The 140,404-nt window shown below is 59.5% G+C and overlaps 2 protein-coding genes across 4 annotated transcripts; one reads left to right on the forward strand and one right to left on the reverse strand.

Moving 5' to 3' along the window:
• Window positions 1–12,598: 12,598 nt before the first annotated feature.
• Window positions 12,599–94,378, reverse strand: AGPAT3 (1-acylglycerol-3-phosphate O-acyltransferase 3). Of its 3 annotated transcripts, none has more exons than XM_045084369.1 (9): window positions 94,222–94,378; window positions 30,731–30,957; window positions 24,516–24,685; window positions 23,740–23,901; window positions 22,733–22,886; window positions 22,040–22,142; window positions 19,405–19,480; window positions 15,099–15,297; window positions 12,599–14,567 (listed from the first exon to the last, which is right to left on the reverse strand). In XM_045084369.1, exons 2-9 carry the CDS (start codon window positions 30,906–30,908, stop codon window positions 14,479–14,481), a joined length of 1,131 nt encoding a protein of 376 aa, XP_044940304.1. In that variant the 5' UTR covers window positions 30,909–30,957; window positions 94,222–94,378; the 3' UTR covers window positions 12,599–14,478. The 3 variants fall into 3 exon arrangements, with proteins under 3 accessions (XP_044940304.1, XP_004762312.1, XP_004762311.1); XM_004762255.3 differs by lacking the exon at window positions 94,222–94,378 and adding an exon at window positions 58,294–58,355; XM_004762254.3 differs by lacking the exon at window positions 94,222–94,378 and adding an exon at window positions 36,500–36,721.
• LOC106006785 lies at window positions 51,084–58,300 on the forward strand. Its single transcript, XM_045084370.1, has 2 exons — window positions 51,084–57,530; window positions 57,772–58,300. The coding sequence occupies exon 1, from the start codon at window positions 55,593–55,595 to the stop codon at window positions 56,496–56,498; it is 906 nt and encodes a 301-aa protein (XP_044940305.1). The 5' UTR covers window positions 51,084–55,592; the 3' UTR covers window positions 56,499–57,530; window positions 57,772–58,300.
• Window positions 94,379–140,404: the final 46,026 nt, after the last annotated feature.

Consider the following 140,404-nt stretch of genomic DNA (forward strand, 5'->3'; position numbering starts at 1 on the left):
AGATCCCGTTAAATCCACGCTCCTAACTCTGCCCCAGGATACGGCCCAGGGAGATCAAACATTTGCATGTAGAAAGCAAAGCCATGAAATTATCAGAAGAAAATACGGTGAACTCCTCTACCCCTGGAGTGAAGGCCTTCCTATGATATGTCAAAATCCAGAGACCAAAGCATAAAGGAAGGACAAGTCTGGCCATAAAAATAGAAACATATGCCAGGAGAAAAACATCATAAACAAAGTCAAAAAATAAACAAGTAAAAAAGGGGGGGGGAGTATACATTACAAAGAATGAAATCTTTGTAATAAACAATATATAAAGAGTTACTGCAAATCAAGAAGAAAAAAACCAACCCAATAAGAATAGGTAAAGACATGAGCCCCCCACCTCCGACTTCAGGTCAGATGCCAATAACAATCAGCAGGTCCCAGGGTTTCCTCCACTTCCAACCACCGGCTACAAATCAGGGCTCCCACGACCCCTTCTCTGGTCGGACTAATCTGCTAGAGTGACTCACAGATCTCAAGGAAACACATTTGTGGGCTCATCATATACTAAAGGATGTGATAAAGGGTGCAGGTGAACATCCAGATGGAGAGGTATATGGGGCGGGGCTGGGAGGGTCCAGAACACAGGAGCTTCTGTCCCGTGGAGTTGGGGTTCATCACCCTCTCTGTGGGGACCTGTGCAAGTTGCAGTGTGCCGCCGCTGAGCGCATGCATATCCCTGGGGGAGGGGGGAGGAGACACCTGCAGACAGGCCGGATGTTGGGGCTTCTCCCTGTGTCCGGGGCTATCCGGTGAGTGTGTTAAGTACTCAGAGAAATGAAATGGGCTGTTGAACCCCTCCTGTCATTTGAGAACGCTCCTGGGAAAGAGGTGACTGTTCTCATCGGAACTTTATGCGGAGATATCCGAACTAAACAGAACCAGCCGAGTCTGAGGGTCTTTACAATTCAGAGGTGCCTTCAGGACTTTCTTAAAACCAGGAAGGCCCTTTCCCTGGAGGTTGGGCCCCTGTGTCCCTGGGGGACGAGGCCTGAGGCTTGGTAACCATGGGAAGGGCTGCAAGCTGAGTCTTCTCAGGCCACGGTCCCTTGCACTTGAGGGTCCTGGGCCGTGGAAGCCCCCTGACTCCCTTGTGAGCCTGTTTGCTCTGGCCTCGGTTCTGCCACCGGAGGTCCAGCCCTGCGGGGCGGGGCGGGGAGGGGGGTGCTGTAGCACCTTCCGGAGTCAGCCGGCAGACACCCCCACGCTGGCCTGGCCAGGGCCTCCCGGGGGGCGCAGGAAAGCGCACACATTCCCATCCCCCGAGAGCCCGCGCTGTTTGCAGGACCACGTGCAGGCCGCTGAGAGGCAGGTGGCCGGCTCCGGGGCCAGACGGTGGCCGTGACCTTGTCAGCCCGCTGAGCCAGGTTGGAGTGGACTCCTGTCGCAGGAGAACACGACCCCTACTCATCTAGGCCTCCGTTCCCAGAGTCTGCTGCGCGCTGCCCCGGCTGGACACGCAGACCCCCGAGGGTGGGCGTGCCTGGGAGCGGGTGGAGGCCCCGCCCACCGGGGGTGGAGGCTCTGCGCCAGGCACTGGGGTGCGCACAGCTTTCCTTCTGCGCGGGTCGCGGCGACGTCCTGCGGGAGAGCAGACCCCGCGCAGCTGGGGCAGCCGCGGAGCCGGGGAGCTCTCCTCCTGGGAGCTGTGGCCCCAAGTCCGCTCAGCGTCCCGCACTCCGGGGCCCTTCGGGGTTGCAGGAGCCCAGTCCCGCGGTCCGAGCTGAGGCCGGCGCTCGCGGGGAGCCCGCTGGAGAACTGGGGGCGAGACGCGCCCCGCGTGGGTTACTGATGAGCAGAAAATGGGCAAACAGCGACCTGGGCCTTCCCAGCCGCAGGATTCGTGCTGATGCCAAAGGCCCAGTGCGGACCCAGCCTGCGACACAGCGCCCCGCGCGGGGGAGGGGCAGACTGAGGAGAAGCTGACTCCAGGCCTCCCTGAGCCCTTCCAGAGAGATCTTGGGGATCGATCCTCCCAATGCAGAGCCGTGGTCATGCATTTTTAAGTGGCCATTAGTTGGGGCCATCTTCTAAGTGGGTTAGGTGGCCTTGGAGGCTCCGGCTGTGGGGCAGGAAGGCCCTGGGGTGGCGGGAGGTGGTTAGACCTCCACCGAGGATGGCCTCCAGACGGATCCCCAGGTCCCCGCCAAGAACAGGACACTCTGCTTGTCTCACTCTGATACACGTCCCCAAATGACTTCTCAGGCCGGGCTGGGGAGACTAGCCTGAGCGTCTCCATGAGCGGCACTCGCGGCCTGGCGCCCTTGGGCCCCTAAACAGGATTTGACCTGGGGCCCCAAATGAACTGATCTCACTCCCTACACACTTGTGAATCTTAATTCTGCAATTTTAAAGTGAAATTTTAAAGTAAATTCTGCAAATTTAAAGTAAAGTAAATTTTAAAGATGCTACCGGTTGCTTCGTCTTGGGGTCCTCAAATTCCCCTTATTTTAATAGAATTTTAATTACAAGATGTTTCTCAGATGCGAACGAAAATGGCTTCAGCCGGTGAAGGTTCCAGGCCCAACACTGACAGGTGTGCCCTCGGCCGTCTCGGAGCCCGTCGCTGTGGCCTGTGTCACCCCGCAGCCGCTGTGCTGGAAGTCACACCCAGGACCTGGCTGTAAGCGTGAGGGTCTCCCGGTTTGCCCACGAGTAAGGGGTTTCGGGATGTGGGGACTCCAGGGCTAATACAGAGACGGTTTCGGGAAAACTGGATGATTGTTCACCTTAATCGAAAGGGAAACAGGGGCACCCGAGTGGCTCAGTGGGTTAAGCCTCTGCCTTCAGCTTGGGTCATGATCTCAGGGTCCTGGGATCGAGCCCTGCATCGGGGAGCGATGGGAGCCTGCTTCCTCCTCTCCCTCTGCCCGCCAGTCCTCCTGCTTGTGCTCTCTCTCTTTCTCTCTTTCTCTGAAAAATAAATAAATAAAACCTTAGGGAAAAAAATCGAAAGGGAAGGAGAGCTGCAATGGGCAGGCGACCTGTGCGAAGGACAAGCCCTAATTAGAATCAAACGGGACCTGAGACTCAGGGCGGTGGTGAAGTTTACTAGACAAGCCTGAGGGTCTTGAACTCCTCAGCCCCCCGACCTGGGGGCCGACAGGCGCAGCCTCCCTCCCCCCATAAGGGAAAGCACCCCCTCTTCCCTGGAGAGCCACGGAGACCTTCAGCTGGTCAGACGACCCACGAGGCCCCCCATCCCACTGGCCTCCACGCTCACAGAACTGCATCCTCCACCGAGGGTCCTGGGATTTTGGAGTGATGCTTCTGAGAGCTTAAAGGCATGTGAAAGCAGCCCCTGTGTGCTTCTGGCTCCCGGTAGCTGCCACGGGCCTTGCCATGGAGCAGCATGCGTGATCGGAACCGGCGCTCCCGGGCGAGGTACGACAAAGCCACTGGGCGGCACAGTTGGGCAGGAGTGTTTCACACGAGGGCAGCGGGGCAGCTGCGATCAAGCAGGGACAGGCTGGAGACCCACAGATGGAGGTCCACACCTTCCATCACCTGTGCCGCCCTCATGCCTGCCCCCCAGCACACACCTTGGCCTCATGGCGTGCCCGGCGCACCTGTCCGCAGAAAGAGCCTCACAGGTCTGATTCACAAGAGGCTCCACTTCATAGGGTGGTGCCAGCCACGGTTCCCCGGCGTTGTACCCCAGCCTGATCCACGTGTCTCCCCAGAGGCCCCTGGGGTGAGGAGGTCCTCCCGTGGGCAGGGCTGGAGGGGACAGATACGGGGGAGAGCCGCGTGCATGGTTGGGCTTACTGGTCACGTGTCTGGAAGCAGCAACACCGGAAGACTTTGGAGGAAAGGAGTGGCAGGACGTCTTTGGGGACGTGAATTGCTCTAGGGGGTGGGGAAATGCAAATCAGAACCACAGTGAGACCCCACCTCACTCCACTCAGAACGGCTGAAAGTAACCAGTCAGGAAACGACAGATGCAGGTGAGGATGCGGAGAAAGGGGAACCTCCTGCACGGTTGGTGGGAACGCAAGCTGGTGCCGCCGCTCTGGAAAACAGCACGGAGGGTCCTCGGGAAGTTGAGAATAGAGCTGCCCTACGACCCAGCCATCGCACTACTGGGTATTTACAAACATAGTGATCCAAAGGGGCACGTGCACCCGAATGTTCATAGCAGCAATGTCCACAATAGCCAAACTATGGAAAGAGCCCAGATGTCCATCAGCAGATGAATGGATCAAGAAGATGTGGTGTATATACACAATGGAATACTATGCAGCCATCAAAAGAAACGAAATCTTGCCATTTGCGACAACATGGATGGAACTAGAGCGTATCATGCTTAGCGAAATAAGTCAAGCGGAGAAAGACAATATCATAGGATCTCCCTGATATGAGGAAGTGGAGATGCAACATGGGGGGTTTGGCAGGGTAGGGAGGGAAAAAATGAAACAAGATGGGATCAGGAGGGAGACAAACCATCAGAGACTCTTAATCTCACAAAACAAACTGAGGGTTGCCAAGGGGAGGGGTGTAGGAAGGATTGGGGTGTCTGGGGACTGGACATTGGGGAGGGCGTGTGCTAGGGTGAGTGCTGTGAGTGTGTAAGCCTGACAATTCACACACCTGTACCCCTGGGGCAGGTGTTAATTTTTGAAAAAGAAGAAAGAAAAAAAAAATTCCTTAAGAGAATTCTCATGAAGCGATAAGAAAAAGGCCACAGTGGGAAGCAGAGGGAATCAACAGAGCATCTCCCAGAGGGGACCCCAACACTCACATGCACCTGTCACCCTCCTGTCCCCCAGAGCAGACAGGGAGGCGAGGGCTGAAGCCACGTCCGCGCTCAGTTTGGACATGGGAACGGCGCACCCATTTGGGGAAACAGAGGTAGGATCTGCGAGGGCCCAAACCCCCGCCCTAAGCTCCCACACGGAGCAGTTCGGATACAAGGTTCCCAGCTGCATGGCCCAGGGCGGCCGGCGGCCAGTAGGACCAGGGAGGGACTCTGCCACCATCACACGGAGAAACTATACGGCCGCAGGATGACATGCAGCTCCCTGTGTGAGTCCCACCGCGACTCCGGATCAGCCTGGGCGGCGGGACGACCGGTCCATGTGCCTCCGTGTGCTTCCGTGTATCCCGGGACACGATCCAGGAGGATGGCCTGAGGCTGCTGGGTGCCGGGCTGACTGGGGAAACCTAGGCTCAGGCTTTCCTCCTGGGTTGTGAAGACACTGAGCTAATGCCCAGAAGTGCCCAGAACGGCACGGGGCAAGTGAGTCTCCACTGTCACTGCCCTTCAGGATAAACTCACCCGTGGAGGGAGGAGGGAGAGACGCGGGTGCGCGTTGCGTGGCAGGGCAGGGCGTGTGAGGCTGCAGTGGCCTTGGGGACGGGCCCCTACGGGTTTCTCTTACTATTTTTGTTTGAGACTTTATTCATTTGGGAGAGATGCACAGATAGAGACAGAGAGCAGGGCGAGAGGCAGAGGGAGAGGGAGAAGCAGGCTGCCCACCGAGCCGGGAGCCCGACGTGGGGCTCGACCCCAGGACCCGGAGACCATGGCCCGAGCGGAAGGCAGATGCCATCCGAGCCCCAGCCGCCCCCTCACTAGCTGGACATCGCTGTGACGGCTCCAGGTGCCGGAGCCGTGGTCGCTCACGTGGTGCTGCGTCGTTTTCACTTTTTCCTTCTGATGTTCCTCTCGGGGCTCCTTCCCAGCACCATTCCTGCCGCCCCGCCCTGGCCTGGCCCTCTGGTCTTTAGGGGGACAGAACCCTCCCCTGTGGGGGGACGGCCCAGGTCGAGTGTGCTGTCTGGGGACTTGGGTTTCACCACGACATTCCCCGCCCTCCCCTGTGCCGTGAACTTCCTAAGCCCGTTCTGGCAGCTTCCGTGCAGGTCACCTTCCCTCCGTCCTCCGGTCCCCAGCTCGGAGTCCTGTGCACGGACCACGCCACGGGGCGCTCAGCGGGACAGCGGGGGCAGAGAGCCCTGGGCCTTGTCCCCCCCTGCCCCTCGGTGCCGGCCTGGGAGACCTTACAGAAGGCTCCCGGGCATCGGGGACCCGTCCAGACGCCGCGCTGAGACGCTGCCAGACACAAGCTCAAGGCGGCGTGTCCGGGATGACCCAGCTCCTGCGGAAACGCTCAGGGCCGCGCGGAGACTCACTGTGGTGCCGCCCGAACCTGGGGTAGGCAGAGGGGGCCCCGGAGCCCCTCTCGGACCAGTTCCCGAGAACACTCTGTGTGTGTGTGTGTGTGTGTGTGTGTGAGAGAGAGAGAGAGAGAGATAGGGAGGGAGGGACACGGAGTGTGTGAACAGGAGAACAACTGTCCTTCCGGGAGGCTGCGGCGTTGTACGGATGATAACCTGCTCGGGCCGAGCCTGGACAGTCAGGTAAGGACTGGAGTTGACACAGCCTGCAGGTCCTGCTCGGGCTTTCCCAGGCACGTTTTAAAATGACCACTCGGGGGCCTCTGGGGGACTCCGCTGGATGAGCATCCGAATCTTGGTTGCAGCGCAGGTCGTGTCTCAGGGTTGGAGGATTGAGCCCCGTGCGGGGGCTCCGCGCTCAGGGGGACCTGCTGGAGATTCCCTCTCCCTCTGCCCCTCCCCCGCCCCAGCCACTGGTTTCCTGGTGGGTAAGAGGTGCTGGTCCTCTGCTGTCTGCCTCCTGCCCATGCGTGAACTGTGACGGAGGAGAGCCCTCCCCTGGCTCATCTAGCATCTTCAGCAGGGCTCTGTTTAAGGAATAAACCTGTGGCTCCACTTCCTTCGTGGGGCTGGACTGAAAGCGCCCGTCCAGACGGCGGCTCGTGGGTCTCAGGTCCCCAAAGGCTGTTGAGGTCAGGGTCTGTGCTGCTCCTTCCACAGATCATAATTCAACAGACCAGCTGCAGCCTCGTAACACACTTGGGATTCTAAACGCTTCTCTGCTCTTCGAGACGCCCTCCGTCCACCGCCCGGAACTGGCCCCTCGAGGACCCAGGAGCGGCTGTGCCTCCCACCCTCGGGGCTCCCGCTCTCTCTTCCGGTCCCCCTGGGAGCGCAGGCCGGACCCCGTGGGCGCCTTGCTCCCAGTGCACCAAGGCCTCTGCCCTAGGGGCCCAGAGCTTGCTTTTCCTCTGGGGGGTGGCAGGTAGCCAAGCCAGGTAGCCTGGTGGCACAGACCCCCCACCCCGGCCCACATGCCGCCGTCTGTGCCTCTCCTCTGCACGCCCGCCCTGGAGAGTCTCTGCATCTGTTCTAGGGAGGCGGGGCTCGGGTCACCCTGAGGCTCCCCACTCCCACGGCAGCGCTCCAGGACCAGCCTTCACGGCCTCAGCTGCCGGCCAGCTCTGCGGCTCTCCAGCAGGGGCCCCAGCCGGCTGCTCCTCCATCTGCCGCACCCCCTCCACCGGCCTGCTCTGTCCTGCGGGGAGCCCCCTGGTTGACTCTCTCCTGCTGGGAAGGGGCTGGAACCGCAGCAGCCAGGGGGCCTCCTGCATGGCCGACTCCCTGCTTCTCTCCAAGCTGGGGGATGTGGGACAGTGACCGGCTAGGCCGGGCGGCCTCAACAGGTGCGCAGCACACAGGACCCAGGACCTGCTTGATGGCTGTCACCCGAGGTCCCTCTCCCATCCTTGGCTTCCCACAGCCCAAGATGGACATCCCGGCTCGGCTGTGCTCTGAGGAAAAGGCGGCCTCTGCCCTTGGACTCTTTGCGCGTGGGGTGGGAATGGGGAGCGGCAGGGGTGCGGCGCATTCGGCTCACCTGTATTCCCTCTGTGACAGGAGCCCCTTTGGGATTCTCCCAGGCTGAGACCAAGCCATGATCTGTTTCCGTGGTTGTAAACAGAGGAAGAAACGCCTGCACCAAGCCCCTGGAAAGGGGGATCCCAAAAGTTGAAGCAGGGGATGCCTGGTGGCTCAGGCCATGCTCTCGGGGTCCGGGGATCGAGAACGCTTGTCAGGCCTCAGCCAGGAGTCTACTTGTCTGTCCCTCATGGCTGAAGTCCCTCACCAGGACACCTTGTGTTTGAGGGCGGTGCGTGGGGCTAGGGTCCCCAGAGGCTCTCTGGTCCCGCACAGTGGTTGAGAGCCCGGTCAGGCGAGGTGCGCTCTGGCTGCGCAGCTCCCAGGAGTCCTTACAGGTCTCCGGGCCGGTGTATGCGCTCCCCGCGCCCCCGACAGAAGGAGAATCCCTCCCCTGATGCCCCTGTGATGCCCCCGTGATGCCCCCGTGATGCCCCCGAGGGGCCCTTGGATCTTCAGTGGTTTCGCAAACAGCCGGGAGCAGGCTCCTCACCCCCAACTCCAGTCTCGGTGTAAGGTCACTTAGCACGTGCTTGTCTGTAAGGACCCCTCCCTAGGCCCCCCGCACACAGCAGCCAGCTCCGAGTGCTCTGGGAGCTCAGGGAGCCCCTCCCGTGCCCGGCTAGGGCCTCCCCTGCCACACTCAGCCCTCGGGAAGGCCGTGTGCAGGCCTTACTGGACCCCACAGGTATGATCTGAGGGGGTCAGGCCCCCTCCAGACTGTGGAGGGGGTCCCTTCAACCACCTGCCAGATTCTCCCGGGGGCAGAGCTGAAAACGCCCCCACCCCCGGTCGTCCCACCTTCCAGACACCCCGTGCATTCCTTCCGCCCGCTCTCCCCAAAACTCGCTCCTCCTGGGGTGTTCCCACGGCTGCAGCTGCGGGGCTCTGCCCTGGAGTAGGCGGGGCTGGAGCCGGACCTGATGACGTCACCCACTTCCTCGGAGACGCCCAGGACCACTGGGGCTCTTCCCTGGGTTTTTAGCCTCTAGGAAGCACTTTTGTCAAGAGGAGCTTCTCTTTCCGGAAGCTCCCTGCTGTGCGGGTTACCTGGACTGCTCGGCGGTCCCAGGCGCTCCGTGAAACATGAGGAGACGTGAGAAGAAGGGTGATTTCCAGAGCATAAAGTTGTGATTTCCTACCATTTCCTCGTGGGATTGCCCTTAAAGAAGCAGCCCTACTTCCTCTTACAACCTGGGGTGTGTGCTGGTGTGTGGACATGTGTGCACCCTAGTGTGTCCGTGCACACAGAGGTGCATGAGCAAACACACGCGTGTACCTGTGTCTGCGTGTGCTGGTGTGCTGCACGTGTGTGTGTGTGTGTGTGTGTACATACACCCCCCCAGCTTCTTACATCAGGGGGCCAGGAGCTGGTGCCAATGAATGGGGTCTCCCCCGCAGAGCCAAAGCAGAGGTGGTGTGTGTCCCCAGAGCAGGTGAGCCTCCTGATGAAGCATGGCCCACCCCCGGGTGACCCAGATGTGTGCGAGACTCTGTGGAGTCTGAGGGTGCCTTCCACAACTGCCCGTCTCTGCCTGTGGACAGTCGTGCTGCACCAGGTCCCAGCACACGAGCCCAGCTGCGTGCGTAGGGGACGAGGGTCTGGCCCAAGCCTGCCATTCCCAAGCACCAAGAGTATGGGGCCCTCGGGTTTTGTCTCCTGGGAAAAGAGCACTCCCTCTCCCCAGATCCCACCGCGCGCGCACGCGCGCGTGTGTGTGTGTGTGTGTGAGAATGTGTGTGTTGGCACACATGTGTTCTGAGGACCAATATTTTTACTTTTTAGAGGTTTATTGATTATTTGAGAGAGAGCAAGCATGCGAGGCGGGGGCAGAGAGAGAATCTCCAGCACGCTCCCCGCTGAGCGTGGAGCCCAACGCGGGGCTCGATCTCATGGCCTTGAGCTCGTGACCTGAGCCGACACCTAGAGTGGGAGGCTCAACCGACCGAGCCCCCCAAGCGCCCCTCTGAGGACAACATTTTTAAAAACGAGTCTAGACGTGGGACTTGAGGGAGAGCCCCTCTGAGCTGGTCTCAGGTGCCCTGAGCAGAACGTGGACGTGGGCCTGTCCCTGCCGCCAGGGTCACGGGAGCAGAGCAGGAGGCACATCATTGGCAGCTGCTCCCTGAGCACAGGTGACACCAGGCTTCTTTCAGCTCGATTTATTTTCACAAGACAGAAGTGAGAGCCTGGGCAGCTCTCGGTTCTAACAAGAGTTCTTTTCTTTATAAAGAAGAAAAATTGTTCCTTGATTTTCTCCACAGAATGAATTTGTTGTTACAAAAAAATAATTTTTAATATATACATGCCTACTTTGGAAAACCTTTTTGTTCTTGATGGCTTTTAAGACCCATGTTTAGGCAGAGGGCGGCTGGGCACGTCCCCCGCTGATTCTCCCCTTGCCCTTGCCTGATGGCCTCTCTCCTTTCCGATTTCCCCTTCCTGAAGCATCTTACATGAAATGGAGAAGCCGGGAAGCGTGACCTGCAGGAGGCCCCCCGAGGGGGCAGTCCCTGTGGGCGGGTGGCTCGGCGTCCCCCGCTTCCCGGGGGGAACGTGAGCACGCTGGAGACAACGTTTACCCTGTGGATGTTTCCTCCCTCTCGGCGACAGCAGCAATGTTAAGAGACACACATGGCGCCTGCAGCATTTTATCTAGAAAGTACCACCGTCAGGGCAGGTGCAGACACGCCCACGTACAAAGCAATCGCCACAGAGTGTGGCGGACACAGCCGGTTGTTCAGAACGCAGACTGGTAAAGTTTCAGGTAGCTTGCCCATCCCCACCCCACCCCCACAGGCTCCCATAGGCCAAAAATACCTCTATCCTGGACTACATAAAGCTTGTGAGTAGCAAAACTTGTAAAAATGAAGTGTACAAAAGGAAACACCCATATAATACATTTGCACCCTGTAGAGAATTCATCACTCTTTGAAACTGGCCAACAGGCAGGCAGGACCCATCCGTCAGTTCGGGAAAAGAGCCCCGACGTCCATCACACGCACCGAGCTGGGGGTCCGCGTGGTTTTCCAAAGAGAGAGGCTCATTCACAGTTACAGTACTTGGCGACCGTCTCTGTGGCTCAGAAGCCAGTGGCATTTCCCGGCATCTAGGGGAGTCACATTTGATTGTCACAACGTACGAATCTCACGGGTCTGAGACAATACATACAGGCGGACCAGAGGCATTTCTTCGTGGCCTCAGGTAGCTCAGTTTAACTTAACACGGCTTAGTGCATTTCAGGGCCTTATCGTTCGACATCGGTCCCGTCACTTTTGAAACAGGAAGTTAAGAAACTGAAAAGTTGACGAGAAAAGAAAACTCCAGGAGGACGTGTCATTGCAGAGCTTAAAAATGTTAAGCAATGCCATGGTCTTTGAAAAGAATATTTGGCTGCTGACCGGGCTGGCTGGTGTCCACGTCTCTGGCCATCTCCTACCCTGTGCAGCTCATGGGGATGCCACCAATTTCACGGAATTGGACGGCAGCAAATGCTCGTGTTCAGACTGAGTTCATGTGTGTCCACTCCTCGGCCAAGCAGAACACAGCGTGTCATCTACCCTCCCCTTCCCTGCACTGGGGTGTCCCGGCCCTGACAGATGAGGGTGTAGAACCCGCCCCGGGGCCCCGGGCGCTCACAGAGGCTCTCTTTCCAGCAGGAGCTCACTCGCTGGAGACAGGAGCGGGCACCTGGGCCATGGACACGCCATGTCCAGAGAGGAAGCGGGCAGGCATGCCAGGCCCACTGCTGTCCCGCCAAGCCTGGTTAGACTGGGGGAGTGTTAGAAGCCACGGGATGCCACGGGACACCGAGCGCGGCATGCAGGGGTCGCTGAGAACCTGGAAGCGTGAGCTGCCGCGCACGGTTGGACAGCTCGGCTGAGGATGAGCAGGCCGGAAAGATTCTGCGTGGCTTGTCCCGTCAGTGCCCCAGCAGAGGAAGCGACATGGAGTGTGACGGCCCCGAGATCGCCCCGAACGCGCGCCCCACTCTTGGCTCAGCTCAACGGTGACGCTAACTAAACGCGGGGAAGGAAAAGGCTCCCGTGCCTTGGAGGGGGCGTAGCCGGGGCGGACGAGGGGAGACTCTGGGTGGATCGGGGGCCGCACGTGCGGTGTTTACGACTAAGTGTAGTTTACATTGTTGGTTTATGTTGCTGTTTGTGGTTTGTACATTCGGAACGCCTCTCTTCCGCTAGACTCTGTGCTTCTCGAGGACAGGGACTGTGAGGACACCTCAAGGAGGGCTGCGCTGCCACCAAGCACCGGGTGGCCAGGGTCACTTCTTGCTTTGGATGAACTGCAAACGAGGACATGCTCTGACTGGCTCCGCCCTTCCCCAGCACCTCCTGGCCCGCCGGCAGTGGGGACGGTCACTTACACGGCCCTCTCGGAGTCCCCCAGTGCTGGTAGCAGCCACAGGCAGCTTTGAAGTCCCTGGAACTCCCCAGAGGGAGATACACAGGCTGGGGCCCTCCCCCCCAGGGAGCCAAGAGATGAGCCACCAGCAGCCCCCAGGCTCTGAGCTCAGCCTATGGGGTGCCGGCAGGGGATGCCAGGGCCTGGTGCCTGAGTGCACCCCAACCACGGCCAGCCCGCACGGTCCAAACACTCGGCCTTAATTTGGACATTGACTTCAGCAACAGAGGAGGCTCCGCTGTGGGGCGTGAGGAGGAAAGAAAAGCGCTGTTCTGATTGATTTAAAAAATTAAAGTTCCCCTCTCCCTTTCCCTTCTGCGGTGGATGAAAAGCAACCTATCCCCCTCCGAAAACAAACAAAACCCCCAAGCATTCATGGTGTAGACTTTATTGCTCTCAAGGTCTTGGCACTAAGTGCGCAAGCTCATCTGTTAGATGGGGAGGGACTCGCTGAGATTTCACGCCCACTGGCCCTGGTCTCCGTGCCGGCGGGACTCTGCGCGGCGCGCTCGGCGACCCCGGCGGGCTCACCGGGCGCGCCGCAACCCCGAGGGCAGAGAACTCATCGAGAGCTGGGGGTTAAACGGGTGGGAGATCTAAATCTGCGTCTTGCAGGTGACGCGTCTGGGCTTGGGGACATCCCCGGGGCTGGGGAGTTACTGACACACACAGATGGCCGCGCTGCAGAAGGGCAGGCCCTCCCGGCAGTGCGGGGTCTCAGCTGGGAAGGAGGGGAGCTGTGCTTGAACACAGGGGGGCTGTCCTGCCTCTGCCTCATGGGGGCTGAGCCCCACCACGCCCTTCACCCCGACGACCACCCAGAATCCAACAGCGTCCCCCTAGAGAGCATGTGCTGTCTCCAGAAACCCTCCGGAAACACAGACTTTGGCCCGATGCGTAAATACTCGCCCAATTTCATTTCTGTCGTTCCCATGCCTCTTTCCTCCACCTCCTCTCCTAGGAAATTCCACCTGCCTCTCTTGGGAATGCTGGTTCCAGGCCACCAGAGCCAACACCGCTAGTGCTCCTTCCCTTGCTAAACCGGGCGAGGGAGTGTTGACTTGGAAACCACACACCTGAGGCTTAGGAAGGAAGTCCGGCGGCCCGGCGGGCAGCAGCGGGATGCTTGAGCTGAGCCCGGGGAGCCGGCTGCTGGGGGCCCCCCACGCTTCTCCTTCCACCAGCCCAGCGGCCCTAGCCCCACGGCTCCATCTGCGGAACATGCAGCTCCCTGGGGCCGGGACCCACGACAGGTCACGGGGAGACACCCCATGGTGGGGGCGGGGCAGCTGAGGGTGAGCAGTACCCCCAAGCCCCCGGGGTGATGCCGGCCACACGGGAGCAGGCCACCCCTGGGACCGGGGCCTGCTTGGGGGAGGCAGGCAGGCAGAGTGCGGGCGAGGCTCCCCACGGCTGCTTCTCATCGGGGAGCCGAGCCACCGATGGGCCAACTATAAAAATAAAACCTCCCGAAGCCGACGAGCTCCACGTGAGCAGTCTGCAGCCAGAAGAGGTTCGCTGGTGGCCGCTCTTTACACCAGCATCCAAGGGCCCCGTGGGGTGCAGGGGTGCAGCCACTGGGGGAAGGGGCCCCTAAACTATAAAAACAGACGCAAGGTACCCGCGCACGGGGTTAGGGAGGAGACGGGAAAGCAGGGGTCTGACCGTGAAATGGGGCTACCCGTCCATCCGACACGCGGTGTGCTCAGCCCCCGGAGCGCTCTGCACGCCCAGCTCATGGGCGAGCGCGGAGCAGAGGCGCTGGGCGCTCCGGGGGCCTGGGACCTCCATGTCCCCCCTTCCGGGAGGACAGGGAAAGTTCGCTGAGGGGAGGGGAGGCGGCGAAGGGCCCGGGTGAGTTCCCGAAATAACCGATCAAAACAAAATGGGATCTAAGTTTAAGCAGAGAAAGCGTCCAAAGGCCCCCTCTGGCAGCAGAATCTCTCGAGATGACATCAGGGTGGGACCCATGACCCAGGCGTGGCTGCCCCCCGCCCCCGCACACACGCGGCCCCTGCGCCAGGCTCCGTGGTGGACTCGGCCCCACGCAGGGGTGCAGCCGGAGTCTTCCTCTGCAGGGGCCTCCGACGGCTTCGCTCTTGGCTCAAGGTTTCCTGGTCAATATTAGTCACCAGTTATTAAGAAAAATCGTTTCTAAGGGTCTTTTGTTCCGATCTGTGTGTGTTGTTCTGTGTCTAATCGAGTTAATGGACACCACCGTCAGGTTACGTGTGCACCATCACTGCCGGTAATTACTCCTTTTTCTTAAATTCCTGGTTTCCGTAGCTAGAGCCTTTTTCTATTTCAGTTACTCCTATTAGTCGGCGGACTCCAAAGGACGCTTTAAGACAGGAGAAAGGCAAGGTTAGACCAGCCGATTGGCCGTCCAGTCGGAAAACCTGACGGTGGGGTAGGGCAGTCCCGACCTTTTGCCTCTGACCTTCCGTGGGGTCGGCAAGCCAGCCCTCTCCCTGCTCCCTCCCCGCTTCCACGCGGGGCCAGCCTGGTCTGAGGGGCACAGGGGGTGGGCCTGGTGGGGGAGAGCCTGAGTGTCCGACCATCGACCATCGACTAAGGCTCCAGGGACATCCTGAGGTCCCAGAACTGTGTGCAGGGCTGTAAAGTAATGGCCTTGTCCTCAGAGACCCCCAGACCACCTCGCAGACCCAGGAGCCTGACCCCAGCAGCAGCACACGATGCCACGAGAGCAGGTAGGTAGGCAGATGGCCCTGGGACGCACGACCCTGTGGCGTAGCAGACAGGCTGGAAAGACTCTGGGGGACCCCGCTCCCGACAGGCCAGCCACCTCGACGGCTCCCAGGCTCCAGCACAGAAGACCCCCAGCCCGAGCCGCGTCCTTCACATCCGTTACCTGCCCCGACAAGCCCCAGGAACGTCAGGATCAGGAGGGGCGAGCCGCTCGCAAAGACGCCCAAGACACAACTGAAGAGAGGAGACAGGAGGACGGTGGCCCAGGACAGGAAGTTCAGGAGTGTCCAGGGCCGGCGCGGGGGCTTGAACTGCTGTCCTGGGAACGTGCCCTTCTGGTTGTACATCTCTTGCAAGGCGTCCTGGAAGAGTCGGGAGATGGAGCTGCCACCGGCTCAGCCCCACGTCTACACCTGGGAGTGGCGGAAGGATCCTGCCTGCGGGTGCTGGGAGGGTCTGGGAGGGGAGCTCAGCTCGCCCCCTGCCCTGAAGACCGACTCGCCACAGCGCCCACGTGGGCCGTGGCTTCTTCCAGGCAGCAGCTCCGTCCCCTTCAGAGCTGGGACACAGGCCAGGAAGCGTAGCTGGTACGCACACTGCGTCCGCCCAGGGCACACGGGCTCGTGCACGCTCGGTCTGGCTCACTGAGAGGACACGCAGGGCCCGGCCGGCTGAGCGGCTCTCGCGACTCTCCGAGCTCACGTCCTCCGCTTCTCCCGACTCCCCACGGACCCCCCCTCCCCCCTCCCCTTGCAGGGCTCTGCTGGAACAGACAGGGTCTCGGCCACCAGCCTCCAGACCCCCCAGCCGCATCCAGCCTGTGCCCCCTCCCTGAAGCCTGCCAGGCACTCGGCCACCGTAGCCCAGACTCACGTGGCCAGGGAAGAGCAGCCCTGGAGTGAGGACTCCATCCTGCTTCCCTCCCCGCCCGACTTCCCGCCACTCCCTGACTGTGCAGCGGGACAGAGGGCAAGAGGCCGGGAGGCCCGGGAACCCCCCACCCCCGGCCCACACCCCCCACCGGTCCGCTCCCACATCTGCGGAACAGGGAAACCACACGGCGCGACCTCTGTGGTCCAGTTCCAGGTTATGCCTGGTGCTAACGGGAGCTGTCGATGCCTCTGGGAAGCTGTCACATCCGCTCAAAGCACTGAGTCTGGCCACAGCTGGGTCTGCACCTTGCCTGGGCCTGAGCACGAGCCCCATGTTGGGGGTAGACTTTACTTGGATTAAAAAATTAAATTAAGGGGCACCTGGGTGGCTCAGTGGGTTAAATCCTCTGCCTTCGGCACAGGTCATGATCCCAGATTCCTGGGATTGAGCCCCGCATCGGGCTCTCTGCTCAGCGGGGAGCCTGCTTCCCCCTCTCTCTCTGCCTGCCTCTCTGCCTGCTTGTGATCTCTGTCTGTCAAATAAATAAATAAAATCTTTTTAAAAAAACTAAATTAAGTTTAAAAACGTCTGGGGGGCTCAGTCGGTTAAGCGTCCAGCTCCTGGTTTCAGCTCAGGTCATGATCTCGGGGTGGTGGGATCAAGCCCCGCGTCGGGCTCCTTGCTGTGGGGAGGCTGCCCCTCCCTCCCGCCCTCTAAAAATAAACAAATAAATACATAAAATTTTTAAAAAAGGTCTTTTTAAAAAAACCTGAAAGGAGTGAATTAAACCTATTTATGTCAGTGTTGACAGATATAAACACGATAGTGACTGACAAAAGAAAAAATAGAACACCTTAATGTCCTTAATATAAATTAAACCGTTAAGTGACACAAAAAATGACTAAAAATGTTACCATGTATTTCAGTAGTATAGAAAAACATGGCAAATAATAGAAAAATATCTATGTTTTCAAAAGTCATCTATGTCAAAGCTTGTCCCTTGCTACATCTGTGTTAGATGATTCTAGAAGGTGAACCTTAGGGACAGAGATGAGGCCCCTACTCTGGCACCTCCAGAGGCTGCTGGGTCCCGGCTGGGCCCTCTGTCCTCCACCCCCGACACGCTGCAGGTGCACCCAACAGGTGTGTGCGTGCAAACACAGTCCCCACGTGGCCCGCACGCGCACCGCCGCCCGCTGTGTCGACACACTGCGTCCACACGATCTGGTTCTGCAGATGAAACGCAGTCGGTTCACCACGACTGCACCATCGCAGATGAACACACACACTGTCCTGTTTCCTAATGACACAGTTACGTTACTTCTCCTCTTCTGTTGAATAACACTGTTGCACACAATCGTCTATCGTAAGAGTTAAAACCCTCACAAGCTGCCTGGCTTTGGAGACGGACTGTCTTCTGCAGCCTCCTGTGCTCAAGATCTCTCTGCCTTTCTGTCTACCTACACGCGAATGCTGCATTTCTTTCCCACTAGGCTTTATTTCTCTTCTGGAGAGACTCACCTTCTTGGAAATCGTACATTCACTTTATCTGAGATTTCCAGCGCAGGAACATGGCGCTGGCGATCCTCCTCCTGTCTCCCGTGCTCCTCCGGGCTTACCTTTTCATTTCTGTGGATGCTGTCCCTCTTCTAACGGGACAGGCTTGTCCACCGTTTTCTACGTTGTTAGTATTTTTATTTTTATGTTCTTCTTTTTATTTATTTTACTTTTTTTAATTTTGTTAGTATTTTTAAAGGAAAAGCATTTGGTACAGTTGATAACACGCTTTTGTAGCTTTGCTTTCTGTTCAAATGATGAATGCTATGTTTATATTATGTTCTTTGTTCTAGTCTCTCTGGGTTTACTCTATTTTTAACACATGTATGCATACGTGCATGTCAGTGTGCGTGTGACTATTAGGATAAAACGTGTGTAAGGCGTTTATAAGAGGCCCCGGCGCATAGTAAGGTGTGTCTAATGTCAACTTCACAGTCACTCCCTCGTGGGAACGACTTCCCCTCTCTCCGGTTATTCTAAGATCTCACGGTCTTCCGCGTCCCGCGATTTCGGATCAGTAGGGACGGATTTCTCTTTATTTCCCTGTTCCAGACCTGTGTTTCTGGAACCCGACGGATGCCAGGAGCTCACCATTGTCATCTCTGACACCTTCCCCCCACCACTCCTGTCCCTTTCTGAACCTGCCAGTAGTCACAGAGCGGACCTCTCGGCCTGTGCTCCGCGTCTGCTAAACTTCCTTTCCTGTCCGTGCTTCTGCTGTGCTACCTTCTGAGTAATCTCCTCGAAGTCTTCCAGGTCACTCTCTCTTCCGCTGGACCCAATCTGTCATTTAACCTACTAACTAACACTTCACCGTCAGTGACTCGGTTTTTGCTGCCTGTAAATTCTACCTGGTTCTTCTCAAATCTTTTTCTCCGTGGGCGTTACTCTTTTCGGGTCCTTCTTCGTGCTCAGTCACTTCAAACAAACTGATTTTAGTCTCTGCGGATCCGCTGGCGAACGTCCTCCGTTCTGTGTCCGTGCGGCGCTGCACACGTGCTCTGTTCTGTGCTCGTCTCCCACGGGACCTGACCCACGGAAACCTGTGTTTACCTGCATTTCTCCAGCTCTCTGTGTGCTTTTTTCGGGAACTCTGGAGTGCTTTGTCTAGAACCACTTGTTGACATTTCGGCTCTGCTCTCCCTGAACTATGTCGCTGGGATAAATTCAAACCGCAAACCCCTCTGAGCACCGGCCTGTGATCACGAGGTATCAGGGAGACCTTGTGGAGACCCAGAGGAGAAAGGAGAACGTCGAAGTCTGTTTCCTGTGCGGGCAGGTTGGTTTCTTTTAATTCACGGTGCGAGGGCAAGACTCTCAAAAGTTTCTGCCTGCAACGAGCTCAACCCTACCTTCTGTTTCCGGGCAGGCATTCGAACCCAAGACTCCAGGGTAAGGGTGAGGGACCAGCAAACGCCATCGCAGGGTGGGGCGTCCCCAAGTGCACAGGCTTACCCCGGGCTTTCAGCTCTCCCTTCTTTTTGGACCCTTAGAGATGTCCCTTATTTTCTTAAAAGCTCACCCGTGCCTTTAAAAGGGAACCTGTTGTATGTGGAAAGGATCTTGTCTCTCTCTAAGCGCCCCCAATGCTGAAGATGAAGATACCGTGTCCTGTGTGTTCGTGTGTATAAAACAAGCTGGTGTGAAGTTTCAGGGCAGGGTGTGCTGCGGGGGGGAGCGGAGAAGGATCCGTGCTTGGCACACGGATCTCCTCACATCACCTACACTGCGTCTCTTGCATAAATCACACACACACTATGTGCAGGCTGTAGATCTATCCACTTGTACGAGAAAACGCGAAACCAGTGTGATAGTGTGGCAGCCACAGTTGTACGTCATCCTTCCTACTTTTCTCTAGTGTGCTGAGTTCTCACAAGTCAAGAAACATGCAAGATGCTGGAAAGAAGGTGGGAAGTGGTTGAGAGCCGCATGTTCTCCCTCTCCAGACGTCCGCGTGCATGCCCCGCCTGCCCCGTGAGCCGCCCCGCCGAAACCTCTTCCCGAGACCCCCGGGGAAGAGGAGAGCCGCATGCCTTTACCTTCTCCTGGTACAGTTTATGAAGCCACTGGGCCGCTTCCTTCTCATCCAGTGGGATCTCTTCCAGAGGAAACCTCCTGTTTGGGGAAGAAGATTGAAAGCCAAGTGGCTTCCCCGTGGGAGGGCATCAAACAGGAGAGGGGGGTCGTCGCTGGCCCACCTTTCCTGGTCGTGCCTCACAAGTTCCAAGGCCACATAGACAGCAAAGACATCCACCCCGGGCACAGAGGAACTGACCCCTGCAGGACCACGGGGGCCACGGAGGGAGGGGTGCTTGTGAGCACTGTAAGGGAACAGATCACGCCCCCATTTCCACGGAGAAGGGTGCACATTTGTGAGCTGCAACAGGAGTTTTGGTCTTTCTTAATAGTTCATTCTTAGGAAATAATCAAATCTGACACTGTCTGCCATCAGGCCAAGAGGATTGTATTTCACCAATGAGATCTACTTGCTCCGAATATGAAAAGCAAGAGAGATTCAGAACTTTAATCTGAACTCACAAACAGCTGACTCCAGAGAAGACACAATTTATTTATATCCCTAATCACCAGGGGATCACCGGCCCAGGAGCGCAGGTGTCTTCGGGGGAGCGGGGCGGGGGGGACAAGCAGGGCAAGGGCAGGAAGGGCTGTCCACCGCAGCCGCAGTTCCTGAGGCCGCCGGCAGGGGGCGCGGGGGACATGCGTGAGAAGGAATGACCTTGGCGGTGTTCTTCCCGCAGGGCCGCCCACCCCTGGGATGGAGGCGGGTGCCACTCTCACGCAGCCTCTGGAGAGTGCTGGACGCCCACGGGGAGTGAGAGAAAGGCGGAACCCTCTACACGAAAGTGCTCTAACTCCCGGACCCACGGGTGAGGAGACCAAGTCTGGAAGGGTGGGCTGCTGAGGGACGCGCCCACGGGCTTCCCACCCACCCACCTGGCCACACCGCTCTGGTTCTGGTCTGTGTCCCGTCCTGGCCACACCCAGGCTCTAGTGTCAGTCAGCGACGCGCAGTACAAAGTGTATAAATTAAGAATTTAAAAGCACGATACAAAACTAAACTATGAGGGTGCCTGGGTGGTTCAGTGGGTTAAGCCTCTGCCTCCAGCTCAGGTCATGATCTTGGGGTCCTGGGATTGAGCCCCGCATCGGCCTCTCTGCTCTGCAGGGAGCCTGCTCCCCCCCCCTCTCTGCCTGCCTCTCTGCCTACTTGTGATCTCTGTCTGTCAAATAAATGAATAAAATCTTAAAAAAAAAAAAAAAAAAAGTCCGCTCCCGGAACGGACTCGAGTCCCTTGAAGAATGCTGACCCCAAACGAACTCGGGGAGGCTCAGGCCACCACCCCCGGATGCCCCTGGCCTTGTCCCCAGCACAACTTCACCAGCAGGGGAATAGGAAAAGGACTCCAAAGAGGAAACTTCCATGAGCCCAAGAAAGCTTTGGCTTGTTTGATGACAAGCATGTTCCAGACTCACTGGACACTGCTTTCCTCCAAATTTGCCAAATGGTAAGTACCACAAAACAGCACATTGACGCTTTTAGACATTCTAAGAACATGTCTGTTAAAATAAAGTTAGGTAAAGTGTAGTTTCAGGCTTTCCGCAACAAAGGGGGAAATGAACAGAAGGCTCAGGTCTTCTCCTGCCGGAGGTGATGGTCCCTTAGAGGGGCAGTGCTACCGGTGGGGTGGCCGTGAGCACGGACCTGGAGCCGGATCAGGAGGGCTCCCCCAACCCTGCCACCTGCTGGCTAGGACCTGGGCCACCCTGCCCCCCAAACACCCCAGGACCAGGGAGGGTGAGCACCGGCACAGAGGCCACCACAGCTGTCACTGTCCTGGACCACAGCAGGTGCTCTCATACGAACCACAGCGAGGGCTGGAGGCTGCCAGGACCAGTAAGTCCCAGGAAAGCTGCCTGGTCCCTGCTGGTTCCAGAGATCTAAGGGCAAGGACGCCAGCTCTGTACCTCCTCTGAGCCAATCCACTGCAAGCCGCAGGAGAAAAAGCCCCCTGGCTTATTCTTAACATTCACAAAATTACTCCTGCATTGGGGGGTGAAACTGCTTTAGATGGGGTCACATGAGGGGGGCCTCTCAGAGCTCTGGGGGCCAGGCTGAGCGGGGCGGAGACCCAGTCAGAGCTGGTGGGTGACAGACCAGGGGAGCTGACCCCGCACGTGGTTTAGGCACACGCCGGCCGGTCCTGCCTTCCTGCACACGGTGAAGGAACCTGGAGAGGCGGGCCGGCAAGTTCAACTGAGCTGATCCAGACCAGAGGGGGACCTGGAGGGCCCGCCCACCATTATGCTTTGAGCTGAGGCCAAAGTCAAAACCCCCACTATTAAGAACACCAGGCGCAGGGCTGGGACAGCTCCCCCAGCTCCCACTTCTGCCTGTGGGAATCTGAGTCGTGGTCCAAGCTGGAGCCAAGCCTCTTTTAAAGGGCCTCTGTGCTCCCTGCGGCAAGAGAGGCTGCCCCACCCTCGGGGCGTCCAGAACATTCTGCCTTCACCCCGCACCCACCCCTTCACCTTGTAGGAGAGCTAGTGCTTGTGTCTGTCCCCACATGTGCAGTCCTGGGGCGCAGGCTGTCTCCAGGCTGCACGGGGAGGGCCCGGTGCCAAGGGCTGGGGACGCGGGGAGGGGCGGCTCACCTCACACACATGTCGGCCTCGTACTTCTTCCCGTAGAGGATTCCCAGCAAAGACGGGTTCTTATTTCCACGGAAGTTCAGCGTGACGTCGTAGACCGCGGCCACTGCAGGGATGGGGGGGCGTGAGACCGGGGCCTGCACCGCACCCATGCCCGCACCCATGCCCGCACCCATGCCCACACCTGCACCCTGCTCAGCCCCGCACCTGGCTCGGCCCGTACCTGGCTCGGCCCCGCACCTGCACACGACTCAGCCCCGCACCCCGCTGGGCCCCACAGGCTCCTCTCTGCATACGTGGGGGCGCTCAGTACTGCATTTACTGACATCTGTTTTCAGATTTAGGGTCTGCCTGCTGTTTGTTCCCCGTGTTCTATGTCCTATATTTGATCTTGCCCCCTTTGGCACTCATTAGATAGATAGTATTTTCCCCTTTAGAATAAGGTTTTCACTCACATCACTTTTTCACTCCGTGTATCTGTCACCTGTACCATCAACCAGCCTTCCATCGCCTCAGAGACGCCAGGGCCAGCCGACACACGGTCACTGTGCTCACTGGCTCCCCGTCCCAGCCCCTGCTGCCCTCTCTCTACACGGCCCGGCTGTCCCTTGTGTAGCTTTGGACACATCATGACTTCCCGGTCTCGCTGCCCTGCAGAGCCCAAAGCGCGCACGGCCACCTCCGGCTGGCCCTCACCTGTCCCTCGCAGGCACTGGACCGCCGTGGTGAAGCCCTTGGTGCGAGGCAGCAGGTGGTACTTGAGCACGGGGAGCCCCTTGGACAGGGCCACCTCCATGCTGACGCGGTGCTTCTTCTCTGTGAAGCGTGTGCCCTCGCAGTACAGGAGGAACTGCCACATGAGAGTGGACAAGGTCACCCCAGGCGACAGGCTCACAGAGCGCGTGCTGCTCAATTCGCAGCGAGGACGGAGCACTCCAGGGACCGGTGGGGCATCATGTACAACGTGACTTTATTTAGGGTGTGACCCACGCTCCGGCCACGCACTGCCCCTCGCAGAACAGCTGAGCCACGACCCTGATTCTCGAGGACCGAGAAAGACCACTTTCTGGAAGGAATGCAAACAGGAAGATGCCCGGGCAGCAGCCTCCTCACCAGGGGGCGGAAAATCGGAAGTCTCTTATTCCTCTGCCTCCCCGGGGGGATTAGAAATGCCACTAAGTAGCCAGTTTTCAAAGGCCTCCTGCCAGAGACCAGAAAGCTCAGAAAGGGAAACAATGTTCACACTGACAGCCTGCCATTGTTTCTGATGGGGCGGGGGTCTCAGACTCCTGGAAGGGGCTGGAAACACAGGCGGAAGCCCCCGCCCCAGGGGCCTGAGGGGTGCTTGTTCTGAAGGGCAGGCTAAGTCTTCTTTGAAGTACAAGTTGATCCCCAGAACCAGAGGGTCCCTGGGGTCTGCTCTGCAGCCTGGCTCCCCAGAAGCTCCCCCTCCGCCCAGCCAGGAGCCAGGCAGGTGTCCCAGGACAGCGGATGCAGGAAGGGAGGCTCGCTCCCTCTCCAGGTGCCTTCAGTGGGGCTCTGGGTCTGCACTGGGGCAGAGGGAAGTGGGTGAGCTGGGAGGGGCCCCCCAGCCTGCAAGCTCAGAGGGGGAGGGGCCTGGCCCTGCTGTGACCTTGCTCCTGGGGTCGGGTCAGGTTCTCATGGGCTGCAGCGCATGCGCATCGCAGAGGCTGTGCACTCACCCACATGTACTCGGGGTAGTCGGACAAGCGCTTCAGCCCCTCGATGACGGTGTCCCGGTCCTCCTCCCATTTCCGCTTGCAGAACACGATCTCCAGGAAGTACCACGTCCAGCCGATGAGCGGCACGTAAAGCAGCTCCCTCTTTGCGAGGACTTTGGAACTCTGGAGGGAGGGGGAAGGTGGTGAGAGTCCAGACCCTCGCAGGCACCCCTGGGACCGGCTTGGTGTTTGGTGACTTTGCCGTCAATGAGGCGGCCCTGCTCTGAACGTGCCCGCTGATTTCCACATGACCCCAAGGGGCAGGCATGCCGTCCGACAGACAAGGAAACTGAGGCACAGGCCTGGCGGAGGGAGGGGTTGCCCGCTCTGGCCGCGAGGACCGGGGCTCCCCGAGGGTGACCTTGGATGACCCATATGGCTGCTTTGTCTGCAGCGCCTGCTCAGCCGGCCTCAGGCGGCCCTGCTGTGGCCCTGCTGTTTCCCTGCAACTGCTCGGCTGGCCAAGGGAGCTCTGGGCTCTCGATACGCAAGGTTCGTGGGAAGCAGAGCAATAAGCCTGAGCTCAGGACAAGCTCTGGAGAGCTGAGGGCTGACCTGACCTGACCTGACCTCAGACTCTGGTTTCAGAGGACTCAGGGGCTACACTGGAAGGGAAGAAAACCCCAGACCCCATGTCACTCACCCCCAAAATCCCCCGGGATTTTGGACCCCTCACACTTCCCCAGGTCCCCCGTGTGGTTCACCCCCAGCACCTCCCAGGACCCCGCACTGCTCACCCCCAGCACGCCAAAGCGCTCACACATGGTCCACCCGCAGAGGAAGTCAATTTCGAAGTTGTGGTTGAGGATGATGACCACGTGCTCCTTGCCGAAACGGTTGACCGTGGCCTGGTCCGTGAACAGCGTGCATTCCGTACAGGACCACCACTCCAGCAGCATAACCAGCTCTGCGGACACAGGGGAGCGGGGTCAGCAGGTGCGGGGGGCTGGGCTCGGCTCCACGCCCCCCGCTGCAGGAGGGGCCGGCCAAGCCTGTGCTCAGGGCACTTTACAGGACGTTCATCCAGGGTGGGGCTTCCGGCTACAAATGAGTTTTGATGGTTCATATTTCATAAATTTAATTTTCCAAAGTTATAATGATCTTTTCTAAGCCCAAGTCAGGGAGAACACAAATGGAAAGCAGAAGTGGAGGAAAACCGTCATCTTAGACGGACGCCTTCCCGTCCTATTATGATTCCCACAGTCACATTTTATCCACAGAATGGGAGGTCAGGGGTGGGTGCACACACACAGCCAGCCCCAGCAGTGTAGCAGTGTGGCAGTGCCCACCGTGGCCAGGCGTGCCCAGAAAGGTGACCCCACAGACCGGGAAGCCTGACCTTCGGGCTCAGAATCACTGCAGGGAAGCCCTGTTGTTTTTGTGCTGGACCAGTCTACCCATCTTCTGATGGGACTGGCCCTCAGGGATGGAGGCCAGGACCTGGAGAGCGGGCTCCATGCCTGACTACCTGGGCCTCAGTTTCCCCATTTACGGAAAGGAGGAAATCGTGCTTCCTTACAGGGCCTCTGGACTGCTCAGGCCACAGCTTGTGATGTTAACATCCCAGAACTAGAGGACTGGGGCGGGTCTCTCTTTCCCGACAGGCACCCCCACCAGCCCAGGCCGAGGACCCGCCCGGGCCCAGGTGAGGGCCGCCTGGGCTCTGTCCCCGACATGCTGCGGATCAGGGCTCCCACCTTTCTTGTCTGCGAGATGGCAGGGGGACAGGGGTCTGCCCCTCGATGATCCCTTGGCACTCACCGGCCCCTTCCACCCGGGGGAAGGCAGGTCAGCAGAAAAGACCACCTGCCCGAGGCAAACTTGGCACCGATGACTCTGCGAGCCTTGGATGATTCCATCCCACGTTCTTGAGCCTGGAGAGAGGCTCAGGCATGGGAGACAATCACTCCTAATGGACACTTGTCCCCCAGGCCCCGAGAAGATGCTTGGTACCAGCAGTCATCAGGATGGGACCAAACCATGGCGGGACACCGCTCCCTGCTCCTCGGGAGGGCCGTCCCTGGACACAGATGGGGGAGACGGCACACCGCCCGTCTCACCACTGGGCCCCACTGGGCCCCTCACCGCCCGGCACCACTGGGCACGCACAGCGGGACGGCTGCTGGGCACGTGCTGGGTACTTTCTCGGTACTGAGAGTCCACACGGAGCTTCTGGACGACCCAGCGATTCTACCCCAGATCCCAGTGGGGACCCATGTGGCCTGGAGCCCTGTGGCAGCCAAACGGAAGAAACCACCCCAGTGCCCACAGAGTGATGCACAACTGGGTGACACCGTCCGGCCACACCGCACCATGTGACCCAGCCACGACCTGGGCGGGCCCGGAAAACAGCGTGCTCGGGGAGAGGCCGTCCTGAAGGACTGACCTGTAGGGACCATATACTGTGAAGGGGTGAACTTACTCTCAGGAAAGCTGTTGAAAAGAAGAGGAAGGAAAGCAGAGGCCACAAGGCCGCTTGTGCGTGTGGAAGTGCCCCCTGCCGACGGGGCCCCCGGCCACCTGCCCCAGCGAGACACGGAGACACGGAGACATGGCTGGCAAGGAGCCCCGCTCCCGCTCTCCCCCCTGCCCCCACTCTGGCTCTGGTTTAATCCGAAGGCAGCAGCCGGGGCAGGGCCTGGGCAAAGTCACAGGGTCACAGGGGACCATCGGGGAGGCTGTTGCTCTGAAAGCGATTTGTGGGGAATGGGCCAAGGTTTTCTCCATTACTCTAGTACGAACACTTGTGACGCACCCTCTTAACACGCCCTCAGCGCACAATCCTGTGCCGTTTCCGCTGGGCACAGGGCTGGACAGCATCACAAACCCTGTGGCCCTCCAGGTGTGGCCCATTTCAGGTCCCTCTCGGACACAGAACAGGGTGGGACATGTTCTGGGACCAGCTCCCCCACCCGACGTCCTGAGGTCGGCGTGGTCCCATGAGGCAGCAGACCCCGTGTAAAGGCAGGGTATTGCCTGCTGCAGGCTCGGACCGCGCAGTCTCTACGGGTTCGTCCGCTGCCGGACAGGTGTCCCCACCGCGGGCCCTCGGGAACGATGCTGCCACGGACAAGGGGAAGTTCTGCTTCCTTACCCCTTGTCTGAGAGGCCCCAGTAGGGCCTTGGCCTCCTGACCCAGGGCCACCAGGGGCAGGGGTACAGGCTGGCTCGGCGGCCCCTCGCCCGCTGTGCAGCCCCACCTGGAAGCGGGACGTCTCGGCTCCCACCCCGCAGGCGCTCCGGGGCCGTCGGCCTCGCGGGCAATGCTGCGTGAACACGGGCTGTCCCAGGTGTCCTGTGTCTCACCGAGGTGCCCAGAGACCACACATGGAGGGAGGGACAGACAGACACCCTAGATCCCCTACAGACATTCTCACGAGGATGAGCCCGAGGTCACCTGTGGGGAAGCTTGGTCTGTGCTCGTAGAGGGGAGGACGGGCCGGGGTGGCCCTGCCCATCTCACCAGAAGACCGGCAGCCTCCCTGTCGGTGGAGTGCCGTGACCTGTCTTCCATGCCTGGGGTCTCGGCCCGGCGGGGGCACATTCTGAACTGGGGCTTTGGCGGGCTCCCGGGCCCAGCATTCATTTTCCGGCGGGGCTTCCTTCGCTCCAAACGAGCCAGTGCTCGCTCGCAGCCTCTCACCCGCCACCCGCCACCGCCCGCAGACGCCCCTCGTTGACTCGGTCTGGACAGTGCAGCTGCGAGGGAGGCGATGCTCTTTCCCCGCCCGGAAGGTTCGGCATGGCTGGGTCAGTAGGAGCCCGAGGCCGGACGGGGGTCACACTGGGGACATACTCAGGGCGCCAGCAGGGGCGGAGGGGGCAGGCCCGACCTCACAGCTTGAGAGCAGAAACACGTGTCCCTCTAGACACAGGACGCAGGCTCAGGGTCACTGAGACGATGCTGTGATTGCTGCCTCACAGCCAACTGGGGGAGCCTTCCCCTCCGTCCTGGCCGGAGGGGACGCCTGCGCAGCACCCCAGCTCCAGCGGGCCCCCGGGGGCTCCCCCAGCCTCGTGCTCAGCAAGGCCGGCGCTGCTCGGGCTCGGGGCTGCTCCCCGCACGGGGGCCGTGCTCCAGGCTGCTCGCCGACTGCACGTGCTTTTCCATGCTTTCGCCCAGTTCGTTGTCTTTTTACAAAAATGGATTTGTCTTTGCTTTTTTAACCCCTCTTCCTCCAAGAGTTCCCCCGTCGGGCTGGTGCGTGTTTCCCACCAGCTGTCGTCGGTGGCGTCTGACGGTCGCTGTCCCGGCCACCCCGGAAGGAGAAGCAGGACCAGGGGCTGGAACGCTCGCTCGCCCCCCCACCCCACCCCACGCACCAGGCCTCCCCGGCTTCCGCCTCACAGGCCGGCTCGGTCGTCACTCGACGGGCTCACGTGGACGGAGCTGCTCCCGCTTCCCCGACGGCCGTCCTCCAGGCACCTCAGACCCTGCCTTGATGACGCAGCTTCTGTTCTTCCTGAAGAACGTTCTCGGGGCAGGAACGTCGTGAGCGCATCCATGGGCCGTGAGCGCCGCCACCCTGGGCTGGCGTCGGACTGCTCCTATGTCACCCTCGCTTGAAGGACCGCGGTCGGTCCATCTGTCCGTCCCACCAGCACTCGGGCTGTCCTGTCCCGGCACGTCTCACCTGCTCTTTGTCTCCGCAGTCTGTGGCCTCGTGGGGCAGGTCTGAGCGTGCGTGTCACCTGCTTTCCCTGCTGGGGACCCGCTGTCCTCTGGGCGTCACGGCACCACCACCTCGTCCCCCAGGGGGACTCTCCCGGTGCCACCTACCACGTCCCCTCCACAGGCCGTTCCCCCTTCCTCCTTCCAGCACCGCATCACCCCCACCCCGGGGTCTTGGCCGCACACTCGCGTCCACTGTGCCCGGCCTGTGCCATGTCATGCTCATCCACGTTCAGCAACTACAGTTCTGCCTTAGCGAAGTGTTATTTGATTCTCCTTGTCACCGTCTGGCAGTCTTTCGTCTATGTCTCTCGCGTGTCCCCGTCCTCCGGCTACGTCTCTCGCATGTCCCTGTCCCTCCGACTACGGGCTCCTATTCACTTTGTCTTCAACCATGAGAGTCTCTGAGCCGAACGTGGGAGGCGTCACCTCCAGATCTGCAGACCCCAGACCCCGCTGCTAACCTGCTCCCCCCAGCCACAGCTCCGGGTCCAGGTTTCGATCCGGTCCCCCGCCCAGCAGCTGGTCCAGCCGGGCCCTGGAAGTCAAGCTCAAGGTTCTGTGCCAGTGCCCGGCTCTCTGCTGGGGGAAGGGGCAGGGCTGGGAGGCCCCCGTTACGAGCTGTGCCCCCAGCCAGGCGCTAACCAGCCGGCCTCACCCAGGACCGAGCCGGCTGGAGTGTTTCCCCTTACGACCCTGCTGCACGCGGAGGCCACAGTTTAGTTTTTGTTAATGAGTGTTGGCGCTTTTGGTGAGGTTCCATCCGACTCCGCTGTACTCATGAGTGGGACCGGGTTCCCACACGACAGGAGTTTCATTCTCCCTCCCCCACCCCCACAAAATCCTCTTTTATCTAAAACAGAAACCAGACCCTGGGAACTGAAGCTACTGAGCCTGTGAGGCAAGCTAAAGCCCCGGGCCAGCTCGCCGCTCTCGGCCGAGGTGGCGGGAGTCACGGTGTCCGGCCTCCACGGCCAGCCTCCTGTCTGCACCCCCGAAGCTGGGAGGTAAGAGAGCCCCGTTTCCCGTAGGCCCTGGAATGGGTGTCGTTTCTCTTTATGATAAGGGAAACATGGTCTTGTGCCAAGAAATGTAAGCACCAAGTCAGACATAATCATAAGTAAACGTAAAAAATGAAAAGAGTAAGAACCAAACAAGGAGTAAATCAGTGAAAGTAAAACATAAGAAAGTGAGAAGTAGAAGTCCTCATTCCTCCACTCCCCGGGACTTTCAGTTTCCTGGCGACCCGTGGGGACCTTCCGGGCACGACCGGCCACAGACGGGTGCACGCGTTGTCCGCAGAGAAAACAGGAGTGTGCCGCGCACTCTGTTGTGCACCTTGTCTTTCCCTTAGGAACATATTTGTGGACGCTTCTGTGTCGGGACGGAGACGCCCTGGCTCCTCCCAGCTGTGGGGCCGCTGTCCCCTCACCGTACTTGGTCTCCGCTAAGGGGCACCACGGCGGCTGCTGGTTTCGTGCTAACGTGGAAGTGACAGAATGAGAACATCCGTGCAGATAGGTACTTCCGCGGATGACCGTCCAGGGACACTCTCGCTCCGTAGAATGACAGTTGACATAGACAGAGGGCTCTGGTGCGGGGAGCCGCTGGCAGGGGCTCCTCCTACAATGGCCCTGGTGCCCTGCGGACACACCTTAGCACGAGACTTGAGCTCTGGTGACAGCGGGCTTTGCTGCCAGCGTCCCTGTCCACCCGGCAGGTGGAGACCAATGTCATGTGCACACACACACCCGGGGCGCATCGGCCACAGACACGCACGTCTACACACGTATGCAAAGGTGGGCGAGTCCTTGTCATTCACAGACAGACACTCATGTGCACAGAGTGGATGGGCGCCTGCCGCTGCCTCGTGGTGCTCTGGCCCCGGCTGGCCTGTGGGCTGGAAGCCGGCAAACCGACTTTACGTCTGTCCTCAAACTCCCGAAATACCGAAAATATACACCCTCAAAGTCCCAAAACATGCCAAACCACATGAAACCGTGTCCTCCGGGCTCCAGGCAGCCGACGGTTGGAACGTCACCAGGCTCAACCCAGCGGACAGCTTGGGGTTAGGCATCTAGCGGCACGTGTGCCGGCCACTCCCGAGGAGCCCCTCTGGTCCCGGGGCACGGGGAGGGGGCGGGGGATCCCCTGCTGGACCCTGCCTGCCGGTCATGCCCATCCCCCGGGGCCCCGCTCGGCAGGGGCTGGTTCCTGGAGCTCAAAGGACACCCTCCCCCACCGGCGACCCTCCCCCGCCCCGTGCGCAGCGACACTCACGGCTCCACAGCGAGTAGGCGAGGCGGCAGTTGAGCCGGCGGTAGAGCTGCTTGTTGACGGGCCAGAGGACCAGCGTGCACAGCTGGACGAAGTTGATGACCAGCCCGCTGACCACGAACACGAACCCGATGAGCAGGTGCACCGCGAACTGGGTCTTCAAGTAGGCGAGCAGGCCCATGGCCGCTGCTCAGGAGCGGGCGCAGGGTCCTTCACTGAGAACAGCCGTCCTGGGGGGACAGGGGCAGCGGTCAGCACGGGGCGGGGCGGGCGCCCGGGGCCCCGGTGGCCGCACGCCGACAGTCCTCCGCGGGGCTCGCGGCACAGCCCGCCTGCAGCTCACCCGCGCCACACTCCGCAGTCCTCCTGGGAGTGACACGCAGGTCATGCCTGCGTCACACACGCTCAGACCACACGCAAACACACAGCCCCGGGCACACAAGGAAGGAAGAAAAGTCTAAAACTAATGCCCCCAAATATTACTGGTGACCGATCACCTCTAGGAAAAAATATACAGATCGTTTTTATTTTAGCCTTTTGAGCATCATTTAAAAGACAAAACTGCACATGAACTCCACGGAAGCAGACGCTATTCCACTCCCAAGCCGTGGCGGCCCTGGAAGAGAACAGCCTCTGACTGGGCTCTAACACCGCGCAGTGACTCAGCCAGGGCCCCTAACCGGTTTCTCTCCCCTTATCACGTGCCTGTGTGTCTTACCTCCTCGGGTGATGCCCAAGGCTCAGCTCACATTTCTCAGTTGCCCCTGTCCCCTGAGCTGCCCCGTCACACCCCTGGTGGCAGAGAGCCAAGCAGGGAGCTGAGATCCCAGCTCAGGGCCGCCCGAGGCCGGCGCACCTGCAGACCTGGTCCCGGGAGGGGCGCCCACACTCGCTGTGGCATGGGGCGTGGAGCTGGCTGAGACAGGCTCCCTGACTCTCTGGGGCGGGGCTTGCTTCACTTCACAAGCTGAGCACCCTGGGGGCACCCCTGCCCCCTCCGGGGACCACACCGACTGTGCTAGAAACACAAAGCTATGACTTCCGAGACTGAGCTGCAAAACAGTTTTTGCCCAGTCCCTGGTCTTCGCAGGGTCACTCTCGGGGGAGCCAGCTGCCAGAGCTGGAGGACGGTTGAGCCGCAGGTCCTGGACATGAAAGCTGGGTGTCCAGGCCTGGTCAGGCGTTTGGGGGCCCACAGCCCCGCGAGCAGCCCTGACCCACCAGCCCATAGTGGCTGTAGTACCAATCCCGAGACCCGGAGTAAGGACGGGCAGTGTTTGTCTCACACCAGCGCTGGGACGGTTTGTCATTAACTCAGTAGCCCACGGTTACGATAACTGGCCCTCTGGACGTAAAGGACAGAAAACACACATGGGACAGCAAAGATACTTCCTCCTGCGTTGTCGGGGGCACCATAAACACCGCCCTCCGAGCAAACAGAAGCACGACAGGTGGCTTGACGCGGTCCCACTGTGAGTAGCAGGAGGACCAGACTCCACCGCGGGCGGGGACACTGTGTCCACACTCCCTCCGCGGGCAGGGATGCTTCTAGAAAGCAGAGTCCCGAACATGCCAGGCCTGACGACGTCCTCCTTCCACGAACGAGAGGTAACGGCGCTGCCCGGCCCAGCATCGCTGCCCATCCCCGCACCTCACAGGCACGCGGCACACACTCTGCTCGCACCGCCTGCCACACGGGCCAGAACCACCAGGGTCCCCAGAAGCCAGTGCGAAAATTGCTGTATCAGCCATGATCCTCTTAAAAGCAGATCCCCCAGGTCCCGGCCGGCCACTGATTCCATCCCTAGGGCACGAGGTCCGGGTCCCACAAGGTACAGCTCACCCCTGCTCAGATGCACTCACTGGCACACAGCGGGAAAGCCACGGCCATGGTCAAGGCCGTGGTCATGTCAGGATGCTTCCCATCACCCCTGCCCAGGCAGCGCCCAGACCCTGGCAAGGCCACCAGGCTCTGGCACTGCAGATCCGGCTTCCTCTCCTCTAGGCTCACATGAGCAGAAGCACACGGGACCTGACGTGCAGCTCGGCACGCGTGTCCACCACCGTTCAGCCTGAACGCGGAGCGACCTTCCACGGGGCACGTCCCGTCTGCCGACCCACCTGCCGATGGCTTCCGGCCCTGTGCAGGCTTTGCCGACCGTGTAGGTCCGAACACCGGTCTCTGTGCGAACATAGGCTCTCACCCGGGGATCTGTTTCAGCCCCGAGGGGAGAGTAGCCGGTCCTGGGCGCCTGAGCCTGATCTACGGGTCAGTCGCCAGGACGCTGCCGAGCTGCACCCGCCCAGACACACGTTGCTCACACCCTTGCCACCAACACCGCATCCTCCTGTCGGGAGTGAGATGCCTGTGGCCCAGCTGGCTTCCCTGCCCCAGACCCCGGGACTCATCTCCCCTGACGACGGCTGATGGACGTGGCCTGGGGCTGGTCTTGGACCGGAGTGTCGTTCCGATGGCTCGCCTCCTTTACGACTCACATTCATGACCTGTCCTGTCCTCCCGCGGTCACTGTGGGGGTGGGGGTCCCGCCTGCTGTCTGCCAGGCTCCCGGGACCTGAGGGTGAGCCTGAGCCTGGGCTCTCCTGAGACCGGCATCGTCTGACCTGCCTGATCTGCCCTGCTGCTGGTCACCTGCCTGGGCTGTCAGTCTTTGGCCCAGACGAACCAGGAGTGGGGTCCAAACGCGACTTCATCACTCCGTGTGGGCCAGACCCCCCCTAAGGAACATCAGCCGCGGCAGTTCGGGGCTCCTCCCTGACGCCCACCTGACAAGAGCACCCCGTGTCGACCCTCTGCTTGGATGCTGCCAGGCTCGGCCCGCACGCTCCCGGCTTTGGTGGGCACAGCAGGAGTGTGGCAGGGGGGCGGGTCTCGGGGTGCGGGGCATGCTTGCAAACGTCTTGCCTCTCACCAGACCAGTTTGGGTCGGGCTCTGTGTGTTGTGCGCACACCGGCGCACCGTCAAGTTTTACTTTTCCTACAGAGCCCGTTCTGCTGCACGCAGCCCGTGGGGCTGAAGCCTGCAGTGCCCGCCGGCTGCCGCCACCGCCCCCATCTGTGTCAGAGACACGCAGGTCAGCTGTAAAGTCAGGGAAGACGCTTCGTTCTATCCCCTGCGGTCCCCCTGCAGGACCTTATCCTGACGTCGTCAACGAGGCTCTGGCCTCCGACTTGCTAACAGGAATCGCTGTGAACACCCAAGCTCGCTTGTCCGCCCAGCTCCGTCCTTGGTGACGCTCCAACCCCATCACGCCGCCTGCATGTCATCTCTCGTCTCTGCCCCTTACGACCACACTCAGGGTCTCCCGGGGCTGCTGCGCAATGTCAGGAGCTCAGGGACGCCCCGGGATCAGGACCCGCTGCACTGGGGCGTGTGCATCCGGACTTCTCCGGATGGTGCTGCCCTGTGCCCACGTGGATGTCCCCTGTGGCTGTTTCCTGACGGCACACGACACTTCCGTGGGACAGTGCCCGTGCAGGCCAATCCCAGGGGTCATGGTATCACACAGCAATCTCCACTTGCACCTTCGGGATGGCCGGGAAGTTATAGTAAACCCCAGAAGGTGGGTTCCTGGCGTCTAGACCTGCCTCCACGTTACAGGGGAGGAAACTGGGGCCCAGAGCCTTCAAGACCAGCTGCTCAGGACGGGGAAGCCAGAGCTGAGCCCCTGGCCGAGCCCCCGGCCACATGTGTGCGTCTGACACACGGACAGGAGAAAAGCCCAGAGCGCAGTCCATTGTGCTGCCCAGGCAGCACCCGGAAGAGCCCCCCGCACCCCGGCCTTGGAAGACACCAGCTGCTCACAAGGGCCTGTCCCCCTCATGTAGCACTTTCTCATCAATGCTCAGAGGCCGTTGCTGAACAGTGAGGAAGGCTGGGCCTGTCTCCATGCATCAGGGAACAGTCAGATTGCTCGAGAAGCCGGCATCTGCTCAACTAGATCCGGATGGTGAGGTGGCTGCCTCCTGGGTGAGTGGCCCTGGACAAGCTTCTCGAGGCAGGGATGTGCTGTGTGCTCAGCCTCTCAAAGTGGGGGTATGGGGTGTGCCACCCCTCAGGGCTAGAAGGCACAGGACTGACGGCTGGCCAGTCAGAGAGGGGCAGTGAGTGGCTCGCTGGGCCGGGCTGAGCTAAAGCTGTTCACAGAGCAGCAACACAGCCCCATGTGTTTCCCCGGCCATGGCAGGGACACAGGCCCGGGTCTCTGCAGAAGCCAGCCAGCCTTCCGGAGGGGCCAGACCCTGCTCCCTGCGCTAGCGCCCCGCCCCCCAAGAAGTGGGACCCTGTCCCTCCTGGGGCTCTCAATGCTGATCCCGAGCCCGTGGTCCCTGCTGCTGAGCTGTCTGTGGCTCGGGCCATGAGAGAGGCCTGGCCCCTCAGACCCCATGGGGCACCTCTCATTGTGGCTGAACTGGGTCCCCCAAAAGGTATGTTGGGGTCCTAACCGCCAGCTCCTGAGACAGCGGCCGTACCTGGAGGTATTTGAAGAGCTGATGGTGTTACATGAGGCCATCGGGTCCTGACGCCATCTGCCCGGAGTCCTCAGGAGAGAGACTGGACACAGCCTCCCACGAGGGAGCCCGCGAAGCCCAGGCTGAGACGTGGTCGGCAAACAGGTCCCTCCTCTGCGGCCCCTCAGGGAACCGAGCCCAGCCCACCCTTGATCTCGGACGCCAGTCCCGGCCGGGGAACGGCTGCTGCGGAAGCCGCCGGGCATGAGGCGCTCTGGCCAGATGGTCCCGCGCCGCGCCAGCCGCTGCCCCCGCAGAAGCTCTTACAAAGACTCGGGCCTCCCAGGCGCACCCCCCGTCTTGGTGGAAACCCCCATATTTCCAACAAAGCGTTTGCACGGGAACAGAAACTGGGGTCACCCATCTGCCACCCTCCACACCGTCAGGGTGACGGCCAGTGACCGTGCACGGAGGGGCTGCCTTTGGTGCCTCTGCCCCTCTCCCCCGCAGCGTCCACGTCACGGTGGGAAAGCAGCAGGGGACCCTTCGATGGCGTCCGGTGGCCCCAAGGCCACGTCTCCTGCACGGCTCCGCGCTGGTCTCTGCAGGTGACCTGTGGCCCCCACCTGAGAGCCCGGGACCAGCTACTGTCACGAGTCGGCCACTCCAACCGCTGCCTACTCTGAGCCGAGCTCCCAGCCCATGGCCTCACATGGCCTGTCCGAGGACTCTCTGAGCGTGAGTGTAACCACGGCCAGACGGGGGCTGGTGACGGCAGAAGACGCTCAATACACCAAAACCCATTGTCCTTGACGCTCCGGGCACGTGCTCCCCGCCACAGGCTGCGGACCGCTGCGCCCCATGCGGATGTCGGCTGTCCACACCCGAAGCCTGTTGTGTGGCCGAGCCAAGAGGTGGCCACTAGCTTCCCGCCATCCCTCCCAGTCCGCCCTGCTGACCCGTGTGGCATACAGAATGGCCCTGGCCTGCTTGGAGGCAGAAGAGGAAGGCCTGCTGGTTGCACTAGGGCTTTCCCGGGCCTGAGCCCCGGTGCTGAGGCTGTGTGCGGAGCCCCGAGGCCACACCGTGTGAACCAGACAGACTGCTGGAAACCAGGAAGGAGACGGAGGGCATTTTCTCAAATATTCCTAAACTACCTCTGCAGGTAGTTTACTTCCTAAACTACCACCAACGCAGGTGAGAACACGAACCGTCTGAAACGCAGCCCAGAATTAGGACCAGGCCTCCTGCCTCCGGAGCCACCAGCCCGGGCGGCCCAGAAGCAAACACGCCTCACTCACACTAGGACTCCCGGCTCCCCCGGGCTCCCGCTGTAGATGCGGCCTGGACAAGGGTGTCTGGGTGGTTCCCCGGCCCGCGGCCAATCTGATGTGAGCGGGGGGCCCCAGGGGCGCTGGCGGCAGACATCCTGCTGACGGCGGCACGGCAGGACGGAGCCAGCCTGCGGTCTGTGGGGAAGCACCTCCGAGGGCGCCCGCGGCGGGGAGTGGTGGGCACACCCCGCGGCCCCGCGATGACATCACGGATGAGAACACAATGCGGCCACTGCTGTCTACCTGGAGGTCACCACAGTGACAGGGGAAAGGAGTGTCTCCCGTCCACTTGTTACTTGTTACTGAACTAGGCCGAGAAGCAGCAAAGGTATTTTGACGCGTTCTGCTACAATTTCAGACTAGACAGACACGATCGTATTGTTGAGGCTTTAAGGGGCTACTTTTAGTGCCTGAGCAAGTCCACATACAGAGACCACCTTATCCTCCTGTCGGCCGAAAAACAGGATGTATTTCTTGGCTAATAATCCTCTGTGGCCAGTTCTACCTCATCCACATTGGGAACCACCGAGGGAGGGAACTCTTCTAAGAGGAGGCGCAGAATCACGGCTCTCTGCGTGTGACAGGTCTGGATCCTGTAGACCCCGGAGAAGCCGCCGGAACCAAAGCAGGACCGTGACCAGGAACGGGTCGGTGGAGAGAGGAAATGCTGCGGACAGAGATCTGCATTCTCAGAACGTCTGGTAGCGAGTTCTAACGGACGTCACCCAAGGCACCAAGATGACAGAAAGGCATGGTTGTTTCTGACTTGGTGGTTCCAGGACCCTGGCCCCTGGGGGTCATCTGAGACCCTGAGGCAACCTAGGAAGCCAGGCACTAACAACAGGGGCTCCCAGCCGCTGGCAGCTCCGCAGTTTTAATTCTTGGTGTCCCAGGGCGCTCCACGGTCTCACCAGCCAGCAGAACCAGAAAGGTCGAAGTCCAGGCAAGACTCGGGACGACCCTAAAGCTGGTGGGGAGCCCGCTCATCGTCTAACACTCCGTGATGGCCCCGGGCCGTGTCCAGGCAGCCCAGTGGGCACACGTCCATGGGAACGCACAGACGCAGACGGCCCGGCAGAAGACAAGCCCCGAGGATGCTGGCAGTGGAAGTGACAAGACGCCCAGGGACGGCGGAGAAGAAAGAGACGGAGCCCGACAAGGAAAGCTCCGTGTAGCCGGAAAGGTGGGAAGTGGAGCTAAACACACGGGAAACTCGGGGTGACAGATGCCGGCCGTCGGCCTCCCGTGCGCGCCCCCTCACAAGGCCACCCACGGAGGTGGGGTCCGCTCCCTGGCTCTGGCGCCCAGGCTAGCCTTGGGGCTCCCCCCACAGCCGAGGCCTCACAGCCTCCCCACTGAGTGAGCGTGGATGGTGGAAGGTGGGCCCCACGGCTGCGGATCCCCAGCACTGGGCGGGGGCCAGCCGACCGCACCCACACCGATGACCCCAGCGGAGACCGGCAGGCAGTGGGACTGCCCCTGGGCGCAGGGTGCGGAGCCACGGAGCCACGGAGCCACGGAGCCACGGGCCAATAAGGTGGCGGCCACTCCGAGGGCTACATCCAGGCGGTTTCTTAGCGATGCATGGATGCCACGCGAACCATTCTTTCTAAGCTCATTTATAAACACACCTGAAGCCGAATCAAAACACCAACAGGTCCCCCCACCCCTGCCGGGAGCCAGACAGCAGATCCCGCAGCTCGGGGGGGAAAGCAAGCAGGAAGGAGAAGCCGAGGAACCCGCGAGAACGAGCCAGGGCGGGGCCTGCAGGGGACCCAGCGAGCACACAGCCTCCACCCGCAGGGCCCGAAGGCGGGCAGACCCGGAGGCCCACGCACCCCACAGCCAGCGGCTGGCCTCGCGTGTGGACAGCCCGGCTCACGCGGGCACCGATGTCCTGCTGTGCTTGTACTCGGGCCCGTCTGTCTTTTCATTGCATGCGACGCTGTTACAATGGACAGAACACAAAAGTGACTTAAAGCCATTACTGGGCTCATGAGAATCTTAGCATCATGTAACTTCTACAACCAGTGGATAAAAATGACCCAATTAAACAATATATGAAAACCCCCCTTGGGGCCCACGTGTACCACGCAGCCTCTGTGGGCTCCCCCCACTGCACGACGCCAGGTGGGAATAGAACCCCCAGAGGGCACCCTAGCCCCAGATCTAAGCCCTAAAGGAACCCATCTTTGACAGGCTGGTCTGGGGATGGTGGAGGGGCCCTGTTCCAGGCGGGGCATGTGGGAGGAGTCCACTGGAACTTTCAGGAAGGTGCCTGGCTTTGTAAGCTCAGGGGTCCCTCCGGCAATGCCCTCTGCCCTCTGGCCTCTTTGAGCGAGGAAGAGTGTCCTGGGGCAGCAGCCTCCTCGGGAGCCAGAAGACTCACAGTGTGGGCAGCAGGAGGAAGCCCCCAGTCCTCCGAGGCCCGAGCCTGTGTGGGCAGCTCCGTGCCACGAGAGGCAGAGAGGACAGACTGGCAGGGTTTAAGTCCCGCCAGTGATTTAAGGATTTAAGTGACCGCCACGTCCGTCACTGCGACTCATGCCGGTCTGCAGGGGCTGTGTCACTGTCCGTCCCGGCTCACTACGGACGGCGCGTGCTGCCTGTGTGCATCTGTGACCAGCACGGCTTCTTCATCTCGAGCCCCTCACACCCCATCATGCAGTGTCCGTGCAAAGGTTCCTGGAAGGGCAATGCGACCAGAACCTCTGGATGTGTGTCCACCCAATGGTCCCCACCGAGAGCCTCAAACCCTGGCCTGACCCGGACCGGCTGCAGGTCTCTGGGGAGCAGGTGCACAAAGCTCGCAGGAGAAGCAGCTTGGGGCTCAGATGAAAGGGAGCCGCCAATGTCCCTGCAGGCATGGAGACCCTCCGGGCAGGAGGTTTCCAGAAGAGCCACATGGATCAAAGGGACCCAGGCCCCCAGGCCACCCCCCAGTGTGGTGAGAGGTGTCCCAGCAGCCGTCTGAGAAGGGAATAGGAGCCCCAGACCAAGGACAAGGACAGCAGGACTGTCACTACCCCAGTGGTGGCGGCCGGGCCTGTTCTCGTGGTGTCCGTGGGAGCCTGGCACGTAGGGGAGCCTGGAACCGAGCGTGCACCGCGGGTGCAGAGAGGGCGGCTGCCGAAGGACCCGGGGCGCCCCACGCCGCCCGCCCGCCTACCGCAGCTCTGCGAGCTCCAGCCACCCCCGTCCCTCTGCGGTGGTTTGGCTTGTTCCGCCGGCTGGAGCAGTGATGTCGGCTGCGAGCCGGGAGGGGCGGAGAAGCTCCCACAGCCAAGCCTGGTGACGGCACAAGAGACTGTGACAGGTCCCCGGCCTGCGGGACGCCACAGTGCTCCTCACACCAAGGTGGTCGGCGGCGCCGGCGCAGAATTTTCTCCAGGGAGACAGGTTGTCAGCTGAGTTCCCGAACACGCATGCACGCGCACACAGAGGGCTCCTGGAGACACGCGTGTACATGTGCACACGTGCTTTCATGCACGCACAACCACAGTGCTGTCGTGCACACGTTCTTGTACACGCATGTGTGCATGTGTACGACACTCCTTGTGCAGGAACACGTGTGCACATGTGCACAGCCTCACAACACACAACACACACACATGCAAGTCCATGCTCTCGCCCACGCATGTTCATGCACATGTGCACACCCACGTGTTTGCACGCGCTCACACGTACAGAAACAGTCACAGCAACGCTGACTTGTAATCTCGTGACCACGAACCGCCCGTTATAACAACGGCATTTCACTCTTAGAGGAAGACAAGGGTTTGCCTGGAATCACTCAGGAGCTCGGTGGTCAATGCACTTTCCTACGAGCACATCTCACACGGCAAACACGTGGGGCTCTGGTTTTCCCCGGGTTGCGAAGAGCCCATCACTCCTGCCCTCACAACAGGACGAAAGCCAGACGAGCGGCACGTCCTCGGCTTTCTTGGCCCCACCAGGGACTGGAGGTCACAGGACAGCCAACTGACAGGAAACCTAAGGCAAGTACGGACATGACCTCTCGGTTCCCTGAGGGTTCCCTGGGGCAGACGTGGGTTTCGGAAGAGGAACTCAGCTGGAAAAGCAGACCTGGCGAGGCCAGGGACAGCATGAGGTCCCAGAGCTGCGGGCGGCGGGGGGGGGAGTGGGTGGGAGGGGCCTGCCTTTCTCCGTGACCTCATCGCGTTCCCGGCAGATGGCACCGGGGCGCCTGGGCAGAGTCCTGGGAAAGCTCTTCCAGAACGAACTCCAGAACACATGGGCATTTATGAGCGTTTACTACCTAAGAACGCAAACCTTAACGGATGAACAAAACCATTGACAAAGATGAAAAAGATGTCACATTAGCCATGAAAGAGTCACCGTGTTTAAGAACTAGATTTAAGAGAGGCAGGGATTCTGAATGAGATCAGCGAAGTGGGTTTGAAATGATCACCCTCCGCTCCCCTCACAGCTGTGGGAGAGCCCGCGGGTCCCTTCCATCCCCGGGCACAGGCGCGGTTTGGAGAAGGGTCCCTGTCGCTCAGCAGCGACTCCCACTTGAGCTTCCTGTCTGCATGTAAACCCAGAATGTCTCCGATCCGCATGTCCTGCAGCGGTCTCCAAAACCACCTCTGACACCTACAAAACCCGCGAAGATCTCCTCCGCCAAGTCCAGCGTCCTGCCTTGCGGGGCGGCAGCGGCCACGGAGAGCAGGAGGCGCAGAGCTCGCGCGGCCGGCACCAGGAGCCGCACCCTGCCCTCTCCTCCTCCCCTGCCCTCACCGTCCCCCAGACAGCAAAGCGGGAAGGGTCCATGCCTGGGGGGCTCGCACACCACCTGCTCCAGCCCCCGGCTGCCCCGCCCCCGCCGAGTCTCGGGGACTGTGCTCGCAAGGACGCGAGCCAAGCTTGTGCTTGACGTGGGCAACGAGGTTCCACGCCCCCCACGAGGGCTGGGAGCGGGCCTGGGCTCAGCCTCCCCGATAGCCAGGGAGCCCCGAGAGACGCAGGTGCCGGTCCCCTTTGTGCCACACCCCCAGGAGAACGTCCCCGTGCAAGATCAGGTCTCCAGGACACACTGGGAGCTGCATGGGGTCCGGGGACATATTATGGGCAGTCACACCCTGTGGCCCTACTGGCCCTCCCACCACTCCTCAGTAGGCATGGAAACTGAATTCTAGAGTCTTCTCCCTTGCTCTCTGAACACAGTCTCTTTCCCACGCGTTCTTTTCCTCTGCTTTCCGGGACCCCAACCGTTGACAGACAACCTGACTCGTCCCCCAACTTCTCCGTAGCGGCAGCCAAGGCCCACAGCAACACCCGTTCTTGCGTGAATCCCAAATGACCGGTGCCTCCTGGGGCCAGTCCCCTCCCCATGACCCTGCAGAGGGAGGCTGGAGGCTGCAGGCATGGGAGCCAGAGAGGTTTCAACCCCAGGACGGGACAGCTACAGGGTCGGGAGGAAGGTCCCTAACTGTCCCCCTGCTCTGGGGGGCCAGCCCCTCACCAGGCTCATTCCAATCCTCCTGAACTGCTGCAAGAGCCGTTTTCCTACATGCACAGAGGGGCCCCGATCCTACTTCTTCACAGAGAGAGCGCAGAGGGCACTCCGGGTCTGGGACCCACCACCGAGCAATGGCTCTCAGCGGCAGCGACCCCCACTGGGGAACCACGGCTCCCCGCGCCGGGTCTTTCTTCTCACCCAGCTCCTTCCCACTATACTAGTCACTCTACATCGTAACATCTGCAGCCACAGGCCTGCTGACGGGACCAGGAGACACCGGGCATGCCCGCCAGAAATCCCGTGTCAGCACTGCGGACAGCACCACCGCGCACCCCCCCCCCCCAGGTCACGGGGGACATTCTGGGAAGAACCCGTGGGTCACGAGCCGGAGAGCGCCACAGACTTTCCCCAGAACCTGATGCTTCTGCACAGTCCGAAATGTGGCCACTTTACAAATTTCGCAGTATTTTGATCCTGGAACCAAGAAAAGTCAACTTGGATTCCGTGATGCTTCTGCTTCTCCCGGACCCTCCCCGTCCCCACACAGCTCTGCTGAAGCGAGCGGCAGTGTTGCTGAGACAGTTTTCACCTCCTCGCGGCCGCCCAACCTCCGCCAGCGCCTCTCTAAGCCGATCCTTTATCCACTGCTCCTCCCTCCGAACCCCGTTTCTTCCTCCCAGAACCAGAGAGACACAAAGACTGAAGACAGAAACTACAGTGGCCTTGAACCAGGCAGTTCTCCGAAAATGTGACCCCTGTTCATCCTCTGTGAAAAGATCACCTGAGGGTACAGTCCAGCAAGAAAAGGAACCTAACAGAGAAAGAACTCACCCGGTTGTACAGTGACGGGAAACGTCAGGATAACCACCCTGTGGGTGTGGCCAGAAGGAGACTCTGCTCCAAACCAGATGGGAACTCTTCCGAGAAGAATTTGTTCAACAAAGAATATGCTTAAGGGGGCGCCTGGGTGGCTCAGTCAGTGAAGCCTCTGCCTTCGGCTCAGGTCATGGTCTCACGGTCCCAGGATCGAGCCCCGCGCCGGGCTCCCTGCTCAGTGGGGAGCCTGCTTCTCCCTCTCCCTCTGCCCCTCCCCGACCCGGCTTGCTCTTTCTCACGCACGTGCTCTCTCAGTCTCAACTAAAATCTTTGAAAATACATGATTAAGGGAAGATTTTTGGTATTGAACGAGGAATATGTTTCCTTTCTCAAATATAAAAAGCAAAACAACTGATATTTTCAAGCAACAGAAAATGCTGTTCGGCAGAACTGATCCGAACGTAGATCACGCTAACGTGGGGCGTGAGTTTCTACTGCTGGTTTCACACGGGACTTGGTTTTCCTCCTCCAAGCTGCAAAGACTCATTGACGGTAACGGAAAGTCTAGAGCAGGGCCTGCACAGGGCTGCCTCTCCGTGAACACCGGCCGGAGACCTGCGCAGCAGTGCACACAGGGGAGAGGTGAGAGCTCACGTTCCTGGAAACCAGGGCATATTACTATTCTAGAGAAATAAAAATATAAAAACATTCCAACACCTGGGCTAATGTTGATTATGAAATATCAACTTTAAAGATGAACACAGATGTCATGAAAGTGACTTTTGTCACTTAGTCAACACTGACCTGGAGAAAGCTCGGCTAACGTGCCAGCTGCCAGGAAGGTCCCCCACACCCGCCACATCTTCCCACTGGCAGGAGGAGCTGGAAGCGAGCACATTGGGCCTGGGGCTCAGGAAACCATCCTTGTCCCCGGTCTGTGGCCTCCGCATGTGACGGGATCATTCTGAATTTCAATTTCTTCTTCAAAACTGAGGCTGACATAACCTTTCTTACCAGGACCACAGGGTGGCTCTGTTCGACACATCTTGAAAAATCTCCAATTATAGGGTCCCTCCCTATTTTGCGAACACACCAATGTCTAAAAGGTCTTTGCTAAGACAACTTTCAGTGGGTGTTCGGGTTCCCAAGCCAGCAAACCTGGGTGCCATTTTCTGCATAACTGATACTCGAATAATTCTGAGCATCTGTAAAACAATTCAGACAGTAATGCCGAGAATGCCTCACTACAAGAGGGTCTCCCGGTCCGTTAGTTTGGGAAATCCCGCATCCCACAGGCCCCACTCCATGCTGGGACACTGATCCACACCAAGAAGCCCCACAAGGAAGACACGGCCCGACCCGTCGCCTTCCCGAACTGTGTTCAGTGACGCTGGTATCTCTGACTTGTAAGTTCACAAACTCAGACCCACTTTCCCTAGGGCAGGCAACGTCAGTGAGATTTTTAACTCTCCGCACACACACACATCTAGTTAGAAGCCACTACCTTTAAAATCAGCCACCATGACCATTTCAAAGGGAGGCTTTGGCACTGGTTTTTCTTCCCAGAAAGAACCCAGGGTGGTAACCAGACTTCAGCCACAGGAACGGGGAACTTGTCAACAAAGCAGCTTGGGGAGCTGCTTGTGGTGGGGGACCCGCGGGTGCCAGCAGTGCCCCGGGAGGGCGAGCGCCCCAGGCCTTTGCCAAACATCATCTTCCTCTGCAGACAAGCTGCCAAAATGTGATTCTCCAACGAGGGTTGTGCTTAGCGGAGGAATTTTTACTCTAAAAATGAGAATGCCTCAGCCACCGTGTCCAATGGCATTTAGGCCAATGCCCTCGTGAGATCGTTGAGACCCGAGGGGAGAGCCGCACAAACTCTCTCCGATTCCTCCCCGGAGGCCGCGGGGCTCCCGGACCACCCGCCGGCGCTCAGCTTCCCGCACGCGACGCCCCTCCTCGGGAGTGCGAAGGCGCCAAGTGGCGAAGGCACCAGGTTGTGCCTCGTGATATGCATCCGCAGGAGCTCCGATACCATTCCACAGCTTAATGGAGCCCCAACAAGTCCACGTGCATTTCGTAGCGAGGCTTAGGAAGCTGCGGCGTCTGAAGGCAGGTGCGCAGCGACAAGGCCTGAACAGAACGGCCGCCAGGAAGGGACGGCAGGTGCGTGTCGGGAGCGGGAGCCCACATGCCCCAGCCCTCACCGTGGGTCCTGGAGGTCCTGCATCCAAATGTGACAGACCCGCACACCCCACCCGCCGGCCGGGGCTCCGCGCCAAGTCTTCTGGGGCCCTACCGCTCCCCACCCTTCCGCACTCCAGCTCGGGGCGGCGACAGCCACTCCCCTGGCCACACTCTGGCCCCTACCGGCCCTCTGGCTCCTGATGGGCTCAGCCCTGGGCCCACGGAGAAGCCTGGTCTGGACCAAGTCCTCCCCTGCAAAACGGAAGCCCATGAGAAGGCCTCGTCCTGGACCCGGGGATGGTGAGGGGAGGGGCCGCGCAGCAGAGCCGAGCGGAGAACGCGGGTTTCCAATGGCGTCTTGGGGCGAGAGCTACAGTGTCTGCAGCGCAGACTCCCCACCGGAGGCCACGAGCCTTCTCCTGGAGGTGCTTCCCTGTGCACGGGCCAGAGGCCTCCCGGACAGAAGGGCGGCCCCTCTCCCGGACCTCCCCTGGCCATGGGGGCGGCCACGCTGGGGAGGCCGCCTGCCACATGGCCAAGCGCTGGCCAGTCTGCAGCGGGACCCCCAGTTCCGAATGTGGGGGACAAGGACAGGACAAGGGCGACCAGTCTCCTCCAGACAGGTCACAATGAGCCGCAGAAGTCTGGACTTCTATCCACGTGCGGGTGGAGTGCTGAGTGGTGGGACACGCGTGGGCACCTGGCGGGGCGGGTGGTTGGTGTGCGCGGTAGGTCAAGCCTGACGCCCCACGTGGCCCGCGGGCGGCCAGTCCTCAGAGTCACACAGCTGCCTCCCTACTCCGGACCTGCACTCCCCATCCACGACGGGGGTGCGGGGGGTAGGGGGACTCCTGCTCCTGCTCACCGGGCTGGCCGTCCCCCTGCTCTCCAAAGCGTCCTGAAGTTTATGCCAAGGGTTGGTGATGGCTACTCCCGGGGAGCTCCACGGGGCCCGGAGAAACACCTCACCCTCCCCGAGGCCCAGAACTCCTCTAATAAGGGACAAAAGTCCTTCTGTCCCTCCCTGAGCTCATTCTTCCCCTAAATCACGCATGTGTTTGTCTCTCTGTAAGTTCTGTAATGTTCACTTAAGAGCTAAAATGCAAACTCCCGTGGGCAGAAATTCATCCCAGAACAGTGCAGAGTCTGGGAGGAAGGAGCTCGCAGCTCCCGGGGGCAGGAAAGGGCCGCCAGGCCTGAGGACACGTCACGCCCCGTCTGTGGCCGAGCGCCCTCCTCCTCCGGCGACACGGGAGAGGTGTTAATCGGATCCCGAGGAGAGGAAGCCTCCGGAGAGAAGGCCCGCGCGGACGGCCTGCGCACTGAAGGAAACAGAACTAACGGGCACAGAACCTTCCCGAGAGCCTCCGTCCCCTCACCGCAAATCAGCCCCCTCTCAGCTCTGAGCGGTGAAGCTGGCCCCGGGTCCGGGCTTCTGAGTTTTCCCAGAGCCACCAGGTGGGAGAAACGCCGGTTCGTGAGGCTCAGGCCATCACCTGGTGCGGCCGGTGTAGACGGTCTCGTGCAGACCGGGGAGACACGGTACCCACTTTACAGATGGGAACGGGTGGCCTGGAGCCTGCGCCCCCTCCGCTGTCACACCCCACATGGGTCGGGCCCGAGAAGCCCAGGCTCGTGTGTTCCACACCAGCAAGAAACTGTGCGCACGCGGGTCCTGACGGCCAGAAAGGGTCGCTGCTGATTCACTGTAAACCAGCTGGACACGTACGGGCACAACGGGGTCCCTCCGCTGGGAACGAGCGCCTCTGCTTCCTTCACAGACGCCTGTACATCCCCGACACCTCCGCGCAGGGGCGGGGTGGTAAGAGGTGAGGGGGCGGTGAGGCCGGGCAGGGGCAAACTCTGCTCCACGTCAGGCGCCGCCCCTCCCCCGAAGCCTCCCCCCAGCACCTGCTGGTGACAGGTGTGTCCCCTGGAGCCGCTTTCTCCTCCCAAACAGAGGAGCATTCCCTGGAGGGCGGACACCCCGCCTGGCGAGGTGGGGATCACGCGGGCCGAGCTCAGCACACAAAGTCCCTGCCGACCGCAAGGCCCCCGTCCCCAGCAGGGACGTCTGTGTCACATGGGGCACAGGAAAGAGGAGGGCACAAGCGCGGTAGCCCCGGCGCTGGGATGGCCCAGTGCCCACCAGCGGACTCACCAGTAGAAGTAGTAGGTCAGGGCCACGGCCAGCAGGGCGGCGCAGAGCCCCAAGAAAAGGCAGGTGGAGTGGCCGGACAGCATCTTCGGGCCGGGACGTGCGCGAGAAGACCGGCGGCCTGAGCGGCTGTCAGCCTCCGGCCAGCAGGCAAGCAGGACAGGTCACGTCCAGAGCAGTGCTGCCTGAGTCCGACAAGACCGTCTGCTCGGCGGAAAGGGCACACGCTTCCGGGGTGCCGCCTTCCGATGCAGCAGGGACCAGCTTGGACGGAAACAGGCTTCCCTAAGGCAGCCCCAACAGGTCAGCGTCCCTCCTCCCGCCGCGGGCCGGCCAGGCGCCCCCTAATCCAATAAGCTGCTTTGCTGGGAGCTGTAAACAGGCCACATCACGGGGCCCGGCCGGGCACCTGACCCGGGAACCGCAGACCCCCCCCCAGTGCGCACCCCATCTCTCCCCGACCTCTCAGAAGCCAGCAATAGCATGGTGACCCCAACACTGCGTGGCCAGGGCAGGGCCAGGGGGTTAGCTAGTGGGGTGGGGCCCAGGCTTGGCTATGGCGCATCTAAGTGGTGGCCGGACAGCCTGTCCTTCAGGCCAAGACGCAGGCCCATGGGTCCCAGCTGTGACACACAAGGGCTCCAGGACCGCACGTACAACACCCGGGTCCCAGCTCCAGCCCCTTGCTCTCCGGTAAAGGACCGTGGGGGAGAGCTGCACGTTGTCATCTTGGGGAACACAGTGCTGGAGAAACTGAGGCCGTGAGCCAAGGTAGGGGTGTATCCATCGCCCCAGTCTCCCTGCCCGAGCCCGCTGAGGTGAGATCAGGTGACCCAGGGACAGAAGGGCCATCTGCACCGCAGGGGAGATATGAGCGGGAGAGCACCCTGAGGGCCCCTCTGGCCAGCATACCTCCCTTCGGGGCTGTCTCGGGACAGAGTGAAGTTGCTGCTTGGGGATCCTGCACGACACCTGACCCAGGAGACGGCCCCGAGCTCCTGTTCCACCTGGCACGCCGGCAAGGCCTGACCCAGCCCCAGGAACCCGCAAGAAGTCTGCAGCGTGGGCGCGTCCCAGGGGACCCTGAGGTGGTGGTCCTGGTGGCCTCTGGACAGGCGATCACAAGGCTCCTTCTAGATGCTTCCGTCATCTGGCTTCTGGCCCGAGAAGCATCAGGAGAGAAGGCAGTCGCCTGCCCTCCTCTCTGTCTGCGGGCAGGGGCTCCAGGGGGTCGCCGTGAGCGCCGTGCTGCTGGCCACGGCTTTCCGAAGTCCTACTCCCCACAGTGGCCAGAGGAGCTGCTGGCCGAGGAGGACCAGCTCCACAGTGTCTGTGCCTGTCTTCCCCGAGACAGCGGTGCTGCTGGAGAGGCCGAGAGCCCGGGCAGCAATCCTGCCCCAGCCAGGCGTCCGGACGGCTGCCTTTCTAACGAACCACGAAGAGAAGACCGTCCTCTCGCAGAGGGCCACCCCGCGGGGCGCCTGTGTTGGTGACGTGTGCAGACCCCAGCCCAGGAGCTTGTGAAGCCCCATGGTCAAGCCGGGGTCCCCTGGTCCCCTGGCATGTCCTGCGAGGTGGCACTTGGAACCGACCTTTGCCCAGGGTCTTCTCACACGCAGACGCCTGTGCAGACTGTCTGAGGCCAGGCTAGCTGTGCCCTCCTGGGAGTGGCTTTCTGGGGGCCGCTGGTTCCCGTCCATACTCCAGCCCCCTCCTCCGCAGCATTGCCAGAAGGACATGTGGACGCCGGCCCCCACCCACCCCAGCTGCCTCTGCCAGCCCCCCAACACCCCTGCCCAATCCCAGGCCCCTGTCCTGTCCTGTCCCCGGGCTCCTGCAATGCTCACAGTGTGGGCCGTGGGTTCCTGGACATCCCGCACAGCTGCGGGGGCCCTCGCGAGAGGGCGAGCAGCACAGCCTGGACTCCGATCACAGCCGAGCCTCAGTTTCCCCTACCGTGAGGCATAAGCGACAGTTGCTCTGAGGGGGGACGGACATTACGAGACGAGCACAAGGAAGCACTGGGTCCTCCCCGGCCCCCTTCCTGGGGACAGCAAAGGCCACAGAGACAAAGAGAATTACCCAAGATTTCTCTCCGGGCTCCGAGCCAAACCAGAGCAAAGCCTCAAACCTGTTCCCGGTCATGCCCACGGCAGGGGACGCTGGACGAGAACCGATCTTACCACGCTCTTTACATTATTTGTGTGAAGTCGAGAACGTTTCGATCTTGGCTGCATTTGTTTTGAAGTAACGATGTCCCTGCGGCTGCGTTTCTACCGGAGGGAGCCCCCACCGGGCAGGCTCCTGACCCCTGAGCCCGGCCGCAGCGGCCCAGGCCGAGGGCCGCCCCCTGCTCCCGCCAGACGCGCGGCTCCCACTCCGCACGCCGCGTCGTCAAAGGCACAGGGAACCAGAGCAGACGGGGACATATTGCACAGGAAAACATCACAGGAACGTGGCCTCTGGGTTATTTCCCGGGGCCTGAAAATGAGTGACTTCTACCTAAATAGTAGAAAACCAGAGACGGTGCTGATAGAAATTCTTTGCAGGGTCCTCGGAGCAGCAACATAAAAGGCGTCTTTCAAAGCGATTTGATGCTGTTTCTTCCAACTGAAGAGTGTCTCCCCAGGGGACTTCCCGCTCCCTCCTCTGACTGGGGGGGGTCTCACGGTGACACCGGTGCGTCTTGCTTACCAAGCGGACGTTATCACCGCCAGAGACACGGGCCAACGTGCAGCGACGAATGTGTCGTGGCAACTACTGTAGAGCTCCAAAGACAAGTTCTCAGTTTTCTCTGCGGACCCCCACGTCCTGTGGGGAGCCCCGTGATGACGACGGGTCCCCTAACGAGGGGCAGACACACAACTGTCCCGGGAAGCGAGGTGCTGACAAACGCCCAGATATAAAGGAAGAGTCACCTGCCAGAAAGTTCATGGCGTGCCACCACGGCATGACAGGGGCAGGGGCGCGTGAGGGCGGGGGGTGCAGAGAAAGTCCCCGTGGGTCACGGGCTTCGTTGGCCGCCAGTACCCCCAGGGTCTACAGAGTGAACAGCGTCTCTCCAGCCTCCAGGGGAGGGGCCCCGGGCTCCCTGGGCTCCCTCGGCCCATCGCTCGGCCTTAGGAGACCCCGTCCCCAGCCTCTTCCCCCTGCTCACCTGCACAGAGCTCCGACCGCCCCAGCTAGCCTGGCCCCGCAGACACGCCTGCCCTGACACCCGCTTCTCCTGCAGTCCTGGCCCTCGGGGTGGACCCCCCCACACCATCCCCGAGTCAGGGGCCGATGACCGGAGTCGAGGGGAGGGCTCGTTAACACCGCCCTGCAGAGAGGGGAAGCAGACAGGCCACGTGGGCCACGCCCGGACATGCGGGTGGGAGGCTCCGGGGGCCTTGTCCACGCGCGGGCAGCCGCGTGGAGACGCACCGGAGACAGGACACGGTGAGCGGTCATGTGGGTGACGCCAAGGCCACGCGGAGTGCCGGATGCAACATCCAAATTACACATTTAACGTCACAACGGCTCCGCTCTCAGGGAGCACCGCCAGCTCCAAGTCCCCAGATAACAGGCAGCCCCAGCCTCTGAAACTAGACGTGGCCGACGTGGCCTCCGAGCGGGTTGCTGACCCCAGGGGGCCAGTTCCAGCCCAGGCCCCCAGAGGCAAATCCAGCCCCTCCCCAGGGCGGGCGTCCCAGAACTCCTCCCACGTCTCCGGGCCTCAGCCGCTTGCGACACCCCAGCCCATCCCCGTTCCGCACGGTTCCCCAGAGACACTGGGACTCCGACCGAGGGGCTGGGGAGCTCGCTGCTACCCCGCTACTGCGGGGCAGGGCGGCTGGCAGGGACGGAGCCTCCGGGAGAGGAGACGCGCTGGGAGCTGTTGCTCGGCGGCGAGCCTCTGGCTGCTGGACTCAGAGACGCACGTGTCCTAGCAGCGAGACGCTCGCCCCACAGTCTCCCTGCACCTACGAGGTTAATGAGACGCGGCCCGCCCACTGGGGACGCCCGTGTCGCAGCCTGTTTATCCAGATTCAGCTCAGCCTCAGGACTGGGGAGAGTCTCCAGGGGCCACACGCAGCAGGACGAGCAGCGCGGAGGGAAGGGTCTGAAGCCTCCCTAACCCTCCCGGGAAGCCTCCCTGGGCCCCTTGGGTGGGCAAGGGCGGGACCCACAGCCCGTCCTAGGCCCGGGGCCTCCCCTACTGACCACTTGGATGCGGAGCTCCTGGCACTTGTCAGGGCCCTTCTCTGCACAGGTGAGGAGCTTCCCGAACGCCTCCGTGGGTCCCAGGAAGGAGCAGGGAGGGACAGGGAGAGGCCAGAGCCCAGGGGAGGCGGCCTCCCGTCCGGCACGTCTAGGCTGCTCCGAGGACACGCTGAGGGTGTGCCCCGCGCTACAGGGACCTGGCCACCAAGCAGGACGCACCTGTGGGAGGCGGGCGGGTCGGACTGACCCCCCAGGCAGCGGCGCCGGCTCGCCCAGTCAGGGAGGAACAGAAACCAAGCCGCTCCGGGAAGGCTCGCTGCTCGGACTCACTCTGGGTAAACGAGACGGTGCTGGAGGCTGCAGGGCTGAGGCCGGCGCTCTCGGGGACGGCTGACACGATGCCCTTCCAAGCCACACCGGGACGCGCGGAGAACACGGGTTACCATGCAAACCAAACACGGATAAACAGCCTGAGGTATGAGCTCAGGAAAACCAGCGGCCAAATCTCAAGTGCCTTGAAGCATCTTCGGAAACTCTCAGCGCCAGACGTTGTGTGGCTCGTCATGACCACACGGCACAGCGCAGGCTGGTCCGGACCACTGCACACCGTGGGGGGGATGTCACAGCAACAGGTGTCTGGGGACAATGCTGCCACCCCGGGGCAGGGCCTCACATGCTCAGGGGGCTGGAGATGACCGGCCACTCTCAGACACGAGGCCCACCTGCCACGCCTCCCACGGACAGGTGACCCGGCTCTCCGGCCTGCGGCCACCTCGGGAACCATGCAGCAGGGTAACGGGACACACTCTCATTCTTCAAGACTCCATACCTGGGACTGGCTGGCCCCCGCGTGTCGCACCTGCAGCTGCTGCCCGGGGGTGGACAGGAGGAGGACGTGCGCCATCCAAGTCGGGCGGCCCGGCGGCGTGTCCGGAGCTGACCCTCCAGCACACATACCCCGCCCCCCTGCCCCAGGAAGCCTGACGCTGTGGCCAGGTCCCAGTGCCACCCGAGTGATGCTTGTCCCCAAACACACTCCCACCTGGAAAGCGCTCAGTAAATTCTGTAAGTGAAACACAATGTCCAACCTGAGCTCTGGACAGCAAATTCACTTCAATCAGCTGGTTCCTCATCATTTCAACGAAAAACCACGATTCAAAGTTCTACCGAGGCTTCCAGCCAAGCGTCTGGCGTGTGGACAGCAGGAGCTCCTGCTCCCAGGCAGGGGTGTATCTGACCCCCCAGAGGCCCCCACCCTGTTCTTCCCATGTCTCCACGAGAGCCATGGCACAGCCAGCGCTCGGCCGGAAGGCAGCCCCAGAGCACAGAACTGGGAAACGTGCCTGCAACAGAGATTGCCTGGGCGGGGGGCTCCGTCTGGCCCCTGACCGGCTGGTTGGTCTGACGCGCAGACAGCACGCGGCACCCGGGAGCAGGTGGACAGAGCCCTGCTGTACTCGGTGACAGTGGCAGTGAGAACATGGTTGCGGTGAGGACCCCTACTGTTCCTCACAGCAGCATGCCTCGTGGGGGGGTGTCTCCGGGGTGGGGGCAGGAGGAAAAGCTGGGCTGCAACCCCCAAACACAGGGTGGCCAGGAGCTGGACAGGTGCAGAGCGAGCTGTGCCCCCCCCCTGCTTGCTCTGGGCCGCTGGCTGCAGGTCCAGGAGGGGCTGCTGCCCAGGGGAGTGCGGGAGGCTGCTGTGCCGCGTGCCCAGTGGTGGACCCCTAGTCTCCTGCATGAGCTCCTGCGTGTCCTTCCCTTGCGCACACGTACTCTCAGACAGGTGCTTGTCCTGCCCCTCGCGCACGCATACTCTCAGGTGCGTGTCCTTCCCTTGCGCACGTGCACTCTCAGACAGGTGCGCTTTGCTGCAGTCCCGTGTCCCTCCCAGGAGTGTGGAGCCGCCAGGAGAGCGCTGCAGAGGCCCTGGGGGGTCACCAGCCGCAGGGTCTGAGTCCGAGCCATCCCCTCTCCTGCGAAGGGCCTTCCTCTCTCCTTCAGGAAGCGCCCACTAGCTGGACGGCTGCCCGCCCGTCCCCAACGGGAGCCTGAGTTCCAGAGCCACAGTCGAGAGCTCTAACAGCGGGAGTTGGTGGCCCCACGCGGGCGACTACTGTCTCACCCACTGCGACACGCACACGGTCCCCGGCCATCCTGGCCGCCCCGTGTGCATGGCTGATGCAAAGTCCCACGGCAGGAAAGAGCAGCACCAGGACTCTCACCCAGGCCGTCTACCTGCCAAACCACCGCTCCCCGGAGCAGGAGCCGGCTCCTGAGCAAGCAGGACACCCAGCTGGGCGGAAACACCTGCTGTCTTGTCCCACGGGAAGGCAGTTTCCCCCGACGGCTGACCCAGGGCCTCCAGCTCACCAAGGGAACAGTGGAGGTGTGCCGCAGGGACACTGCTCCGGGGCCCGTTCTCCGGCCAGCTTCCCCAATCAGGTCTGCACGTGGGAAAAACACGGAAGACCCGCCCTTCAGTCTGGGACGCGGGGATGTCACAGCCACCCCAGGTGCCCAGTTCTCCTGCTCAAAGAAGACGTTCAAAGTAAAAACACCCCGGCTTTTGAGCCCTAATGAGATTTTGTAAATTCATTGGGAGTACACATTCTTGCTCTGAAAACGTGAAACGGTGCCGAAGCAGGGCAGGGAACGAAAGGTCAGCCACCGTCCTCAGGATGCCCAGGCTGACCGCTGCTCCGTCCGCAGCTGCCGACACTGGCACACGCCGGACACCGAGTGGTTTTCCCACTCTGAGCCACCTGCCAGGGACTGAAGGTCTGCGCCCGCCAAGTTCATGTGCTGGAACCTGATCCCCGAGGGACTGGCATTAGGAGGCGGGGCCTCTGAAGGTGGCTAGAGGTCAGGAGAGGGGAGCCCCCACGCTGGGACCAGCGCCCTTAGGGAAGAGGCCCCGAGAGCGCCCTTCCCCTTCCCCCACGTGAGGACCCAGTGAGAAGCCACCAGCTGTGAAGCAGGAGGGGGTCTCCCTGACCCCGAATCTGCCGGCAGCTCCATCCTGGCCTCCTGGCCCCACGAAGCGTAAGAACTCCATGTGCGTTGTCACCCAGCCTGCGGGATCCCTAAGGGGGGGGGCTCCGGCGGTCGCTGGCACCGTCTGCTGTGTGCCCAGAGTCTGCCAGCGTGGCGGGTCACGGCACAGATCACAGTGCAACAGCTGGCAGAGGACAGGGACTTGCCGCTGCCCAGGCCCGCAGCGGCTGGTGCGCTACCCCTAGGCCCCTGCTGGGCACCCTGACGCCCACAGCACGACAAGTGCGACTCCGGCTCCTCTCTGCTTCAGCAGCCCGGCTCGGGACGCCGAGATGCAGCAGGGAACTGGGGAAAGAAATCTAACATCTTTATTATTTAAAACAAGTACAAGGGGTTATCACAGCCCGGCCTGGTCTGCCAAGTCCAGCAGCGCCCACCACCTAGTCCTTCCGTGGGCCCCACGCCTGGATTGCCACAAAATGTGCCCACAGATGCCGTCTGACCCGAACACACCAGCTGTGGACATGCAGACTGGGGCCCAGCGCAAGGACCCTGGTGGTCCCTGCCCACCCCACCTCCGACACACGCCATCACAACCACCTCCGCCCGCACGGAGCTCAGGGTCTTTCTGGGGAGCGTCCTGATGGGGTCAGCTCCCCTCACCCACCTTGCCAGGACACAAGACGATCAGGAACCTTCTCCTGGGCAGCAGGCACGTTCCTGCCGACCTGTGCTTAGAAGACGTCCTCCCGCACCCGTGCACCAGACACAGCCCACGTACAGCTCCGTGATCCCATCGCTGGGGCGGACGGGCCCTCCAGCTCCCTCCTGACCGGCGGCCCTCAGCCCACGCCGGCGTTTGCGGCTCTGAGGCCCCAGGCTGTGAAGATGTCCGGGAGCCGGCACCCAGCCCTCCTGTCCCCGCCCAGGGCTGCCGGTCACCACCATCCCTGCAACCCTCAGTGGTCCTGCGCCCACCCCTCTTTCCTGGGACTGGCCTGTGGGGCGCCCGTGCTCTGACCCTCCTGCCAAGGGCCTGGGGGACTGCGGTTGCCCACGTCGGCGGGCACGCCTGTCTGGCGCCAGGGTTTCGGATCGAGAAGCTGCGTGCTACCGCTGGCCAGCGGCAAATCTTACTCTGTCCCTCTATCTCTGGACACTGGACACGCCTCTGCAACCCCCAACCCCGCCCCCAGAGAGGGTAACGAGGGGCCACCATGAGTCCCTTACCCCTGGCCAGGGTCGTGTCACGGCGGCAGCTGCGCCTGGCTTGGACACCCCAAACAGCCTCCCCGATGGGTTGTTCCGAACGGCTCCAGAGACCAGCGTCCTCTGGAGAGATGTGCGGCTCTGGCTGCCACGTGCCCGGCCTGGTGTCAGACTTCCCTCGGGACCCTGACCTCGATGGGGCATCCATGCTGCTCTGCAGAGTCCTCAGGCAGCTGCCCCGCTGGCCGCCAGAGGGTTGGGTCTCCACAGGCCCAGGACACCCCTCGGGGCTCCAGCTGTGTTGCAATGTTGGGGATGCGGGCTCAGACGGACGGCCCGCCAAGGCCCAGTGGTTCTCGACGGCCAGAGGCTGTATCCTTCTCGCCCACTTGGCTCCCCTCAGCAGCAGGACACCTGCACGAGCCCCCGGTTTCTGCCCCCGGTTTCTGGCAGGGGCTGGCCGTCGGGTCCGGTTTACTCCTCCCCACCCGTGGGACCCCCGGCCTCAGCCCTCCCGGGGGATGCGGTCCGTTCCGGGGCCCTGGGGCTCTCTGTGGCAGTCTGGCCTCCCTCTGTTGCTTTGGTTTCCTCGGGAGGCGTCCGACGGCCGCCAATGGAGTGTCTGGGCGCCTGCGTCCTCTCTAACGCGCCCCCCCTCCTGGGACCCCCTCCTGCTGGCCCTCCAGCAGCAGCGCATTTGGGAGGAGACGGGTGTTAGCACTCGGGCTCACTTGGGGCCACTGCTGGTGCCACTGTACAACGAGCCGTGGAGGTGTCCCTGCAAAACAGGGAGCTCGAAGGGGTTGTTCCTGACGGCCTCAGGCGGACTCCTCTGGACACGCTGGCAAGTACAAGCCGCCGGCGGTCGGATCGCAGAGGGGAAGGTACAGAAGGTGTCGAGGCTCTGCTCCTAGTGCCTGGGCACCGGGAGCGCTCACTCCACAGACAGGCCGGAGCTGGGGGCCGGGGCGCTGCCGGGCGGAGCGTGGGGCGGTGACACGCACAGCAGCTCCTCCATCGAGGGGGCCCCAGGGCAGGCGCACGCTGACTGCCACAGCCGGCCCCAGCACCCCTGGGTCCCTGCTCTGCTGCCTCCGCTCCCCCCTTCCCAAGGACCCGCCCACGGCTCTGTGGCCCCCGCCCATGCAGGGAGCAGGTGGCAACAGTCCTTGAACGTCGGGTTGCGAAATGGACAGATCGATGGAAGGGACCAGGCAACTTAATTCAGGAGCAAATGTTTCTGCCTCCTGCCTCCTGTGCCCGGCTGGGTCCTGGGCCAGAGCCTCTGCACCCCGGGCTGGGCTGTCCATCCGCCTGCCCCCGCCTCGCATGTGACTGCTGTCTGAGCTCCGGGCCAGCTCCCGACACACCCACCTGGTCCCAGTCCATTTCCCCTCGCAGAGACTCGCCCCAGGAAGACCACAGACACTGCTTCCCTCCTGACCGTCCGGGTACTTCTCTTACAGCAAAGCCCTCCCCACCACCACATAAGAACTCACTGGCTCTGTTTGTCTCTGTGCACACATGGTCCCTGCGCCGGTGCCTGTCCCCTGACAGACGGCAGCAGAGCCCCGTCTCAGGCATCCCCAAGAGTCATGCCCCTGGCCATCCCCCAGAGCCACATGTGCCCCCCAGAGCCACGGGCTCCTGTCCTGCATGTGGGAACCTGTTGGTTAAAGAAACAGCTTGCCCAGCCGAGGAAAGCAGGACTCATAGCTGACCAGCCCTCTCTCCATCGGGAGCACGTAAGAACTCCCCAGATCTCACAACTGGTGGAGCGGGGGAGTAAAGACACAGGGGTCACAGGGCAGCCCTCCGCGGGCCGGCCGAGGCGGGGACATGAGCCGCGCGGAGACATTACACATTCTCGCAGCTGCATTGAGTTACTGATGTATTTAACCCAACAGGACCAAAACCGCATCCTTTCACTGTACGGCATTAACGAGGTGAGCTGGGCGCCTGGGTCTGTCGGTGAAGCGTCTGCTGTGGGTGGGGTGATGGTCCCGGGGTCCTGGGATCGAGTCCCACATCGGAGTCCCTGCTCAGCAGAGAGCCTGCTTCTCCCTCTCCCCCTGCCGCTCCCCTGCTAGTGCTCTCTCTCTCTCTCTCTCTCTCTCAAATAAATAAATAAAATCTTAAAGAAAAAAAACAGGCGCAGAGGACCCACTCATGCTGCTTTTCCCGCAGGTCCGTGGACACCAGGCACTAACTCCCACTGCCCGACACAGCGGCTCCCTTCCAGGGCCTCAACAGCCGTGTGTGGCCGTGGCCTCGGACATTGGACCCCCTGGACCGTCGGGCTCTGCCGGAGGTTACTCAAGTGACTCAGGCAGACAACAGCCTCGGCCCCCGAGCAGGGAGACCATACAGACCCAGAACGCACAGATTCCAGCGAGGAGTTCCGAGCCCCGTAGATGGCCCTGGGACAGGTCCAAACACCATCTTATTGACCCAGAGGCTTCGCCTTCGCTTTGGGGCACAGGGTGAGGATGCACGAGCCGTGAGGGCTCTCCTGCAGGCGGAGCAAACGTGGGGGCTCCCTGGAAAGTGACCCAGCCCCGGCCTGCTCTCCTGGGAGCGCAGACGGTGCAGGCCGCCAGACGGTGGGGCCCCACATGCCCAGCCCGGCCGGCAGCTGCACGGGGCTCCTCGCTCACCCGGGAAGGCGGAAGGTTCTGCTGGAGAGACAGCGGCACGCCCTGCCCTTACCTGGGGGTTCCCTGGGCCAGGCGAGCTGGGCAGTCCCTTGAAAGCAACCGAGGGCACAGGACCTGCTGGCTTTTATCCTGCCCTCAGCTCCTCCCCGTAGGAGCGGCGAGGAGGCGGGCTCTCCGGAGGTGTCCTTTTCACCCTTGACCTAAACCCTCTGCAACCAGGAGGCAGAAACAACCAGCAGTGTGGCCCGGGGCCACCGCCACCCACGTCCAGCTGCACCGGTCCTGGTCGGGGCTGGTGAGCGACGGGGAAACAGCCCTGGCAGACGGAGGTGGTGGCCCTTCTCCTCTTTATTTCCACAGAGGCCGAAAGCCAGGACCCGACATGCCCCCTGCCCTGAGAAACAGAAATGCAAGTCACCACTGGTAGAGCCACCCCTGTGTGGGGCAGAGGGTGGCGGGAGACCCAAGGAGACGGGACAGGACGCGCCTTCTAACACTCGGGTCAGAGGTTCTGGAATACAGGCCCGTCTGCAGCACGATGGGAAGCGGGGGACTGCCCACCCAGAGGTCACCATCCCTCGCTCAGTACCAACAGGACAGATATCCTGTCAGGCAGGCCACTGCCACCCAAGCAGGGAAGGTCCCAGTCCCCTGTGACCGGAGCAGCAGTGTCCAGCCTGGGAGACGACAGGCACTAGGAAGTGGCCCAGACATGCCCTTCTCCTTCCTGCCTGGAATGCAGATGAAAGGGCCGGGGGGGAAGCAGCCTTCCTGAGACCAGCAAGCCGGAGTCGGGGGCAGAAGCTGCAGGCAGAAGAGGAGGTCAGAGGGAGCCTGGCCCCTGCGGTCCACGGAGCTGCTGCCCGCCCTAACCCCAGGCTTGCTGGTAACGGGAGAGAACCGGCTCCTCACAGACACGGAACCCTGCGGCACGTGTGTCTGTGTCAGTGAAAACTGTCCTGAGCTGTGTAGCCCCCACCCCGGTCCATAACATAGATGCACCCAGTCCCAAGTCTCGTCCTTGGCAGCAAGAGGATGAGGTTCACCCTGGAACAGGTCCCAGAGGGGAGCTTCTCTCCACAGAGAGCCCAGGGCGCGGTGCCCCATCCCGCCTCAAAGCTCTGTGCTCTCCTGGCCCCTGTCTCCTTGCGCCAGTGGAAGGCCACCAGGCTCCCTGCCGGCTTTCTCGGGAATGCACCCCTGCATGCTGGGAGGCCGAGCGGGGGTCCCTCCCCGAGCAGGGCCCGGCTCAGAGGACCCTGAGTCCCAAGCCATGGGCCACAGTGATAAGGAACAGGCTCCTCCATGTACAGCCCCCGAGGGCTGCACTCACCCTCCCGCACCCCACAGTGGGTGCACACGTGTGAGTATGTACCCATACATGTGCGTCTCCGTGTGCACGTGTGTGGGTGTGTGCTGTGTGTACGCATGTGTCCACACACCTGTGTGCGTGTCTCCGTGTGCACGCACGAGGGTTCACTGTGTGTAATGTGCACATGAGCACGTGTGGTGTGCATAGGAGTGTGTCACATGTGATTACGGGTGTGTGTAGGTGTGGCGCATGTACCGTGGGTACATCCAGGAGGCACAGGGAGTGGGCGCGGCAGCTCCCCTTCCTCCTGGATCTTCCCCGGAGCTCAGGACATCCCAGCTCCCGCTGACACCTCTGAAGCCGGGGCCACGCCCATGTCTGTCTGTCCCCAGGAAAGGGGGCTCTGGCACAGCCTCCTGCCTTTGGCCTCAGGTCACACAGTGTCCAACTGGGCCCCAGCCTGCCCGTGCCCATCACCCCGAGCCTTGTGCCAGACTGAAGCTGTCCACACCACGTCGTGGGGAGGTTAAGCCTAAACGCCCCACTGGCCACGGTGGCGCCCTGTGGACAAGTGAATCAGGGCCGGCGGCATGGCCGCTCACTGCCACAGAAGTGCCGCCGTGTGCCCACTGGGCTCCCACGGACCCACCTGCCAGGCTCCCCCACCTCGGCCTCCCACGCCGCCTCCTCCTCCCTGTCTTCCCAGCACCAGAGGCGCACACGACCCAGCCTCGGCCGTCCCTCGTCTGGCCGCTAGGACCTGTCGACTATGCCGTGCTGGGCAGTCGGGCGCTGCCACGCCCACTGTGGCCCCCGCGGACTGGCCCCTCCGCCCTCCCTGCGGCCAGGGGCACCCCCAGGAGTCCAGGGATGACAGTCCCGATTCCTTCCACATGCGCATGCGCGCGCCTCACACACCACGCACGTGCCTCCCGCACACGCCGGTCACACGTGCCAGCACGCACCTGCACTCAGACCCCGGCCGTCCCCTGCAATCCGCCAGGTTCTCCCCGCACCGGGAAGATCGCGGAAATTTTGTTCACTCCCATCGCCTCCCCGACCACCTACTATGACACAGCCCTCACGTGTGTCGGGGTCACAGCCCCCACAGCCTGTGTCCTCCACAGACCCTCTGCCCTGAGCGTCACCTCTGCCCAGAGGGGCGCCTGGCACATGGCAGACCCTCCGCCCAAGTAAGCAGATTTTTACATGAGACCCAGCTACCTGATGGTGGGACGGGGTGGCCTGTCCTCTTCCCGGCCATCTGGAGGCCTGACCTCCTGGGGTCGCTTCCTGGAGGGTCCTTGGCAAGTCCACGGCCGTGGTGATCCAGGTCCCCTCACCAACGGACCACACCGGACACCATGGCTCCAAACCCCGAGATCAACAGAAACTTTCCAGCAAAGTCTCTTCACTTCAAAGCTCTCTGGGTCTTCAAAGTCTTAAGAGGCACAGTTCTTTACAAGCAGTTTGAGCCCCGCAAAAGCCAGCACACGCCACAGGCTGTGTGTCCTTACCACGTGCGGCACTGAGTCACCCGGCAGAGAGAGCTCCCCAGCGCTTCCTGGACGTCTTACTGGAACCAACAGTCAAAGCCTCCCGCCACCTGAGGGTCCCTCTCCTGCCACTGACGTCACCGCATTAAGGGGTTTAATCTACAAAAGGGGAAATCGCCATCGACAGAATTTAGCCCAAATAAAGAAGCCTGCGTTCTCTCAAACCTTTATACAACAGCGGTGCAACCCAGGGAGATCTGGGTGTCCTGCGCCCGCGCGTGCTGCAGGTTGGCCACGAGCTCCCCGTCCCCGCGGCGTGTCCTCCAGCACGCGCGTCCCATGTGCGGGCCCGGCCCACCCCGACACTGGTGACGCAGTGATGAACACGGCCCCGGAACACTTAGCTCCGAGACGCAGGGGGCGTAATCAGCGATCACCGACGGGCCCGCCATCATCCCCCGGTGTCTCGGGACCACTGAAAACAGCGGGTCGAGGGCAGGAACAAGGCTTCTGAACTGGCTCGTTGCTGAGACGAGGCCCAACGCGTCCTCAAGTTCCTGGCACCCCTGTGCTGAGGCGAGCCTGCCGCAGAGCCCGGGTCCCGCACTCATGCAGGGGAGCTCATGCGCGCGAGCGCCGAGGCGTCCCGGGTGCAGCTGCCCGCCAGGGGAAGGCTACCCGCGCTCGGGGGTGCTGGCGGGGGGCGTGGTGAGAAGGCGATCGGCGTGGACTCCGCACACCCGCCGGGCCATCTGCGGTCACAGCCACTTAACGGGATGCACATGTGTGGCCGTGCGTCCTGGGAGAGGCGGGCTCGCCAGGGAGGAGTGCCCAGGAAATGAGGGTCGGAAAACACTGTGGACCAAAGTCCTCGCTCTCAGGTCTGCACACAATTGAGGAAGAAAGTAGGGACACGGATGAGCCTGAGCGAGGCCAGCCGCACGTCCTGACGCAGCAAGCACGTCACGGCAACAGCGGGGAGACAGAGCCGACCGACGTCAGCTCAGTGCGACGCAGTAGAGCGAGGGACAAGGACGAGGGTGGTGGTGACGGCGGTGACGGCGGTGCGGGATGCCCGTGCGTCGCCGCGGTCACAACGAGGACGAACGGCAGGGGAGCCCAGCATCCGCGAGACGTGGAGACAGACGCGCCCAGACACGGAGTCACAGAAAAGACAGAAACTCAAGGCCGCGGAAAGGACACCCAGACAAGCGCCCGCTCGGGAAGGCCGCCGCCACGAAGCAAGAGTCAGGCGGGCCCGAGGTGGGAGGTCCTGGAGAGACGGGCAGGGGTCGTGCCCGAGCCACCAGGAAGGATGACCGCACACAGGACAGGCAGCCAGGAGGTGGAAGCGCACCTTCCCGGCACTCAGGTCACCTTCACCTGCACCAGCAAAACCAGAAACAAAACCAAACAGAAAACCCAGAAAAGTGAAAAACAGGGACCACAGACAAAAAGATGTGTGTTTTATGCGCGTGCCCACATTTTCTCTGTAACTCTCGAGATACAACCCAAATAACAACAGGACTGACCCAAACACGTGGGGACAGGACGAGGCCACCTGCTGGAGGGGACAGTCCTCACGGCGGCTCACGAAATGAGACCCGCCTCCGCTGCACGGAGAGAGACGCCTCAGCCCATGCCATCCAGCGGGGCTGGGAATAACGAATCTGAATGCAAAACATTAAACTCGGATTCAAAATCGTAGCGCTGGACCGCAGACGGTCAGACCGGGGAGATGAAGCGGGACGGAGCAGGAGGATTTACGGGGCGCGGAACTCCGACTCCTCACGAAGCTCATGCGGTCTCGTCCTCGTGCACCCAGCAGCCCACAGCACTTTCCATGCAGCAGAAGTCCCAGGGGTGCGGAAGAACGAGCCCCAGCACGCTGATGCCGGGACGCGCGCCCATCTCTTCCGGTCGGGGGAAGGACAGCGGTCGAGGGACCCGTGAGGCGGGTCTGAGGCTGCGGCGCTGATCCTGCCCCGGTGAGATCCTGCCCCTGGTGACAAGCGCCACGCCCCCGTTCACCTGCCCGCGGGACACGCACCTATCGAGCAACAAAGAAATAATCGACAAATGCAAAATCGTATTTGCAGTGCAGACTGTATTTGCTAGAAACTACTAACAAGACCAGGAAACATGGCCTTTCCCCAGACAGGGACCACCCGCCTCTCAGACGGTCCTCTCCAGGGGACGCAGAAACCAAAACCACACGATTTCTAAAAAGCACGATGAAAGTGCCACCGTACTTAGAAGAAAAGTGATCACTTTAGATATTTGTCTTTAGGAACAAAGGCGTGAAAACAAGAGAACCAAGCTTCTAACTGGAAAAGCTAAAAAGAGAATTAGGAAGTCAGGAAGGAATTAATAAAAGTCAAAGCAAACTGAGTTTAAAAATTGTAATGTATAACTAAACTTGAAAGAAAATCAATAAAACAGTTAAGTCACCCAGAGCAATAAAAACCGAGAAAAAGCAGAATAAAAAACACATAAAATAAGAAAACAGGGAACAACCATCAAAAGAAAACATTTTTTTTAAATCATAGAAATAGTTGCACATGTCCGTGCAGAGAAATCTGAAAGCCTAGATGAAATGGATATTTTCTAGAAGGAAAAATTTACCCAAAAAGTGACCACGAAAAAGAAACTTTAAGCAGACCTATTTTTTTCTGAAGATTTATTTATTTATTTGAGAGAGAGAGAGAGAGAGACGGTGCAAGCAGGAGGGCAGAGAGAGGGGGAACCCCCAGCAGACTCCCCACTAAGCACAGAACCTGAGATGCACTTGGTCTCACGGACCTAAGACCGTGACCTGAGCTGAAACCAGGACTCAGACACTTAACCCACGGAGCCACCCAAGCACCCCAGAGCAGATCTATTTTTATAGAATGAAAAGAAAATGTCGCTACTTCCCACAAAGGATGGCATAGTCACAGGATTTTGGAAGGGGATTCTACCAACCCTCGCAGAGCAGATTATCTTCATAAAACTTAACCTTTCCCAGAACGCAGAGGAAGATGGAAGAAGTCCACGTGCCTCTTACGAAGGCGGCACGGCACGGACCGCACTTGGCAGCAGGAACGCAGCAGAAGGAAGCCCGTCCGTGTCGATGGCTCCCATGTGTGTTGAGAGGACCCTGCGGTCCCCGAGCCTCCAGCAGGGGACACGGAAGGCCCCTGTCTTTCCAGGATGTCTCGAGGAAGCACAATGGTCTTTATATTTCAACCCAACGACAGAGACTGAATTCGGAAGCAGGGGACTCCGGCTGTCTCCTCCGCTGTCAGACATAAAAGAGACTCGTAAAAATACAAAACTGTGTCACTCTCCTCACTCCCTGGGGTCAGTTGTGGAAGACGTAGCTTTTCCTCATAAAAAAGATTACTTATGTTAGTATGTAATCGGCTTATTGTTTCTACTTAAATGGCCTATTAAATAAATACTTTTAAATGTTCTCGGGGTTAGTTTCTAAAGCAGCCTACATGGACAGTAGGATTTCTTGACCATGGCACTGCTGAGATGCCCGAAGCCAGCCCGGGCACGGCAGGCTCTCTGCCAGCATCCTGCCTGCCCACTGCTTGTCAGGAACGGTGCCCTGCGCCGCAGCTGTGCTAACCAAAAACATCTCCTGACGAGCCCGAGTGTCCCCCTGCTGGTGATGGGCCAATCACCCCCAGCTGAGACCCACAATAGATAGGACTCACGTAGATGCCCCAAAATCTCTCTGCGGCCCTCGGTAAGTCAAAGGTGTAAAGAGAACATATGTTTGAGAACCACTGCTCTTTGCTTACAAATATGAGTACAAAAATGGGTTAAAAAATTATTAGCAAACCAAATCTAATAGCGTGTTAAAAAGACAATACATCAGGACCAAGTGGGGTTTGGTCTGTGAATGCATGGATGGTCCGACACCAGGAACTCTGCCATAAAATTCTTTCTCTTCAACAAGAATGGTAACAAAATCCAACCTCACTTCCAGACAAAAACACTCAATAAAGTAAGAGTCAATTTGAAATATCCCATGTACACATCACGTGTTTCCCGGCAGGCTGATACTCTCTCCACTCCAAAGCCAGCACCTGACGCAGTGGAGAAACATGTAGCAGCATCCCAGCCAACGCCAGGAACACAACGCGTGGCCATGACCTCCTGGGCCAGGTGCGTGGATGTGGACAGGATGCTCACTATGGACGCACAGCAGCAAACCAGTTCTCACCACAACAGCACAAAAGCACAGAAACCATCGTGACCAAATCTGGTTTAGATCAGGACTCAGGAACGGCTTGCTCTAGAAAACCAGGGACCCTAACTATTGACAATAAGAAAGAAAGGAAGAAACAATGTGAGTATTCCATGAGCTGGGACATGCTCCTGGGCCCTGGCACCCTTGCTTCCACATCTGGGGCTGCAGAGGGAAGCCCGGCCACCCAGTCTCGGTGCCCGAGCATCTGTGGGCACACCTCCTGAGTTCAGTTCACGTGGAGGTGAGCAGGAGAGGCGCTCAGGCAATGCCAGGAGCCACACCTGAGAAGGTGGCTTGTGTGACCCCTGGGCCACAAGTGATACTTCTCCTGGGCACCCTGCCCTCTCTCCTTCTGTCTCAACTAGAAACCGTAAGGTAAAGCTGAACCACTGGCCAGACCTGCCGGTGTTCCCAGACTGCAGTTCTATTCAGCAAGGGGCAGGAGCGGCCTGGCAGAGAGTGCCCCCCAACACGGCGGCCGGGCAGTCAGCGGAGTCACCCAGAAGCCCCAGCCCCGTTCGGTCTGTGTGCACTGCCCTTCCCACGCAGGAAGGAATACAGCTCCACTAATGAACGCCGTGAGCCCATGTATACGTGCACGTGAGTGTGCACACCCATCCTTACGTGTGTTCTAGCAGGAGGAATACAGCATGGAATGTTCCAGAAAACAGACACCTGCTCTGTGGAAAGGAAATCGCCCAGGTCACTGTCCATCTACAGCCTCCCGTCATCTTTGCAACTTACATACAGCACCAGCCACAACGGATGCGGAGCGCCTGAGCCAAAGCTGTGGGCAGTGGGGTCTATGGTCAAGGGGCTGGGGGGTGGGGTGTGGACACTGCAGAGCTCTGAGGCCCATCGTCCCCCTCCACGGACCCCCAGCCAGCCCCTCAACACGGGAACGAGCGCCACGAGGCTTCTGGCACCTCCAGTCTGGAAAGCTCTGGCTCTAATACACAGATAATGGGGTGACTGTGCTCAGAAACGGTAACGCAGACATTCCCCGCAGCATGTGGGCACGTGTGCAGGTCCGTGTACACACGTGCTCCTGAACCTGCACGAACGAGGAAGTCTTCAAAATGAAGCCAAGTCGTGTGGCATAAAAACCTCCGGACCAAGTTACAATCATCGGCGCAGACGCAGGTTACGACATAGAAATGTGTTTTTGAAAGCTCTGCGCGCAGGTATGTCTTTATGTGTGTTCTGACCAGTTCTGGAAGGATCAACCACCACCAGGAAAAAGAGAGGGAATCTCGATTATGTCTTGGGTTCGGTTCTGTGTTCCGTTTTCACAAGCATGCATTATTTTGTAATTAAAATTAAAATGTTAAGGGAAAAAATTATCTTGCTTGCTTGTTAAATTCTAACCTTTTGCCCCTGCAGTGGTAACAAGGTGGACCCAATTACCCTGAGCACTGATAAGATTTGTTTTTTCAGGAGAAAAGCTTCCCTTACAGGATAGCTGCCTTCCCGAGACACAACCCGGCCGGGCAAAGTCTGGGCCCTTTGCTTGGCCCCTCATACCGCCTGCAGGGTCCAGAGAACTCCTCGCGCAGCAGGAGCCACACCCTGAGCCCCTGGTGCCCGGAGCCGCAGGGGCCCTGTCCTTCCACGCCGCTGGCTTTCTTGGACAGCCGTCTGCGGGCTCAGCTAGGAAGGCGCCTCCCCGCCTTACTGCCTTGGGTGAGGTTCACAGGACACACAGGCCACAGCGGGTTGCAGGGACCGGTGAGGCCCTTCGCCCTCTCTGGGGCACCCGTCGCGCTCCGCGGTGGACCAGCGCCCCGCGGCAGCCTGGCGTCGACAGCCCCGGCTCTGGACAGACGGCACATCGGTGGTCTTTACTCCTCAGTTCTCTGATGACGGAGCAAGTGGCATGTCTGCTTCCCTGTGGTTACTGGGTATTGGGACATCGTTAGAGGGGCCAGCCAGGTCACAGATGAATGCGATGCTTTATTTTGACCCTGAGGGTTATCAGTGTGGATGGGGACATGGGAGTCGCCGTTACACGCCGCCTGTTCTGTCTGTTTGGTTTTACTCGGCCCTTCCCGTCTGTGGAACTTAAGAAACCAACAGAAGAACGGAGGGAAAATAAAGTAAGAAGAAAGCGAGAGGGAGACAAACCATGAGAAACTCTTAATCTCGGGAGATAAACAGGGTTGCTGGGGGGGCGGGGGGCGGGTGGGTGGCCGGGGGGCGGGCATTCAGGAGGGCGCGTGATGGGACGAGAAGCGGGTGTTGTACGCAGCTGGTGACTCCCTGACCTCCACCCCTGAGACTTAAAAAAAGACCAAAAGAAGTGGCGCCGTCGTGCACATACACGGAGCCAAACGACTCGGAGGTGGGAACCTTAATTGAATCCTCTGGGACGCTCGGTCGTAAATCAGATCCGGGAAGGGCCCCGCAGCTGCGACCAGTCGGGCAAAGCCCCGTGCTGCCAGCCCGCACTCCTCCTCCCCGCCCGCCTGCCGGCCCTCAAGAGCGACTTTGCAGTCCCCGTCCCCAGAAATGAGGGAGATGAAACCGATTCCCAGCTTCGACCCCCCCACATCCCATGTTGCCAGGAGAGGTCTGGCTGATGGCCGGTGAGCCTTGGCCGCTGTCCCCCAGCAACAAGCCATCATCAGGGACACACGCCTGCCGTGCGCGAGGCACCGTGTTTCCCGGACCGAAAGGCTGCACGCGGGGGTCCCGCACCACTGGCCGGAGCCCCGAGGAGGGAGAGCAGCTCCCGGCCTGAGGAAGGACCCCACGGCCAGACCGTAACCCAAGGGAAGGCACCGGGAGCGGCTCAGGAGGTCGCGGTGTGGTTTGGTTTCTTTCTGTGGACACCAGGAGCTCGCGACACATTCGCAGTCAGCCCACAGCTCTGTCAGCAAATCGGTGGTGGGGAGTCACGAAAGGCAGATGACCTGTTGTCGATGCGGAGCGCAGGGGACGAGCCGCTCAGAGCAGCAGTTAGCGGAGCGCCCCGTCTAGAGTGGCGCTGAGCCGAGAGGGGACCATCGGGGGATATGACACTCTACGGAGACCGTCGACAAAGTGACTTGAGTTCAACACCTGAGGTGAGGCCTGGTCAGCGTGCGCTGTAGCATCTGTATTTTGTACGAGCCGCGACTCCCAGCGTGGAAAGTATGAGGCCGGCCCGGGCTCCATCAACCCCGCTCAAACCCTAAAGGCTGTTTTTACCAAACGGCGGCTGCCAGCACACTGTTTGCCGTCATTACCACTGAGGCTTCAACTCCCCGCCCGCAATGTCCGGGCCCGTCTCTGTGGAAGGTTCTCGCAAAGGCAGCGGAGGCCCTGTGCTCATGGCTCGACTGACAGGAAGGGAACTGGTCACTCGCGGAGCCCAGGAAGGAGCGAGGGCACAGGAGGGAGCCCGAGAGGAAGGTCCCCCGAGCTGGGAGTTGGGACGTGAAGGATGGGACAGAGGCTCGGGTCACGGGGGCCGCCCTGATGCTGTCCTCAGACCCAGACCAACCAGCGCCACCAGACCGGGCGCTCTCCACCAGCGCCGCTGCTTATCACTGGGGCTGCTTATCCCGGGGGGAGGCCCACAGGAGCAGACCGGCCCAGGCCAACACGGGCTCCCCTCCCGGCAAACATGCCCCCTGGCCTCCAGGTCGCCCGCCCACCGCTGGACGCCGAAGACGCACGACCACCCCCGTCTCTGGACAAACAGCCTCCTGGCCTCTCAGGTCTGCTACCGAAGTCCGGGTCTGGCTCTGCGAGGGACAGCGGCAACTACACCCCGATGCAAGGTCCTGGGCCGGGCCCTGCTCTCAGCGTGGTCCCATTTCTCACTCCGTGCAGCCCTCCCAGGAAGGGACAGAGGGGAAAAGCCGTTACCAGGTCCCCAACATCACTGGATTTGGGACCAACAGAGACTTGTCACAGGAAACCTTGAAGGTATATGCCTCCTCGAGAAAATCAGCCGACGATGCAGTGAGGCCTGCCTGGGCCCCCCACAGTTCCCCCCGCGCCGCCGAGGCCGGACCGGCAGGTGTGTGCTCGCAGGTGGGCGCCCACGTCTGCCAGCCAGAGCCGCTCCAGAGCCTGGGTGGACCCACTCCAGTGCTACTGTGGGGAACGGGGTCACCGCACCCTCGCACACACACATGCACACACATACCCACGTGCACACACATACACACACACACCCACACCTCCGTCTCCTGACTCACTGAGGCCCGGGGCAGCAGAGCCAGCAGGACAATCGTCCTCACGGTCTCCAGGGTGAAGGTCTACAAGTGAGAGGTACAAACACGACTCCTTACGCAGGACGGGAAACCCCCCGCCGGCCAGAGCACCTGCCGTCGGCGCCGCACGGAACGGAGCAAACCCAGAGCGGCCGAGGGCCACGCAAGCACACGGCACGGACTCAGGCCCAACCGGGAATGCAGCCTATTCGGGGCCTCTCGAGGGCCGGACCTCCCTCCGCGCTGCCTGGGATGGAGGCCCAACAGTCAGCTCGGGAATGAGCAAACCCACAGAGACCTGGAGGTCACAAGCCAGGAAAGACCAAAGCAATTTCCCCGTCCCTTGCAGATACGGGGACAGCCGAAGGCGGCCACCGCCGTGGAGTGGAACAGAAGAGCCTCCAGCCTCCGGCTCCCCCACACGCGGAGTCCCACTCGCGGCGCCGCTGCCGACCCCACGGGCGCAGCCCCTCTCTGGCCCCACGCTGGCCCAGGACACACAAAGCGAAAAGCACAGGCTTACGGGCTAATCATGGCTCTTATTTCCATTGGTTTTAAACCATTTCAAAACCTACACAAATTTCACATCTTCCCCATGTCTAAGTGTCCAAGTCAGTGGTGCTCGGTACGTCCACACCGCTGCGCCACGGTCCCCACCGTCCACGTGCAGGGCTCCTTCCACCTCCCCGGACAGGAACTCTGTCCTCAGGAAACGCGGATGCCTCCTCCCCAGCCGCCCCACCGTGTCCCTGGGGCTCTCAGCGCTCCGGGGACGGCGTGTCCGTGCACGGACGCAGGCTTCGTCCTCCCGTGTCCGGTTCCCGTCACCGAGCATGACATCATCAAGGCTCTCCCGCACCGTAGTGTGGTCAGAATGGCATTCCCAAGGCTGAACAACATTCCACGCTGCGCGGAGACCGTACTTCTCCTGCAGACCTGACAGCTTCACACTCAGGCCTGTGATCCACTTTGAGTTCATTTGTCCAAATGGGATGAAAGTGGGCGCAGACTTGTTTCTACATTTGGGGGTCCCAGAGTCCTGGCTCTGCCCCCATTGGGTCACGTTGGCACTTTCATTGGAAATCAGCAGACTAGGAAGCTGTGGGTTTGCTCCTGGAGTCTTCTCTGTCCCGCTGATCTTCAGGTGTACGGTTCAGTCAGTTCCACAATGTCTGTAACGCTCAAGCAGGGGAGTTAAGTCTCAAAATGGGTCGTCTTTTGTCTCTTCAAAATCATTCTGGCCCTTCTAGGTCACTGGATTTGTGTCTGACTTTTAGAATAGGCTTGGAGGGACGCCCGGGTGGCTCAGTGGGTTAAGCCTCTGCCTTCGGCTCAAGTCATGGTTTCAGGGTCCTGGGATCAAGCCCCGCATCGGGCTCTCCACTCAGCAGGGAGCCTGCTTCCTCCTCTCTCTCTCTCTCTGCCTACTTGTGATCTCTGTCTGTCAAATAAATAAATAAAAATCTTTTAAAAATATAGAATAGGGCTTGAAAATTTCTACAAAAACCTCACCAGGATTTTAATTGTGATTGCACTGAATCTACAGGGCAATTTTGGTAGAATTAACTTCTCAATAATGTTGGCCTCCTGGCCAGTAACAGACGATGGGTCTTCTTGTTTAGTCTTTAATTTCTCAGCACATTTTTTGCTTATATCTATCCCTAAGAATTTCATATTTTTGAAGCCTTTTAAATGGTGTTTTATTACAGTTTGAGTTGTTCGATGCTAGTATACAGAAATAATATTAATTTTGAGAGACTGAACTTGTACCCTGTAAATTCACTAAATGCACCTATTCTAGTAGCTTTTTAAATAGATTTTTAAAGGATTTTCCACATAAGCCATCATGCCGCCTGTGAATAAAGACAACTTTACTTCTTTTCGATTTTGTACATCCTTTATCTGTTTTTCTTGCCATACTTTTCTAGCATAATGTTGAGCAGAAGTGGTGAGAGAGACACCCCTGCCTTTCTCCCAATATGAGAAGGAAAACCCTCGTCTCCCACCATTATGTGCAGTAGGAGCTGCAGGTTTGCGCGGATGCCCTCCCTCAGACGTCGATGCCCACTTGTTAGACTGCTGAGAGCTTGTGGGGTTTCTTAGCATAAATGAGTATTAAAGTTTGTCAAAGGCTTTTTTTTTCTTTATTAGGATAGTTACATGGTTTTCTTTTTAGTCTGTTAATACAGCGAATTACAGGAATTCATTTTTTTTAAAGATTTTATTTATTTATTTGACAGAGAGAGATCACAAGTAGGCAGAGAGGCAGGCAGAGAGAGAGAGGAGGAAGCAGGCTCCTTGCTGAGCAGAGAGCCCGATGCGGGACTCGATCCCAGGACTCTGAGATCATGACCTGAGCAGAAGGCAGCGGCTTAACCCACTGAGCCACCCAGGCACCCTACAGGAATTCATTTTAAATGTTAAACCAACCTTGCATTCCTGGGGAAACTCACCCTTGGTCACGATGCAGTGCCCATCTCACATGTTGTTGGATTTGACTTGTTAAGATGTTCCAACTCATTCTGTTCCTGACGGATACTGGTCTGCAGTGTTTGCATTACATACCAGGGCAATGCCGGCCTCATAGAGTGGGCTGAGAAGTACTCACCCTCTTCCAATGACTGGGGGACCTTGTGCAGCATTAATATTATTTCTTCCTTCAGTGTCTAATAGAATTCAATGAAGTCCTCTGGACCAAGTGTTTTCTCTGTTGACAGACTTTTATATATAAATTCAATTTTTCAATAGATACAAGGTTACTTGGGTTATCTACTTGACCTGAGTGCGTTTTAGTGATTTGCATCTTTCCAGGGATTTGCCCATTTCATCCCTGTTCCAAAATTTCCCCACACAAAGCTTTTCAGAATATTTCCTTGCCATCATTTTAACACCTATGAGATACGTAGTGATTTCTCATCTCTCATTTCCGATTTTGGTAATTTTCTTCTCTCTCTTTTCTGATCAGTCTAACTAGGAGTTTATCAAATTTAATGATCGCTTCAAAGAACCAACTTTGGGGTTTCTCTCCTACTGTTTTCTATTTCACGGATTTCAGCTCTTTGCTATCTCTTTCCTGTATTTGCTTTTTCTTAAGGTGGAAGCTTAAATCATGGACTTGAGGACTGTTTTATGTTCTAATATATTTAATGCTATAAATCTCCCTCTGAGCACAGTTTTACCTGCACCCCACAAATCCTGATACAGGATGTGTCAACTTTCACTAAGTTCAAAACTGTGCCTGTTTCCTTCGTGATCTCCTCTTTGAACTGGGAATAACTATGCTTATTTTGTTCCCAAATATTTCGGGATTTTTCCAGATATTGCTGAGACCTGTTCTATCGTCCAGAACATGGTCTGTCTCGAGGACATTCTGCACGTGAGTTCCAATGTTGCCGCAAGCTGGGGTGCTGGTCTACAGACACAAGCAACACAAGCAGGGGAGCAGCATGGCTCAAGTCTTCTACATCTTCACTGATGTTACGTCTGCTTGTCCTATCAGTTATTGGGATAGGAGTGCTGAAGTCTCCAACAGTAACAGATCTGTATGTCTCCTTTCGGTAGATCATTTTGTGCCACTTGTATTTTGAGGCTTTGTTATTAAGTGCAGACCGATTCAATAGGATATGCTTTCTTGAACCTCCTGCCTTTACCAGGATAACGTCTCATTCTTATTCCTGGAAATACTTCTGATCCTGAAATCTAACATATGCGACTCAACCATCTTTAGACCAGTATTTGTGCAATACATGCCTTTCCAACGCTTTCCTTCAAACCACATCTTTAGGGACGCCCGGGTGGCTCAGCCGGTTAAGCACGCAACTCTTGGTTTTGGCTCAGGTGGTGATCTGAGTCCTGTGCTGGGCTCCCTGCTCAGCGGGCCATCTGCTTCTCCCTCTCCCTCTGCCCTTCCCAACCCACTTGTGCCTATGCTTGCGCAATCTCTCAAATAAGTAAATAACGTTTAAAAAAATATAAACTGTGTTTTATACTTAATGCAAATAGCACTTTCATTGAATCTTTTTGATCTGAAAACCTCTGGCAAAATGTCCCTTTTTTGGAGTTTTCAGGCCATTCGCATTTGATGAGACTGTCAGTATGGTTGGGTTTAAATCCATCATCTTTCTATTTGTCCAAATTTCTTGGCTTCATTTTTTTTTTTTTTTTTTTTTTACTGTCTTCTTCTGGACTCGTGGTTTTTTAAACAACTCAATTTGATCTTTACTACAGCTTGCTGCCAGCCTTCCCCGCTGTTTTGTAGGGGCTGTCCCAGGGTTTAGAGCAAACGCTCACTACATCACTGCCGACCTTGCCGTAGTATTTCAACACTTCACATTCATTTGAAGAACTTTATAACAGTTTCCATTTTGTTCCTCTTGGACTTTGTGCTACATTGTTGCAGACCTTTTTGCTTCCACTGACATTGCGAACTCTACAAATGTCATGATTATCTTCAAACGGTAAATCATCTGTTTGTTTTTTTAACACGAGGGGACACATGGCTTTTCTACTTGTCTGCACTTCTCCGCTCCGGTCCTTCAGATCCAGATTTCTGGCTCCTCGCTGAAGAAGGCCCTTCACAGTCCCAGGGAGAGTCCTCTGGAGAGACATTCTTGCAGCTTTTAAACTCCAAAAGGTCTTTCTTTTGTCTCCACTTCGGATCGATATTCTGTTGTCTGTAGGACTATAGCTCCAAGACTTCCTCTGCTCAGGATTTGGAGGAGGCTCCATCTTTGGGATCGCGCGGCTTCTGATGGGAAGTGAGTTCTCGTTTTGTCTTCGTTCCTCTGTGCATTGTAGGGTTTTGCTTCTGGCTTTTCTAGGATTTTTCTACTGTTAAAATTTCCAGAAAGTTGATTACGATGTGCCCTTGTGTGGTTTTCTTCCCGTTTCTTCTGCCTGGAGTTTGCTAATCTTCCTAGAAATGAGCTTTCTTCAGATGCAGAGAATTCTAACTACTATTTTCTTCAAATATCTCCCACCACACACACCTCTTCTCTAAATTCGACTTCACATGAGCTTCCACCCCCGATGGTCCCCCCTCCCCACTCTGTTCCTCTTTTCCATCCCTGCTGTTTTCCGGGTTTCGCTGGAGGAAGCTTCTAGGGTTCTCTCTTCACAAATGCCGATCTTGTCTCTATCAAGCCTGACCTAGTCTGAAGCCCGTCCAGTGCGTTTTCTGGAAGACTCGGTGGGTCTTTCCCAAACCTTCTGCTTTCTCCTTGTTCGCGGTTTTCCCGCGTCACGGACACATGGCGTGTTTCTGTAACTGACATTTCAACACCCTCGCCGGCGACCCCTCCGTCTGGACGCGTGTGGCCCCCGGATCTCTGTCTCATTGCTGATCGCTCTCCTCTCCAGGGTTACATTGTCCCCCTTGCACGGCAAGTGATTTTTGATCGGCTCCAGACGTCTCAGACTTGCTGTCGTCAGAGCCCGTTTTAGCTGCGCACGTCCTGGTGAGGCTCTTCTCGGGGATGCAGTTCAATCACTCAGAATCAGTTGGGCGCTTCAAGGCTCGCCATCAGCTTTGTCTGCTGGGTCCTGAGCCGGCTGCGTCCGGGCGAAGGCAGTGAGTTTGCAGGACTCTATCCCACACCCTTTGGACTGTGAGGCCTTCCCACGTGTCTGGTGAGAACACAGACTTCATTCCCTGGGTCAACCACAAGAACCTACTTACTCCGGCGCCTTCTGCCCTCATCTTGGTGGTACCTGCACACACACGCACGGACCAGCACTCACCCAACCATCAGGAAGACCCCCTGGACCCCGGAGGTCCTCTCTAGAGCTCTGTCCCCACACAATCCCCTCAACTCCACTGTTTCCCCACAAACTCTAGCCTCGGTGGAAACCCTTTGACGCCAAATTGTCTCCAGCTGGTCCTGGGCTCAGCTGGACACTGTGGGCAAGAGTTCCGGAGGCCAGGGGCCCCCCTCGCAGGGACAACTGCCCCGTGCCCAGCTGTACAGCCTCTGACACCTACAGCCTTGCACAACCTGTTGGCTTTCCTGCTGTTTCAGGCAGGATCTGAAACCCAGTCCCTGTCTCCCGGTCTTGGCTACAAGTCAGGGATGAAACCTTGTAATCTTTTTTTTTGAAACCTTGTATTTTTAATTCAATTTCCCACTGATCCCAAGTGCAGGACTCTGGTGGACTTGAACAGTGTATCCCATCGGAGCCGCATGGAGCTGTACGTCAGCCTAAAGCAGGGCTTCCGTCACCAGGCCGGCCCGACCACCACGCAGCTCACTACAGCCAGCCCTCGGAAGGAACAAAAGCATTTACCTCTCTCTCCGGTCTCAGCTGTCGCGCTCTCAGTGGAAGCATCTCAGCAGCAGCCCGTCCGCTATTTCAGAAGGAACACTGGGATTGCGCGCTGCTCGCGGGAACGGGGAACCGCGAGCCTGCGGCCAATGAGCCTAAAGAGAAGCCCGGGCCCGAAGACGCGCCGAGCGCTGAAAACAGCTGGACCCACTCCAGGCCCTTCTCCTCAGTCCACGATCGCTTCCCGCTTGATTCAGTGAGGTCAGGGCATCCCTGACGTCCTGTCCCGAGTAGCTCACCACCCAAGGTCACCTTCCTCCGGACACCGCCCTGGGGCTGAGGCAGACGCTCGGAGGCCAGGAGGTGTCTGAGAAGTCTCCAGACCAGCGGCTGAAGCTCCGGGACGTGGGGCAGATGGGGCGCTGCTCCGCGTGGGGGGCGCAGGAGCCGCAGCGCAGGGGAAGGCGTGTCCTGGGGCACTGGCGGGGCCTCGCTGCAGGGGCAGGGGGACCCCCCCCCTCCTCCTCACCCCTTCCCAGCGTTCACAGAGCCAAGAGCCCAGTCCCGGACTCGTCAGAGGCGGGCATGTGATTTGAAAATATTTTCTCCTCGTCCGTGGGTCGTCTCTTTGCTTTCTTGATGGCATCCTGTGGAGCACAAACGTTTTTCGTTTTGATCTTAAAAGCAGCCCCAGAAAAGACAGATTACCTTCAAGAAGAGGGAGCCTGGCAATGGCTTCTTAGCGTACAGAGGATGGCAAAGGCCGGTGCTCAGACCCCCACGGTGAAGAAGGCCCCCCACGACCCGAGAAGCCCCCGGAGGAGCAGGGAAGCCTTTCGGGGACACAGAAGCAGGAAGCATCAGACGGAAGGAGTCGCTAACACACACCTGCTTCGAGCAGAAGTGTTCTTATGTGGAAAACCGGAGGCGCAAAACGGAATAAAAAGCCAAGAAAGTGGCAAATACGTCTACAAACCTGAACCAAGAAGTAACACAGCAGAGTGTCTGGTGAGGTTAAAAAATCACTAAACACACAACACGTGGGTCGGGAAGGGGCAAGAGCCGAGTCCCTGGACCAGCCCCCAGAGTAAAGAACGGCATAACGTTGGATAACGGACAGCTACGGATGTTCTAATTTCCAGGAAAACCATCAAAAGCAGAGTCTATAACTTCCAAACTGCTAGAGGGCATAAAAATAAAAAGATCAGTAAATATCTTAAAAAAAAAAAAAAGCAGGAGGGAGAAGGGTGGGGGAGACACAGCACAGATAAAACAGTGAGCAAAATGCAAGGTCACGGGGGCCGGGGGGCTCAATGGGCTAAGCCTCTGCCTTCGGCTCGGATCATGGTCTCAGGGTCCTGGGATCGAGCCCCGCATCGGGCTCTCTGCTCAGCGGGGAGCCTGCTTCCCTCTCTCTCTGCCTGCCTCTCTGCCTGCTTGTGATCTCTGTCTGTCAAATAAATAGTCTTTTTTAAAAAATGCGAGGTGACAGACTGAAGCTCTGTGCATCAGTAGTCACATTTAAAGGAGCCTAGATAAAGGCTCCAGTTAAAAAATGATTTTTGATTCACCGTCAGACTTTGAAAAAACAAATGCCAAACTTCAATTTAAAAGAACTTTAATCATATGCTACTTCCGAGGCACATCTATGACACGAAGAGACAGAAAGGTTAAAAGCAGGAGGAGCGCGAGGCACGTGCTGAGCCGCGGTCGCTGGTTCCGTGTGTGATTTGAGCAGCGTAAAGCCCAGAGCGTCACAGCGGGAAAGGCCGCGCCTTCGCCCTCGCGGCCGTCGCTCCAGCCACGAGGGAGATACAACCATTCAGAAACCGTCTCGCTAATGACACAGCCCCGAGCGCACAAAGCGAGCGGGTGTCAGCGCAAGGATAAGGCGAATCCACGGAGGCGACGGGACCTGTTCTCCGACAGAGCGGGGACATCTAAGCAAGAAACCCACAAGGACGCGGACTCATACGCGTGTTCGGGGAAGGGCCAGACCAGAAACACCAAGTCTCTACCACAACCGCTCAACTCTGTCCTCCTGCAAAGCAGCCACGAACGACCCGGAAACCAATGAGTGACTCTGGGATCCCATAAAACTTTATAGAAACAGGTGCCGGGCGCCTGGGTGGCTCAGTTGGTTAAATGCCCGCCTTCGGCTCAGGTCATGATCCCAAGGTCCTGGGATTGAGCCCTGCGTCAGGCTCCTGCTCAGCACAAACCCTGCTTCTCCTTCTCCTCCTGCCCCGCCCCGCTGCTCCTGCTCTCTCTCTCTTCAATAGATAAAATCCTAAAGAAGAAGAAGGAGGAGGAGGCAAGGAGCAGGTGTCAAGCCAGATTTGGCCGCTGGGCTTTGGTTTGCCAACCTGACATAGGTTTGAATGCCGGGATGCATAAACTTTATGCATCTATACAGTATACAGAACATGCCTCCACCAACGGCAGAATGTCATCTTTTCAAGGACACAGAGGACATTTCCAAAACTGAACCAGATGCTGGGCCATAAAGCAAGTCTCAACAGATTTCCAAAGACAAGCACCAGTCAGACCATAATCTTTGACCACAGTTCCCTGAAGCTAAAAATAATAATAATTTCATTTATTTTTTAAAGATTTTACTTATTTGACAGAGATCACAAGTAGGCAGAGAGGCAGGCAGAGAGAGAGCAGGAAGCAGGCTCCCCGCTGAGCAGAGAGCCCGATGCGGGACTCGATCCCAGGACCCTGAAACATGACCTGAGCCGAAGGCAGAGGCTTAACCCACTGAGCCCCCAGGAGCCCCAAAATAATAATAATTTTAAAAAGGCAACAAAAAGATGTTTGGAAAATCTCCATATATTTAGAAATGCAAAACAGTTATCAATGGTGAAAAAAATTACGTATCTAAAAACCCACGGAGTGGAACAGTAACAAAGGGTTTCCTGTCACAACTTATAAAGGCTTAAACGGTCCAGATCTTCGATCATCAGGGAAGGGTGACACCTAAGTGCGGCAGGAAATTCTAAGAGGTTGAAAACAAATGAGACAGAATACGACTCACGAAGTTAGAGAAACAAAAAGCACAGGAAAAAGGAAATAATTTAAAAAGCAGAAATGAATGAACTAAAAACTGTACGGAAAGCCGGGAAGTTGGCTCTTTGAGAGGATCGATGAAATTGACAGAGTTTTGACAAGCGGGACAAGACCGAGACAGAGACGCACGAATAATGCTGGGGCAAGAGCCCAGTGCTGCGGGGTTTCTGAGACCCGGGGGGCTTGAGGAGCAGCTATAGGGGAACAGACTTTCAACGAAGCCGGAAGGACAAAGTCCTGGGAAGAGCAATTGGCGAGAAGCTTAAGGAGACGCAGAAACCCAAACAGCCACAGGCAGGACGGTCACCTCTGCGCGCGGCGGCCGGGCGGCGGCTGCGGAAGTGGACGACACGTCTCCATCCAAACCAGTGGCACCAGACAGCAGCCCGCGAGCGTGGGAGAGACACGGGGCAGGATGTTCGTGACTCTGCAGGTGCCCGGCAGTTGGGGGCCTCTGCTCCTGCCCGGAGGCTACCCACTGGGGACGTTGGCACCCCCGTGCCAGACTCTGGTGTCCTGGGTGGTGAGGGGGACAGGGGAGGGGACGGCAGATGCGGGAACAAAAGAGACGGTGACACGGTCAGCGCAACGGGGTGTCCACGGTCCAGGTGGACCTTAGCCGGGGGCAGTGACCACACAGGTCACGTGGCCACACAGGCTCGCTTAGACAGGGAAGCGCAGGTGCTTCTCCCAGAGGGGCAGTGAGAACGCAGCGGCGGCCGGAGGGGCCGGGGCCCCGCCCCGCGGTGTGTTCTCCAGCTGGAAGCGTAATTGCTAACGAAGGCCACTCCCCATATCGCCTGCCCTCAAACGTTCCCATGACAGAGAGAGGGAAAGGACAGGGTGGGGGAGGGGGACGAGGGACGGGGGGGTCACCGGCTGCACCTGGGGCCTGGTCCCCAGCCCTGGAGACTATTTGGGGAGGTTCATGAAGGCTCTGATCAGGGTCACAGATGCCTGGGGACAGTGGTGACCAATGGGTCAGAGGTGCCTCTTCTAGGAAACAGAGCTAAAGGCTGCTGGGGGGAAGTCCCCAGGGCCCAGCTGGCCCTCCTGCAGGTGGCTTGCAGAGACTCCAGAACCAGGCCGGCGGGGTCCCAGGGACCTCCGGCCATCACCTTGCGGCCTGCTGGCCGTGCTGTCCTGGGGCCTTCTGCCCAGGGACGCCCAGGACTCCAGGGTCCCAGCACCTGCAGGAGGCAGAGCCACCAGCCAGGAGGGAAGAAGATACGCCCTCCTTTGTGTCAGGGCTGCCCAGCCCAGTGCAAGTCAGGGCTTCTCCCCGCAGACCCCACCACAGCGGGGCGGCTGGCTCTTTATGCCTCTGGGGCCTTGGTGCGGGTGTGGCTCCCGGGGCCAGCGTCAGCCCCTGGCTGGCCCCACGGCCACTCGGTATCTGCTCCCGTGGCACAGAGACACACGGTCTGTGCGACAAGGGAGAGCCTGTGTCCAGGGCCCAGGCCTAGGAGGCAGCTTGGCGGCCGGCCTGCCGTCCCCAAGGCCCCAAGGCCGGAGGTGACAGGAGGAGCTGGGGGCAGCTTCACGCAGCCCAGCCCAAGCACGTTGGAGCTCCGCACACCTGTGGAGCTTGGAGCACCGCACACCTGTGGCCGGAGAAACCGGCTGGCCCTCCGCGAAGGAGGTGCCCACACAGAACATTCCAGGAGCGTAGCCGCCCACGAGATGCGCCCGGGAAGACGCCGACTGCCTTGTCAACCCAGCGCAACCCCGGGGAGGCGTGGGGCTCCCGGGCCGGCCTCTCTCAGGCACACCTGCCACAGGCAAGCACGGCCCCCTCGTAGTGTAGACGCGCCCCAGCATTTCCACAGTGGAAGACAGACACAGCCTTTAAAATTCTGGGTGTGGACTCACTCCACGGTCCCCGTCCACACGGTGCGGGAGCCGCTACAGGACACTTCACTAAGAGGAGCGAACCCGCCGGGCCATTGGTAACGGCCAGACCCGCTGCGAGCAGTGCCCACGAACAGGCTTGCACGAGGACGCACGGGGTCCGGCGGGCGGACACACACGAGGCTCGCCCCCCTCGCTCTGGGACTGCGGGTCTCGGAGACGAGGGGCTCCCCACCCCCGCCCCGTGAAGCTCCCGGGAACCAGGACCAGCGCCGTCTAGCGGGAACAGGACGTGCGCCACAGAGGCAAGGCCCTTCAGGGTCACATTCTCCCGCGGCCACATTAAAAAAGTCACAAGAAACAGACAAAAATCATGTAGTCATAGTTTATTTAACCCAATTAGTCCCAAATAGTGTTATTTCAACCTCTGATCAACATAAAAGAACATGACGGAGACATTTCACATCCCTTTTTTTTGTACTCAGTCTTCGAGTGGATGCACCTTTCACAGTGAGAACACATCGAAATCAGAGTGGGCCGTCTCCAGCGTGACCCCGTGGGATGTGACCCCCCCGTGGGACGTGGCTCCCGTGGGACGTGGCCCCCGTGGGATGTGGCCCCCAGGGGACGGGGCCTCAGGCACTGTCTCAGGCAGCACGAGGTCAGATATGACGCACTCTTGGGACTGTCTTCCGCCCACTTCCCTTTTCCACGTACATGGTTTTTAGAAGCTTTTAGTTTCACTAGTTCTCTCGCTTCAACTGTCTGTGATAGGTTCTTTCCTCGACTGGTGTGTAGGCTCAGGGGGTTCAATGTTTTATGTGTTTTCTTTTCCTAATCTTTTCCTAATTTAAAAAAAAAAAGCCAACTCATTCTGGGAAATACAATATAATCACAAGTTACGGAATTAGATAAAATCGTTAAACACTTCAGGTCTCCTTTGTTCTTCTATAAAACTTGGGGAAGAGAAAACCGATCTCTTACTGGAAACAAAGGCCTAATAAACAACAAAGAATAAAGGACAAGTAATCGTCATCGGTCCCTTTTCAAGTTCCTTCTTTTCCTAAAACTGTTCCTGTTTAGGCTGGGCGTCCCGCCGCTGGCCACGGCCTGGACCCTGCGAGGTGCCACTGCCGAGGGAGCATGTCCCCAGGGATGCGGCATTCGGTGACTTCCGTGGGAGGTGGGGCACAAGGAGGTGAACCTAGGCCGGATCCCACGTGGACACCAGGCTCGGCCGTAGCCTGTCCGACCCCAGAGGGTCCTCGGCGCCCACCAGCACGGACACCGGCGCTGAGGGAGGAGGGACACGCGCTGTCCAGGATTGCGCTCCCGCATGAGCTCAGAGGCTGGGGCCACGCACCGCCCGCCCCAGCAGCGTGCGCCCCGCACGTCAGGTCTCGCCCAGAACGCGCCTCGCTGTACACGGCCGAACGGTTCCCTCCTAATCCACCCAAATCCCGGCAGTAATCAGGGCTTTACAAGAGCTCCTGGCAAATAAAGACAGCTCGCGCTTACGGGTGGAATCGCGTCCTCCCGGGATTCACACGCGGAGGGCCTGCCCCCCAGGGCCTCAGAAGGATCCAGGGTCAGAGACAGGGTCAGAGCAGAGTCGCCTGTGAAGATGAGGTCACCAGGGTGGGCCCTGATCTCAGGACACAGAGACACACTTGTGGGAAGGGCACCACGTGGACAGAAATGGGGAAGACGGACGCCAGCCACGCAAGGACAGACGCCGGGACACAACCTCCCTCCCGGCCCCCAGGGGAAACCGACCCACAAACGTCTTGGTGTGGACTTCAGCCTCCAGAACTGTGACCAAACACTGCTGTCACTTGAGCCACTCGGACACACAGCTCCAGGGACCAGCTGACCTACGTGACAGACCACCGCACTCACCGGCTGACCTACGTGACAGACCACCGCACTCACAGGCTGACCTACGTGACAGACCAGCGCACTCACCGGCTGACCTACGTGACAGACCACCGCACTCACCGGCTGACCTACGTGACAGACCACCGCACTCACCGGCTGACCTACGTGACAGACCACCGCACTCACCGGCTGACCTACGTGACAGACCACCACACTCACAGGCTGACCTACGTGACAGACCACCGCACTCACCGGCTGACCTACGTGACAGACCACCGCACCAGCCCCGGAAACAGCCTTTCCAGTGTCCCACAGGTCACACCCAACATGGGCGGGTGGCCGCCGGCCGCTCCCCGTGTCTGCACATGAGGGAGGCCTGGTGCCTCTTGCTCCCACGGCCCGCTGCCCCCGTTCCCGGGTGCAGGTACGGGCGGGAATCAAAGCCCCAGGGCTCCGTGAACTGTCCTGCCCGCTGCATGACTGCGTATTTCGAGGTTCATCTTCAAAAGGCCACAGCATAGGTGTGACCCCCACACACCCACAACAAGCAAACTTGTGACAAAAGGGAACCATGCACATGGCGAGAAAGGCCGTGTCCAGAGGCTTGGGGTCCACACGGCCCCACACAGAGCGCCCGCTCACACCCGAGAGGCAGCAGCAGAACTGCGCGCGCGCAGAGGCACAGGTGCCCTACCTGTCCCCTCCCAGCAGCCATGCAGCTGCCCCAAGGGAGCTCGTCCGCACGCAGGCCAGGCTACTACAGTCCAGCCACTGGCTTTCCGGGGGAAGAGATGCTGCTCTGGGATGTGCTGAGCCATGAAATGATTCAGCAGCAGGGAAAATCCAAAGTTGGCACGGTCACGTCGCCCTGCTCTGGGGTGACATGCAGACACCCCATTTTTGTGAGGGCTGGCGGAACAGCTCTGCCGTACTCCAGAGACCTGCCAGGCCCGGGCGAGACACTCCGTGGTAAAGCCACCACAGTCCCCAGCCACAGACAAAAGCCACCCTCATCCCCTACTCCACAGGGGGCAAAGCAGGGAGAAGCCGGCGCCGGGGGACAGACACGCTGGGGTGCTGGTGACCCCGCCTGGCTGGAACGCGCCCGTGTGGAGCTCAGGCCTGGCTTCTAGGTTCTACTTTCGCTCTCCCTTCCTGACGAGGCACCTTCCACGTGCTCCGGTCCAGGGGCAACCCAGCCACGACTACGGCACGACGCCCCGGGTGACGCTGCTTCTCCAACACACATGTGGTGCGACACAGGCACATGTCTTCCCAAAGCGCTCGGCAGCGCGTGCCCACGGCACAGCCCATGGGGTCAAGGCCAGCAAATGGCCCAGGTCAGCGGCCCAGGGTGAGCTAAAGACGGGGCCACAGAGACCGTGTGCAGGGAGTGACTGTGTGTTAGAAGCACGTGTGTGCGCGTCCTGACTCAGACGCAGGGTTGGGAGCCACTGCGAGGACAGGAGCAGAGCACAGAAGGGACGGCCTCGGGCTACGGGAGTGAATCGCCGCAGTGACCCCAGCGGCCTGCCTGGAGGGGGTTGGCAGCAGGGGTTCCCCAGCGAGTGGCTGGGGGCGGGTGAGGTACACAGAGGAAAGTGGATCCCGGCAGGGCCTGGGGGACGGAGGGAGGGCTGTGTGTGCGGAACGGGCAGGGACCGGCCCGCTAAGCCCCCCACGCGTGTGGAAAGTGCGGGGCTGAGAACCAGAGCCCAGCGGGGGGGGTCTCCACACAGCGCGAAGACAGCCTCAGACGAGCCTGGAAATAACCCCGTTCTAGGTGCCGAATGGGCTTTCCTCTCGTCTTGAATCCAGTCCCCAAACCCACACGAGCGATCCGTCCCACCCGTGGACGTCGGCGTCGTCTGTCTTAAAACGCCAGCTGTCCCCATGGGCACCACGTCCCACGTGCAGACGGCAGCCCTCAGCCGGCCGACAGCCCCCTGCCCCCCGGACCATAGGCGTCCACCAGGGACTCTGCTGGCTCTCGGACAGCAGAGATCACCTCAGCCGCGTGGACGGCACAAAGCCGGGTCAGCGAGGACAAATTCTGTCACATTTTGCAGCTGCGTCTGAAATGCGTCACAGCGCTTGACAAGGGTGAGCTGGGGGGGCAGGGGTCGTCTCGGCTTAGACTGCGGAGAGCACAGGGTCTTCCCGGGTGGTCTCTGTCGTCAGGCGCACCGACGTCTGCCATGTTCTCTCCCGTCCCACTGTTGGCAAACCTTCCCCTTGGTCAGTGACACCTTTAGAAGTCCCTGTTTGAGTCCAGAAAATAAACCCGGAGTGCCTGGGGGCCTCCATCGGTTGAGTGTCCGGCTCCTGGTTTGGGCTCAGGTCAGGGTCTCAGGGTCCTGAGCTCGAACCCACTGTCAGGCTCCCCAGGGAGCCTGCCTGACCCCCCAGCTCTGGTTCTGATTCTCTGCCTGCTGCTCCCCCAGAGGCGCACTCCCTCTCCCTCTCTCTCGAATAAATAAATAAGTCTTTGAAAAGAAAGAAAAATTGACCTCACACAGTGCCCCCAGATCAGTCCCACTCCGGGGCTCCGGGCAGCAGCCGAGCCTCTCCAGGGAGATTTGCAGGAACCCACAGACGCAGCCCCCCAGAACTATCCAAATGTGCACGCGAGACGGCAGAGAAGCGGTGGGACTCAACCCTCCGGAAACGCAGACTTCGGTGTCATCGCTACTGTTGGTTGGTGCTGTTCGTGGCCGTGTGCGGAGTGTTCGGCAGTAACAGAGAACACTGAAGTCCACGCAAGCAACAGATACTGAGCGAGAAAGCGGCAGATTTGGAAGGAACCAGAGAATGTTCTTTTTTTTTTTTTTTTTTTAAAGATTTTATTTATTTGACAGAGAGAGATCACAAGTAGGCAGAGAGGCAGGCAGAGAGAGAGAGAGAGGAGGAAGCAGGCTCCCTGCTAAGCAGAGAGCCCGATGTGGGACTCGATCCCAGGACCCTGAGATCATGACCTGAGCCGAAGGCAGCGGCTTAACCCACTGAGCCACCCAGGCGCCCCCAGAGAATGTTCTTTTTTAAAGATTTACTTATTGGAGCGAGAGAGAGTGTGTGCACACGTCACATTAGTGGGGGGAGGCAGGGGAGGGCGGAGGGAGAAAGACGATCCCCACAGACTCCGCACCCGGCACAGAGCCAGATGGGGGGCTCGATCTCACGACCCCAAGATCACGACTTGAGCCGAAACCAGGAGTCGGGTGCCTGACCGACCAAATCACCCGGATGCCCCGAAGAGAATGACAAGTTCCAGGAGCTGGTGCCGCAGCAGACGAGGCGGGGACAAAGGCAGAGCTGGGGCCTGAAGAAACCGCCCAGGAGGCAGCACAAAATGACAGAGAGAAGCAGCTCGGAAGGGGCTGGAGGCTGGGGGGTCGCCGAGCAGCACTCGACGAACCAACAGCTGGAATTTCTCCCAAATTCTGGAAGGACACAACCCTTTATGTCCAGGAAGCAGGATGAGTGAGAAGAAAGCCCCTGCGGGATGGATGGCAGGGGCTGGAGGGAGGGAGCGCGGAGCGGCTGGGGAGAACCGGACACGGGCACGGGAGCCGGCGGGCGGGACGGCCAGCTCCCCGGGGCGGCCACTGCGTCAGCCAGGGCACGGCGACGCGACACCATCCAAGTGTCAGAAACGGCCGGGCACTCAGCACCACACACGCCGCGGCCTCTGCCCACAGCAGCCAGAGCCAAGGTCAGTAACACAAAGGTGACCTGAAATCGCCGCGCGCACAAGCGAAAGCCCTTCTGCTTCACTCGTGGGTGTCATTCCCAGGTCACAGGAGAACCAGGACCCTGGAAAGTGCTCAGACTGCGCGGGGACAGGACCGCAGCCCAAACACACGGCACGCGGCACAGCAGAGCAGGGACAGGGGGAGCCTGAAGTCTGAGGACAGAAATCAAGAAGCTATGCTCGGAGAAGGAATAAAGAATTGTGAAAAGTAATAACGAGACAACTCAGTAACCTGGAAAGAGACACTGGATGATCCCCAAGGAGCGCGTCAGACGGGAAGGCACAGCACCGGGGAGCAGAGCCGCCAGACCTGGGCTCCTCACCAACCGCAGGACAGGACCAGAGAGAAACCTGGGCTACGAGCAGGCAAGAAAACAGAAAAGCGAAAGTAGCTTTAAAAATGAAAGGGAACTTCACGTCCCATAGAGATCTGAAAACCGAGAAAATACCAGGACCTTTGCACCAAGAAGCGGAGAACATGAATGAAACAAACCACGTTCAGACGGGATTGGAAACTGACGGATCCGGGGCTCGTGAAGACACAGAACCAGGACGTCACCACAGGTCCACACAGACGCCCTGCCGGGACCAGAAGCGACATAAAACACACACGATCTCGGTCTCACGGAAGCTCCACCACGCAGCACGGAGAGAGGCCACACCACCCGACTCACATCAGGAGTCGGGCATCGTCCAGACGCCAGAGCTCGCGGGGACAGGGTGTGATCAAGGCCGATTATGAGCCGAAGCCACCTCGGACACAGGAGCAGACAATCCCCCACGAATCAGCACAAACCGACCCAACGCAGTAACTTAGCAAGAAATACCAGAGCCCGGCCACGCTGGGATACCGCCAGGGAGGCAGGGAAGGACCCGCGCACGTCACCGAGTTAACAGACAAATGGAAAAACCGTGCGTGATCGATACATGCGGAAAAAAGGGCTTCGTAAAACATTTTCAGCAAAATAGTCTTAGAAAAAAGACAACTGGGGCACCTGGGTGGCTCAGTGGGTTAAGCCTCTGCCTTCGGTTCAGGTCATGATCCCAGGGTCCTGGGATCGGGCCCCACGTTGGACTCTCTGCTCAGCAGGGAGCCTGCTTCCCCCTCTCTCTGCCTGCCTCTCTGCCTACTGGTGATCTCTGTCAAATTAATTAATAAATTAAAAAGAAAGAAAATCGTAAACGTCTACGAATAAATGACAGGAACTGGAGACTGGTAAGGAGCCAGCGACCACAGCGATACCCAAAACCAAATACATTTCTCCTCAACGCTGAGAAGGAGTTAAAAAATAAATTTTCAGTAAAAAATAAAGCTTAAAAACATCACTTAGAAAAGCAACATTAGTCGTTAAGGCAGGCTGAGGGCCATGGGGGAGCCGGCCGGGAGGCCAGGGGTGGCCAGGGGTGCCAGAGCCGCAGGCCAGAGCCCCAGCAGGAAGACCAGCCCCTGACGCGGGAAAGTCATCCCGGCTCCTCTCCAGGGCCCGTGCCCTTCCCATCAAAATCCCAGCAGCTTCCCGCAGGCCTCAGAGGCCGGCTTTAAGCCCTAACCCGGAGCCACGAGCCGCAGGGATGGCCAGCTGCTCCCGGGGCCCCGCGGGGCGGCCAAGCAGACGCAGCGGCCAGAGGACGGAGGACCCGACAGAAGGCGCCCGGACAGGCGGCCGCAGTGCCGCCAGGAGGGCCGGGAAGGAGGGCCGCGCTGAGGGCGGTGTGGACAAGCGGGGCTCCCGCGGCGCAGAAGAGCACCGCGCTCCCCGCTTCTCACACAGAGTCAGCTCCGGGGGAGGCAGGGCACACCTCAGGCTTCCACAAGAGAGTGCGGGAGCTCGCAGGAGTGCCGCAGGGTGGGGAAGGAGAAAGCCCCCCCACCCCCCCACCCCACCCCCTCCCCCCCGCCCCGCAAATGGAACGGTGGGCGGAGCCCCAGGAGAGCCCCTTTCTAGTCATCCGTAAGGGAGAAGCCCGAGGCACGTGAGCCCACGAGAAAACAGGAGGTGCAGGACCCCAGGTAAGGCACAGGTAAGGTCTGCAGGGAAGGACCTCAGAGGGGAACGCGGGGGGTCTGCGCAGGGAGGGGCTCAGCGGCATCTAGCAGGGAATGCAAACAAGGTCACGACCAGACAGGACATGGTGCATCCGTCCGTCTGCCAGAGCTCAGGACAGCATCAAGGGCTCGAGAGCAGGAGGGTCCCCGTCCCGCGGCTGGTGGTTGCGCAGCGTGGGGCATGCATGGGGGAAACAGCCAGGGCCGCGGGGAGGGCTCCGGTGCCAGAGCCTCGCCTCCTGGTGGCTGCACTGTAGCCGGAGGGGGGTCGGCGGACACGGGTCGGGGTCAAGAGTGCCATCTGGCCTCGGGGCACATTCTGTAAACATCTTTCGCCGACCGTCTCCGCACAGACTTGAGGAGGGCCCCCCACACGCGGTGTAGACGCTCGGAGTGCCTGTCTTTCCCGGACACGGACTCTGGGTGCCGTCCTCTCCCATCCGTGGGCCGTCAGAGAACCCCCACCCTGTTTCCAGCAGCCGCGCCTGAGATGGACGATATCTGGGGTTTTCACCGGCACGTGAAGCCTTGCATTTCCGTCACCCAGCGCTTTTGCTTCTCGTGCATTTTGTCCTCGATTCATGAGCTCAGTTACTTTATGTCAAAAATTAAACCAATGTCTTAGACCAGATGTAATAAGAATTGCGGCCTGTGAGCTGAATTCGGGCGGCAACATTTTTTATCCGGCGTGCACTTTGTTAGAAATAAATAACTGCATATAAAACCCCAGATTCCTGCCTCGTCCTAGCAGAGCAAAAATCTGCTTCCGCTAGTCCGGCATCTCCCTGGCCGTGTCGGCTGGGGGTCATGCTGCCGGGGGGGGGTCAATGGCCAGGGGCGAGTGCTCAGTGCTGGGGGTCAGCGCGGGGGGTCCAGCGAGCACGCCCAAGAGAAGAGGCCTCGGCCGTCACTCCTGGCCCGGCCCCTCTGTCTCACACCTGCCTTTCCCCCGGCTCTCCTTGCTGCCTGGCCTGACAGACTCTGTATTCACAACTTTATGAATTTTATTTACCAAAAAAGAAATGTTTGCACCCAAGAACTCCCGCACTATAAGGAAAAGCAGTGAGGGGCACACAGCTGTCAGAGCCCCAGGAAAACGCCACACTCGCCCAGGCTGTCACTACGTTTTTGAACACGTTTCCTTCGACCTGGGTTATAACAGCCCCTTGACTCACACCTGAAAATAGTGACTAACGTGTGCCAATGTACGTGTGCTCGGACCTCCACAACCATCGGAAGGCCCTGGTTCTTTCCTAGCCCCGGACGCTGCGTTGCCGGGTCCCAGCTCACCGCCGGGCCGGCAGAGGAGACCCGCGGTAGCCACGCGGCTTTTTCTAAAACAAAAACAAACACGTCCGCGCCAGGCATTGTCAACACTGGAGGATTGCTCACCGCGTCCGTCCACTTCTGTGGAAGTCACCGAACACTGCCTGAGAGGCAGTCATGGGACCCGGACTCTCGGACCCCCTGGAGGGAGCACCTGCCGGACGGCAGCAATGGGCCCTCCATGGGGGGCTGGGCCTGAGGGACCCCGGGCTCCCGGGTGGGGTCAGTCCCGGCTGGAGGACCCCGGCGAGACTTTCTCAGAGCGGCAGGAGAGGTCCTCCCTTGCCAGGCCTCCGCCATCCGGTCCCCTCTCCCCGCATCAGAGCAGCATGCTGGCCCCAGGGCCCCAGCGCCCCCCAGCGCCCCTCAGTCCCCATAGCCTCGCTCCCAGCCGACCTCCTGCACCTCTCTTCTTGGCACCTGCTTTCTACATCTCCCAAACCAATGCACTCCCCACGTAAGAACGGCCTTCTGGCTCATTTTGGCAAAAACGGCTTCGCCAGGTAGACCAGCTGACGGACCTCACGAACATGGGGGTGACGTCTCTTCTAGGAAAAGGCACGTTCATTCAACAGCTCTTGTCAGACTTGGACAGTGGTCTCCAGTCGAAACCAGTCCATGGGACGCCGGACCAACACCGGTGCGCTCCCCACGCGACCCAGCACAGCCTTCATCTCGCTCCCACCAAGCACACAAGGCAGCGGAGCTCGCACAGATTTGCATGACCTGACCTTCCCTGTGCAACAGCATATCTAGCATGTATCTGTTCCCACCCTCTCAGATGGGGATTTCTGGTCCCCGGTCCACTGAGGGCAGCCTCCCAGAAGTAAGAACGGTTTTAAATGACTACTTACATGACGCCAACCACTTAGTTTCAGAAATGTACATTTTTCACACACTGAGTTTTCTGAGCGTCAAAGTGCTCTGGGTTCCAGAAGCCAGTTGAGCGGCCTCAGCAAGCCCTTCCCCCGCTCAGTGTCTCCATCTGTGTAACGGGGCGAGGCCGCGGTCCTCACAGGGCTTTTCCCAGAAGCAAACAACCTGATCTGCTCGTGAAACCCCTCACAGAGTGGCCATCATTGTAGCTGCTGTCACAGGACCATCTGCAAAGCCTCAGTGAGCAGGCAGGCGACACTTTTAAAGACCGCGTACGATTATAAAGTCTTCAGGTCAGCCAACAACGTGAGGAAGGAAAAGGCTCCAGAGCTGAGCAGACCCAGCAGGCGCCCGCCACCCGGGCACCCAAGTCGCCGCCGAGCACCACGTCCGGCTGAAGGTACTTCCTTGCAGCATGCGGCTTTTTATGACTGGTCGCGGCAGGATTCATTACCATGGTTCGCTATTACTGATCTCACCCCCCACCCACTTTCAGAAAGGAATTGAGAAGGTCCACATTAATAATGCATGGCCTCCCCGAGTCGCCTGGGGACAGGCCTCTTGGCCACTGGCACGCTGCTCCCACCATGCGCCCAGCCTCGGTGCTGAGTCCTACGGAAGAATGCCGCCTGTCACACATCCATCTGCCCACACCAGCAACCAGGACATACTCTACCTGCGACCCCTCCAGCTACGCTGGGGAAGGGACAGCGATCAGACCACAGCGTCCATCCTGCAGAGGAACGGGGGCCGGCCTCCCCCAGCCCCTCCCGCCACCTCCCAACGGTCACACAGATGCCCTCCCAAGATGACCACCTCAGACTTTGCTCCACAAAGATAATCCAAACAGAGCAAATCCTGATAACTAAAAGGAAGGCTGGCCAAGGACGAACCCCTCACATGTTGGCAGTAACCGGCGATTAACGTTAAGATCATTCTGAAGCAGTTTTTAGGAAGGACAGATAAAGTCACAGACATTTTTGCTTTACAACTCAAAACAACTCACTTAGAGCCTCAGACATTCTTGGGTTAACCAAAGTAAAACCCATGAAATTTCTGAGAAATTGCTTTACAAAGTTCAGCCCAACCTTACTGTAACAGCAATTTCTCAGTAAGACAGAGCAACTGAAGTTCTTACCTTCTACAAGTCATTTAAAAGGAAACAGACAGATGTAGCCACTCAGGTTCTTTGCTCTATAAATATTAATCAGCCACAACTTCAACCACTAAACTCTCAGTTCTGACAAGGCTGGAGAGAGAGGAGAGGCCTGGCGGTGGATGCTACAGCTTTTGCCAGACTCTGATGGGGACAGGGGGCCGCCGCTACCGGATGAGGGGCTCCTGGGCTACCCCTTAAGCATGCCCTCGCCCGTCTCCCGAGTAAAGTCAGGCTGGAAGTCAACAGAAGGTGTGCAATTCAAGTTAACCAGACAAGTTAACCAGACCCCTCCCCAGCACCACAAAAAAAAAAAAAAAGAAAAGAAAAGAAAGAAAGAAAAACAAAACAAAAACAATAAATCTGGCTCTTCTCAACACAACTTCTGTGTTTTATTTTCCCTGTTTACGAGGATTGCAGTATCTCCCTCCTCCCTCTGATCTGACCCCAGATGAAAACGTCCGGACTTTGAGCACATGATGGGGTCTCAGAAGATGGGAGCCTCCGGTTCTCAGCCGGAATCTGGCCCACCGCTCTGTGACCTAACCTACAGCAGGCAGCCAGACCTCTGTTCTCCCAGGGCGCTCTTTCCCAAGCTTGCAGCGTGATCAGAGAGAACACAGGCCATGGCTACGCATCAGGGTGAACTCAGTTAACATGGGAAGCAGGAGTAAAAACGGACACACCAGATCACCTTGGTGGATGCACACTTTCTACCTTTCAAAACACAACACCTGCTTTGTCTGTTTCCTGGGCGCTGGCCCCACAGACCTGTGTTTGGGCGGGGGGTGGGAGGGCCGCTCATGCAGGCGCTGAGCCCACCATGCGGGCCAGCCCAGGCCCGAGGGCGCCGGCTGAAGGATCCTTCCTGTGCCTTCCCTGACCATCGTACAGCCCTGTCTCTCCCCCTGCTCTGGCACATGCCTCAGTTTATTGCAAAGTCACAAACCTCTTGGTAGAGATTTCCCAGCTGCCACCCCCCGCCGCGGGCAGCATGAACAGCAAACTCTGGCCGAACATGGCCACTATGCATGCACAGGGCACCAAGGCAGCTACCTTCCAGGGCCAAGAAGAGGTCCTTCCGAAATCCTGACTGTCAACCCCACGTAGCCTCCCTTTCAAACAATGTAATCATGGAGATCCCTCCGGGTGACAGAAGTGGATACAGAAGTGAGCCGTAACAATCTGATTGTAAAACCTTGACTGGGGGGCGTGGTGTCATGATGCTCGAGTGGGGGGAGGGGCAACAGGAAGTGATCAAATTAGCAAATGTTCAGAACCTCACTGAGAACCCCTATGAAGCTTTGCAACAGGGAAACGTGGACCAGTAACCCCTAAAGGAGTCTGGGCCTGCAGGGGGGCAACCCGGAGCATGCGGGAAAGGGACCTTTGGGTGTGGCCCCCACACGGGCACCAGGAGCACCAGCCCAGCAGCGGTGGACTTGGGCTGCCTGAGATGACTGTCACTTCTTCGGGGGCGGCTGCTTCGCATCCCAGACTCTCCGAAGGCCAGCAGTCCTCATTTCTCCTTCTGTTAAGATCATATTTCCTACAAAAAGGAACCTACCTGCTCAAGTGTTCCCTTAGACAAGACTGTTAATATTGTGCTTAAAAAAAAAAAATGCCCAGGAAGCCATTTCTAATAGCATTTTCCCTACTGCACTGAACTTCTCAAAGTTAAAAAAAAAAAAAACCTGCCCAATTTTTCAAGGCAGCTCCGAGTGCTAATAATACCCTCCTTTCCGGGGTCCTGCGCTGGGCCGCGGGGGCGGAGAGCGCTGCGATCACCGACTGACCCCATCCCTCCAAGAGCGGTGGAAATTCACAGTCGGCCTTGGTCCAAACGCCAAAGTCAAATCCGAAAACTCGGCGCCCGCCGCCCCCCACGCGCCCCACCGGCAGCCCCCGCTCCCTCGGACCGGCAAAAAGTGAAACTAAGCCTGGGCCGCGGCCTGAGCGGTCAGGGGCGAAGCGCGGGGTCCCCGGCGCCCCCAGGCCAGGCAGGGGGCCCGTCGCGTCCGCGGGGTGGGGGGTAGTGAGGGGAGCAGAGGGGGCCCCCACAGCAGAGTCCGCGGCGGGAGGGTCGTGCCCTCCCTCGGCCCCCGCCCCGGGCCCCTCCAGGGGCGCCCCCTCCCCCGGCGGCGCCCCCTCCTCCCCGCACCCCAGGCCCCCTCCCCTGGAGGCTGCAGCGGCCTGAGCGGCGCGGGCGAACGGGGAGGTGTCCTGGGCCTCGGCCCGGACCGGGCACCGGGGAGGCTGGGGGGTGCGGGAGGACCCGGGCCCGCGGACCACCCCCAGCGCCCCCCACCCGGGTCCTCCCGCAGGCCCCGCGCCGGGCGGAGCGCAGCCGGCCCACTGCGGCGCGGGGCCAGCGGGGCCCGGGCCGGCCTCGGGTGGGGGCCGACCTCGGGCGGAGGAGCGACCTCGGGCGGCGGGGGGCGGGGGAGGGGGGAAGCGACCTCGGGCGGCAGGAGGGGGGCCCGACCTCGGCGGGGGCCGCGCCGCTCACCTGCAGCCGCCGCCACCTGCTCGTCGCGCGCGCGGCCTCGGCGTCGCCTCCGCGGCCACTCCGGCCGCTGCGCTCCGGCCCTGGGCGCGCCCGGCCCTGCGTCGGGCCTCAGCGAGTGCGGCGCCCGCCGCCCCCGGCCCCCATCCCGCCCCGCCCGGCCCGCCGCCCTCCGCCCTCGGCCGCGCCGCCCCGCCACTTCCTGTGCGCGGCGATCCCACAGTTCCGCCGGCGCGCGGGGAGGGGGGGACACGCGGGGGGGACACGCGGGGACACGCGGGGGGGCGCGCGGGGGGGCGCGGGGCTCGGGGGGACACGCGGGGGGCACTCGGGGGACACGTGGGGGATGGGGGCACGTGGGGGGTGCCCGGGACAACGGGGGTCCTGGCCGGGGGAGGTGGGGACACGTGGGGGCGCCGGTGGAGAAGGGGCCCTGGCAGAGGTCGCGGAACGGACGCGCGTGAATCCGGGGCGGGGACCGGAGCCGCTGGGCCACGTGGGTTGCGGGACCAGCCAGACAGGTCAGGGGGCGGGACTGACGCGGGGAGGGGGTGGGGGACGCGGTCGGTGGGGGGCCGGGGAGACAGCACCGTGGGTCCGGCGACCCTCGGGCCCCCCCATCTCCCCCGCGTCCCCCCACCCCCGCGGGCACTGGCTCGTTTCCGGGCGTGAGCTCCTCCCCTAGTCTGGGTCACAGCTGTGGGGGGGGGTTGCCGCCGCCGCAGGGGGGTGGGTCGCGCGCGTCACCGGCACCGGGGACGTCCCGGGCCCTGAGAGCCGGGCTCTGCCGGAGGATAGATTTCAGACCCACGTGCGGCGCCCTTTGACTTATTTATAGTTGGCACCGGGCTGGCAACGTTGTATCGATTTGACCGTGAAGGAAGCTTCCCGGAACTTGGGGGGGGGGCGGTCGCCTGGAACCCGCCTCGCTGGTGTGCCCGCTCCCGGGTCACTGACCGCTCTCCCCACTTGCCTGAGGAGCGCCTGAGCTGAACGGGGTTGCCTGAGTTCCCCGGGAGCACCAGCTGGTGGCTGGAGCCTGGAAACCACCCCAGGGAGCGCAGCCAGGCCAGGGGACGTCACCAGGGTCCTTTCCCCACCGGTGCTGGCCCCACCCGCTGTCTGCTCAGGTCCTCCGGTCAAGCCAGACCTCCTGAACTCGGACTGGTTTCACTGGAAACGATTTAAAACTGCCGACGCTCTCACAGTCCGCTGCCTCTTATTTTAAACGTCCTCCCATTATTTCAGAAAACACTTGGGCTAAAATAAACTAAAATACACACCCATGCACCTGTTCCGCTCACAACTCCCTTATCCCTGAGAAAGAGGTTGGGGTTTGCAGTGGTGGTGGAAACGCCCCTGGTGAAACCCGGCAGCCCGCGCCGCCTCTCCTGGCAGTCGGTCCTACAGGTAAATTCCCACGGGCGCCTGCGGACCCGCACTGTTCCGACCTACGGCCCATAATTAACAAAACTCTGAAGACAACGCATAGACACCTAGTTCCAGCATATTCGTTTAATAATATTTTCAATTTAGAACATTAAGAAATTAACGTGGTGGGTCTGCACAGGCTGATAGTACCCAATCTCCAAGATCTGTTCAATTAGAACAGACAGCGAGTAAAGCGGCAGGGCTGGGCGGACACAAGGTTCCCCTCCTGTACTGAGAAGCAGCCCGTGCGTCTGTGCGTCCAGAAAACCTCTGGAAGGATAAACGTGAGGTGTTCGTGGCTGTGATGGACTGGGTGGGGGTGGGCAACTTTATGGTTTCTAGGTAGAAACATTTAAATCTATCGGATCCACACATTTTATAAATACTTCTGAAAAAGGAATGAAATGTACCTCTTCCTTTAGACACTTGACGGCCACTTAATAGTAACGTTGAACCTTTAGATCAGCTCAAAATACCGTATTTGTCTCAGCGGAGTGAAGCATCATCAATGTAATCTAATCTATACTCAGATGGAATCTGTGATCATTCCCATCTAAGCCGGCAGGAATTTGCGTCTGGAAAAGCTCAGCGGAGCCCAGGAGCACAGCAAACATTTAAACAGAACTTGGAAGTTAGCCAGCCAGCCCTTAGCTCCGTACTGGGCCCTGGGCAGAGCCCGTGCTCCGGTGGCTGGGATACGTGGTCCGCGCTAAGATGTCCCGAGTTGATGACCCGTGCGTGTCATTTCACCTGCTTCTCCAAACGCCAGCATCTGCTTCCCATTGGAGAGACTGAGTCTCGGGTCTCAGCTGTCTGCAGCAGAGCGGCAGCCTGGCCCCGACCTTGACTCCACCGCAGTGTGGGCTTCCACGTGGCCCCCAGAACGACGGTTTCTGTGTTGGGAGAAGGACGCGGGGCCCAGCCGCCTAAGTTAAACTGAGGAAAGGACTTACCCAGAGCGTTAGCGGGCACACACAGGGCCAGAGGGCCTTCCTGCGTGACTAAGGAGAGGGCAGTGCTGTCTGAGCGCCCTCCGCAGAGCGAGGTAGGTGCTGGGAGAGAGCTCCCCATTCCGTATTCGCTCTCCATCTCCGAACCAACACGCTTGGCCCCATTTCACAGGTAAGTAAACTGCCCCCAGGAGGCGGTCCTGAGATCAAAGGGCAGAGGCTGCCTGGAACCAGTCTTTCCAGTTTGGAGATTCTCCGTAGGTCAAGCCCTGCCCAAGGTGTGCTCAGTGCTCAAGGGCACGGAGGGGCAGTGTGGGCTCCAGATGGCTCCCGGCTGAGGAGGGCTTCCCGGGGCAGTCGTGTTGTTGTCACTCCCCAGGGAACTGAGAGCCAAGGCGGGAGCTCAGCCTGTGACCTTGGTCAAGGACATGACCCATTTGGGTCTTCATTCCCTTTCCTATAAAGCAAGGAGGCTCCCACCCCAGACTTCTCTGATCCCCAGGAGAGTGCCAGGAGAGCCGTGGCTCGGGGGCTAACTCAGGCATTTCCAAAAGTCTAAAGTTTATATTTATCAAAAATGTAAACACTTACCAAAAGTAAAGATATTGACTTTCCTAGAAATTATCTCCAGCACACTAGCCCTAGCCTCGAACGGATAGATTGTCTTAAATTAATACATAACAGGAAAACAAGGGTTACACATGCAAGTTTTACAGAGACAAATTATTGTCATTGTTGTTGATTTAAGTGAGCTCCACACTGGGCATGGACCCCAACACAGGGCTTGAACTCACAACCCAAGATCCAGACCTGAACTGAGATCAGGAAGTCAGACGCTTAACTGGCAGAGCCACCCAGGAGCTCTGCAGGAGACAAATTATTTTAAAAATGGGCTTCTCAGGGTGCCTGGGTGGCTCAGTGGATTAAGCCTCTGCCTTCAGCTCAGGTCATGATCTCAGGGTCCTGGGATCGAGCCCTGCATTGGGTTCTCTGCTCATTGGGGAGCCTGCTTCCCCCTCTCTCTCTGCCTGCCTCTCTGCCTGCTTGTGATCTCTGCCTATCAAATAAATAAATAAAATCTTTTTTAAAAAATGGGCTTCTCCAGAGGCAAGCACCGTAAAAGGGAATTTCCATGGCAGAGAGGCTGGGAACCCCAGTGTGCACTATGACCCCCTCCCCAAAGTGGCTGTCATGACTGTTGAGAAACAGCGTGCAGCCCGGAGGTCCAGAGTCACACGAGACGTCTAGTGTCAGTGCAGAATGTTAGGTGGAGGCCCGCCCCGGGTGGGGGCAGTCTGGCCGGAGCAGCCTGGAGGTCAGAGTCAAGGTCACAGGAGTTGGGAAAGCCAGTGCCTTGCGAGGACAGACCTCGGGCAAACATGTCGCCCATGGGGAGGCCTTTGGTGCAGTGATAAAGCCCCAGGTTTGAATCCGGGCTCATCGTAGCTATGAAGGTGGGTGTCCCACTCCACCACGTGGGGATAAAAGTGACCGAGCTGTGCACATCAAGGACCTGTGACCTGAGGGCGGGGCCTGTTCTGATGAGAGCTGCCCAGCGGGGGCCACGGACTGTCCACAGCATCGCTTAGTGAGTCTAGATAGTCGCGGCGCAGAGAGGGAGGGCAGCTGGGCCAGAGGCGGGCAGGGAGCAAAGGCAGCCCAGCGCGTGGGAGCGGGTAGGGTCCCGCCGGAGGGGGTGGGGTACCCCAGTGCGTCCGCCAGGGCCTGGTGCCTCCAACGGGCGCTCTGGGCTCTGAGGCTTGGGCAGCTGCGTGGAGGTCTGAGACTGGCTGCCCAGTCCTGGCCCTCTTTATCTTCTGCAGGCATCACCACGCTCCGCGAGTCCCGTGCGCCCTAGACGGGGAGGCCCACCTGCTGACACAGACGAGCACCTACAGGAGGCCTCCCCGCCCCTCAGAAATGCTGCCGACCAGGGCACGCCCCGCCCCAGAGGCTGCGGCCACTCTGCAGGCAAGGAGGGGGCGTGCTCTTGTGCACGTGCAGATCCTGCCCCGAAGGCCCCCAGGTCTCTAAGGTGGTAAGGCAGCCCAGGCTCCTGCCCTCGGCTCACTCTGTCCACAGGGTGGGTGGGCACGAAACACACATAAGTGTGATCTCGCCCAAAGAAAGCTCTCCCTCCCACCCGTACCGCGACTCACAAAAACTCCTTTTCTGCTTTACATCGAATCAGCTTCCAGATTGTTCTCTGGCATTCGGGGAAAAAAAAAAAAAAAAAAAAGTACATGCTATTTACCGGTTGAAACACAGCATTTCTGGTGCCAATGGGGGAGCCTGGACCAGCTCACAGACTGACCGCACCTCCTGATTCCTGCGGACTGCGCCGTGGGCCCCAGGAAACACTTCCAGAATAAGCCGGCCAGTGTGTCAGCACGGAAGGAACAGAACCTCCAGCGGTCGTCTCCTGCCTTAGGCACGGGCACAGAGGATGACACGGTGTGATGGGGAGAAAATGCTCTAGAAACCCACACACTCGGAATAACAGAGGAAGGGCTGTTTCTGGAAGAAGGGGCCCCGGGGCAGTTCCCCCAGACCGCACTTTGCTGGCCCCGGGAGGGACTGGCCTGCACGGCGGCGGGGGCATTAAGCACAAGCGCACGGGGGACAGAGGGACGTGACAGGGTTGGCTGTGAATGCGAACACTGCAGTCGGAAGCGAGTGTGCGCACTGCCGTGTCCTCGGGGCCGGGCCGAGCTTAGGGGTGGAAGCCGGGCTGGCAGGTGCCCCCTGCCCTGTGCAACGGAATGACTTTGAGCGTCTGGACCCAGAACTGGTGGGAGCGGTCGTCCCTGACACAGGGACCCTTGGACTTGCGGTCACCGGGCTGGTTCAGTGGTGGACGGGGGCAGGGCTCTGGCCTGGCTCAGCCGATCATCTCCCTGTTCTGAGCCTCTGCTCCCCGTGCGGTCCTGGGGGCGTGATGTGCCCCCCACCTGCCACACAAGGCCTGCGGGAGGACCAGCTGAAGGCGCGTGGGGAAAGCCACGCTGGAGGTTTCTCTGACGTCCCTCCCGGGGGCCCTCCCCGCCTGCTGCCTCCCAGTGTCCCCGCAGCATCCCTCAGTGTCCTCGTGGCCCCTGTCGCTGTCTGACCTCACCAGCTTGTTTCCACCCTGGAACGGCCCAGGGCCTGGGCCTGGGTGCTTTGTGAGAACAGTGTCCCACCCAGCCCCGCGGCCCCCGGCCCCTGGACACCGTTGGCAGGAACGGCCAGACCCGCTTTCACACCCAGAGACTCAGCTGCCCCCAGGTCATCCCTGCCTAGAGATGCTGGAGGGTCCCCAGGGACAAGCCGTCTCCTCGACGCCCACAGGGAAGGAGTCTGAGGGGCCGCACGGGCACAGCCCCAAAGGGCGCCCAGCTCAAATCACAGTCCCCTCCCATCGGGAGGCTAGGAGTCCAAGGTCACCGGGTGGGCAGCACCGGCTCCTGCCAAGGCCTCTTTTCCAGACGTGCAGATGCCGCCTCCTCCCGCGTCCTCACACGGCCGTCCCCCGGGTGTGTGTCTGTCCTGTCTCCTCTTCTTTTTAAGATTTTATTTATTTATTTGACAGACAGAGACCACAAGCAGGCAGAGAGGCAGGCAGAGAGAGGGGGAAGCAGGCTCCCCGCAGAGCAGGGAGCCCAGTTTGGGGCTCGACCCCAGGACCCCAAGACCATGACCCGAGCCGAAGGCAGCGGCTTCACCCGCTGAGCCCCCCGGGCGCCCCCATCTCCTCTCCTTACAAGGACACCAGTTCGGCTACCTTGGGCCACCTAGTGACCTCCTGAAAGACCCCTCCCCAAATACAGGACATTTAACACATGTCGATTACAAACCTTAACATGAATTTGGGGGTGACAGTCCCCAAACACTCAGCCCATACATACATAGTCTCTCTCCTTACGTTTATTTTTTGCAATAAACGTGTGTTACTTACATGACGCTGGAAAGCGTTCTGAAGTGCTGTGAGTCTTACCCATTCAAGGGTGCCCGGCAGGAGAGCTGTGAGCGTAGTTGGGGACAGTGCAGCGGGCTGTCACAGGCTCTCACGGGCTCTCAGGGATCTCGGGGAGGGACGGAGCTGCCCTCGGGTTGGGGGGCGCCTCTGCTCTGCTCCTTGTGTCCCTGCCTCCCCCCTTGGCCACGGCTCGGCCGGGACTCCCAGCTTTGGGGAACACGTTCTAAAGGGGACCTGGAAGGTCTCTTTCCGGCAGGAAAGAGAAGCATGAGCAAAAGTCATGGCCGACCCGGAATCTTCCTCAGGACGGAGTCTCGGCACCTGCGACCCAGCAGTCAGAGCTGGGGCCAGGAAGAGCGAGGGAGCGGCGGCAGGATGCCGGCGGCGGGGACAGGAGCCGGCACCTGCGGCCGCCCTCCGCGGGCCACGCTGTTCTTACAGCTCTGTGACCCAGGGATCGCCGTCCTGCCGCCGAGGGAGGAAACTGAGGCACAGAGAGGCTTAGTAACTTGCCCGAGGTCACATAGCCTGGGAGTATGAAGTCCCAGTCCCTCCGGCCGGAGCGCGTCTTTGCCCGACTCCTCGGGAGGAACTTGAGTAAAGTAGGAGGTGCGGACCCTCCATCCCTTGGCAGATAAGACGTCCCCCGGACGCTGGCCAGGCACTTGTCATTCACGGGGAATTGGGGCAGAGAGCCGCTGCAGAGCTGGGGGCAGGAGCAGGCCCCCAGCAGGTGGGAGGGTGGCCTGGCCGTCTGCACCCCCGGGGCTCGCAGCTGCGACTCTGACTCTTTCCTGGGGCGTCGGCACAAAGCCTACTTGGGGCGCAGGGCCGACCCACCTCTGACCCTCTCTCCTGGCCACATAGAGGTTTCTGGCCCTTTCTGCAGCACCCCAGACCCCCCGGCGCGACCAGATCCCTGCCGACTCTCACCTTCACAGCTCGTGACCTCGGCCCGTGTGACCTCTGGAGCAGCACGGGGCCCAGAATTCCCGGTGCAAAGTTGTCTTCCTGGTGAAATGAGAGGTTAGGTGTGACAAAACACCGCGGTCCCTACCGAGAGACCTGAGCACACACCGTGCCCCTCCCCCACCCTCTCTGCCTTGGTGGGTCCCCGCGCCCTCCTCAAATAGAGGTGGACTGGCTGCAAAGGAAGCTCCCTCGTGGGGCCCCACCAGCCCCGGGCGCGCACCAGGGCCCCGTGGGTCCCACTCCAACCGCAGACGACCCGGACTCGCAGTCCCGCGCACCGACGAGCCGGTGGGCGGCTGAAGCTGGGCCTTCCTGCAGCAAAGCCACAGTCCTCGCTTCTGCGGCCCGGGTCAGGGGCGCATTGTGGTCTCAAGGACAGGTGTGCCCTGTTGAAGACCGGCTTTGAATTTGTAAGATCTCCCTGTGCCCCGGGGAGTGCGAAGTGCCCACGAGGTGGGACTCTTAAGTCCACGGCGGGGGACACACTCAACCCCCACTCTGACCCCTGCCTGACCCCCGGGGGATCGGCTCCGCGGCCGCCTTCTGCCCGCCGCCTTCCCTCACTCAGCCCTTCCTGGGCTTTCGCGATCAGCTTCGACCGGCATTATTTACGAAAGCACCGGCTGAACAGACACTTCTCCGAGGAAGACATCCAGATGGCCACCGGACACACGAAAAGCGGCTCAGGGAAATGGGGATCCAGACCGTAGCGACGTACAACCTCACACCTGTCAGGACGGCTGAAAACACACACACACACACACACACACACACACAGACACCCCTCCTGCAGAAGGTGCAAGAAACAGGCCCAGAGTCAAAGCCGTAGGCACTGTCTGGTCACGGTCAAGGTGGGTCCTAGACCCTCACGGACCAGCACAACCCCCGTAGCTGCCATGCTAGGCACAGGTGACGCCCCGGGTCCCCCGCCAGCTCCCAGCCCTGCCCGTGCCTCCCCATGCCCATCTCACAGGTGTGAGGCCGACAAGCACGTTCGGGAGCCCACAGCCGAGAGCCGGGCTGGAGACTCATGGGAGGCGAGTGCTCTCTGAGGTGCCGGCAAGAAACACCCACGAGGGGCGCCTGGGTGGCTCAGTGGGTTAAGCCTCTGCCTGCGGCTCAGGTCATGATCTCAGGGTCCTGGGATCGAGCCCCGCATCGGGCTCTCTGCTCAGCGGGGAGCCTGCTTCCTCCTCTCTCTCTCTACCTGCCTCTTTGCCTGCTTGTGATCTCTGTCAAATAAATAAATAAAATCTTAAAAAAAAAAAAAAAGAAAGAAAGAAACACCCACGAGTCCCGCTGTCTGGGCTGAGAGTTCTGGGCGGCCACTGGCCGCCTGACTGTGCACACGCCGCAGTGGGCTTCGGAGGCCCACGGGATCCTTCCCGCCCCTTCACCAGCCCCACGCTGCCGGCCGGCACCGCACCCCAGGCCACCTTGAGTCTCCTCCTGTCTCTGCACACGGGCTCTCAGGCACTCATGACCCGCCACCCAGAGGAAACACGTCCCTTGCCATGCCCTCCGGTCCACGTGGGCCCTCGGTCACCAGCTGCTGTGGCTGCATGGCCACCGGTGACCGTGGGAAGGCAGGGAGCCTGTGCCCACCGCCTGCTGAGCTGCCCGGGCTTCGTGTGTACGTCCCGAGCTCCACGGTCCCCGTGGTCAAGCCAAGTTCTCTTGGAGGCCAAGTCCTCTCTTGGAGGTCTGGGGACTGTGGGGGTCTGTGTCCAGACCACGGGGAGGACTTCAAGGGTGTGGGACAGAGGAGGCCGGCTGTCTCTCCTGAGCACCTCCCCACAGCTGACATGGCTCCAAGGGACACCCAGTCACTGTGGGTCCCCTTCCCCCCACTGCCTCTTTAGGCCAGAGGACAGCAGCTTAGAGCCCGTCCCCTGCACACAGCCGGACGAAGAAGGAAGCAGTGCGAGCAGGTTGGTCTGCTGGGAACTTCTCTAAAGATAAGCTTCCCCGGGCTGATGCTGGCCCTCGAGGTGCACCAGAGGCTGTCCCGGTCTGAGGGCCACAGAGCATGGAGTGGTCCCAGGACTCCGGGATGGCCTGGGCAGCCCGCTCAACACACGTCTGAGATCAGCACAGGCCCTTCCTTCTGTTCACGTGGTAGATCCCGGGCTCACCCCTGCATGGCGCCGCCCATCCGCCCCCTGTCCCCTGCCGGTGGCCAGCGCTCCCACCTGGTTTCTGTAAAGGCCATCAGGTCCCCCTGTGCCGTGCACTCCGATGGCCAGCGTCCCCCCTGCGCTGCTGCCGCCGGTGAAGAGAGCTGGCTGTGTCTGCGGACCTCAACAGTGACCCCACGGCCTGCCGGGGGGAAGCCCTCAGCCCGGGCACCGCAGCTCCGCCCGGTCACGCCGGAGGCCCCGGAAGGTGAAAGCTGGGGGAGGCTTGAGCCCCAGGTTTGTCCGGGGGTTTCCATCCCAGCAGCGGAGGGAGGGAAGAGACAGGCCAGGGGGGTGGGGGTGGGGGTGGCGGGGAGTGACAGGCGAAGGGGAAGGGGCCGGGGGATAGGAGGGACGGGCACGGGACAAACAGGTGGGCACAAGGGCTGGGGGCGGGGGGCGGGGAGACAGGAAGGGCGGGGGGGGGGCAGGGGCAGGAAGAACGTGGGGTGCAGCCGACGCTGGGCGCTCTGTCTCCGCTCCTGGCCGCCCTCCAGGAAGCGGGGAGCAGAGGAATTAGCTCCCCGGGCTCCTCCCTGTCCCCCCAAGCCGTAGGGGTCACCTCAGCCCCAGGCAACAGTCCGTCCACGGGGGCGAGCCACGAGGCAGCCATCCCCGGGGGGGGGGGGGTGGCGTCCGCACATCCAGGAGTCCATGCGTCCTGGCCACGCTCCGTCTCAGACTTTAGCCCCCAGAGCAGGAGGGCGGATGTCCGCTGTCCGGCCGGCGGCGGGATTCGGGTGGGCGGCCCAGGCACGCGTCTGTGGAGCCCTCCGTCCTCCGGCCCGGGAGCCCCGCAGGTCCTGCGCCCCGGCTCTGCCCCAGCCGCACAGCCCGCCTTCCCTCCGCAGCGGTGCGTGGCGACGCCCCCACGGCCTGTCCCTCCCGACTCCTCTGAGCTCCTGCGTCCTGGGCGGCTCCCGGGAGCCGGACCCTCGTGGGCTCTGCGGGCCCCCGGCCGGGCTTGTCCCCCCCCCATCACCGGACAGTGCCGCAGGTGCGGGTTAATAGAGAACAGCGGCAGAGGGAATCCTGGGGCTGCTCAAGGCCTATTTTCAAGCAACTTAGAAGCAATCGTCCCCCAGAGACTGAACTGCTGATTATAAATAATAACGATGTGTTTACTAAGACGCTCAACACCATTACACCGGTCCGAGCTTCCGCTGGTGTCTGAAGTAAGAAACCCACGTTCTCCAGAAGCCCACGGAGCTCAGAGCTGCTGCGGCTCCCCGCTGACCAGCCCGGCTCACGAGCTCTTCCCACGCCTGGGCCCTGTCTCCTCCGCCCTCCCGGCTGGGGCCCTGGAACAAACGTGCGCCCCTCTGACCCTGCGCAGACGCGTCCGGCAACCCGCCTGCACCCTCGCTGGGCCCCTGTCCTGGGCTCCAATCCCGGCTCTGCCGCTTTCAGCTGTGTGACCTTAGGCAGGTTTCTTCCTTGTGCGCCTCCATTTCCCCATGTCAAGGACCACCCCTGGGAGTGTTGGGAGGACCGGTAGGTATCAGCTCACGGGGCCTGGCGGGCTGCGGGGCCTGGCGGGCTGCGGGGCGCGGGTGCCAGACACAGCGTCGTGGCAGGCTCGTGGTGGGGGCGGGGCGGGGTCTGACCATCACCTGACCAGCTCCCCTGCCTCCTCCTTTAGGGAAGGCTGGGGATTAATCTTTAGGATTCGAACTACTTGTGCAGTTAGTTACCTGTTAGCTCCAGAAGCAGTCACCCTAGGACGGTGACCGCGGACCTGCCCCGGGCCACGGAGCGTCAGGAAGGCGGTTTCCCGAGCTCACCCCAGACCTGCCAAATCATCACCTGGGGGACGGGCCCGAGATCTGGGTCCTAACAAGGAGTCCCCGGGGGCCTCAGACACACGCTGAGTCTGAGGACCCTGCTAGAGGAGCTTGTCTTTAAAAATCAACCAGAATAAATCCACCAACCCAGGCCACAGGGGCGCCCGAGGTCAGGAACCTTCTCTTCCCACACTGAACACGGTCCCAGTCCCGTATTTCTTACCCCGAGGGCGCGCTCAGCCCTGCTCAGACGCCAAGCCCCAACCGACCCGGGGTGCATGTACGGCCAGGGGACGTCACCGCCAAGTACAGTCGAGGTGGGGGGCAGGGGGCAGACACGGCAAAGGGGGTTCTCCCGCGGGCAGGGAGGCCAGGTGTCCAAGGTCGAGGCACTGGCGGCCGTGGTCTCCCCTGGGGATGCCTGGAGGTGATTCGGCCCAGGCCCCCTCCTCGCTCCTGGGGTTGCCCGCAATCCGTGGCCTTCCTCGGCCGATTGTTCAGACTCTCGGGCCCCATTCCCGAGCGCAACACTCACACTGCCCCACGGAGAAGGGCTCCCGCTCCCAGCCCAAGGTCAAGCCCCGCGTGCCGCCCCCCGGCCTCACCCACGCACGGGGCCCAGAGCGTGCCGCCCTCCGTCCCCTCTCGGCTGTCCTGGGAGGTCACCGCACACGCACCCACCTTGTGGGGTCACCTCCTGACTCAGAGCGCACCTGCCCCCAGCTCCTGCCCCCGGGCCTCCCGCAGCCCACGGGGAGAGGGTGCTGTCCCTGCGGGAGGACGCGTCTCCTTCCATCGGGGAGTCTGATAGGAAGATGGGGTGGGTTCTCTAGGACTCCGAATCCAGTTCACTCACTGCCTTTGGCAAAATAAAATCATAGCAAATAAAGTCATATTTGCTCTCGACAACATCATTGTCTTTAAAGGGACAGATGCCGCTTGTGGAATCCAGTACGGAAGGAACTCACCACGTCCCCCCCGGCGGTGCCCCACCCGGCGCCACGAGAAAGCATCTGGGTAAAGGAAGAACAGGGCTCACGGCCTGGGAGCGTAGCAGGAGGAGCGGCGGGAGGGAGCGCCTGCCTCGTGCTGGCCATTCCTAATGCCCGCTGGACGTGAGCTCGGCTGGGCTGTCCTGGGACGGGGTCAGGACCGTGGCCCGTGGAGGGGGAGGGGCCGAGCTGCTCTCCCCCCCCAGGGTCTGTTTCAGGAGAGAAGAGGCCGGGTTCGCAGGCTCCCGGGGAGGGGTGCTCCCTTAGCTAGGCCGAGGCACCCCCTCACTGCTCCGGGTCGACTCTGCCCCCCCTTCCCCACACCTGCAGACCACGCGGCCCTGCCTCCCGCCCAGGGCCATCCCAAGGGACCGAAGCCTTAGCCCCACCGTGGGAGGCCTCGCAGGGCCCGGCCCATCTGCGGGCACACAGCACGCCCACCTCAAGGCCAAGGTCGTCGACATGGCCTAGGTAGGCCTCCGCTTTGTGCCGGCGGGGCCAACACCCCACCCAAGACAACCCAGGGCAGGGTCAGCGCTTGGCCTCGATGGGGCCCCGGGGCACCAGGGGGGAAACCGCAGGCAGCGCCCGGGTGGGTGCCGGGCTTCCAGGAGCTTCATGTGACACGCAGAGCAGAGAGGGGTCCCGGGGCTCCCGGCCCACCTGAGCGAGGCTCATCGCTCACCGCGCGGGAGGCCTCAGGAGCCCGCAGCCGACGCGGGGAGGAAGGTCTCCACAGGGCCCGTTCTGCTGGCATGTGTTTATGTCTACACAGCCGGCCTCCGACTTCCTCAGCTGTTTCCAGGGCCCTCTGTGTAAATCCTGGCGGCCTTGGGTAAGGACAGGTTTATGGGATATGCTCATCCGGTCCCTCTCCATTCCCAGGAGTGTTTGGGGGATGGGGACAGGCTCCGGATGTAGCCAGAAAAACCACTTCCACGAGACAAATCACCTGAGCTACGAGTTTCCTGGGGTCGCTGGACGAACGCATGCACACGGGCAGACCAGAACCACGAGGCCTGTCCTCCCGCATTCCGGACGCCGGATGTCCCCGGTCAAGGCCACATGGGACCCTGCCTGTTTCGAAGGCTCTGGGGGAGACCTGTTCTGCCTCGTCCAGCTCTGGGGGATCCAGGGTCCCTGGCTTGTGTCACAACGGACCACGCTGTGTCTCCATCGTCACGTGGCTCCTCCCTGTGTCTCCACTCGGCCTCCACGTAAGGACGCAGCCACTGGGTTAGGACCCGCCCCGCTGTGGCCTGAAATCATCTTAACTCACTCCGTCCGCGATGACCCAGTCTCCAAACAAGGTCCCATTTGCGGGAACTGGGGGTCGGGGCTCTGATGTATTTGGAGGCCACAACTCAACCTAAAACACCCGGCAAATCACAGACTCAGCCCCTGCCTGGGCTTGATCAAAAGATGCAGGTTCGGTGAGCGGAGACGGCCTGCGAGTGCCAGCCGGACCGCGCACACGGCCGCGCACACCTTGGGGCCCAGAGGGACACAGCAGCGGCCGGACGGGCCAGGCCGTCCACGAGGCCCTCAGTCTTCAACCCTGAATCTCGCAGGAAGCGTCCGCTTGCTCCCGCAGGTCGCTGGGCTCCCGGATCCAAGGAAAGCTCACGGATTTAGCCAGAATTCCCTTCTCCAAACAGCATGATCCCGCGGGAAGGCACACAGGGTGACAAGCAGAGGAGCCTGGCCAGCCGGGTGACCGCCCCCGGGCAGCCCCCTCCTGCGTTTACAGGGGCGGGGCGGGGGGCGGTGACTCCACATTAAACCACTTCAAACATCAATTTATGACACTTGACGTTTCGCAAGACCTCCCAGGCCGTGTGCCGACACCTCCGGGGAGGCCCCAAGCCGCCGGCCGCCACATATTCTGCTCATCTCCAGGGGCCCGGGGGGCGTGGGGCCTGGGATGCGGCCATGAAGGGACCGGAGGTGGCTCTGGGACCCAGGGGGCAGGGACACGGACGAGGCCCGGAGGGGCCTGAGTGGGCAGCTGGGGTACGTGTGCCGTCCCCAGCCCAGAAGGTCCCTGATCCGTGGTTTCTCTTTCTTTCTTTTTTTTTAAAAAAGATGTTACTTATTTATTTGACAGAGAGAGAGAGAGAGAGCACAAGCAGGGGGAGCAGCAGCAGAGGGAGAAGCGGGCTCCCCGCTGAGCAGGGGCTCGATCCCAGGACCCCGGGACCATGACCTGAGCCGAAGGCAGACGCTTCACCCACGGAGCCCCCCAGGTGCTCTTGTTTTTAACTTTTTAGGAGAAGAATCCATTTCTGTATTAATTACTCGGGTAATTAAAAAATCAGTTTTGTTTTTAAAGCCACAGCATTTTCAACAGCACAAGAAGCTGAGAAACACAAAACCAAAAAGGAGGGCGGCGAGATGCGCCCGTAGCCGAGTTCCTGTGAGAGCGGCGTGAGCAACCGCGTGGCAGGGTCGGGCGTGGGTGTCGCTGCTTCCCGCCGCCGAGGGAGAAAGGCTGCGCGGGCCGGGCTCTCCGCGCTCCAGGGAAACGCGCTCCTCCGAGGAGGAAAACAGCGCTTTTCTTGCAGAGTTGAAGCAGCGAGCACTGATCGCGGGCGTCCTGGGGGCCGGCGACGGGGCCGTGGCCGCTTCTCCCTCGGCCCGGCCGGCTGTGACGGCAGGAGGCTCGGGACGCGACCGCCAGGGTGGGCGCGGCTGAGGCCCCGTCCCCGCACGGGCAGCGGGACACGCGCCTCAGGCAGGATCGCTGGGGTAGACGCTCTCAGGTTGTCCCCATGGCATCCCGCTTCACGCGTGAGGAAACCAAGACTCAGAAAGTTCGCGTAACTTCCTATGACCTCGGGCGCGTGAGTGGCGAGACCAGGATCCCCTGAACCCAAGGTTCGGGAGGTTTTCCCACGAACGCACCTGCACACCCCAAGGACCTCCTCCCCGCCCTGGGCGCTCGGGACCTCCGGGGCTCCTGCACTGCAGGGCACAAGGAGCGGTGTGCGCTCACGGGGGGGCCTGCCCCAGAAGGCTCCCGCGACGACAGGAGGGAGCCCTGAAGGGGCAAACCCACGCCGGCAGCTTCTCCCATCCCAGGGGTGGGTCCCAGAGGGGGCTCTTCCCCCCAGGGAGGCACCGCCGTGCCTTGTCCCCCTGCCCCTCCCCACCTCGGCCTCGCCGCCAGGAGTAGGGGACGCGCAAACAAACGCGGAGGCCCGCGGGGGCGTGAGCGGACGGCTACTCGGAGCCCAGGGACAGGGTGAATGCTGTGAACAAACCACGTGGGACATTTGCCACGTGACTCACGTCGAGGCGTGCGGGTCACTGGTGCCCGAGCGCTCACAGGGCCGAGCAAACGTCCTCTCCCCTCCTGCCCTCGGTCCTCGGCCCCCCGGGCACCCCCCACCCCGCCCCCGTGTGCCGGCTTGTCCCACAGAAGTCACGCGAGCGACACCGCACGAGGCATAGCGTCCTGGAGGTCCATGCGCGCCCTTCTCAGGGCCAAGCGCTCGTCCCCGGGGTGGCCGGAGCCCAGCGGGCTGTTCCATCGGTCCGTCCGCAGACACGGAGGTCGTTTCCACCTTTTGGCCACCGAGAACGGGGCTGCAGAGCCCGGCACGGAGAGCCTCTGCCTGGACACCTGTGTCCAGGTCTCTGGGGCACGTGGCAGGGATGGCGTGGCGGTCATCTGGTGGCTCCGTGTCTGCCTTGTTGGGAAGCTGCAGCAGGTGCCCCGTACCAGCCCCCCAGGAACAGAACTTTCTTGTAAACACGGGCCTCACCTTCTCACGGGGTCCGCACCCCTGACTCGGGAGACCAGCCCTTCCCAGAGCGGGACCATAGTTTATAAGGTCACCCTGCCTGTGACCCCAGGTGGCGACCTGGAGCCGGCTGGTGCCCGGGGCTCCCCATGTGTGCGCGTCTGTCCTGAGGACGACTGCACTCCCAACCAAACCTGCTCTCATGTTTCCTGGGGTTGACCTCCCCCAGCACCCCCACACCCCCAGCCGCCTGCTGATGTACCGTGACAGTGATTGAAGCCACGGGTCCTGGTGGAGGTACGTGGCAGCCTGTTCTAGAAAGAAAACCTCCGCAGACTCCACAGGTCAGGGCTGGTTCTCCCCACACTAGAGGTCACTGTCCCCAGGGTCCTGTTGTCGCCAGGAGCCGTCTCTACCGAGCGAGAAAGACGTTACACAGTTCCTGGAATAAAACCTGCCCCATGCTCGAGTTCATGAGAGCTCACGTGCTCCTGTGTGTGCACGTTTTCGTGCTCCTGTGTGTGCACACATGTTTCCATGTGTGCATGTGCGTTTCCGTGTGTGCATGTGTGTCCCTGTGTGTGCACCCGTGTTTCCGTGTGTGCTCGTGTGTGCGCACATGTATTTCTGCGAGTGCACTGTATTTCTGGGTGCACATGTTTCTGTGTGCGCGCACAGGTGTGTGCGTTCGTGTGCGTACATATATCTGTGAATCCCAGTGCCCTTGACGGAAAGGCAAGTGTTTGAAACCCACCCAACAACAGTAGCGGTAGTTCCAGAACAACTGGGATCTCCCCCACGGAGAGCGCACAGACCCCTGCTCTCAGGGCCCCGGGGAACGGCCCAGGAGCCTTCTCCTCTGTAACTCCCTGTTGGGGTGTTGGGTCTCATCCCAGGATGCTCTCCCTCAGGCCAGCCCACCCCATCCCCGCTGGTGCTGTGTTTGGATCCCGGGACAGGGGCTCTTTCCCTGGGGCCGACTCCGCCCCTGGGCCAGCAGCCAGCACCGCAGGGTGAAGGCAGCCTCCCCAGCTGGTGTCGCACATGGGCTCGTCAGGGCCTTGCACTGCTGCCTGCGGGCCGGGGGGCTGCGCGCATCTCTCCTCGAGCTGCACTGTGGGCTCGGAGGTCCGGGACAGGAGCCCCTCACGGTTCCAGCCACTCGGGTGCGGTCCCTGCTTTCCCGGGGACCGGAGCTCCCTGATCTTCCTGTGGCACGGCACACTGTCCCACTGGGCCCCACATACGGCTTGATTTTTGAACCCACGACGAGTCAAGCAATAATTTCATAATGGAAATATTTTTTTGTTAATAAGACTAATACCAGATTATTAAAAAAATCCTGCCAAAGATACACGAAAGCTGACACCAGTGACTAGTTACAGAGACGGATTTTATTTGTAATTCCCAGTAACGATGCGCTTTCAGGAGAGCTGAGCGCACTGGCTTTGCCCAGAGGCCAGAGCAGTGGAGTCCCAAGGGGCGAGGAGGGGGACGGAGGAGGGGCCGCCAGGCTGGGTCTCTGCTCCCTCTGCAGGGCTCCATGCAAAGGAGCCTTCAGGTCCTCCAGGAAGGGGCCTGGCCTGCAGGACACCCGTACACAACATCTCAGCGCGACAGTTACAGATGGGAGCCCGCTCAGTGATGCTCCGAGGAGGGAGGGCGGGGGCTCTCCGGGCGGGAACCCACAGGGGCCGGGTGGTCCTGGGGTGTGGCCCGGGCTGCTGGGGTGCGAGCTGGGGCTGGCCTCGTCCCTCGGTGCAGGGGACCAAGTGGAGCTGCGCAGAGCCCCCGCTGCTCTCAATTCCAACCCAGGAACTCGGGGGTGTGTGCAGTAACACGTCTCCCCATAATAAACCCCGACACATAACCGCTGTTCGCATGTTGGTGGCTCTGAGCCTTCGGAGCGCTCAGATGCTAATTCACACGTACTGCGTCTTTCACATCGATAGCATCATCCTGTGCCTGTCCCTTTGCTCGTCTGACAACACAGTGTGGACCACGCCTCTCACGGCCACACCTCTTCCCGGGGAGAGAGACTCCCTCGCCTGACATCCCGCAACACGGACCAGTTCCTGGGACCGGAGATCAGCCGGCCTGCTGTTCTGCCGGCCGCTGCACACAGTGACCCTCTAGCCTGAGAGAACGGAATCTTACAAGGACGGGTCGGCCTCCTCTGGAAGGTGGACACCAGGCATCGCTCCTCCTTCTTCGTCCGCAGGAGCCCCAGGAAGGCTGGCTTAGGCCACGGGGGAGCCAGGCCCCTGGGGCAGGCAGGTGGCCTGGGGAGCGCTGAGCGGGCAGGACCGTCTGACATGGGCCCAAGAGGCTCCTGGGTGGAGGGGTCAGGGCCGCACCCCTGCCCCGCTGAGACACACCATCATTAGCTTTGGCCCCAGACAGGCGTGGTCCTGGCCAGGCTGCCGCCCGGAGGGCACGAGACAGATGGCATCTGGACTGAGGTCTGGATGTTTGCGGGGAGCGGCTCTGACCCAGGGAGCACAGGAGAGGGACCCTTCGGCATCCAGGGACAGCGTCCATGGACACACACTGTGGTCTGGAGGCCAAGCATCACTTCGGAGGCCGGCGGACCTGAGCCCTGAGCCGAAGGGTACAGCTCGGCAGGGTGGGGCAGTCACCCCCAGAGTGTGAGGCACATGGTCCAGCCGCACGTACCAAGGTGGGCCTGGAGCTGGGGACAGGACCGACCTCGAGGGCCTGATGGAACACCCAGGATCCTACACGGGTGACCTCACAAAGGAGGTCCAGACTTCCTCTTGACACGGATGGGGTGGGGGTGCCCCGAATGGGTGAAGCACACGCACCTGCCCACACGCATCTGCCCACGCGCACCTGCCCACGCGCACCTGTCCACACCTTCGAGCACTTACCTCTTGCTCCCATTGGCTGTTTCCAGAAAAAGAACTTTCAGGTCGAAGAACAAGGACACTGGACGCCAGACGCCTACTTCGAGATCGCTCTCCGGAAGCATGAACTCCTGCAGAGGCAGGCAGAGGCCCAGCTGCACGCCCTCAGTCCCCTGAACGCCTAACCCGATGTGGGGGGCAGTTCCTGGCCATGCTGTCTGGTGAGGGGGGAGGCTGGACCGCTGCTCTCAGAGGGCCACCAGCCCTGAGCCACAAAGGTCCCTGATCGTGCAGATGTCACCTTCCCATTCAGCAGAAGCACCGGTCTAGGCCTGTGGGGTCTCTAGGACGCAGGCATTTCAGGGCGGGCGCTGGCTGGAGTTCATCACCCGTATCAGAGCACCGCCGGGGACCTGAGTCCCCTCGTCTCCCAGGGGCACATGGCAGGCTGGGCCCCGCGCGGAGCTTGGGGCTGGGGTCCCATGCCTGAGTTCTCTGCGACTCTGGCCATGGCGGGCTGCATGGTGGCCCCAGAGACCCATACGCATGTCTGAACCCAAACCTGACTGTGGCCTTCGTTGGGGAAGGGTCTGTGCAGGGCCCCAAACCCAGCGACAGGTGTCGTGAGGAGACACCAGAGAAGACGCAGACACAGAGGACAGCTGTGTGAGCACGGGGGTCACGCCAGGAGCACCCACAGCCTGGAGCTGGACACGGTGACCTCAGGGTGCCCCTCCGACACCTCAGGCTTCAGCGTCTGGCCCCCGGAGCCGGGAGGACACATTTTTCTGCTGTTTCATGTCCCCATCCCGTGGGGATTTGTCATGGTCGTCCCAGGAGGCTCACTGGCCAGGCAAGTGGCTTAGCCTTCCTTGGCGAGGGCAGAGCACCGACCCCTCACAGGGCTGGGCAGAAGCCAGTTGAGCCCCGCACCCGCCGCACTGAAGACGCTCCACCCGTGGCAGCCGCCCACCCCCACCCCTGCCAGCACCTCCTCGTGGCCGCCACGGGCCTGTATCCACGGAAAGCCAACCTAGCTTGGAAAGAATCCCACCGCTCTCAATCCCACGGCCCTCCTGCCGCCTCGTACACGGGGTGTGGGCAGCAGAATCTGGAGTTGGACCCCCAGATTCCTGTCCTGGGGCACAGAGCCCTCCTCCCCGGGTTGGTGCAGCTGGAAGGTTCTGAGGACGTGGTTAAGGTCCGAACCATTGACCTCACGTCGGGGAGATGATGGGAGCCGCCTGGCCCAGGCTCAAGGCCCTCCCCATCCGGGTCCGGAAGTGGAGCAGAGGAAGCAGAGCTCTGGGGAGGCGGGGACAGATCTGCGGGGCTCTGAAGAGGGCGGGGCCGCCGGGGGGACCCGGAGGGACCACGCCAGCAGGAAGCTGAGTTCTGCCCACAACCAGGACAGCTGTCGGGAGACCCGCCTGCGGACGGGCACACCACCAGCCCCTCACTGTCAGCTCAGGGAGACCCTGGGCAGGGGCTGGCGGGGCCCCAAGGCCTGAGGTCACTGTGTTCCTGCCCACAGCGGGCAGTCACGTGTGGGGTCCGCCCACTGCCGGCCTCTGTGCAGACCTTCGAACCATGCAAGGCCTAGCCCTGCGTGGGTGCCCTCTCCCCCTGCCCAGCCCCTTCCTGCACTCCAGCCTCGCACAGACCCGTGGAGGAGCCCCCTGCCCATCCCCGAAAGCCTTGCCGTGTGAGAGACAACCTTCCTGTTCCTTCCCGGTGCACATGGGACACCACTAGTGGCCACATCAGCACGGAATCCGGGGAGGTCCCTCTGGCCTCTGAGGAGGCACCACAGCACCAGCATTCCCAGCAGGCACACTGAGCAGCCATCCAGAACCTTCTCCGTGGCCAGTTCCGGCCAGCCACAGCGGACGGGCTGCCGGCTGCCCAGAGCCACCTGCCATGAGCCTGGCCCGGAGGCAAAGCAGCGGCTGCCTGTGCTGTGTACCCCACAGGTCACCTCGACCCATGAGGCAGGGCCGACCCTACCACTCTCCTCTCCCTCCATGGAGCAGGAGGGGAACGCGGCCAGCCCGAAGCAAGGGTCACAACCCCCGGGGCAGGGAGCGGCTCCGTGAGGCCGTGGGAGCTGTCCCTGCTGGACGCTGGCTATGCACGCCGCTGGGACCTCCCAGAGGTTAGAGACCGACGCTCCAGGGGCAGGTGGGCGGGGTCCCCAAGGAGCACCCTGCCGGCTCCAGGCCTCTCCACCTCTCGTCTGCAGAATGGGACCAAACAGCACCTCCCTCAGCAGGTTGTTGTCAGGAGGGAGCTAGCTGATCAGGTCCAGAGCTCACAAGGGGCTTGCACACACACCCGGCACCCTCCCTCTGCCCAGCGCTCTGGCCCCGTAGGGCTTTCTCAGACCGCCCCTTGGCTTACGACCCAGGCGAAGCCCCCCAGCGCCACCAGGCCCCGGAGCCCGGTCTCGTCCCAGTCGCTCCTCCTGACCCACTGGCCCCTGGCTTGTCCCTGTCGTCTCGTGTCTCCAAGTGTGATGAGGCGTGTGGCCCGGAGGTGCCAAGGTCCAGTCCAGCTCCAGTGAGCTCAGAGTCTGGGGCCCGGCATCGGCTGGTAAGAGGAAATGAGATGTCGCGGGCACCTTCCTCCGTCCTCGGAGCGCTGACGGCTCCTCTGACCTTCCACACCGCCCTCTCCAGGAGGTTCTCTCCCTTTCCGTCCTGGAGGCCGCGCTGGCCGCCGCTCCAGACTCCCCACCGGGCTGGCCACGGCCTCCCGTGGACAGAACAAACGCCCCACCCTGCGGGCCTGGGCTTGGCCGTGGGACGTGCCAAGCGGGTTCTGAGCTGAGACCGCCGAGTCTCCGCCCCCGATGGTGACAAGGTGGTCTGGGGGGGCCGCTGCCCCTCGGCCTGGGTCTGGAATGAACACACGTGGGGCAGAGCCGAGCCCCGAGCCCACAGAGCCCAGCCAATGTCAGCCATTTCTGCAAAATGTTTCTGCAGAACATTTTCTTTTGCAGACGCACGCAGCGGGGACAGACCAGTAAGGACAAGATCAATGCGCTTTGCCCCTCGGGGAAGCAGTGCGTATGGGGAAGGGGGGGCGGCCTCTCCGCTCCAGACAGGCTCCACGGGGCGACGGCACCCCAGGTGACACCTCCACACGAACCCTCTAGGCTAGCCTTGCCTGGTACCACCTGCAACCTACAGGGCTGCAAAGGATGTGGCCAAGTGGCAGGGACGTGGGTAGGAGAGGAAGGTGACGGCCATGGTCAAGACTAACTTTCCCGGGGCCAGACACGACTGTCTAAAGACCTCTGGGCTAACGGACCCGCTCTGCACAGCGCCCAGCCCCGGGGCTACAGCAGTGAGCAAAGACTGCAGACCCGAGCCGCGGCCGGAGGAGCCGAGCCTCCCCGGGAAGGAGAGTCGGCTGAGAAACACATACGCAAGTAACAGAAAACATCACATAGCGATTAGCTTTCCAGAGAGCAGTGTGCGCTGGGGAGGTGGGCGCGTCCCTGGTGAGTTCAAGGAGCAGCAACGGGGCCAGCATGGTGGCCCAGGTGAGGTCGCAGGCGCGCAGGGCCTCGTGGGTCAGGGAGAGCCTCTGGACTTTACAGGGAGGAGCCAGGAGCTGCTGGAAGGTTCTGAGCTGCAGAACGATCTGGGTTAAATCTCTGAAGACACCCCCCAGCACACCCCCAGCTGAGGGTCCCCTAAGTCCGTCCTCGTCATCAGTCATTCCTTTCGCACGTGAAAGGCTGCGGGCCGGCTGAACGCAGGAGGACACACGATGCGTGAATCTACGCACATGGGAAGTCTGGAACATTTGATCCGCAGAAACAGCAGTTCGGGGGTCTCCTGGGGGGCTGCTGGGGGTGGGGAAGGACAGGGAGTTCCACAGCTGAGACGTAGGAGGGTCCTTTTTTATGCCTTGAAAATTTCCCCTTTAATTTCTCTATTTCGTCCTTTACCACCTCCAAATACGACCGTGTTTTTTAGTAGCATGAAAAGATACAGGATCTTCACACGTTTAACCCTTTCAAACACAAGTGGACGCTGACAACGTCTGCTGCTTGTGCGCAGAAGCGTTTGTTCCGCAGGTGGTGGAAACGTAAGACGGAGAGCGGGCGCTTACACGTCTCCATGAAGAGATGAAAACCCCTGGAATTGTACACATTGAACTGACAATCATGTGGCCAATAAAGCCATCTTTATTTTTTGGTTATTTTAAAAAGACTTTATTTATTTATTTATTCGAGAGAGACAGACAGTTGGCACAATCAGGGGAAGGGGCAGAGAGAGAGGGAGAAGCAGACTCCCCACTGAGCAGGGAACCTGACAATCTGGGGCTCAATCCCAGCACCCCAGGATCATGACTAAGCTGAAGGCAGATGTTTAACCCATTGAGCCAGCCAGGTTCCCAATAAAGCCATGAAAATTTGGGGCATATTTTAATGATCGAAGCTGCGGAGTTAAAATCCGAGCTCTTCAGACACGCTGTGACTCTCTCCCTCGACTGTGGTTCTGGCCCCGGGTCAAAGCCCCACCTGGCTCCCTCCCAGTGGGCCCAGGACAAGACTAAGCAAAAGGCATCACTCTCAGTCCTGGGAGACCTCCCTGGAGAGGTTAATTCCTGGTGTGAGGCAAGGGGTCCACTGACCGCTGCCCCCCAGGCTCAAGACACAACAGAAATGACTCCATATATGGGGCGCCCGGGTGGTTTAGTGGGTTAAAGCCTCTGCCTTCGGCTGAGGTCATGATCCCAGGGCGAGCCCCGCATCGGGCGCTTTGCTCAGCAGGGAGCCTGCTTCCTCCTCTCTCTCTGCCTGCCTCTCTGCCTACTTGTGATCTCTCTCTGTAAAATAAATAAAGTCTTTAAAAAAAAAAAAAGAAAGAAATGACTCCATATGACAAAGCAGAGTTTACGGCTGCTGTACATTGTGTCCTCCCTTTCATTCAATCCTTTGTAATTCAGCAGGCTTGGAAAATCAGGTGTCAGGAACACGGGGTGCTTCTGAACTGTTCCCCCAATTACTGCGTAACTCGGAAAAGTTTAACTAGTTTAGTTAATTCCACGTGATGCTCTGCACGCCTTGACGGAAAGCTGGGAAGGTGCTATTTAAATCCAAGGTCTAATTTTCGTCCTCATCTGAAAGAAGCAGCTGTGAGCGGTACCTGCCTCAGACAGCGGCTGTTAAATTTAATTGTTCTTAGCCTGTGAGTTTTCCTGTAGTGAGATCTGGTGCCAGCTCTTGTGATATAAGTAAATATGTAACACCTACCAGGATGTCAGCGGGAGGGAAGAAGACAAGGCTCCCATCTACTGACAGCTTCCTCGGGGCTGAAAACATTCGCCGTGTCTTCTTGTTCCCCTGGCCTGGTCCAGCACCGTCCTGCTGCGGAAGTTACCGCACTCCGTGGCTCTCAGCCACCTTCCCCACTGGAGCCCTGGTCTTCAGCACCATGGCCAGCTCTGGACAAGCACATTTCCAAAGGAAGCTTCTTCCCAGCTCAACCCAGATTTTTTTGTTCCATTCCCATGTCTTTTATTTTATTTATTTATTTGACAGAGAAAGAGAGATCACAAACAGGCAGAAAGAGAGCCGGGAGCCCCCCGTCAAGCAGAGAGACCAATGCAGGCTCGATCCCAGGACCCTGAATCATGACCTGACCCGAAGGCAGAGGCTCGACCCATTGAGCCACCCAGGTGCCCTTCCCATGTCTTTTCTTTTTTTTTTTTTTTAAGATTTTATTTATTTGACAGAAATCACAAGTAGGCAGAGAGGCAGGCAGAGAGAGAGAGAGAAAGGGAAGCAGGCTCCCTGCTGAGCAGAGAGCCCGATGCGGGACTCGATCCCAGGACCCTGAGCCGAAGGCAGTGGCTTAACCCACTGAGCCACCCAGGTGCCCCCATGTCTTTTCTAACTCACACTCTTTAGATCCTGGCCCACCCACATTCTTGTGGGCTCCCACATGTCCACTGTCCACCAGCTGAGGTGACACAGCCAGGAGGTGCCAGAAGAACCCATGGCCTCTAGACACATGGTCTGTCCATGGATCGTTTTCCTTCCTGGGACTCTGAACCCCAAACCCACCAGAATGACCATCACTGGTCACACAGATGTGAGGGTTTAGCACCCTGCTGGAACTGGACTAGTGACAGGTAAAGCCAACCATATATCAAAATTAGAGAGAGAGAGAAAGAATTTTTAGACAGAATTTAATATTGTGTTTGATGTTTGAAAAGAAAAAGCTTCAGGGATAGCCACTTTCAGAATACAGGATGAGGACCTCCAAAAGTCTGTTTCTCCATAAAAGCAATGAGAACAATAGCAAAATTTATTAGGATTATTTTCTAAACTCTGGAATTTAACCAAAGGCTTGCAACAAGAAACTCAAGAAATTCAAGAAAAAAGGCAAAATCTCAGAAAGAATAATGAGTTTTGAGGTCATTTTAGCTTGCTCCATTCCCATCCACCTCTTCATTTCTGCAGTGGTCTTGAAAACCAACAGCTTCACAACCCCAGGAACCATAAAAACCAGCAGCCTAGCACCCACTGGAGGGGATCAGAATGTTTTGGGGACTTGCCAAAAGCCCCATCACTTGATAATTGTCATTATTTGGCCTCTCCAGTAGCTCCCTGGAAACCCAGAAATAAAGACAAGCAGAGATTATCTTTATTTGACCTGACTTAAGCCTTACTTCTTGTGAACAGTGTTTTTCCTAAGATGATTGTTGAAAACAATCAGTAGCAACTGTTTAACATCACAGCTGCCTGAGGCAGTGTTACTTCAAGTTGACCAAAAACTTAAAAGGAAAAGCTGAGGAATGAGATGTTCACAGGGGGCTTGAAACACCCTCACATTCTCCTGTGAATCTAGAAATTAGAAATCATTAATAGAAAGAAATTTGGGAAACTCACAAATAATGTGAAAATTAACCCATCCTTAAATCATGAAGGGGTCAAAGAAGAAATACAAGATGAATTGGAAGATACTTTAAGATAAATGAAAATGAAAATACAACATGCCAAAATGTAGGAGATACAGTGAAGTAGTGCTTGAAGGGGAATTTATGACTGTAAATACCTACCTTAGGGGTACCTGGGTGGCTCAGTGGGTTCAAGCCTCTGCCTTCCACTCAGGTCATGATCTCAGGGTCCTGGGATCAAGCCCTGCATCAAGCTCTCTGCTCAGTGGGGAGCCTGCTTCCTCCTCTCTCTCTGCCTGTAGCTCTACCTACTTATGATCTCCGTCTGTTAAATAAATAAATTTTTAAAATCTTAAAAAAAAAATACCCACCTTAAAGAAGAAAGATCTCAAATCAGTAACCTAACTTTTGCCTTAAGAAAGAAGAAATAGAAGAGCAAACTAAAGCCAAAGGAAGCAAAAGGAGAAAATGATAAATAGTGGAGCAGAAATAAATAAAATAAAGAATAATAAATAATACAGAAAATCAATGAAACCAAAAGTTAACCCCTTAAAAAGATCAACAAAATAGATAAACTTATAATTAGACTAAGACAAAAAAAAAAGATTCAAATTACTAGAATAAGAAAGAGGAAATATTCCTACTGGCCTTATAGAAACAAAAAGCATTATAAGGAGACTATGAACAATTGTATACCAAAAAGTCCAGTAACCTAGTTGAAATGAACAAATTCTTTAAAAGACAAACTACCAAAAATGACTCAAGAAGAAAGAAAATTTCGATAGACTTGTAACAAGTAAAGATACTGAACTGGTAACTTTTTTAAAAACTACCCCCCACACACACACACACACAAACAGGCCAAGATCACTATATTGGTAAATTCTATCAAACATTTAAGGAAAAATGAGCATCAATCCCTTACAAACTCTTCCAAAATATGAAGAGAAGTAAACACTTTCCAGGTCATTCTATGAAGCCAGTTGTACCATGAAGTCAAGCCAGGCAAAGACATCACAATCAAAGAAAACTACAGACTAATATCCCTTAAAAATATACACACAAAAATCCTCAATAAAATACTAGTGCACCAAACCCCACAACATATAAAAAGATTCTATACCATGACCAAGTGGCATTTATTCCGGGAATTCATGTTCAGTTCAAACTATGGAAATCAACCAGTGTAAGGCACCATACTAATAGCAAATGTGATCTTCTCAATAGATGGAGGAAAGGCATTTGACTAAATTTAACTCTCTTTCATACAAAAACTCTTAAGGAACTACGAATAGAACTTCCTCAATATGACAATGTACATCTGTGAAAACTCACAGCCAAGATCATATTTAACAATGGAAGACTGACTGCTTCCTTCCTAAGATCAGGAATAAGGCAAGGATGTCCACGGTCAACAATCCTATTCAGCACTATACTAGCGATTCTAGCCATGGCAATTAGGTAAGAAGAAAATAAAAAGCACTTATTTGAGATTAAATGATCTTATATATTGACAATCCTAAGAAATCCATTATAACTAATAACTATAACTAATAAACTAATAAACAAGTTCAGCAGAGTTTCAAGATACAACATCAATACACAAAAATCAATGGTATGTATATGCACTAGCAATGAAGAATCAGAAAAGAAAATTAAGGGTACAATTCCATTTATAATAGGGTCAAAAAGAATAAAATAGGAATAAATTTAACAAAATACATGTAATATTTATACACTGAAAACTATAAAATATTAGTGAAAAGAATTAAATAAGTGGAAAGATATCCTTGTTCATGGATCAAAGGACTTAATATCATTAAGACGGCAATATTCCCCCAAACTGACCTACGGGTTCAATTCAATCCCTATCAAAATCCCAGTTGTCTTTTTTTGCATAAATTAACAAGCTGATCCTAAAATTATATGGAAATCCAAAGGACTCAGAATAGTCAAAAGATCTTGAAAAAGATAAACAAACCTAGGGGGCTCGTATCTATTGATTTCAAAACTTACTCCAAGCTACAATAATCAACATGGTATATTTGGGCATAGGGAGAGACAGATGAATCAAAAGAAGAGAATTGAAAGTCCAGAAATAAACTCTTAGATTTACGGTCAATTGATTTTCAACAAGTGTCCCCAGTCCATTCAATTAGAGTAGTCTTTTTAACAAATGGTGAGACCATTTAATATCCACATGCAAAAGGATACAGTTGGATCCCTACCTCACACCATTTATAGAACTTTACTCGAGAGGGGTGAGAGCCCTAGCTGTAAGGGCTAAAACTAGAACATTTTAAGAAGGAAGCACAGGTGCAAATCTTCCTAACTTTGGATTATGTAATGCTTTCTTAGGTATGACACCAAGAGCACAAGCAATCAAAGAAAAAATTAATTGCACTTTATTTAAAACCATTGTCCTTCAAAGGACACCATCAAAAAAGTCCAAAGATGGGCGCCTGGGTGGCTCAGTGGGTTAAGCCGCTGCCTTCGGCTCAGGTCATGATCTCAGGGTCCTGGGATCGAGTCCCGCATCGGGCTCTCTGCTCAGCAGGGAGCCTGCTTCCTCCTCTCTCTCTCTCTGCCTGCCTCTCTGCCTACTTGTGATCTCTCTCTGTCAAATAAATAAATAAAATCTTTAAAAAAAAAAAAAAGTCCAAAGACAACCTACAGAATAAGAGAAAATATCTGCCAGTCATACGTCTGATGAGGGATTTGTATCCAGAACATACAAGTCAACAATAAAAGGACAAACACTGCCATAAAAAATGGGCTAAGGATAGAAATACACATTTCTCCAAAAAAGACACGAGTGGCCCAGAATCACATGAAAATATGTTCAACATCAGAAGGGAAATGCAAATCAAAACCACGATGAGATTTCATTTCACACCCACTCGATGGTTATAATAAAGACAGACGTCCTTAAGCAACACAGACACAAGTGCTGGTTAAGGATGGAGAAACTCAGAACTCTCATTCACTGCTGCTGGCACGATAAAATGGTACAACCACTTCAGAAAATAGATCGGCAATTTCTCCGAAGATTCAGGGCAGCATTACCATATGGCCCAGTTCCACTCCTGGGTACAGACACCCAAAGGGAATGAACACACGTTCACAAAACACTTGTGTGTGAATATTCTTGGCAGCGCTGCTCACAATAGCCAAAAAGCAGAAACGGGTCAGAGGCCTCCCATCTGGCGAACAGATAACAAAGCCCAGCATATGTGCCAAGGACCATGACTCCACCATGGAAGGAATGGAGTCTTGACACGTGCAGCAAAGTGGCGGAAGGTGGAGCCAGCTCGGACAGGCCATGTCGTCGGACAAGGCCAGCTGGGTGTACGAGCGGCAGGCGGGGGGTGGGGAGGGTCTTTCTACAGAACACAACCTACTCTCCCGAGAGCTGGTCGGAGGTGAGGTCGCCTGCATCCCATTCCCACTAGAGAGGCGGGCGTGAGCTGCAGGTCTCAGCCAGGACATGGTGGGCTCCGTGAGGGCACCTCGTCTCTGTCCTGCCCCGTGCAAAGGCCCAGGACACTCATTCCCCGAGCAAGGAGGCTTGCACGTGCAGACTGGTCCTGGCCCTCTTGGTGGCTGCTTTTGGGGAGACTGTGGTTTGTGTGCAGCCTGGAGGCGGAAGGTCTGTGTGGAGGAGGCAGGCACACTGTTCTAGAGCAGAGGAGACACTCGGTGTGCCCGGCGCTGGGGACGTGCGTGCCCACAAAGACACCGAAGGAGATGTGCAGGTCAGCGGAGGGACGTGCCCTCCAGGCCTGATCTTCCAGAATGGGAGCATGTCCTGGCACAGCCTCCAGGGGCTGGGCTACCCCAGGGACCGTCTGTGGCCCTGCTGTGCCCCCAGAGACATGCACGATGGCCCCGCTCTGGAGGCTGGCCCCAGCACCCCGAGAGACGGTCCCGCATCCCAGGCCTGGCCACTCATGCGCATCTCCAAAGGAAGGACACACGCGGCGGCACACACATGCACGCACACTTACACACAGACACATCGAAAAACTGAGTTACTGACATGAAATTCACACAACATAAAACTACCCGCTTTACGGTGACCGACCAGTTTCCACGTTGCCCGTTCACCATGTTGTACAACCACCGGCACCGCTGGGGGCCCCAACTCCGTCCCTCCAAGCTGCACCCCAACCCACTAGCAGCTTCTCCCCGCCCCTCCCCAGCCCGACAGCCACCAGCCTGCCGGCTGTTTCTGCGGAGGTGCCCATTCTGGACGGTTCCTGTCAGGGGACTCGTACGTGTGTCCTTCCGTGTCTGGCTTCCTCGGCTCGGTACGATGCGCCACAGAGCGTGCGTCGTGCTTCGGTCCTGTCCACAGCACAGGAATATTCCTCCCTGCATGCCTGTCTGTGCTGTGTTTATCCCTCGACCCAGCGGTGAACGCTTGGGCTCTGGCCACTGTGAACAGGGCTGCTGGGAACGCCCGTGGGCAGCACCTACTGCAGTCTCTGGTGTTGGTTCTTAGGGCACATACCTAGGAGTGGGGCTACAGGGTCATATGGAAACTCTGTCAAATTCTTTGAGAAAATGAAAGAGAAAAAATTTTTTTTTAAGATTTTATTTATTTGACAGAGAGAGATCACAAGTTGGCAGAGAGGCAGGCAGAGAGAGAGGGGGAAGCAGGCTCCCCGCTGAGCAGAGAGCCCGATGCGGGGCTCGATCCCAGGACGCTGGGATCATGACCTGAGCTGAAGGCAGAGGCTTTAACCCACTGAGCCACTCAGGCGCCCGAAAGAAAAAATTTTTAAGCAACCCATGATCTGATACCCTTAAGCAAACAGTGAAGCAGTTACCGTGGAAAGCTCAGAAAAGCCTGAGTAGCGGGGGAAGGCGGACAGCAGCTACCTAGGGCCGGTGGGGTGGAGGGGGAGGACTGAGCTCCCCCCCGGGTCACTGGGAAGCCACTGGAAGGCTGCAGAGAGGGTGAGCTGAGCTGAGCTGTGTTTTACAGGATCCCTCTGGCCTTGTGTGGCGGTGGGCTGTCGGGCCGCATGGGTCAGACCTGGTCCGGGGAAGGGAAGTCACTCATGTGTGTCAGGGAGAAGGGCCACGGGGAAGCCAGGGAGCGGGGACAGCCCTTGAGCACCCACTCTGCAACCTCGGGGCATCCGTGCCATCAGGACTCCCTGGAAACCATCCCTGGCTTTGCACCGTGTGCCTTCCCCTGCCTGCACAGCCTCTGGGAGCCAGGCCAGGGTCTCCCACATCACCAGCCACTGCCTTGCCGGTGGTGGATGGGGCCCAAGGAGATGGGGCCTTGGCTCCTCCTTTGCAAAGTCACAGAACTGCTCAGGCGCTGTCTACACAAGGAACAAGGGAGGGGGTCCGTGCAGGCCGCGGCCAGGGAGGGCACGGCCGCGTGTGGAATGTCCTCCTCCCAGCGGGAGCCAGTAACCCTGCTGACAGGTGACCTGTCGGGGCAGAGGGCAAGGGAAAGAGGAGAATTTGGGGTTTCATCACGAACGCCAAAAGCAAAATCTAGAGCAGTTCCAAAAGTCCAAAAGATCACACCACGTTGGAAACCGTGGCTCTGTTTCAGGTGCCCCAGAGGCCAAGTCATACGGCACAGTTGGAAGGAAGCCTTAAAAACAGAAGCACATGACCCCGGGTAACCCAGAAGTTTCTGTGGCTGGAAGGATTGGTGAGAGGGAGGCAGAGTGGCCGCAGAGCACACGGCGTGGGGCGCCAGCACGATGGGCGGCCCCATCCCATGCCCGGCCCCACGTGAGGGCACGAGGGGCACAGCGGAGCTCGAGAGGAGAGGGGGCTCGTCCCAGGGCGGTGCGGCAGGCGGGGTCCGGGCGGGCCTGGCAGGGGACGTGGGGCTGGCGTGGGGGCTCCTTCTGGCCAAACCTGGGTCTTAAGAAGGAGCAGGGGGTGACGTCAACGAGACAACACCCAGTGACAGCCCGTGAGTCCGCAGTGATGCTGACGAGACAGGGATGGGGAGGAGGCAAGTGTCCCTTGTCACCGGGAGGTGACGTGCAGATGCCTCACCTGCAGACTGGAATTTAAAAGGCAGAGGCCACCCTTCTTCTTGCCCTTTCCTTGATGACGAGGAACAGCGCAAGTGTAGGAAAGCCGTCGGCCCGCACGCTCTGACGGTGTGGGTGAGTCACACGGGCCCGGTGGCTGCGATTCGTCCTGAGTGACAGCCCCGTCGTGATGTGCAAAGCCCCGTGATCTCACACGGTGTTAGAGTCCCAGGCACACGTGTGCCGTTGTGGCTTCCGCTTCTGTCCATCCTTCGCAGAGGAGCCGGACGTCAGCCGACGTCCTCGGGCTTCTCCAAAGGCAGTTCCGACACGTGTTTCTTGCATCTCTGCCCGAGGGTGGCTCCGGGCCTGGGGCCTGCGTGGGGCGACGGCCCTGGGGAGCCGCAGAGCTCTGCTGCCTGGCCCCTTCGTGGGGGAGTTTTGAGGGGTCCCTCGGGGTCCTCGCAGCCTCTCCGGGTTCCCACGCGGCTTCCTGCTCCCCAGACAAAGCAGTCTGCTCCCCACCTCACCCCCTTCCTGTCTCACACCCCAAAGGGACGCATCACCTCTAAGCCTTGGGTTGGATCTGGCAGGAACCCCACTAAGACACAGGCCCCTCCTGCCCCGTTATCATAATCCTTTGGAAAATTGTGATTCGTGGCGTAAGGTCCCACCCAATACACTCACGGCGGCTTCCTCAAGCCTTCCCTCTTTCTGGTGAGCTCTCGACTCTCGGAGAAGTGCCATAAAGACCGGGAGCCGTGCGTGGTGCGTTTCTGGGGTCTGGAGTAAGTTTCCGCAGGATCATCTCCCAGAACAGAAATTTTTTTAAGACTCTGAATTTATGCTGCCAAAACGCTCTTCTGGAAGAATTAAACCAATTTAGAGTCCTTCCTGCAGGATATATTTTATCCTGTGCTAAGTGGCCCATATTTCCTAAGAGGAGTTAGCATGTACTCTTCGTTTCTGTAGTGGCAAAATAAATCTGGGTGATTTTTTTCCATTTCAGGAAAAAAACAAAAATCCTCCCCTTGGGGAAAAAGCAGGCACGCCGCCGATTCTCACGGGGTCCTCCCAGGTTTCTCCTGCGTGGCGAGTCGCGCTTACGTCTATCAGAAACGGCCGATCGGAGTGCGCCCACGGAAGGCGAGGCTTTGGCGCCCACGAGAGAAGTTTCTGGGCCATGAGCTGTGTCTGTCCTATATTTGGAACGGCTCAAGAACACTTCACTGATGGCCAGGATTCGAGAACAAATTGCTTTCTCGTTTTCAAGGGTTTTTTCGTTTGGCTGAAGAAATGTGATAAGAGGAGTGGGCGTGTGCAGGTCAGAAACGTGGTGAATGAAAAATAGGTTCTTAAAACACTGCTTTTCCTCTTGGTATCCAAGTAATTCCACCAGGACTCCTGCCCCCCGCACCGGAAGGACACATGTGTGGTCACTGCTAGCGGAGCGGCAGGAAGCCGAGAGTCACTTCCGCTCTCATCCGCTGACCAGAGACCCTGGCAAGCCTTTCTCCACGGGGAAATCGCCTGCACACACACCGCTTTCTTCAAGTGTCCACCTATAATAACTGATTTTTAAGTAAGTCAGGCAGCTCCCCCAAGGCTGCAGCTCCGCAGCACCTGACCAGTGTCTGCTGACCCAGGATGGTCCGTGCCGTCCGTGGGGACCCGGGGCAGCAGCTGCGGGGCCGGGGAGAAGTCCTGGTGACAGGTGGTGACAGCTAGCCAAAAGCCTAGAAGAGAAGTTGACTCTATTTTGGATTAGATTTACATAAAATGGGCATCTTTATGAAACTGTCCACTAGGTCGCTTGAGGGGGCATCACTCGTGCGACAGGCCTGCGACACGTGTTGGCGGGCGCAGACGACGCCCCTCCCAGACGGCCGTCCACACAGACACCTGCCCGCCCGCTCCCCTCAGGAGGAGGAGACAGGATCATGCACACGGGGACGCGGCCCTTCGATGGACCTCAATGTGGTCTCATGCCCGTGAGGTCGTGTTTGCCAGAAATGTCCACTCTCAGTTCCAAGTTTAATGCCTTTAAACTTCCAGTAAACCGACATGAAGTGCCTACTGTGTACAAGGTGTGTAAGTCCCGATTCCTTCCAGCTCGGGGCCATTCAGGGGAGACTGGAACACGGGTCACACCGTCAATCCCATGACGTCCTGGGTTCTTTTCTTTAAAACATAGGCTCTAAGTTGCCGTGTGGTCCTGTATCCACACCGACACAGGTGAATGTCCCCTGTCCTTTCACTGCCGTGTCAGAGCAAGCCACCGCTGGTGTCGCCACTCCTGACTCCGGGCGCCCCGTTCCGCTCTGGGCTGCCCCAGGTGTCCCTGAGTGTGTCACCACCCCTGACGTCGGACGGCGCCCGCCTGCAAAGCAGCTGCATCCAAGCAAGGTCGCTCCCTCGTCCCTGGGTCCGCTTTAATGTTCCCTCCTGGCCGTTTGCTTGTAGCCTACGGGACCCAGCTCTCCGACGGTTCTCGGCATTTCCAGAGCTTTTCTTCCTTTTGTACCAATTCCGGCAAATCGTCGGTCTTGGATTTTTAGGAACTGGTCTTTCGTCCAAATTTTCAATGCATTGATTGTTCATTAATTTCTCTTGATGTTTGTCTGCTAAGTATCTATCTTGGATCATATCGTTTACTCAAAATTTGGGGGGCTTTTTTCCTCGGTCATTCTTGCCAAAGGACGACCATTCTGTCTGGAGTGGTCTCCGGAGAGAACGCTCCCGAGAGAGTTCACGGCATTGATCTGTCTTACGAAGTCTCCGGACTCTCTGGTGCTTGGTCTGGCCTCAGGGCCGTCCCTCATCAATCAGAAGACAGACACTCTGCCAGAAAGTGATTTTAATTGAAGTAAAGTATCTGGTTTAAATTGTAAGGTGAACGTGGCCTTTTGTGTTTTAACTTATTTTTAAGATTTCCGTAGTTTTTGAGAGACAGAGAGGACGGGCAGGCGGAGGGCACAGGGCGGGGGAGAATCTTGAGCAGGACGAGGAGCCCAACACGAGGCTCGATCTCACGACCCCTAGATCACGAGCTGAGCAGAGACCAAGAGTCAGACGCCAACCGGGCGGAGGCCCCCAGGCGCCCCTGTATTTTAACCTTGTTAATGTCCGATCCGGGGAGCGGTCTCCGTGGGAGACGTCTGCGGCCACGACCGACCAGCGAGTGAAACACACGGCGGCACCTGCTGGAACTTGAGCCAACGGGTGCACCGAGCGCCCCACCCCCGCCGCATGGCTGATCTGTCCCGCGGGTGGCCTGGCCTCTGCCTCTCGGAGGAAGTCTCGGAGAGCGTTCACAGAGCGCCCGCAGCAACGCGGTCGGGCCGGTGACGCCGAGCACAGCGTGTGATCCGAGGACAGCCGGCGGCAAGCACAGGTGTGCGGGGTCGGGCCGGTGCCTGCCCGCAGTCCCCCCCCGCCCACCCCGGGGTGCACCTGCAGACCGCGCTCCTCCAGCCTCCCGTGTGCTTTGCTCACCCGCTAGCGTTTGGACTTGGAGCCACAGAGCGGGGGGCTTTCTGCTGGGCTGTGCCTGCAGAGACACATGTGCACACACACGTACAAAGACATGCACACGCGCACGCGCGCGCGCACACACACACACACACACACACACACCCCAAGGCCCTGTCCTGCCGCAGCTTCCCCTTGGGAACCTAGACCACCTCTGCAAGAGCTCGTCAGGCAGGGCCTCCCCGTGCAACTGGAATTTCAGATAAATTGTGAGTTTTCCGTACAAGCCTGTCCCAAATAGTGCATGGGACACACTTACAGTAAAACGTTACTCGTGGGGGGCAGGGCGCCCGGACGGCTCAGCCTTCAGCTTGGGTCATGATCTCGGGGTCCTGCGCTCAGAGCCCCCTGCTCAGCGGGGAGTCTGCTCCTCCTCTCCCTCTGCCCCTCCCCCAACTCCTGCTCTCTCTGCTCGTGTTCTGTCGGAGGTTCCTCGGGCACTGAGCACCAGCATGTTCCCGACGACCTTCATAGGGGTAGCTCCACTAAGGCCACGGCGGGCTCGGCCACGGGACCACAGTGGGGCCCGGGACCACTGTCCATCACACTGAGGGCCTGGAAGCCTTAGGCAAGCTTGTGCCTGTGGCCGGGGGGCAGGTCCCAGGATGAGGCTGTGCACAGAGGGGTGCAGGACTGGCAGGTCCCCCCTCTCCTGCCCCCACCACACCACGGGGACAGAATCCACTTTCCCATTCCCAGGGTCTCTGTATCACCCAAATACAGATGACCTTGGGAAGTGCCCCAGGGGCCCAGCCATGCAGCACGGCCCACGCCGGGCCACCATTCTGGACTGAGCAGGGTGTGGTCTGGGGGGCCTCCTGCTCCTGGGCCTCAGCTTTGGGGGTGTCTCTGGGTGTTGGATGAGCTTGGGCTACCCCGGCACAGACCGGCCGCAGGAAGGGCTGACCCCGCCGTCTCTCCTGGGCCTCTCAGGCTGTGTGTGTGTGTGAGCAGAATGTTCCAGAAGATCCCTGGGCCTCTGTGGGATCCTGGGCCTGGCGATGGGTCTGTCTTTGCACCTGCGCTGGGGATGTGAGTGGGGCCGCAGTGCTTGCCCCTGCTCACCCCTCGATCCACTGTCACGCCCTGCACAGCGCCCCAGGTAGACTCGCCACACGCACAGAGACAGCAAAGCCCATTAGGGAGCAGGATGGTCAGTCTTAGCCAAGACAGGGGGCGTTCACAGACACCCGTCTGCTCTCCGACCGGAGCGTCTCCTGGGGTCAGAGCGGTCGTGGTGCCAGAGCTGAACCAGGAAGGAGAGAGAGAGGGCGAGGCTCCCCTGCCCCTCTGCCTTTCCCCACGCCCCGCTGGGGACGACCTGGGGGCCGCTGGGCAAAGCTTCTGAGGCCCAGAGGCACGAGCTCAGGACCAGGGGGCAAGACTGCTCAGCCGCAGCGCCCCACGGGGCGAGGGTCCCAGTGCCCCAATGTCGCTGGCCCCCGGGTGCCAGGCCGATAGCGGTCGGGCCATCGTGCTCCTCGAAAGCCTGCCGCTGCTGGGATCGGAGGCCCCGAGCCAGGGACTTCGGCCCATTTTACCAGTCAGTTGCCAAAAGTCTCCTTACCCTCACGTTCCGGGTGGGGCCACTGCTGTGACCAGGACACAGGACTGTGTCTACAGAAATGAGAGGCTGTGCTGCCTAGAAGGCCCAGCTACTCTCAGAGCCACAGCCCCAGGACAGCCCTTTGCCCAAGTGACAGGATGCTCCAGGAGGGACCGTCCGCCCAGAGACAGAGCCCCTTCCAAGTTAGCCTGTCCGCGGGGGACATCGGGGAGCTCCAAACAGTTTCCCACAGGCTCAGAAGTCTTAGAAGCCCCAAGGGGCAGGAGAAAGCATGCATTTCTGGGGCAGGAAGGGGATGAGCTCAGACCCAGAGGACCCAGGAGTCCATAGTAAAAACACCCGGAGGGGATGAGAGGCTGGCCCAGCCCCAAGCCTCACGTCCCAGACAACGTCAAGGGCATTGGCTTCTGAAAATGGGTCACGGCATTTGAGAAGCAATGGCCTCTATTTTCTCCAGAATCCAGGAAGCCCGGGCCCTGGGCCCACCCCGTGAGAGGCATGGTAGCCCAGGGAGGGTGACCCTGTGGAGGGCCTCCTGGAGGAGGTGTCTGCTGCTGTGCTTCCTCTGGTTGGGCCAGCTCCCCCTCCCTCATCTCATACACCCCTCCTTGGCCACCCCCAGCACTGGAGCCTTGAACTAGTCTGGCCTCCTGGCCACCCCAGTGCACCCCGGACCACGACGGGGACCCTCCAGCCCTGAGAGTCCTCACAGCAGGGGCCACCAGAACCCCCAGCCTCTGTCTGGGCTGCAACTCCTTTATGCATTTTGAACAAGAGCCCCACAGATCACGCACCTGCCAACTACACCTAGTAAGGGACTGGTCAGGTCCTGTCCATGCGGTCTGCCCCAGTGGGATCAAGGCCAGAAGCTGAGGGCTGACCCTAGAGGAACCACCGGGTGCGGCAGACTCCACACTCGAGCCCAGTGTCTGTCTTCGCCCTCAGCCAGGTCCTCCCCATCATCTAGGGAAGGTTAGCTGGGCCCTGCAGGTCTGTGCCCCTGCGGGGGACAGTTGCCGCCGGATCACTCGGTCATTGCTCAGTCATCATCCTGGGCCACCGTACACTGAGACACCGCCTTTCCTTCTGTCTGGGCCCTCAGGCACCTCCCGATCGTCTGGGACCTCAGCACTCCCTCTGCCGCTCCGGGTCTCCCTGCGCTCAGACCTTCGCACGTGACAGTGAGGAGACCAGGTCTGCTACTCGGGAAGTCTTCAACCTCCTCAACGTTTCCTCCCACCCGAAGCCCCCACGGAGAAGGGCACAGAGCGGCGACGTCTGGAATACGGGCTCTTGGGCCGTGAAGTCTGGCTGTGGCGAGTCTTGGATCAGAGCAGCTGCAGAAGGTAAGTGTGGGTCGAGTATGTACCACGTGTGGAGACACGATAGAATTTGGTGCCTTTGCCACCTGCCCTGCCACCTGGCACAGGGGTTCTTCGTGGTCAGCATGGGTGTGCGTCCCAGGGGAGCAGGCCAGCCGGGGGAGGCCGAGGGGGACAGGGCCAGGCCCGGGGACAGCCCCCACATGGGGGACGTAACCACCAACTCCTGCTTCCCCAGTGACCTCATGTGCCCTGGGGGCCTCTCGGGTGCTCCCCTGGCCTCCAGAGCAGGACGATAGGCACAGGGGCTGGTTTGCAGAGCTGGCCTCTGGGTGGCCACTGGGTGACAGGGAGCAAGTGGCCAAAGGTCCCGAGACAGCAAAGCAGCAAAGCCAAGAGCCTCTAAAGGGGCATGAGAGGTCACATCTCCCCAGACGGGGCTGAGCCCCAGCCCTGAGGACAAGGCCCTTGCAGGGCCAAGGGGAGGACCGGACCCAACCCTGGCCTTCCAGACGCCGTTCCCGCCACCAAGACCTGAACTTCTTGCCCTGTGACCCCCTGCCCGCCTCCAGGGTCTGCATCCTGTGAGGGAGGCCGGCCTGGGCCCGGGGCTACCTGCGGAGGTGGGGGAGGGGAGCAGGAGGGCCAAGGCCAGGAAGAGGAGGGGCAGCCGGGAAGGGGTCAGCGCTCCCCACACCGCCCGCCGCCTTCCAGAACCCGCCGCAGAGCAGCCGGTGTCCAGGGTCTGCCCCAGCCGGGTCTCAAGCAATGCGTCAGGTGGGAGGGCGGGGCAGGCCCCTCGCCGTCCGCGTAAGGACTGTTGACTTGTCGATGGGTTTTAAATGCTGGGACTCGGCCACGCGGCCCGGCTTGTCCCACCGAGCTGGGGATCGGACTGGCGGGGAGGGCAGGCGCTCAGAGCCACCCCCCACCCCGGCAAGGAGCTGGGTTCTGAGGGACGATCCTGGGGCCACGGTCCCAGCAGCAGGCACCCCGGGCAGGCACCTGGGAGATGCGCGCAGACGTGAGGAGAACCGCACACAGTGAGCGCCTCCATGCCTGCCCTACAGAGTCACCTCCGAAACTCCCTCTGCAAAACAACCCAGAGGAGAAGCAACGTCATGGCAGCACGTCCCCATCTCCGCCGTATGGCCGAGAAAATCGGAGTCGACTGAGTGAAGGAGCTGGAAGACCCCCGCTCCCTAATCCAGGTGACCACTCTGACCCTCAGTGTCGTCGTCTCTAGGCCAGGAATGCCGAGGGCCACCGCGGCCCCTGGGAGGGTGCGCACGACCCAAAACAGGGCGCAGACGTGACATGCTGCCGGGACCCATGTCCAGACCCCAAACACGCGTCTTGAACTCTCAGGGACAGTCGAACACACAGAAACTGAGGGCAAACAGCGCTGGACAAGAACACACCTCGGTCAGCAGGGACACCGGCCTTCCGGGACCGGGCCACGGACAGCCCACGTGGAAGTCAGGACAAACCAGTGGCTGGACTGTCTGGTTAAGAAGGTGACACAGGCCAGCCCGGGTTTTCTGAGCATCGCATGCAACCCAGTGGCTAGAAATAGGCCCCGTGGCGTGGGCGCCGAGGAGGGAGACATTGGCTGAGACGTGAGTCATCCACAGCTCTCGAATGCTAGCGCTTCTAGAAACAGACATTTTGGGTTCCTTGGGAAAGTGCACCACGGATGGAGAGGAAAAACCCTCTGGGCCCGGGCAGGGCAGGGTGGGGACGGCGAGCCGGACGAGGGCTCACAGGAGTGAACATAGGGCAGGGGCGAGGGGCTCCAGGAGCACAGGCAGGGGAAGGGGAGGGGGTGCATCCCCGAGACACTGCTCCCCACCCAACCGCTTCGAGCCAGTTTTGTCCTGAGTCTCACGACAGGATTGGGAAAGTGTCCCAGGAGAGAGCAGACCCTCAGGGGGAAGGAAGGGCTGAGGGCTCGGTGGGGCTCAGCCTGGACGCGCTCCAGCAGGAGTCTCCACGGGCTCCCGACCGCGGCCAGCATGTTGCCCCAGATGAAGTAGAGGCCAAGGTCACCTGGGGACAGACTGAGAGTCAGTCTCGGGGAGCAGTGGATCCTCTCCGGCCCCTGGGGGTGGGTGGCAGACCCCAGCTGGAGTCACCAGGGAGCTCCTGCCCCACGGGCCGGCGACAGCTTGTGCCCCTGATGGCCAGAGGGACCTTGGACAGCTTGGGACCTCTGTCTGACCTGCTTCCTCATTTGCAGAGAAGAGAGCAAAAACAACCCTTGAGAGGATTCTGGAAGACCAACAGAAGGTCTCAGGGGGAGGGCAGGGGTCAGCCAAACCTGGTGCTTCGGGTTAGAGGATGAAGCCCTGGACCATCCTGTGGGTCCCACTTACTTAAGACTCCGTGCAGTTCAGAGAACAAGCCATTTCCCGGGGTCTGCCTTTCAGAAAACAGGAGCTCACTCGGCCCAAAGCCCCCTGCGAACAGAACCACCAGCGGGAGGGGGTTCCGGGCAGGCACTCCTCCTGGAGCCTGAAAGCAGGGAGAAAATTGCTTTCGGGGGTCAGTGCACGGTGTCGCTGCGTGTGGGAACACGGGCACAGCCAGGAGGAGGGCAGCAGGCCCGTGAGCCTCCGAGGACAAGCCTGGGGCCTTGAGGGAGGCGTGGACTCCCACAGCCATCGGGGGCACGGGCAGGTAAGGCTCTAGAAGCTGACTCTCATAGTAGAACCTACCGCTGGGTCATGTGCTTTCCCTGTTTCTGGGGGCAGCGTGATCGCCCCAACGCTCCGTGCTGAGGAGGCCCGGCCTGCGGGGGTTCGGGGCGACCTGACACCGGAAGCCTGGGGCGACCCACTCAGCATCGGGCGGGAACAGGACCCCCACCCACAGGAGACGACGCTGGGCGATCCAGGCTGCTCCCTTGTTGCCTGCTGGGGTGCCGGGTCCCTCTGCCCTAAGCCTGCGGGACTCTGGCCACGATGGAAATGCTGTGGCTCCGTCCTGCTCTGTCCACAGAGATCTGCCGGGTGCTCGCCCACATCTCAGCCTTCCCGCCCCTGCCCTTCCCAGGTACCGCGGCGGGCTGGCCCCCACAGCCCCCTTGGAGCCCTGCAGATGGGGCCCCGTCCCATTCCAGCAACCCCAGCACCAGTCTGAGCCAGGCCAGCCTCGCACAGGAGCAAACAGACGACTAAAGCAAAAGTGTTGCAGTCTATTTTGAAAAGTGGTTCCTTCCAGAAATCGAGACGAGGACAGGGAAGGGGCTCTTTCCCCAATAGACACAACTTGATAACTTAAAGCCTCATGCCTTCCCCTGACATTACTTAAATGCGAAGTTGAATTGCACAGGCAGAGACAAGGCGAGGAGGCAGACCCAGCGCTGCAGGCCGCGCACCCCCTCCCCAGGGCCGGGGCCTAGTCAGGACTGACGGGCCCCCACGGGCTCCACGCCCCTCCTCTCTAACAGCCGGGATAATGGGCCAGATATGCATTTCTGCCGGAGTGGGGGTTTGGGGCGGTTGGTGGGTTTCAGTGAGGCCTGTGCTCCTCCACAGGTGGGCTTGAATCCGGGGTTGGGGGTCCCTTCACCTGCCCCGGGAGGCAGGGCTCAGACCCTCTCCCAGCAAACACCCACACTGCACTCCTGTGGACCGACGGCAGCGGGGGTTGGGGGGTCGATCAGCCCAGCCCCCGTACTCATGGGGCTTGTGTTCTTATGGGGACACAGATAAAACCCACAGCCGCACACTGCTTTGTGCCATGAACAGAACAAGCGAGGGCTACGGTCAGCGGGCTGAGTGGGGAGCCTCCGTCAGCAGGGACACGGCTGACCGCATGTCCCACACCCGCTCTCTGCTCCTCCCTCCTGACCCAAGCCCAGGACTGGCTGTGCAGCTCTAGAGATGTCTGCAGCTCCCCTGGCAGAGAGGGGCTGCTGAACAAATTAGGATGATGGGCTCGGACTTCTAGAACAGTTCCTTAAAGAGGGCGCCTCCGCCGAGACAGGAGTCCTTTCCCTTTCGTCCCTACTTCATTCTCCTTATTCCTGCCTGGAATATGGTTATGACTGTTGGAGCTCTGGTAGCCATTTTGTGACATGAAGTGACCTGGAGATCGGGAAGCCCAAGTCTAAATAGCCGGTAAGTTCTAGAGCCAAGCGTTGGACTTTTCATTCTAAAACCTATAATTTTCCTCTTTACAACCCCTTCTCAATGCACACAGAAAGGGCCCAGTGAGTGCAGGGAAAGCTCTCGCCATCTAAGCTTCGGCCCCAAGAACACGGAGCAGTCAGACGAGAGGCACCAATTCTTGTTCGACTGACAGTTCTAAACTGAAACTCTCAATTCCTCTCTGCGACTGCAACCAGATGAAATTACACAGCGCCGGCAACTTATAAATAGAAGAAAATAAACGGGGAGAAATGAGCAGATTAAGCCACGAGCCACCAGGAGCTCAGAGAAGGGCATTCGCTTTGTTGGTATTTCATTCTGCCAACGCCGTGGCTGAAATTCTCTGTGCTTGGCATCTGCTGCGTGTGGTCCCCGGCGAGTCTCTGGCTCCATCCGTTTCTCGCATCAGCTAAATCTGAAGGGAAAATGCAGGGCAGCTCGCGCCGGCGCCTGGGCGCCTTTGACAGTCCGCTCAGGGTGCTGACTCGGTGAAGTCAGACACCAGTCGGGAGACACGTGGTCCCCTGGATGGTGTGTGTGGTGGGCACCACAGGCCTGCCGGCGAGACTCAGGGAGGGTCCCACTGAGGGCAGCCCCCCTGCCAAGCCGGCGAGCGGGAGACCAGGTCCACGGGCAAGGTCGGCAGGGGATGCGCTCTCTCCGCCAGCACCGCTCCCCCGTCTTGATGCTGGCCCAGCCACACGCTCGCTCCTCTGGGCAAACACACTCAAAGTCCAAGTGAAGTCAACGCGGAACGCCGACAAACCGAAGGAAAGAAACGATTAAACATAAACGATTTGGTGTGTTGTCTCTGGAGCTGCCAGACCTCTCGGGTGTACAGAGGAGGCCGGGGGCGGCTGTCTTCTGATCGCCCTGCTCCGCCGGAGAGACGATGACAACGCTGAAACACAGCAGCGGGGCGGCAGGCGTCACGGAGAGAGCCAGGGAGAGTGAGGTGGTGACAAATGTCTAGGCTCACCTTCCTGATCTCTGGCCAGAAGACGCCTGTTATGGGGGGCACGTCTCAGCAAGCAAGCCCATGTCTCCGGCGGGCAGGTTTCGGAGCAGGACGGAGAGCCTGCCCCAGGGCAGCCACGGGGCCTGGCGCTAGGAAGGCTCGAGTAGGCCTGGCGCACAGCCTCACCCGCCCTGGGCCGGCCAGCCATCCTCTACTGTTCAACTTCTCGTTCTGAGGGGCGCGTGGGGGGCTCAGTCCATTGAGCGTCCAACGCTTGACTGTGGCTCGGGTCACGATCCCAGGGTTGTGGTGTTGAGCCCCGTGTTGGGTTCCACGCTGGGCATGGAGCCTGCTTCCGATTCTTTCTCTCCCTCTGCCTCTGCCCCCCCCCCCCCAAAAATAAATAAAGACAAACTTTTCACATTGAGAGAACAGTAGGTTCACATGCCATTATCAGAAGTAACAGATGCCCGTTCCTAGGTGCCCAGTGGTAACACCCGCAGAACCGTCACACAGGGTCACGGTCAGGATGCCCCCCACAGCCGCACCCGCTTTACTCACAACCACCAACCACACGTCCTTCCTGGCCTCATGGTTTTGGCATTTTAAGGACATTTTCTTGAAAGAATCCCATGTGTGCAGTTTGGGGGTCGACTTTTTCTACTCAGCTTAATTCTCCGGAGACTTGTCCAGCTGGCTGCGTGTCACACGCACACACACACATTTACACACTCGCGCTCACACTAGGTCACGCTCATGTGCTCAGGCTCACGTGTGTGCACACACCTCCAGGCCACGGGCTCAGGCTCACAGCTGCACGTGCTCTCACGCTCACACGCACACTCACGTCAGGGTCTGGGCTCACGCCCTGGGCCCTCTACGCTCCTTGGCTTTTGGCAACCAAAGACGAGCTTGAGGCAGGAAAAACCAGAAACCAGTTCTGCTGTCTGCCTGCTTCGTATCTGCTTCTGCCTGCTCCCCCCGTGAGGCAGCCTTTCGGGTTTTGTTTTGCTGTATTTTTGCTGTATTTTCACTTCTTAGGCAATAAAACTCATTAGCTCAGCACTGAAGCGGGGACAGGCCTCTAAGGACAGGAACCTTGGCTGCGCCCCAGGGGGACGGGGTGACTGCAGGCTCCCCTCCCCAACTGTCCAGGCGCTCCGCATGTCTGCAGGGTGGAGAGCCCCGGGGTGGGTCCCCTCTCCCGGCCCTGCCCACTCCAGCAAGCCCAAGGGCACAGCCATGTGCGGGGCAGGTCAGCCCCGGGTCCTCTAGGGTCAGGCAGGCAAGACCGGGCGGGAAAGCCTCGCTCACAGGAACAAAATATCGAAGGTGGTGCCGAAAACCTCACGCAGCTGATATGACGAGTCCTTTAGCTCAGTATTTAATATGTCAAACATAAAACTAATGAACAAAATATGGGCATTTTAGATACAGGCAGGAGCTGGTCCTGGCCAGATGCGTCTTCTCACTGCCCTCCCCCGACCCCAGCCCCGCACATGGGCGCTGGTGTCCCTAACACGGGGACACCCGGTAGATGGGGTCTGCAGGCCGGCAGAAGCAGCTCCCCGCCTGCGGCCGCCCCCACCTGCAGACCCGACATCAAAACACACAGCTGGCAGGCGGAGGCCACCCGGGCTAGTACTGGACTCTCCCAGAAAGGGGGGAGGTTTCCTCGTCCCTGGCAACAGCCCAGCCAATGAGAGGCCACTACACATCCAGCTCCAGCTTTACTCCAATGGACTTTCTGTTTACAGCAGCCTGAGCCGAGCCCCATGCCGCCGCCTCTATAAAAGAGGCCTGGTCCCTAGACTCGTCTACACCAGCTCCTTGCGGCTGCTGTTCTGTCACCCCGGCTACACCCGATGTGCCGGGAAGATAACGGCCGTTGTAGCTTCTTGTAGCTCCAGGTCCACAGCAGCCTGACCCCTGGGGTTAGGGCAGAAGGATGGACAAGGGCTCCCCACCCTCCAGCCACCCTTGCAGCAGGGTCTTTGGGAGGTCTGAGTCGGGGCCTCCCGGGGTCCCTGCGGCCATTCCGCTGTGGGCGTCGCTCCAGCACGAACACACGGAGGCGCACACACGCGGGCTCCCCAGCTCCCTGCAGTGCAGAGCCCCAGAGGGTTAGATCCTCCCATGGGCAAGAACCAGCAGAAGGTGGCCGGCGCTCCCCCTTCTGCCTGGCGTGGAGGGCACACCAGGCATCGGCTGCGGGCAGTGTGCCCTCCCTGTGTCCACGTGTGCGTGTCAGCCGCGTGGCTCTCTGGGCCCTGGGGAGGGCATGTGGGCGGGAGCCACAGCTGCCCCCTCCCTGGAAATGGCCCGGGAGGGTTTAGAGGGCAGAAGGGACCCGGGGGACCGTCCACCGGACAGCAGGACACAGCGTCTGGCCCTTGCCCGCCCGTTCCCGCGATCACCCTGCTCCACAGGGAGTCGCCGGGCCAGCTAATTGCCATTCCGAGCACCTCCGCCGCTGCCCGCGGCTCCCAGCTCGGTCTGTCCCACTATTTATAGCCGCCGACTACTTAAGAGACACAAATTACTGTCGTGGAGCCGCCTTTACACTGCGCGGCGCGGGAGAGCACAATGGGCTGGAGCCTTGCGGACGGGCCTCCTGCCTCCGGCGGGTTTGCGATAGAACTGCCTCTTTCTTAGGCGACGAGTGTACTTGCGAGGCTTCTCCAAAAATACAACTTCCTTTAAATAAACTGCTCCATCGCATCCCAGGGGCGAGCGCACCGCTCCTCTCTGCTAAGCCCCGTCACCAGGGAAGGAGGGCGGCTCGCAGCGCACACAGGTTCCAGAAGCTTCCGACCACCCGCTCGGTTCCAATCCCTCTGACTCC

The sequence above is a fragment of the Mustela putorius genome, unplaced genomic scaffold (genome assembly GCF_011764305.1).
Source record: "Mustela putorius furo isolate JIRA1106 unplaced genomic scaffold, ASM1176430v1.1 tig00000765_pilon_pilon_pilon, whole genome shotgun sequence".
Classification (NCBI taxonomy): Eukaryota; Metazoa; Chordata; class Mammalia; order Carnivora; family Mustelidae; genus Mustela; species Mustela putorius.

What these genes read in the sequence shown, in the direction of transcription:
- AGPAT3 (XM_045084369.1), bottom strand. Translation starts at nt 30,908, where the DNA reads ATGGGCCTGCTCGCCTACTTGAAGACCCAGTTCGCGGTGCACCTGCTC. An exon ending in CGCCTACTCGCTGTGGAGCC is followed by an intron (nt 24,686 to 30,730) that starts GTGAGTGTCGCT and finishes CTGTGTCCGCAG; the next exon opens with AGCTGGTTATGCTGCTGGAG. An exon ending in CCTGGGGCTTGTCGGGGCAG is followed by an intron (nt 14,568 to 15,098) that starts GTAACGGATGTG and finishes CCTGTCTTAAAG; the next exon opens with CGTCCTTTGGAGTCCGCCGA.
- LOC106006785 (XM_045084370.1), top strand. Translation starts at nt 55,593, where the DNA reads ATGAGTCCCTTACCCCTGGCCAGGGTCGTGTCACGGCGGCAGCTGCGC.